This window comes from Micropterus salmoides, unplaced genomic scaffold (assembly GCF_014851395.1).
Source record: "Micropterus salmoides isolate LMB-PRFRI ecotype aquatic unplaced genomic scaffold, ASM1485139v1 Ms_hic_scaffold_10, whole genome shotgun sequence".
NCBI lineage: Eukaryota > Metazoa > Chordata > Actinopteri > Centrarchiformes > Centrarchidae > Micropterus > Micropterus salmoides.
Window position 1 is genome coordinate 22,640,539 of NW_024040041.1, and position 132,973 is coordinate 22,773,511.

The 132,973-nt window shown below is 41.2% G+C and overlaps 8 protein-coding genes and 2 long non-coding RNA genes across 38 annotated transcripts in view; 7 read left to right on the forward strand and 3 right to left on the reverse strand.

The window, feature by feature from the left end:
* LOC119917902 (hemicentin-1-like) overlaps positions 1-843 on the forward strand; it is a gene marked incomplete at its 5' end in the record, with an annotated part of 25,433 nt that extends 24,590 nt beyond the window's left edge. Inside the window, 2 exon segments of the mRNA XM_038738320.1 lie at positions 31-285; positions 364-843. Of these exon segments, the coding sequence (XP_038594248.1) occupies positions 31-285; positions 364-371 (263 nt within the window).
* Positions 844-1,189: 346 nt separating this feature from the next.
* Positions 1,190-1,937, forward strand: cmc4 (C-x(9)-C motif containing 4 homolog (S. cerevisiae)). The gene is made up of 3 exons (XM_038702676.1): positions 1,190-1,327; positions 1,409-1,484; positions 1,561-1,937. The coding sequence occupies exons 2-3, from the start codon at positions 1,427-1,429 to the stop codon at positions 1,695-1,697; spliced, it is 195 nt and encodes a 64-aa protein (XP_038558604.1). The 5' UTR covers positions 1,190-1,327; positions 1,409-1,426; the 3' UTR covers positions 1,698-1,937.
* A 1,101-nt stretch (positions 1,938-3,038) lies between these two features.
* On the forward strand, positions 3,039-6,653 carry LOC119891235 (hsp90 co-chaperone Cdc37). Its single transcript, XM_038702663.1, has 8 exons — positions 3,039-3,410; positions 3,711-3,992; positions 4,182-4,287; positions 4,386-4,501; positions 4,667-4,789; positions 5,359-5,541; positions 5,637-5,708; positions 5,878-6,653. The coding sequence occupies exons 1-8, from the start codon at positions 3,303-3,305 to the stop codon at positions 6,013-6,015; spliced, it is 1,128 nt and encodes a 375-aa protein (XP_038558591.1). The 5' UTR covers positions 3,039-3,302; the 3' UTR covers positions 6,016-6,653.
* Positions 6,654-9,776: 3,123 nt separating this feature from the next.
* tyk2 (tyrosine kinase 2) lies at positions 9,777-20,648 on the forward strand. Its single transcript, XM_038702689.1, has 24 exons — positions 9,777-9,928; positions 10,501-10,701; positions 11,077-11,200; positions 11,292-11,424; positions 11,539-11,702; positions 11,990-12,368; positions 12,456-12,641; positions 12,968-13,125; positions 13,218-13,335; positions 13,444-13,627; positions 13,772-13,875; positions 13,980-14,147; positions 14,277-14,364; positions 14,601-14,728; positions 16,245-16,380; positions 16,748-16,899; positions 17,002-17,152; positions 17,236-17,327; positions 17,928-18,117; positions 18,458-18,576; positions 19,361-19,533; positions 19,618-19,735; positions 19,859-19,969; positions 20,070-20,648. Exons 1-24 carry the CDS (start codon positions 9,901-9,903, stop codon positions 20,211-20,213), a joined length of 3,549 nt encoding a protein of 1,182 aa, XP_038558617.1. The 5' UTR covers positions 9,777-9,900; the 3' UTR covers positions 20,214-20,648.
* Positions 20,649-22,501: 1,853 nt separating this feature from the next.
* Positions 22,502-32,450, forward strand: raver1 (ribonucleoprotein, PTB-binding 1). 9 transcript variants are annotated; one of them, XM_038702700.1, is made up of 15 exons: positions 22,502-22,935; positions 23,985-24,051; positions 25,572-26,041; positions 27,249-27,440; positions 27,553-27,673; positions 27,763-27,863; positions 27,964-28,035; positions 28,445-28,526; positions 28,812-29,014; positions 29,146-29,221; positions 29,358-29,500; positions 29,708-29,809; positions 29,891-30,022; positions 30,257-30,322; positions 30,449-32,450. In XM_038702700.1, the coding sequence occupies exons 1-15, from the start codon at positions 22,612-22,614 to the stop codon at positions 30,593-30,595; spliced, it is 2,298 nt and encodes a 765-aa protein (XP_038558628.1). In that variant the 5' UTR covers positions 22,502-22,611; the 3' UTR covers positions 30,596-32,450. The 9 variants fall into 9 exon arrangements, with proteins under 9 accessions (XP_038558628.1, XP_038558647.1, XP_038558638.1 ...); XM_038702719.1 differs by having other exon boundaries at positions 29,708-29,782; XM_038702710.1 differs by having other exon boundaries at positions 28,448-28,526.
* Positions 32,451-37,420: 4,970 nt separating this feature from the next.
* Positions 37,421-41,358, reverse strand: LOC119917337. The gene is made up of 2 exons (XR_005447256.1): positions 41,210-41,358; positions 37,421-39,014 (listed from the first exon to the last, which is right to left on the reverse strand). It is a non-coding gene; the product is annotated as an uncharacterized LOC119917337 (long non-coding RNA).
* A 5,906-nt stretch (positions 41,359-47,264) lies between these two features.
* On the forward strand, positions 47,265-91,372 carry pde4a (phosphodiesterase 4A, cAMP-specific). Of its 3 annotated transcripts, none has more exons than XM_038702785.1 (15): positions 47,265-48,491; positions 73,131-73,316; positions 73,746-73,782; positions 73,930-74,000; positions 74,776-74,825; positions 76,201-76,313; positions 81,473-81,566; positions 81,691-81,854; positions 82,525-82,623; positions 82,730-82,894; positions 83,077-83,176; positions 85,153-85,307; positions 85,466-85,588; positions 86,866-87,048; positions 87,254-91,372. In XM_038702785.1, the coding sequence occupies exons 1-15, from the start codon at positions 48,196-48,198 to the stop codon at positions 87,785-87,787; spliced, it is 2,370 nt and encodes a 789-aa protein (XP_038558713.1). In that variant the 5' UTR covers positions 47,265-48,195; the 3' UTR covers positions 87,788-91,372. The 3 variants fall into 3 exon arrangements, with proteins under 3 accessions (XP_038558713.1, XP_038558723.1, XP_038558732.1); XM_038702795.1 differs by lacking the exon at positions 47,265-48,491 and adding an exon at positions 69,285-70,246; XM_038702804.1 differs by lacking the exons at positions 47,265-48,491; positions 73,131-73,316; positions 73,746-73,782; ... (1 more) ...; positions 74,776-74,825; positions 76,201-76,313 and adding an exon at positions 77,389-79,112.
* LOC119891330 lies at positions 53,396-87,000 on the reverse strand. Its single transcript, XR_005442424.1, has 3 exons — positions 86,896-87,000; positions 76,212-76,321; positions 53,396-54,365 (listed from the first exon to the last, which is right to left on the reverse strand). It is a non-coding gene; the product is annotated as an uncharacterized LOC119891330 (long non-coding RNA).
* Positions 91,373-92,735: 1,363 nt separating the features above from the next.
* On the forward strand, positions 92,736-107,202 carry prkcsh (protein kinase C substrate 80K-H). 6 transcript variants are annotated; one of them, XM_038702826.1, is made up of 18 exons: positions 92,736-92,859; positions 93,214-93,365; positions 93,515-93,631; positions 93,801-93,896; positions 93,977-94,034; positions 94,205-94,322; positions 97,018-97,147; positions 97,338-97,422; positions 102,049-102,127; positions 102,256-102,339; positions 102,421-102,588; positions 102,683-102,770; positions 105,000-105,069; positions 105,228-105,317; positions 105,415-105,489; positions 105,602-105,701; positions 105,808-105,961; positions 106,972-107,202. In XM_038702826.1, the coding sequence occupies exons 2-17, from the start codon at positions 93,272-93,274 to the stop codon at positions 105,946-105,948; spliced, it is 1,593 nt and encodes a 530-aa protein (XP_038558754.1). In that variant the 5' UTR covers positions 92,736-92,859; positions 93,214-93,271; the 3' UTR covers positions 105,949-105,961; positions 106,972-107,202. The 6 variants fall into 6 exon arrangements, with proteins under 6 accessions (XP_038558754.1, XP_038558781.1, XP_038558773.1 ...); XM_038702853.1 differs by having other exon boundaries at positions 92,838-92,859; positions 93,255-93,365; XM_038702845.1 differs by having other exon boundaries at positions 92,843-92,921.
* A 2,588-nt stretch (positions 107,203-109,790) lies between these two features.
* On the reverse strand, positions 109,791-128,491 carry elavl3 (ELAV like neuron-specific RNA binding protein 3). 14 transcript variants are annotated; one of them, XM_038702901.1, is made up of 8 exons: positions 128,002-128,491; positions 120,797-121,016; positions 120,600-120,703; positions 117,766-117,919; positions 117,419-117,644; positions 116,946-116,999; positions 116,315-116,353; positions 109,791-115,531 (listed from the first exon to the last, which is right to left on the reverse strand). In XM_038702901.1, exons 1-8 carry the CDS (start codon positions 128,008-128,010, stop codon positions 115,183-115,185), a joined length of 1,155 nt encoding a protein of 384 aa, XP_038558829.1. In that variant the 5' UTR covers positions 128,011-128,491; the 3' UTR covers positions 109,791-115,182. The 14 variants fall into 14 exon arrangements, with proteins under 14 accessions (XP_038558829.1, XP_038558810.1, XP_038558837.1 ...); XM_038702882.1 differs by having other exon boundaries at positions 117,419-117,647; positions 128,002-128,490; XM_038702909.1 differs by having other exon boundaries at positions 109,791-115,510; positions 117,419-117,647; positions 128,002-128,489.
* Between the last annotated feature and the right edge of the window lie 4,482 nt (positions 128,492-132,973).

A 132,973-nucleotide genomic window follows, 5' to 3' on the forward strand; every position in this document is an offset into this window, starting at 1 on the left:
TATATATAATCCTTCTGATCTTTTCTCTAGTCCCCCCAATGTTCCTCAGTCCTGAATCAGAAGTTTTGGACCTTATAGTGGGTTCTGAAATGACCTTGAACTGCACTGCCACAGGAAACCCAACACCTGTGTACAGCTGGCAATCCTCCCATGCCATTCTGGCAAGGATGGAGGAAGAAGCAGTTCTTACCTCGTCCTCGCTTCTCCCAGGGACCTACATCTGCACTGCCTCCAATACACTGGAGAAGAAGAGCAAGGAGTTTATTGTCAAGGCCAAGACCAAAGGTAGAGGGGAAAGTGCACATGTGCAAGTTGTCTCTTTATCCTGCGTCCTAATCAGCGTCTTCTTTTGCTTTCACTTAGGTATTTGAAACAAGAGATCTTGAGATGGGATCAGATGACCACATTGGACACACAAGGAGAATTAAACTAAGGGGATTTTACTGTTGCATCTTTGGAGACGGAAATGACAATGCATTCATGATTCAACAGATATTTATGAGAATCTTGGTATCAGGCAAAATTAGATCTCTCTTAAAGATCTGAATAAACTATGTTCGATAACTGTCATTTAATTTTTCACTATTTTCCCATTTAACGTGTTCTGTGAGATAGATCGGTGGTTTAGTATATAATACACTTTTTGTGCTTTCCATGTGATATCCTGTATCTAATTTATATTTTTCCTAGACTTATTTTCCTATTAATGAAATTATCTTGTAACATTACAATTGTGTAGCTATACTCTTGATAGCTATAGCAATGATGACTACATTATCATTAATGCATCAACTTTAATACTGAATGTTAAAGATCAGCAGGCCACTACTGTAAATATGAACATGTTTCTTGATTTGTGTATCTTTATGAATAAAAGTTAAAAAAATAACATTGTTTTTCATTTATTCATACTATACCTAGTATTATAAGATTATGTATTAGTACTAGCAGTAGCCTATGTTACTTGACAAGTTTTACAGTCACTTAACATAAGCATGAGAGCACAGCAACACAGTTGATTAAAAACTCCCTTTGACAAGTAATATTCAAAATAACTATTAATTTATGGCATTTATTTATTTTTTCCAGCCCACTTTCAGTAGAATTAGTCATTTGACTGACTGTGGTAAAATGTGTCTGGGTACACTGACCTTCGACCGCCAGATGTCGCTGTTGCACTTTTCCAAGGATGGTCACTTGTCACGTGACCAAAACAGTGCCTCGCAGCAGTCGCAGAAGGAAGTGACATTAGCGGCTAACGAAAATCGACCTTTCACTAAAGACCTCACCATAATACGTCCCTGCCAACCACCCAGATTGATAAAAGGTGGGAGTCAGTGCCTGATATTTATTTGCTTAAAACCAGTGGACAACTTCTGAATATCGTCCCTGTCTGTTCCCTTTTCAGGTAGCCCAACGTTAGGCTATGCCACAGAAAGATCCGTGTCAAAAACAAGCATGTGCTATTCAGACGTGTTTGCAAGGTACTTAAAAGTCACCTGAATGGCAGTAAAGCAGATCTGATATTGTCTTTCAGCTAACTCCGTCCCTTTCCTGCAGCTAACAAATACAAAGAGAGCATGTGTGAGGACGTGATCAGGGAGATGCGGCGGTGCTGTGAGACGCAGGCTGGAAAGTCCATCTGCTGCTCCGGATTCAAGGACTCAAAGCCCACCAAGAGCACAAGTAACACTTAGCTCCGTGTGGGATCCTTTTGATGGACATTTTGATAGAAACACTGTGGCAATGTTTTATTGACTGTGTAATATTCTTTGCAAGTATCATGAGCCCTGGAGCTGACATACCATCTCCAGTGTTAACTATATTTTTAATTACTCCAGGGTTTGACAACTCAAAATGTCACTCTGGTCACATCATAAAGTTGAATAAGCTGTCAGATGTAGTATTTATTAAAGTTCGAATGAATTATTTTCTAAGGCGTTTCACATTATTGTATCCACACCCTGTTAACAAGTATGAGACACAAGTTTGTGCATGTCAGCACTGAGCAGTTATACTGCATATGTGACTTGTTAAAGGCCCTGCACACCTCAGGTGATTTAAATGTGTTTTGGCTGATCAGACTCATACACTGTTTATACTCAGGACTGTGTATGTGTGTACAAACTGTGCTTGAGTGACATTTCCCTGACTGAGCCCGGTTTGTATCACTGTATAATATTCAATTAATATTCAATAGCAAAGACATTTCACGTTTTTCTGACATACTCTAAATATACATTTACGTATTTGTGTAACAGACACAGTATGAACAGTTTTTACTATTGCACCCTGGAGTAGGCTAAATCAATGGCAAATACCTTGTAGAGAAAATACCATTTTTTTCTCCAACATAAATGTATCCATGTGCGACAAATTTATTTGGATTTAGGTCGATATTTACCATGAACTAACAAATTAGTTTTGTCAGTGTGCCATCTTTTTTGGCTAAAGAATGAACAATCCATTACAATAAAAAGAGAAAAAATTTCCCGAATTGCTCCCCGGGCGCCGTACGATGGCAGCCCACTGCTCCTAAATAGGATGGGTTAAATGCAGAGAACTAATGTCCCCTTCCCCTTTAAAGAATTTCCCCTCGGGGATCAATAAAGTATTTCTGATTCTGAAAATGTTTTCTTTACAGCAGTTGAAGGGGAAATCTTTTTTTGAGATTAGTGATTTATTTATTATATTGCATTGCTACAGAAGCAAAGCATATTAACTTATGCCAGGGAGGTTTTGGAAAACTCACACGTAAAAGTGAAATGAGTAACGTTATAGGCCTAACTGGAAAAATAGTCCTTATAGGATGTGTGAAGACTACACCGCGCCTGGGCTACACATGCTAATTCTGAAATACATGAATGAATAGAAAAAATCCATTATATATATATAAATATTGACACCATTTTCAAATATAGATGTTTACTTATGTTTAATTAATTTATGAATGTGAAAAATAACTTGATAAACGACAAAGCTCTTCTTACAGGCTTCCGGCGCCGTACGTCAGTGTGACGGAATGACGTACTGACGTCAAACGGAAATTTGCAGCAGCTATTCTTTCTAGAAGCCTGTAGCAGTTTCGGGCTAGCCCGCACTGGGTAGGTTTGTCAGATTTATCTTGGCTAAACACAGCCAGCTGCTGCATTGAGCACAATTACACATTTCTGAAAAGTGCGTTCTTGTGTTATATGCGTTTTTGCCTGAAGAGTCGGATTAGTTGCGTTTAGCTCACTAACTTAGCCGAGTCATATCCCAAGCTAACGCTGTTTGCGTTAGGTTAGGTTCTTGCTGGCATCATGTCTAGGATAGACTACAGCGTGTGGGACCACATTGAGGTGTCAGACGATGAAGATGACACCCATCCGAACATTGACACACCCAGCCTCTTTAGGTGGAGACACCAGGTACAGATTCAAATATGTTTATATTCAGTACAATTGGTAAACATTATACTGTAACTGTTAGCTGGTAACTTCATGTTTCCTGTACTCACGTTGTTGCTCTGTACAGTTATTATAATCGAGTAGGTTATACTAATATTAACTTACAAATGTTTAACCTTTTCAATTAGAAAAAACAAATAGGAGAGAGTGGATGTTCACCATAGTTCAAGACTGTGGCTGTATAATACCCATGTATTGCAGATAGATTGGTATGCATAGTCAAAGACTATGGTGGGCATGAAACCCTTGTTTGTACTTCAGGCACGTGTGGAACGAATGGAAGAATTTCAGAAAAAGGGTGAAGAGATAAACAAGGCACACTGCGAGAGCCGACGTAAACTGGCAGAGGTGCAGAAGAAAATACAAGAGCTGGCTGTTTCAAAAACAGATGATGCCAAAGCAGAGTTGATTAAAGCCCAGGCTGAGGAGAAGAAACTGAAAAAGGAGGAACGGGAGTGGGAGAAGAAGATGGAAGAGCACAACCGGGAAGAGAAGAAGATGCCATGGAACGTCGACACGCTCAGCAAGGAAGGTTTCAGCAAGGTGAGGCAGAAAATGGGGGGCCGTTAATTTATTATTCAAAAGTGGATAACGTGGAAGTGGGTATGTGATTGGAGGAATTAGCTGTGGGTCACGCATAAACATACATACATTTCAAGTTAACTAGTTTCTGTAAGATGGTTTTTGATCAGTCTGTAATGATTATTCTCTGCCTCTGATTGTCCTCCATAGAGCATTGTTAATGTCAGCCCGGATCCTGCTGAAGAGACTGAAGAAGAGAAGGAGAAAAAGCATAAAACCTTTGTGGAGAAGTATGAGAAGCAGATCAAACATTTTGGTAAGGATTATTGACATCCATTCACCATATATACTGCATGCTACAGGGTTTTAGTATTTGTAAGTAGAGGTGGTCCTTCATTGCTGTCTATACTACAGGCATGTTACGACGTTGGGATGACAGCCAGAAGTACCTCTCTGACAATCCTCATCTAGTATGTGAAGAGACCGCCAACTACCTGGTCATCATGTGCATTGACATTGAAGTTGAGGAGGTAAACACTACACAACAGAATGTGTTTTTCAACATTTTGGTTTAAGGGCACTCATTCCATACATTGCACGCAGGGATCCTTTTTATTTGCCACAAGTATTCCTTACATAGCCATTGTGTTCTGTAAAATATGTACATTATTATAAATGCTTCCTTTTCTTTGTAGAAACATGCATTGATGGAGCAAGTGGCACATCAGACTATCGTCATGCAGTTCATTCTAGAGTTGGCAAAAAGCCTCAAGGTGGACCCCCGTGGTTGCTTTCGTCAATTTTTTGCCAAGATCAAGGTAACTGTATTTTTATTTTTTTTTACCAAATGGTTTAACCAAATGTTCCAGGAACTATGCAGTAAATAGAAGAACTAGACTTTTCAACTTTCCTATTTGACTTTACATGTGAAGAACTGTGAATATTAGACAAATTACTCTAATGATGGATTAAAAACAACAGCCTTTGATATGCAGTTTTCACGCAAGGACCACATATTCCTCTGTCTCCCTTATTCCTCTACGTCAATAATTTGTGAATGATACAAGTATAATTAGTATAGAATAATAGGCGCTTGTACAATTGTAGAGGAATTAAATTTAGTCCTTGGTTCTTCCAGTGGAATTGCAAGTTAATTGATTGGGTGTGGTCAGAAGGGGGCTTTTTTGCACCTGTAATCACACCCAAATAGTCTGGGGGCTACTGCAGTACACCTGGACGTCACTGCAGTAACTTGAGATGATATGTGACTTTTTAAGTTCCTCAAAAGATTCCTGTGTTGCAAAAGCCCAAAGAAATGCTCAGTTAAATGCAGTTAAATGCTCATTTGTGTCGCCACCAACATACTAAATGATGCGTCCCCGTACAGACAGCAGATCAGCAGTACCAAGACGCTTTCAATGACGAGCTGGAGTCATTTAAGGAGCGGGTTCGGGGCAGGGCAAAGATCCGCATAGAAAAGGCCATGAAGGAATATGAGGAAGAGGAGCGACAAAAGCGCCTGGGACCCGGAGGGCTAGATCCTGTTGAAGTATACGAGTCCCTTCCACTCGTAAGTTCTTTTTGTTTGCAAGAAGCCTCAGCAATCTCCTTTTTATCTTCTCTTGTTCATTTGAAATGCCTTACAAAGTATGTTCTAAATTGCAGGAGATGCAGAAATGCTTTGATGAGAAGGACATCCAATTGTTGCAGGAGGTTATTAGCAAAATGGACCCAACGGTAGGTTTCTTTAAAGCCTACAGAATTTATATAATAATAATATATAGTGTCTGACCAATAAAGTTTCCTTGGAATCATATTTCAGTTATGTAAATATGTAGTTATCTGATACACGTATGTATTTTTGTCCTTCTTTAAGTTAATAAAAGTGATTGTTTACTCAATTTAGGAGGCAAAGGCTCACATGAAGAGGTGCATAGACTCTGGCCTCTGGGTCCCAAACTCCAAGACAGACGATGGGGATGATAAAGCGGAAGATACCTATGAGGAAGTGAAACTGGAGCAGGAAGAAACTAAGAAGGAATGACCAACACTGAGCCTGTGATTTGTTGTTTCTGCAAATGTACTTAACCTTACCCACTGTATTGCAACTCCACTATGTGTATGACTAGTTTGTCAAGGAACAATGAAATTCTTCTTCTTCTCTAAAATATTTAGCTGAGACTTAAGGGATTAGCCTTCACCTGACAGCACAACTACGTTGCATCAGTATCTCCTGCTTAGCAAAGTACTGCTGCTTGTGTTTAGGTATTTTATTTGTTTGGACATCACTAAAGCTGTATTTTTACATTTATTTGTATACAACTGTCAATTTGTGTGGGCTTGTATGTGCACATATGCCTGCCTGCTTGATTTGTGCTGTTGTATAGTTGAAAAATGTTCCATACATTTTCAGGTTGTGCATATAATTTTTTTTTTTTTTTTTTTTTTTTTTAAGAGCTTGAGCAACTGATGTATTCTGATGGTTATTTCCCCAAAGTGACATTTTCTACAATCTTGCTTAACTAAAGGTTGAATTATAAGTATTCAAGATCAAGGTGTTGTGCTTATGTTTAGAAACTGAAGGCGACAAGGGTGAAATGCTTTTGAAATCAAAAAGTTAGAGATTCACAAGAAAATGATCCACCTGCGGGACCTGTAGTGGTGGTAACCACTACTTAATAATGTGGCGCTAGTGCATCTGTGCATGGGTTTTCTAATGCATTTGGTATTTACAAATGACAGGTAAATAGACTGTAGAAAAATAAATATGCCATGGCCTTCAGTACATCATGGTGTCCATTAGACATTACAAGACAATAACCAATATTACACAGAAATCTGTTGATTTCAGGCCTGACGACGATTGGCCACACTGGCTTCACTCGTTCTGCCAACCATTAGCACATAAATGGAAATAAGAGTCGTAAGGGTGAGCTTTGTAGTGCTCGGGCATGATTGATGGCTTTCATGGACCCCACTTGTTCCCACCTTTTCCAAATTAGAATTCCAATTAAGTGGATAAAAAGGACTGTGCAAGTGCCTAAGAATGATTGGCCCTCATTAGGTGATGTGGTTGGATTCTATACTTCCACTTTCAATGCTTTGTATTTGGAAGGTGAGAGTGCTTAGTTGGAATTTGCTTGATGTCAAAAAAAAACAATCACTAAGTGAAACAAGCTATACAAAAGCATTATTTGACTGTCTTGGAAATCACAAAATAAGACTGTTCATCGTATACTGCCAGAAGGTATTGTGGGAAAAAATGGGCCTGTTTTAGCTCCAAGCTGTAATAACTGTATATGACAAAGCACCTGATTGTAACACCAGGACTGACTAACATTGCAAACAAATTACATGACGGAGACCTCAACCTCCATTTAGTCAAGACAAAGAGCAGACCAAAATACTATCAAAATTTGACATGATAGAACGGTGGCTGATAGCCACTATTGTTGGGTGCGGGTGAGGATTTTGAATGGCAGGTGCACAATGCATTATCAGACAACAGCTGACATTAAACAACAATCGCTCATGATGAACAACGTCCCGTTGTATGATAAAGTGAGACGCACGCAATAACAAGAACACTGGATGAACCTGTTTACAGGTGTGTTTGTGGAGGGCTTTGTATTTGACTGATTAATTGATGGTTGGCTTTTTAGTGCTTGATGTGTGAATCAGTTACTTGATGGCTTCCTTTTCATTGACTAAATTATCTTATGCTGCTAGATGGGGAAATCTGTTACCTTGTGTTCAAAGCATGACTTGATAGTGAGATATTGAAGGAAATGATAATGAAAGCACAGTGGATATAGCCTACCATACATGTACCAATGTTTGGGAGAGCAGCCTAATCTTCTCAATAAACATTGTACAAATGTGTCATATCAGGGTAAGCATGAGTGTGGCCCCAATCCATGGATTTATTACACCTGTGCTTTTCATCATCAAGTCAAAATGAACGTTTGCAGCAATGCAAAAAAATCTTTGTGAAGCAGGTAATGGTTTATGAATTTTTGTTGACATTGTGTTGATTCAATGCTGGAATTTGTAGTGTTGGAAATGGACACTAGAGACCGCTTTCAGTATAATGCTATCCTAAGAGGTAGTTGTTGACAGTACGCATTCTTCATGCAGTTTCTACAACAAAAATCCAATGTATTGATCCAAACAGGGCACAGACAAAATAAAGATGAAAAAAAAGAACCAAATTGATAAAGCCCCAATGTAAACTATTTTACCCCCTCAGCTGATTATGTTTGCAAAATGACTGCTGCTATAGCTAGCTAGATGATGATGGTGATGATTCTCACATTGAGAATAAGACACAGACGAAGAACAGCACCTTTTCCAACAGCAATCATGTATGATAAATATCCAGTGGTGGTAGAAGTAGAGATCTGATCTACTTTAAAAGCCCTGCTTTCACAATTATATTTAAATACTTATAATACTCAATGTCCCCTTTTAGATTTTTATGTGTGCCTGTAATTAGAAGTATAAAGTAGAATAAAATGGACTCAAGTAAAATATAGTACACAATTTCAGAGTAAGTACTGATGTCTTCTATACTTATAGATTTGGTTCCATATTTTCTTTCTGTACCCACAAATTAAAAACGCTATACGTTATGGAGTAATGTGAAATTTGCAGGTTGAGGCATGAAGTTCCCCAAACACACTGCAAAAGACCAAACTAATGATACAGGACAATAATGCAAGTTTGTTGCGTAATTAGGCTTGCAGTATAACTAACAAGCAGTGGTGAAACGTAACAGTACATTTCTAAGTAATTTTCATAAGTACATTTACTCAAATACAGCTTTCAGGTAGCCTACTTGTACTTTCTATGAGTCTTTTCATGCTACTTTATATTTTCCACTACATTTCAGAATTAAATGGTGTACTTTTTACAGTACAGTTCTGACAGCATTAGTTGTAACATATGAGGAGCTTAAAAAAGATGTTTTGTTAGAAATTAAATTACCCAGCAGTATATACAAGTACAGCTGAAATGATAAGTCAGTTAATCAATTAGTTAATTAATTGGCAACCATTTAGAAAATAAAGTAATTTTTCACTCTTTCACTCAAAATTTGAGGTTCCAGATTCACATGTGAGGATTAACTGCTTTCCATTTTAATTATTTTAATTTATTTTTTAATGTTGCAGTTCAGAGTGTTGGTTGGACAAAACAAGCATTTTGAAGATTTTTACCAACCAAACAATTGATGGAAATTAGATGCAATCCCACACAGTGTAGTTTAAAAGTCTTTTAAAAATCTTTCTTTTACATTAATGCATGAATAATAATCTAAGGAAATAATAGTATAACATTTTCCCCATTGAGTACTGATTATAATTATATAATTTTACTTAAGTAATATTTTCAATATAGGAATTTTACTTGTCATAGAGTATTTTATTCTATTCTAATTTCAATATTTGAAAATCTGTTTATACATTATGTGTGTGTGAAGTGTGGAGGGGGCCACATTTGCATTTTATTGTGCAATATCTTGCATGTATTGTATAATGAGAACAAAGCTGAACCTTAAACTTTACAGTGGTAACGTTATTAGTAGCCTACTACTTTTACATGAGTAAAGGATCTGGATATTTCTTCCACCAAAGCTAACAAGGCAACCGTCCCAAATGTTATCTTCATAATTCAATGTTGACTGACTGCATAAAAGAGTGTTCATCCCTTTTATTTTTGTCGACATACGTCTGGCGTTTATTTTGAAAGGTCAGCCCTCGCGTACGTGCTCGTACGCTGCTGGAGGGAGTGACCGTGTTGATTAGTTTCGGGAAGACTCGGGCTGTATCGTTGCTCAGACTTCATCAGAAACGTAGGCGAAGGGGGAAATACGCTCACGAGATAATGGAGCCTGGCGGTCAGTTCTTCTCTGCCTGTTAGGTTTTTATGCATGACCTTCAAAAACGCGCCGTTAAATGGTAAGATACTCTATAACCATACACGTTGCTACGTTCACGTATATGCCTTTAATGATGTTTCGATATTTTCTTGCCATGGCACCGCATACAACGTAAATAAATGATAGCCCATGTTTTAGGGGAACATCCTGTCAGTGTGTGTTAGCATGTATATGAACAAATGATAGACTTGCTGTTGTGCTTTATTTGGCGCTGAAGAGTAATGTAAACAATAAGTTAGACTTTCCCCGGAAGTCGTTTCGTTCGAATCGTTTAACTGACATCTTTATTTTAGTTATGACTAAGTTATATTTTTTTTGTCATTTGTTAACGTACCAACTTAGTTTTCTAAATTAATCGTCTTGTGAAATGACAAGTGCAGACTATGTTATTTTAGACAAGCGCAATATGTCGCTTTATGTTTGTGTTTACGTCAGTCTGTAGTTTATGCAATCTCGGGCTTAACGCGTAATTTAGGTCATCCAATGAAACAGCTAAATAACTGTGGTTTACATTGGTGTGTGTGTGTGTGTGTGTGTGTGTGTGTGTGTGTGTGTGTGTGTGTGTGTGTGTGTGTGTGTGTGTGTCAAGAGATTTGGCTGTCCTCACCATGTCTGGAAGTGGGTGGTCAAAGCGTTCAAGGCCAGGGGCATTTCCGGGTCTGTCTGAGCCTCCCCAGAGTCAGGGCATCCATGTTTACCTGTTCTGGACTAAGGAAGGGGAAAGATATTTGACCCATTCAAGTGGAGAAGTCACAGCAGAGACGCTGTGCATCTCTGCTGCAGAGGCTGTAGGTGAGCGTGACCGTCTTGACCAAATAGACCCTCTGTGTTTGTGTTTACAAATGATGTATCTGAAGGTTCACAGTCATCCAGGTCATAGGGGAACCAAGGAAGGTTAAAATCAAGGGCATCTGGACTTGGTTGAAGATACTCGAAGACGTTTCGTAGGAAAACTTAGTTTAACCTCTGTGGAGTCTAGATAGAATCCATGTTTAAAAGAAATTGAATCTTGACAACCACCCCACAGAGGTTATATCATTGACTGTCTCAACCAAGTCCAGTTGCTCTTGATTTTAACCTTCCTTGGATGTTTACATATGAGTTTGTCTTCATGTTATTTTAGCCTGCTGGTGGCATGTGTGTAAAGTTGGTGTTTTGTTCCACCAGGGATAACTCCTCTGTGCCATGTGTTGTTTGCTCTGTACAATCCACTGTCTTGCTGCTGGTACAGTCCAAACCACATTTTCCGTGCCGAGGAGAACTCCAGCCTCGTACTTCACTACTGTATGAGGTTAGTCTGTGTTTTTATAACACTGTATTATGGAAGCAGATGAAACACACTGATCATATTTACATTAGTTGTCCGGTTTCCTTGTACCTAGGTTTTATTTTCGGAATTGGCACGGACTCAATGAGAAGGGGCCTACTGTATCCCGTTACGCTCTCAGATCTGGGACAAATTCAGGGGGTTCTACTCTGCTTGACCTCACATCCTTAGAATACTTATTCGGCCAGGTTTGTGTTTAACATTATCTTTATGGCTTATTGTGTGTTACTTGAATGCTTTTTTTTGTTGTGCTCACAATACTTAAGTTCCTAACAGCGTTGCTTCTTGTGTCTCCATAATAGGCTAAGTATGAATTTGTGAACGAAGTAGTGCAGATGGAAGACGTTCAGTCAGAGGAGGAGCTAAGTTGTTTCAAAAATGAGAGCTTGGGGATGGCTGTACTTCAGCTCTCGCACCAGGCGATGCAAACTGGCTGTACCTTACAAGATGTTGCCAAAAAAATCAGGTAATTGCTGTGGAAGGAGGAGCACATATTGTTTTAGCTGTAACTTTTTAATAGTATGTACAGCTAAAATTGTTAAATAGTAACAATGACTAATTGCACTTAAATCTGTAAATTTGTCAACAAAGATGTATAATGGTCTATATTTGTATATGTATTTATCTCATTATAATTAGGTTGTTTGTTGTACTGTTATTTCTTTCCTATTTTCTGCTACTGTGACAATCCAGTTTCTTCGTTGGATCATCAAAGCTTCTTCTAATCAAATTTAATCACTGGATTTTTTTCAGCTTCCTACGCTGCATTCCAAGGTCTTTCGCCAAACATATTTCCAAAGACAACTTCCTGACAAAAATCAGGATCCGGCGGGTGTTTGCAGAATTTGTGGAGACCTTCCAGCAGCACACTGTGGATAAGGGGCGGCTGGGCACCCATGAGATCATGTATAAGTACATCTCTACTCTTGAACACTTGGCACCAGAATTTGGCACGGAGACCTTCTCTGTATCCCACCTGGAACTGAGTGAGGAAGGGGATGGAAGTAGCTCTTTCTCAAACACCACTCATGCCCAGGGTGGCTCGAAAGATGACTTCAGAGCTCCCCCCACACATGAAGTAATGGTGTCTGGCACCAAGGGGATTCAGTGGAGGAAGGTGTCCGGTCATAAGGTAAACTCATTTTCAAGCTTCTGATTCTGTGGCATGTTGTGTATTCTGTTGGTGTGGACTTTTTGTTAATTCGTTCTCTTTACCCAGGCGCAGGCAAACACTTACTTCAGGAACGACTATATGAAATACATAAAGAAAACAAAACAGCAGTCCAGCCAACCGAATGTGAACACCCCCAATGAATGGACCTCCTTCTGTGATTTCCCTGAAATAACTCACATAGCCATCACTGGAGCTAATGTGTGCATTAGCACTCAGGACAATCACTGCATGGTGAGAGTACTTGTTTATCCTTTTATGTAAAAGCTTCAATACATTAATCTAATTGGTAAATGTGCTCGTGAAGCATTACTCGAATTGATATAATGAATGTTAGTCATTCTACTGATCGGATTGTTCAATCTTTAAAGAGTCTGAATATACTGGACAGTATGGATATCTGCCCGGATTGTCATATATTCTCCAATTCTATATGTTTATGACTATATGAGCTTTGGGTTTTGGTATGCTTTGGGCATTTTATTATGTTTTGAATTTGTATGTGTCTGTAGGTGGAAGCTCTGATTGTAAGCTAGTGGTGTTTCTGTATCTGTATGTAGGAGGTTCAGATGAACTCCAGCCAGGAGGCTCGTTCCTTCAGCTCCCTCCTAGATGGATACTACCGGCTGACTGCAGACGCCCACCACTATCTTTGTCATGAAGTGGCTCCCCCAAGGGTAGTGCTGAGTGAAGCCAACGGACTGCATGGGCCTATGCAGTGAGTTTTCTCCTGTTGCACATGCACATACAGACACAAACAGGCTATAGAGAGACACAGTATGTTATATCACAACTCTGGTGTGTTTCCAGTGATGATTTTGTGCTACTGAAGCTGAAAAAGGAGGCAGCAGAGGACGGAGCTTTCCTCGTACGGTGGAGCGCTCTCGACTATCAACGCATCATCCTAGCTGTCCTGAACAAAAATGAGGTAAGTCAACACCCACTCTCCTCTCGGGAAATATTTGCAATGCGGTGATGGTGAAAGATTTTGGCTACCGTATGTACACCCGTGTTAATATGTGCGTACGGCTCATAGAACGACTCGACGCCAAGCCACAAGCAGTTTCGGATTCAGCACAAGGGTGGGATGTTTTGTCTGGAGGGCTGGGACCGAGAATTCTCCAGTGTGAAGAAGCTCACAGACAGCCTCAAGACCTTTGTACTCAAGTCTGGTTCGGACAGCTTTACTGTCAAAAAGTGCTGTTTGCCAAGACAGGCAGGTTTGTGCACTTTTGACATTTCAATTCTAGACACGGTTTGCTGCTTTATGCCAAAGTCCTCCTGTGTATTTTGAACTTACTCTGTGTTGTGGTATATTCAAGGCTTTCCATAGGTTTGTCTGTGTGTGTGTTTGTGTGATGTAGAGCTATCCAACCTCCTGGTGATGAGGCAAGGTGCCGATCACTCTTTGGCCCTGAACATGACCCAGCTACGCTTCCATCAGATCAAGGACAGAGAGCTCATACAGGTGATGAAACCCGTTTGCCACCTCCATATGACCATCTGTTCCACGTGACAAGCTTTGTGTTCTCAGCTCTGTGACTGACCAGTTGGTGCTGTGTTTATGAGCAGGAACAGCATTTGGGCCGCGGGACCAGAACTAACATCTACTCAGGACGTCTGCTGGTGCGAGGTGGAGGAGAAAATGATGATGACGAGTTCAACAACAACTTTGCTGACCGCAAAGGGATCCAAGTGGTTCTCAAGATTCTAGACCAAAGCCATCAAGATATTGCACTGGTAGGCCTTGTGATCTTTGCATTAATGGCAAAACCAGTGGTAGTAAATCGAAGCTAAACAGATATTAAAATGACCTTAATGTATTTGATCTCTTTCAACATTACTTCCTTTTTTTTCTTTTTTTCTTAGGCATTTTTTGAAACTGCAAGTCTCATGAGCCAGGTATCCCACAGTCACCTGGTGTTTGTACATGGTGTGTCGGTGAAAGGATCTGAAAGTAAGTGCAGTAAAACTGTTAATCTTCAAAAACACACTTCTACTGTTAGTTGTGTGACTTCCTCATTTGCTACTTCCCCATCACCTATGCGATCAGTATTTATAGTCAAATTTATGAGTTCAGTGAAACATGAAGCAAATGCCAAACCACACTTAACCCTGTTTAATTTTAAAGAGGATGCTGCTTGTTTACATTTTTCTTTTGGCTAAACCAGAGACTTGTTTCTGCCTTTACAGACATCATGGTAGAAGAGTTTGTGGAGTTCGGGCCTTTGGATGTTTTCCTCCGCAAAGAAAAGGCATCGGTGACTCCTCAGTGGAAATTCATTGTTGCAAAACAACTTGCCAGTGCCCTCAATTATCTTGTGAGTTCAAACGCTACTTGGCTTTTTGTATGCCACAGATAATTCAATACAATACACTTCAATGACAACACAGCTAAGTGGTCATTAAAGTGAACTGATAGTGAAGTAAAACAAGTGTTGTACAATTTTCCTCCAGATAGTCTCACTCTACAATCAGCTGCTGTAGGCCAGCAGGTAAAATATTTGAGTCAGAATCAGGTGCAGCCTTCTAAAGCTGCTCGCACACTGCTCACACATCGCCCAACTTTATACCAACACCAACATTACAAGTTGGCAGTAGTCTGTTTCAGTCTTTATAATGTTCAGAAAACCAACCAGTTCACACTGCCCAGAAAGCAACTGACCAGACAGAATTTTGTTGCCTATTTTTTCTCAATTAAGTCACAAGGTCAAGGCTGCAATCACCTTTTGGCAAGTGAAAACTACCTGTTACTAGCTGAATTAGCCTTTTTAAAGGTTTTCAACAGGTTGAGCTATAATCAGCCATAACTCAAATATAACGCTCATGATTAAAATCAATTCATTTTGAGATCCTTTTAGTCAAAAGTAGTGAGGTGGAATCAGTTTTTTTGGCATGTGTAAAACTGAATTGGCTATATGGGCTGTATTAGCCATTTAAATGCATTGCAACTGGTAATAAGGACTTATTGAGCAATCTCTTTTTGGCAAAAATTAATGTCATAAGGATAATTGCAAAAGAGACACTTTTTATCAGCAACAATAGGCAAATTTTATTGTTTATAATAACGTTTTGTCAGGCCTGATAAACTGCAAACACTTCAACTTACTCCGTTACAAGAAACATCAACGTTTCACAAAGACATACCTTTGCTACCACATAAAGTGATGCTTATTTACACGTTATGACTGTTTAAGATAAAAGCAACTGTAAATGTATAGATTCAGGGCGTTACAGGTTTAACATGTTGCGCGCGGGAGGGCAATCCATTTTCGGCTGATCACTTTTCGGTCCGACACATGTCGCTTCCTCCAGTGCATGTTCTGATTCAGATTGTGCACAAAAGGAGAGAGAGAGGAGCGAGTAATAGACACCTTGTTAACCTGCATTGACATCATTGTGCCCTGACGTTTCGCATCCGAATATGGGCTTAGTTGTCAAGGGAACACTCAGAATGTTGCGGTTTGTTGGAAAATGGCGCACATTAGTCGGACTTTCTACAACTCCACCTGCCCCGACTAGACATGTCAAACTCTTAAGACTTCATCTGACTGACACCGACGAACACCGACTGACGGCGCACACTGATCCAGCAGTTGGTGTTGGTTGGAGTAGTTTGGCGTTTATTTGGCGTTGTCATTGTGCAAGCACCTTAACTGGACACCCTGTTTTAAATCTGAGCTGCAGGCAGAAAATAAAATTTTATTTTTATCAGACCAACCTTTAAGAGAAGTGTTGCAAGGGAAGTTCATTTTTGCCTACTAGCGTTAATAGTCTGTGATAAACTTATTTTAACGACCCAAAAAGTTAATACCAGCACCACTATTATAATTATAGGAGACCAAACGGCTGGTTCATGGAAACGTCTGTGCCAAAAATATTCTGGTGGCAAGGCGTGGTCTGGAGCATGGTACTACTCCTTTTGTCAAGCTGAGTGACCCAGGAATTTCCCTGAGTGTCCTTTCACGGGAAGGTCAGTACCAGCAACTCACTTTATACAAACTCTTTATTAATCTCACTTCACAAGAACGTCTCCCACCTCCCATCATCAGTGTTCTGTACTTTGTGTATCATTCTGCCTCATTTCAGTCAGATTTAGGAAACAGGAAACCTCAACCCAGATAGATCTTGTGATCTATTTCCTGTTGTCATGCCGTTTTACCTCAAAATGTGTCATTTAAGCCTGTCCGAATTTTTATTTATTTATTTTTTTCAAACTTTGAACAATATTAAACTATATTCTGCTGTTATTTGGAGTTCTTCAAAATGACCAGATTGGGATTACACATAACTTCATAACTTCAATGTAATTTTTATTTTCTTTTTTTTCTGCACTGCAGAGCGTCTTGAGCGTATCCCCTGGATTGCCCCTGAATATGTTGACAGCGGTGCATCCATTGGCAGTGCTGCTGACCAGTGGAGCTTTGGCGTTACTCTGCTTGAAATCTGCAACAATGGCGATCTTCCCATGAGTGGCAGCACATTGTCTGAGGTAGGACCTTTTTATTTATCATCAAACAGCCACAAGCTGCACCTGCCTGTTTTATCCTTCTGACTTACAATTGTAACACTGGAACCTTTTCCCCCCGAACAGAAAGAGCGCTTTTATCAGCAAAAGGGCCGTTTGGCTGAGCCATCCTCCCAGGAACTGGCCAGCTTCATCAGCATGTGTTTGACCTACGAGCCTTTGGAGAGGCCTTCGTTCCTCACTGTGCTCAGAGAGCTCACAGAAATCATGATGAAAAGTGTGTTTTTACTTGTTCACCTTACTTTTTGTTTATCTTCCAACCTATATTGGTGTATTTATTAATATTCTTTCTGCACACAGATCCTGATATTTCCCCAAGTGAAGCTCTCCCTGACAAAGACCCAAGCTTGTTCCATAAACGCTACCTGAAAAAGATGCGCGACTTAGGAGAGGTGAGTTCTAATACCACACCTGTAGTTTTCATGTCCCTGTATGTTAAACCTAGTTCACACTACACGGTTTTTAGCCAGATTTGCCGGTCGGCAAGCTTGGCGACCGTCAGGCTGTGATCAGGGGTAAATCAGCGACTGATCCGTGGTCGCCAGTCGTTATGTGTGAACTACTCAACAACGCATCAAAACGGCTCCCGACACATTTCGAAAACATCGCCGACGCCAACCAGATATCTAGCGTGCCAAATATCTGGAAGCAGCTACTTTTTCTCTGCAAAACCCTTTTTACTCACCTCCAGCTCTCTCTGTAGCTCAGACAATCCCTGCTACCTTCGTGGGCCAATCCATTCTTTCACCCATATTCTTTGTCTTTATAATTGCTATCTTTACAATAACAAACAGCTGTTTCGGTTGTAGGTTTGTGTAGTGTGTGATCCCCTGTCACCGATCAGTGACGTAGTGTGAACACCACAATGACTTCAAGACTCCTGTCACAAGACGGCAAGCTGTGTAGTGTGAACGCCACGGCCATCAGCCGACGCTGAAAGTTGTGTAGTCTGCATGAGCCTTTAGAGAGTAATCTCATTTTTCTGTCTCCAGGGTCACTTTGGAAAGGTGACTCTCTACTTGTATGACCCGGCCAACGATGGGACTGGAGAGCGTGTGGCAGTGAAGGCTTTGAAACAGGAGGATGGTCAGGTGCCCGAGGGCTGGATGAAGGAGATTGAGATCCTGAAGTCCCTTTATCACAGAAACATTGTCAAGTACAAGGGCTGTTGTACTGAACTTGGTGAGTCCTCAGCTGTCATCTGTCTGCTTCAAATAACAATATACAGTGTCTGCATGTGCAAAGGTGTGCTTGCTCAATACTGTCTTGTCTAGCTCACAGTGCTCAATGGATGATTCAGGGAATTGATTTTTTGTTCCTACTGTTCCCTGTAAATATTGAAAATCTATTCTAAGTGCAGTTCTGTATGTACAACATTGTATGTCAATATTTTGAGCTTTTGACACACAGCATGCTGAGCACCACCAGTCCTTCATAACCTGCTTTGGCCGCAGGTCAATCTTGCCTTTGAAAAGTAATGGGAATAGGAGGATAAAGGCACTGTTGCATTGTTCATTGACAGGAGGACAAGTGGTGCAGCTAATAATGGAGTACCTTCCTCTGGGGAGTCTGCGAGAGTACCTTCCCAAACGTAAACTTGGTATGCCCCAGTGCCTTATGTTTGCTCAGCAGATCTGTCAGGTGAGTTTAGGTGGTTTTGTTGTACTTATCTACATTTCCACTTGATTTGACAATATTCCTGGTGCTGTATGTCGTCAAATGTGGTTTTGTGTTTCTTCCTTCAGATAAAGCTATGTACAGTATGAAAACTTCCATACACTGAAAATTGCCTCAAGCTTTAATTTCATTTGCATTTGCATCTTTTCTGGCCAGTTAGTAGATTTCAAGCCAGCCTTGATATTGTAAATTTGTCAAGTTTTATGATTTGAATGTACTGTTTGATAACAGGTGAAAGGGATTACAGCCATGCTATCGGCTACCATGTTCACAGTTAGAGTGTAGCGTGTTAGCATCCAAACATTTGCTCATCAGCACAAAACAACTGAGGCAGTTGGAAATGTCCTTAGTTTTGCATGTTTTTGATCATAAATTAAAGTATTGGACAAATTGAAATTACACTGATGATGGCACTAGACAAATCCCCAGTGTAATTAATCTTGAGAGGAACATGAATGTGTGTAATTTATCCAATAGTTGTTGAAACAGTTTGCCTAAAACCACAAGCAGAAAACTCATAGATCAGTAAAGTCTTTAGGATTCATCATCTGCTTACCTTGGATGATACAAAATGTCATGGTAATCCATCTCACAGTTGTCAAGATGTTTCAGTCTGGACAGACCAACCGACAGTCAGACATTTAAAGTTTTGAATTGAAACTTCATCCATACTCCACACTCCAAATCCACACTCTGCCCTCTCTCAGTAATTGTATGCATCTTTTATTTCTGTTGTTCTCTCGTAAAGGGCATGGATTACTTGCAGTCGAAGCGATACATCCATCGAGACCTAGCCGCCCGAAATGTCTTAGTGGAAAATGACAGTTTGGTAAAGATTGGAGACTTCGGTCTGACCAAATACATCCCTGAAGGCGAGATCTACTATCGTGTCCGTGAGAATGGGGACAGCCCAGTGTTCTGGTGAGATATGCAGCCCTTAACAGCATTATTCAATGTTTTGTTCCATGAATTCAGCCACTAAACTTATTTTTTTGTACTGTACAGGTATGCCATTGAGTGCCTAAAGGAGAGTAAATTTTCCTTTTCCTCTGACATTTGGTCCTTTGGCGTTACGTTGTACGAGATCCTGACCCGCTGTGACCATCGCCAAAGCCCTCCAACGGTACTTCATTACTAGCCTCTTACAACAAGCTCTAACCTGCATATATTTTCATGTAAGATAAATTAAGTACATTTTGAATCCCTGTGTTAAATGCACAATGCACCTGTTTGTGTTTTTTTGTAGAAGTTCTTTGAAATGATGGAGGCAGCCCAGGGACAGATGACTGTGATGGTACTCATAAAACTGTTGGAGAAACGGCTGCGATTGCCTTGTCCCAAAGAATGCCCGCATGAGGTAACATTACATGCCCATTAAATAAAATTGACATTTTGTTGGCATCATCAGTAGCCTGATATTTTCATTTAAATTACTGTTGTTTTTTTTTTACCAACAGGTTAAGAGGATAATGGAGCAGTGTTGGGCTGCAGAGCCTGCACAACGGCCATCATTCAGTTCCCTCATCGAAAAGTTTGATGCTATTCGCCGAACATACGACTGGCAGTCTAATATAAACTTTTCCTCGGCTCAGATTTGCTGATCAGGACTCTGGAGATCTTCTTGTCTACATGTCATCACTTTGCCACTATAAAAACCATATATTACAGAGTAGCCAATAATGTAGTTTCCTGCTGTGAAATGCTTGCTGCCCCCATTAATCGATGTCTTTATACTGTAGGTGTCTGGTAAAAGGACATTGCTATACTCTCATATGTGATATTAACAGAATAATAAATTAAATCTGTGTATTTTTTGTGATGGGTTAACGTTGTGAGAAAAGGGGATGCCTTGGGCTGTCGGCCACTGAATGTCAGCATTTGTCTTTCAAAAGTTCTTGGTTTGTATATATCACAGTAAGTATTAATTTCTGTAAGAATGGGACATTACCATTTTCACTGTATATTTTTACTTTGCGTTGCAGTTTGTTTAATCCAATGGAAAATATTCAAAATCTAATAAACCATTTCACACATGCCCTGTAATTAAATACTATATAAAGTGTATAAAAATGTTTGGTAGACTGTGCAATTAAGATCTGTGTAAGAAAACATCCTATTGGCAGCAAAGCACAGCTACATCTCTGTTAAATAAGAACTCACTGATCACAAGGAATGTGAGCACTGACCCAGGGAATGGTCTTTCCTAATACCCTGTGTTCTTGACCACTTAGGTGCCTGTTCACATGCCAATAGGTAGGAAAGGTCCAACTTGAGAAAATTTAAAACATACAGTATTACTGACTGCACCACACCAGTCCAGTTGTTGGCAATAATGCCCCTACAACCTTGCTGTGACAAAAAAAAAACAATGCTCCTGCTCTGACAGTGGACTAATGTTTACTAATGTAAACAACCACATAGAATTGTGTGGATATGAGACAGGCCATATTACCAAGATGCATCATACACCAGTAGAACCCTCTGATACACTTATCCTGTCATGCAGCAGGTGAGGAGCAGCCAAATGCAGCTGTTTGAATCCGCCATGTGCATACATTTCGAGAAAGACCAAGTCTCATACACTAAATAGATCCTGATATATGGACCGAGCCTCAACCACAACACTGCTGCAGACATATTTTCCACATATCGCATTGGAAAAAGCAGTCTAGACACAGTCTTGTACAATGCAAATGAACAGCTATAGAAGGGTCTCAATAACCAGGGGCATTCCAACCACACTGTTAATATAACACTTGCTACAGGTGTGTTTGAAAGAAAGTGCCAAAAGGCTAATGTGAGGAATGCCTGAATGTATCACTGGACATAGCCAGGACTAAGGAATGGTCCAGGGTGTTGCTACCATCAGACTCTGTGTGCATACTGTTGAACATTGTGGGAACATATGACTGAATGTCTCCTGTCTGACTCTCCAATAAGGATCATAAGAAGCATTCTTGGCCATTTTGTATCTGGACAGTGTTTGGTCATGAAGCATCTGATCAGATCTGACAAATAATCTTAGGGGGAAACTTCTGGATATGACACCGGCCCCTGCTGTCCTTGCCTGGACTGTCAATAACAGTGTGAACTCTACTGTCTGATCAGCTGACTCAAGCCACCACAGTCCAGCCTAGAATTAGGGTCTCTCGAACTTCACATTTTGCAGGCATACCTATCATCTAATCTGCTATCTTGGATCTTGCATATTGGAGAAGCCTTACCAAACTAATCCCATTTGCATTTGCATTTGACTCCTATAAACAACATCTGCTCCTTTGAATTGAAGACTATGGCGAGGAAAAAAAATACATAAATAAATACATATTCAGGACATTCTATAATACATTTTCTACAATTCTAACGAAACTTATCAGTCAGGGATTTCTCCAATTTTGTAAAAAAGTCTGGGCTCCATTTGGCCTTCATCCCTCAAACGTTTTATTAAGTATATAGGCAAAAATGGGCATAAATGAACAACAACAAAAACTAACCTGCATACACATAAGTAATAGTGTTGTGCATATGGCTGGATGCATTTATTTAAGTGTTTTAAAATTATTAGATCAATTGCAATACAATAGGCTTTTATTGTTTTAAAATGTGTTAGCCGTGCGTCTATCCAATAATCACTCGATTATTGAGACCGTTTAAGAATAATTTAAACATCTTTATAGTCCAAATCATTATATCTGATCCATCTTGGAAATGCAGGATTATTCATAGCGTGTGGTTTGAGAGACAAATTAAAACTTTTATTTTTAAACGTGTAGTTGTTTTTGCTTGGCTGGAGATCTGCAGCATTTAAATACATTTAAATCCGTTTTAGAGCAGAATGCAAGGGACACTCGCGGCCCCGCCCTCCGTTACGTCGTAGTCAAGGAGATTGCGTCCCTCTCTCGTCCAATGAGAAGCGGCGCTGGGGCCACGCGTGTATTGTTTAAACTGCTCAAATCTGACCGAGTACCCGGACCGAAAAAACTTCCACCAAACTGAGTGATGGCGGCCGTCGTGTCTGTTAGCACAGCTGCCAGAGATGAAAGCACAGACACAGAGCTCAGTCTCGTCTCTCGTCCGCTTCACGAAAATTACGACCTCGCTGCGGATCACGAAAGCTGGATGTCCAGGGACCGCCGACATCCCGAACTCGAACCGGGCCAGGTGGACTCAACCTCGGAACGCGAGTGCCAGCGGAGGGTCGACGAGGACTTGACATCACTGAGCCCCGAAGAGATAGAGAGCCGCTTGGAGAGAACTCGCCGGGAGTTTTACAACCGTAGAAAAATTATCATAAAGAATCTGCCCTCCGACGTTAGCAATCAGGTATGAGTAAAAAAAAAAATAGTACGTAGGAATTAGAGGTGTAATTGTTGGGTGGGTGGATGATTGATTGACTGGGTCGTTTTGCTAACCGTAGCCTAGCTCCCAATATGCCTGCCATGCTATCTATGTTAGCCTGCTAACGCTAGCCATTTAACTCGTTGGCTGTCTTTAACTTTTGTTAAAGCGACATTTTACTCTATTTAATGTACAAATGGTTTAACGTTAATGAAAAGCCAACACACAGTCCATTGGCAGTAATTGAACACAGTTGTCTTAATTTGTTTGGGGTATCTGACGAGCACGGTCTGGATTAACTTGCCAGGTGGTCTGATCTGTCAATAATGGTCATCTGTGGCCTGTAACGTTATGACCTACCAGCCCGGCCTCTAACAATTTGGTAACTCATGTACGTGTTTCTTTTTCTTTTCGTCTTCACTATTTAAGCTTTCAAGCCAAAGTGATTACACTCTCTCCATGGGGGTTAACAGTTACAGGTGCACTGGAATTTGTTTCCCATCAGCCTATCTGTTGTTTAAGCCTGCGTTTGGTTGTGATTTAGTCATGATGCCACATTTCTTTTGGAACGTGCCTGACTCGTGGGGAGCGCTGGGCCGGCGGGCGGTACCATTGTTCACATGGGGTGGGGGTGGGGTGGGGTGGGGGGTTAGTGGCAGTTCGAGATGTGAGTTGCAATATAACAAAAGGTGGAAGGTGTGGCGACAAAACGTTTCAGAAAATGCTAGACAGCATCGACGTTTGTTTGTGAACTGTCAAAAGCAGCTCAGAACAATTTCTCGCACAACAATGAGTCAGTTATTCACCTCTCAACCCCCCACAGGTGCGCCTGTTGCTAGTTTCCATGTAAAATTGAATTACTTAATTATGTGATTACCAAAATCTACAATTAAGTGATAATTATATGAGGGGAAAAATCTACAACTTGGAGTCAAATATAATGATGCATATTGTCCTGGGGTTGTGATGCACCCGCCATGGTGAATATAAATGTCTGGATGTAATTATTGTCTTTGCTTATTTCCTATTTACAGGAGGTCCATGAGCTGTTGGGCAACTATGACTTGAAGTACTGCTTTGTTGACAAATACAAAGGCACAGGTTGGTTGAACTGCTTGTCCATCATGTTAGTCATTGCATGTTCAATTTAAAGGAGTGAATGATTATCAGAGAATCTGTAAACATTAACAAAGAGCAGCAAACAAACTTTATATCCACAAAAACAACTCAGTTTGTCTGTATTTAGAGCAGTTCACTGTTTGCTACAGTCTTAAAGCGGAGGATGATTGAAAGACTTGACCCATAACTCTTTAAAAAATAAAAAAAGCTGAACAAAAAGCTCCTGTAACAGACACTTTTGTTTCAAAACTTTGATTAATCTCCAGTGTTTCATCACTAGTGTCGATAATATTATTTGTCTTACACTAATTATACCCCAGTTGTTTATGCTGGTATGTATTTGAGACATGTGGAGGTGTGAATACTCTATGTAATGCACAACAGCGTGCGAACTCTGGCAGCTTTGACACATAGAAAGCTCTTGTGAAAGTTTGCTATCAAAGTTGTCTGGGGAGGATTGTAAAGGTTATATGTCCTGACTCCATAAAAATATGCTGTCCAATGAAACCTTTTCTACATCAGTGATGCTTGATGTAGAAACAGTTGGCTGACAAAATAGGAAATTGAAGGAATAAGTTTATTCCTAACATGTCAGTCATATACTTGTTATACTTATGTTCTTATGACAGCCATGCACATTGTTGTCACTTCCTGTCAATTTGTTGCCAAACGGTGGAACTCCCTTTGACACAACACAGTTATTAATTTGTATGCATCCAAAAAAACAGTTTCTGTAATTTTAAATACCAAAACAATCAGAGTTAAATTACCCCAAGGCTGGTGAATCAATTCAGGGTAATGGCCTATTAGAAGTCTCAAAGCGGATTTATCAGTTGATGAACTGACATTTGAACAACTGAAACATCATGAATTTAAAATGCTTTTACACATAGACTGGCTGAAAATAATGGGACAGAAAGTGTTGGCCTGTAGTATTCCTGGTATCTGCCAAACTGTCACATTTCTATGTGCTTTCATTGAAAAGCTAGTTAACTTGTAAAACCATTTATATTACACTTCTTTTATGTGGCGTTCAGACATAAACACCGCCTCCCGCTTTTCTTTCAAAGCATGGGTAACAGGATGTTTGACATGGAGCAGCACCCTATGTGGCTCTAGGATACCTGCACTTACAACAGTCTGTCACATTGGTAGACATTCAGAAAGTGGGTGCCAAAACATTAAGTCATACAAGCCTAGATGTGACTTATTAGTGATCAACTTGAGGCTCAGTCACATGACTTTGATTCTTGTCAGCCACTATGACAACCATGTTATAGTCTCAATAATGCTGCTGTGACAAGCTGGTGTGCGCTGACATTATGCCACCAGCATTGTCTCTTATCAGACCTGCTAAAGGAGAAACGGTGTTAGAACTGAGGTTTGCCACCTGATACCTGCTGTGTATGAGAAATGGATCTCTTGATGCTGACTGAACAAATGTCACACTAACTTTACACAAAATTGTGTTTGCATCTCTTCCTCCCTCTGTCCCCCATCAGCATTTGTGACACTGCTCAATGGGGAACAGGCGCAGTGTGCCATCAAAGAGTTCCACCAGCATGTGCTACGGGACCGGGAGATCTCTGTGCAACTGCAGCCAACAGATGCCCTGCTCTGCATCGCCAACTTGCCCTGCGCTTTCACCCAGCAGCAGTTTGAGGAGTTGGTGCGACCCTTTGGTAACTTGGAGCGCTGCTTTCTGGTGTACAGCGCCTCCACAGGGCATTCCAAGGGCTATGGCTTTGTGGAGTACATGAAGAAGGACTCGGCGGCCAGGGCCAAGTCGGAGCTATTGGGAAAGCAGCTGGGGTCCCGCATGCTTTATGTCCACTGGACTGAGGTGGGCTCCCTAACATACCCGCTGCTGCACTCTAAATGCCTGTGCGTGGACCGCCTGCCCCCAAACCTGCTGACAGCTCAAGACCTCCGCAACGGCCTGGCTGACACCCATGCGCCAGCCTTCTGCCAGGTTAAAATCAGCACACACAGACACACGGCTGTTTGTTACATTTGATACATTATTCAGATAAGTATTTTAAGCCAAGAATAATGAATGTAATACCACTTTATAGCTGCAATGATGAGTTCATTACCGATTAGTTGACTGACTATCAGAATATATGTTCATTTATTAAGTACATTTATTTTCAAGCAAAAATGCCACATACCTTTTGATGGTCCCATGTTTTCAAATGTTTTTCAGTCCCAGTATAGTAAATTGATTCTCTTTTGGATTTTGGACTGGTTGGTCAGACTAAATCTCCTTAGGCCATTTTTCACAAGGTCTTGGCATTTTATATATCAAACTTGATTGAAAAAATGATTGGCAGTTAATGGACTGACACAAACGTGTTAGTTTCTTTGAGCATTGAAGCAACAGATAACACCCTCCCATCTACATTCAGTTTCATTGTAAACTGTTTGTGTAGCTACTGTTGATTTATGCTATGCAAGGCCATGTTAACCAACTGAGAGCTTTTTGGTGTTGATGGAATAATTTAAAGTAAAAAATATATTCCCTATGTGATCTTTCAGTACCTTTCAACTTTACCCCAGTTTTCCTGCCTGTGGCCACTCAAAGTTTCTATAGCAATGAGCATTGCTGGTCTCTATAGTGATGACCACCTGACTCCCCCAGGTGGTGTCATTCAGGGGGCTTTTCTGGAATGAGAGAGGGCTGTCCTTCTTTTTTTTTGCAGGACACGCATAGTATTACTTTTTCGGCTGGTTCCAGGATGTTTTAGGATTGTGGCAAAGGCAGTGACGATTAGAGATCATGTGATGATTAAAGGGAAATGGGTTTAGTTTCCCAGCACTAGTTTTAACAAGATCCAGCTGGCCTGGTTATGATGTATTTAAAGCTGGTAGTATTGAATGATAAAGGGGCTTTTTAAACAAACAAAATGAAATAAAAAAGCTATATAGTTTGCAGAAAAACACTATTAGTAATTTTAAACTTTCAGGAGGTGGTTTGATGTTTATACGAGAACCTTTCAATGGCAGAAAATTACCTATTAGGACGTTTGCTGTGTTATCTATAAACAAAACCCAGGATGAAACTTTTTTCCTCCTTTAGAGACTTTCAACATCACATTTAATTTAGGTTACTGTGTGTATTGGTAGTAGACCTTTTGTCCGATAGTCTGTCTGAGATTTTTTTTTGCGCCACTCCACAGTTGGCTCAGGGACAAGATGGAAGTTTTCGACGGTTCGCGGTATTGGAGTTTGCCACTGCTGAGATGGCGGAGGAGGCACAGCGACTCACTGATGGCAGGCTGCTGGGCGGGACACACATCAGGGTGTCCTTCTGTGCCCCTGGCCCTCCTGGAAGAAGCATGTTGGCTGCTCTGATTGCTGCCCAAACCATGGTATTTAAGTCCACTTGATATACTGTATTAATGTACCCAAAATTACCACCATGTCTGTGTTTGCCTTTTGGTCTTTCTCCTGATTGCCTGTTGTGTGGCCCCTCCCTTCAAGGCTGTGAACAGGGGTAAAGGCCTCCTCCCTGATCCCACAGCCATGCAGATTCTTACAGGCCTCAATAACCCCGCCACCCTCAAGATGCTGCTCAACCCACTGTCACAGGGGCACAAACAAGGTGAAGAGTTCTCACAAGCTCTTAATCAGTGGCTTCATTTTAGGTTTTGTTCTGGTGCTGTGGATCCTGATGTACCCTTTTGTGTGCAGGCCTCCTCGGGGCAGCCCCTACAATGCCCCTGCTGGGTAACCCTGCCCTCTCTGCTGCCCTGCTCCAGATGCTCCTTCAGAACCAGGCCAAGGCCCAGCAGGTACTACTACCTTTCTGCCTTTTCTATGACCTCTATGATCCTCTTCTACTCATTTAACCCCCCCACCCCACCTTTCTGCTCTTTCCCTCTTTACCATTAGCAAGCATTTCTGGGAAATCATCTTCTGTGGGCTCAGGTGCTGCACAGTAAAGAAAACCCTCTAGTGCTTTGTGTGAGTGATCATGGTGTTTGTGTTTTGGCTATCAGTTTGTGTTTGACGAGGCTAGATGGAGCCTCGTCTTTTTATGTAATTGGTGATAGAAAACGCGATACCTGGGTAGGTAAGCTCTCACTAGGGGTGTGTGTTTTGTTTTTTGTTTTTTTTTTCCCCTGTGTGTGTGTGTGTGTGTGTGTGTGTGTGTTTGGGGTGTACTTTTGAGTGGTGCTGAGTGATATGGTAGGTGTACTACTCCATTGTGCACACAGCGTAAATACCAATTCTGTAAGGACATAATTTCATATGTGGTGAGTAATTCTCAGTGCTGATTAAGTGTGCCCGTGTCGTTTTTCACTGCTCGAGTGTCGTAGCCATGCCGTGTGACCCTCTTGTGACACTGAACTCTGCTCTCTCCTTTGGCCAGCAGGCAGGACTCATTGGGGAGAATCCTCTGGCAGCACTGCCCGTCCAGCAGGGAGTCCATCTGCTCGGAGACCTGCCCCAAGGTTTGGCATCCGCTGACTCCAGCCGTAGCTCCTTGAGCCACAAACTGCATGTTTTTTGCTTTGCTTATGATTCTGAACATCTGTAGTCCTCGTTGCCTGTTAATCGTAGTTTTTCCTCTTTATACTGGTCATGATAATTTGGTCTTAATGGTATGTATGTGATTTAGTTGTGTTTACATTTGTAGCTTAAGAAATAATGTGTGATGCAAATGCTGTGATTTTTATATGAAAAACATGAACATTAATAATGTTATAATTTACAGTCTTGCCTCTTAATTCCCCTAGGTGGTGTAGTCCAGGGTCTAGGTCTTCAGACAGATCCTCTAAACCCCCTAAAGCCAATGCCACTTGGCAGAGCTCTGGCAAGGGAGCAGGAGTCCCCCACAGCAGCGTGCACCTTCCCCCAGACTTCCTCTCCCACCCTGCAGGGCATCTCCATGCCCCTGATGGGTGGCATGATGGGGGCAGATGGCCTCACAGCACAAGGGGTGAGGTCCCAAGTAATTTCCATATTATGCTTTCTGCCCTCGTCATCTTGTCCTGCTTTCTACCCAAGTGTAAATGAGAAACCATTTTTTTGTCCTAAGGCTAAAATTAATTACCCTTTCCCTCCGGTCAGGTATCCATACTAGGAGATCCTCCTAAAGATGCGAACCAGAGTGGCTTCCTCAATGTCAGCAGTGTGTTTCCCTCGGGTGAGGAGCTGATTTTGTACTGAGTGGTGCTGACTTAGAAGTCTGTTCTTGTTGCTGCATCAATTCACATATATAGATATAAAAGAGAGATGGCTGGATATAAAATAAATAATATTGTCTATCCTGTCCTACTCAGGAGGAAGCTGCAGACCTCATCCCTATAGGAAGAGGCCCACACTAAGTAATGTGTCCAACCAGCACACGCACCAGAGCATACAGCCAAATTACAACCTGCGCTACCAGGATTCATACAGCCCAGAATATCCTCCTCTACACCAGGTAACCACCCCCAGGTTTTCACTACTTTGTCCATGGAGAGACTTACTAGAGAGATTAGAGACATTTTTAAATGTTTATTCTTTTAGGTGCGGCTCTATTAGGTGACGTCATGGAGAACTGATGAATTTCGGATATAGTGCCTAAGTGCTCATTCAGTAGGCTATATGATGTGATCTGGTCTAATGCCCATCTGGCGTTTCTCCTCAGTATCCGCTGGCCCACTTGTACGAACAGCAGGAGAACCTTGATATTGGGGCCTTGGCAGGATTTGGTCAGCAGGTAGTTGTTAATGAACCATTTCACGACTACGTGAGTAAACTTTTAATGTTGCACAACATGTATAATGTCCTTTAGTAACACAGCTGTGAACTTGTTCAATTGTCTCTGCAGCTCTCTTGTAACCCTGAGTACAGTGAGCAGTTTTCCCACTACAGTTACCCTCCCAGCCCGCCCCTGTCCTACTTCAGCTCAGGTCCTGAGGCATCCAGTAACGGTAGCCTCCCTACCAGCCAGCTTAACAGGGTAAGTCTGAAGCTTTGGATGATCACTTTTCTTCTTGACATTAACCCTCTGCTTTGGTTTCAAACTATTGATTACTTGTCAGCGCAAAGAACATGAAGGTTTAGGGTTAGGGCACTGGAAGAGAGAAAATGTGCAGGGTTTGGTTCCAAGAATAAGCCCATGTTCAATAATTAATGTCACACTTGCACTGAGTGCATGAAGTCTAGGTCACTGAAAGTTGGTTGTTGTCCTCAGGCTGTGGGAATGCCTCCAGTGAGCCACAACACCAACTACCCTCCAGGCCTGGGAAATGCTGTGAAGGTAATTAAGACACCTTCTTGTCTTTTGCTTTTTGAGTCTACAATTTCATTTTTTTAAATTTTTTTGCTTTTAGACAAGGTGCTCTTTAATGATTTATTTATTTTAATTTTTCATTATCAATTATAGACTCCCATTGGTAGCCACAAGCGCGTGTTCTCCCGGCTGATCCCATCTCCAGAGCCGAGCCCTGAAGGCAGCTATGTGGGCCAGCACTCCCAGGGCCTTGGTGGCCATTATGCAGACTCCTACCTTAAGCGAAAGCGTATATTCTAAATACAGCTGAATGCTTCTTGCTGTATGAGTAGCCATTCAACAGCCAGGACACAATGGCATCTCCTCCGGTCTCCTCCAATGAACTTTAGCTTGGTGGTCCTTGGATTTGTCTCGTGTGTACTCCTGTGAGTGACCCCTGGAGGGTGCTGGGGAGTGCAGCCTGTTGCTATCTGGACAGTTGTGTCACTCCATGGGAGTTCTTGGTGGTTGTTTTTTTTTTTTTTTATTTCCCCTTCTGTTTTTGTGTGTGTGTATATATGATTTTAGTGTGTTAAGTTTTTAGTTTTTCCTCTTTTAATTTGACTTTTAATTTCCTGTTAAAATTTGTACAGTGAGAAAAAAATGGTTAATTAGCTAATGGAGTCTTCTCTTGAACCTTTTTTTTTTTTTTTTTTTTTTACTGTGTTGAGTGTGGTGTATCAGCAGAGCTATAGATAGTTTAGCCAGTTTTCAGTGGCAGCCATCGGCTGCTTTTTATGTTTGACATCTCTCACTATAAAGTGATGCTGTCCACCATTTCAGGCAAAGGGACTTCAAGCTTTACTTCAGAGGCTCTACTTTTTTCTTTTTTTTTCTTTTTTTCCCTTTTAAATAGCCTACCTAATTACATGTAAAAAGTTCAGTAGTTTGTTTAATGAGATGGTGTTTTTGTGTTATGGTGTTTTTTTTTTTTTTTTGTTGTTTTTTTTTTGTTTTCCCCTTTTTTCCACAGGGTTGTATATTTTTCTGACTATTGCTGGATTCAGGCTCCTCATTGGCTACTGTGCAGCTTTCCATCCACTAATGACAGCTGTATGCACCTGCCTGTGTATTGTGACGGTGAAGTTTTTTACCATTCATTTCTCAAGCCTTAACTGTCCTGCGCTGTTTGTCTTTTGATCCATACCCTCCAACTTGTTTACAGAATCTGTTCTCTACACTGGTTGTTGAGTGATGCACTTGGAGGGCCCAGGTCACAACCCAATCTGTTCTCACCTCTATAAGATGCCATTTTAAAGTCTCCTCTCACTCGTATGCCCATGAGTTGAATATTTTCTGTATTTATGAGTTGTGTTTTGCAAAGTTAAATTTTGAATGTCTTAAAGTCTAAACACCACACCTCAATGGTTGGGTGGGTGGGGCGGTGGACATGTGCAGTGTGCCATCTCTCGAGCTGCCAACAGAACATTTACAATCTCCTCAGCGAGAGGCTAAAATCTCAATTGAATTAGCTTCTCTAGACAAGTAGATGGCAGCTGGAATGATGGACATAGCTTGTGTTCAAAGTTATCCAGTAATGGTGGGTAGTTAAGTCTCCCTGGGGAGCTATTAATGGAAGCTAGTGGCAGGTGATTGGTCAGTGACATGACTGTCCTTGTATTTCTTTTTTTTTTTTTTTTTTTGTTGAATAATTATCTGGTTGACAGTTTGATTGTGAAAACCCATTACCTCTGACTTCTGCTAGGAAATGCAGCTACACTTGAGCCTCAACAGTGTTTTCTGTGATATCATCCTGCCCTGTGTTGGCTTCCATCTACATTTACCATTTCTGTGTTTGCTGTGTATATAGTTAAGCTTGATCATTTTCCTGAGTCCAAAACTTTTGTTTTCTTTAATCATACCTGCCTCTGGTCTGGTGTTGAATGAAGTTGCTGCTCCTCATGTTTTTGTTGTTTGCCTGTATGTTTGAAAGCTGATGTGTGACCAAGAGTGGCGCCACAGCAGACTGCTCATGTTGTGTATGGACCAAGAGGTGCGGTTGTACTGTACGACAACATCTGTTTTTGATTGCTTTTGATTCTGCTATCTGATCTGTACCGCCACGATTGTCTCAGTATGTGTGTGATGTGAGCAAGTAAATGTTATTTAAACTCAAGATGTTGTGAACTCGTCATTTTAAAAAAAACAAACAAACCTCAAGCAATAGACTGCAGCTCTATCTGTATACACTTTAAGTGCACATGTTTTGCCCTCTACACCTCCAGTGTGTAATATTTAGGATCTACAGACAGAAATGCAGTAATATACATAACTATGTTTTCAGTGGTGTATAAAGACCTTAGATAACAATTATGTTACCTTAGAATGAGCATGTTTCTACAGTAGCCCAAACGGACATACTGGTCTATGTATTATTTAGCAAGTGCCGATAGAGCTCATCAGCCACCTAGCTTCTCCTACGTGCTTGGAAAGGGGGGGGCGCGATTAAGTGATGGTACATTCATGTGATGTCCGAATAATCTGAATCTTTTTTCCTCCTAAAATATTGTTAATAGAGAAAGTGTACATGGGACATAAAGAAGTATACATAACTTTAATGCGTGCAAAAACATTCGTTGTACGTATTTTGCAAACAGTTTGTTTACTGTCAATGTAGAGTGAACTAGATGTCTGCATGCTTATATGCTCTGATGATGCTAATCCAACACATCTTTGTTGTAGTGTCCATGTTGATGCCACATTCTGAATTAAGAGCACATGAACACACTGAAGTCGGAAAAACAACTTCAGAACTTGGGGAAATGGAGCACGTGAATGCACTGTCATTAGTTTTGCAATTTGCAACCCTCACCACTAGAGGCCACTTAAATTTATACACAATCTTTAAGCACAACTCTCTCAACCTAGAGAGAGACCATATTCATCAACACTTGATGTAAAAATTAATATTGATATACACTGCTCAAAAAATAAAGGGAACGCTAAAATAACACATCCTAGATCTGAATGAATGAAATAATCTCATTAAATACTCCTTTCTTTACATAGTTGAATGTACTGACAACATAATCACACAAAAAATGATCAATGGAAATCAAATTTATCAACCCATGGAGGTCTGGATTTGGAGTCACACTCAAAATCAAAGTGGAAAACCACACTACAGGCCGATCCAACTTTGATGTAATGTCCTTAAAACAAGTCAAAATGAGGCTCAGTAGTGTGTGTGGCCTCCACGTGCCTGTATGACCTCCCTACAACACCTGGACATGCTCCTGATGAGGTGGCGGATGGTCTCCTGAGGGATCTCCTCCCAGACCTGGACTAAAGCAGGATGGAGCGAGACATGATGTCCCAGATGTGCTCAATTGGATTCAGGTCTGGGGAACGGGCGGGCCAGTCCATAGCATCAATGCCTTCCTCTTGCAGGAACTGCTGACACACTCCAGCCACATGAGGTCTAGCATTGTCTTGCATTAGGAGGAATCCAGGGCCAACCGCACCAGCATATGGTCTCACAAGGGGTCTGAGGATCTCATCTCGGTACCTAATGGCAGTCAGGCTACCTCTGGCGAGCACATGGAGGGCTGTGTGGCCCCCCAAAGAAATGCCACCCCACACCATTACTGACCCGCCGCCAAACCGGTCATGCTGGAGGATGTTGCAGGCAGCAGAACATTCTCCACGGCGTCTCCAGACTCTGTCACGTGTGGTCAGTGTGAACCTGCTTTCATCTGTGAAGAGCACAGGGCGCCAGTGGCGAATTTGCCAATCTTGGTGTTCTCTGGCAAATGCCTCTGTCCTGGCCTGTCTCCTTGCCTCCGTGCTCTGGACACTACGCTGACAGACACAGCAAACCTTCTTGCCACAGCTCGCATTGATGTGCCATCCTGTATGAGCTGCACTACCTGAGCCACTTGTGTGGGTTGTAGACTCCGTCTCATGCTACCACTAGAGTGAAAGCACCGGCAGCATTCAAAAGTGACCAAAACATCAGCCAGGAAGCATAGGAACTGAGAAGTGGTCTGTGGTCACCACCTGCAGAACCACTCCTTTATTGGGGGTGTCTTGCTAATTGCCTATAATTTCCACCTGTTGTCTATACCATTTGCACAACAGCATTGTTGCTTCCTAAGTGAACAGTTTGATTTCACAGGAGTGTGATTGACTTGGAGTTACATTGTGTTGTTTAAGTGTTCCCTTTATTTTTTTGAGCAGTGTATAACTAATGTGCATTGATTTAATGGAGGAACGGTATAGTCCCTTTAGAAAGTTTGAAGCTACATGAAGAAGCACGCTATATTTTAGCCTGATAAGTAATGGACCAGGACTGATATGCCTCTTCTCCATCAACAATGATTGCATGCACAGTTAGCTGATGCTTTGGCTTTGCTTTATTGCTTTTTTTTTTGTATGGTTCGGTAAACATACAAAAAATGCTTCTGCACACTTGCAGAGAGATCTTGAGGAACGGGTGCGGCAGAAAGACGGCATGACATAAACAAAATGATGCCTCTGCATCTGATAAGTCCTGGTTGTTGCCCAATATGGGAAAAAAATGGAGTCTACAAACAATAGCTGCTTTAGTGTCTCAGGACCTCAACAGCTTTTGCTGATGTGTCACATTTCCAGTGTATTTCCCCTACAACATGTTGCCAAGGGTCGCTCGAGGAGGCTCTATCAGAGCCATGTCTTTTACATGCGGGAATACTGTGACCTCTATAAATGTTATGCACGTTATGCCTGAGAGAATGATTTGTGCTCCCTTAATGAATAATTTAACAACCTCAAGTCAGTTATCAGCTGTAAGGGTAGATAAACCTCAGAGATTGCTCAAAAAACAGAATCTCAAGAAATAATTCTACAACTTAATATAGATACTGATAATTAAAAAAAACCTAAAGAATAACCTAAAATGTTAATGCTAACTATGTTCTTATATACCAAGTATTTTCAGCCTCTTCAAAAGGTAAAGCCAGGACAATTACCTCTTACCAGGCATAAACTGAGCTTAAAGTCATTTTATCAGATGGTTGGCTGTATGGCAGGACTAAGCTCTTTGCATTACTGTCCCTCACCTTTCAGACTATGATTCTATGGGACAAGAGGCAGTGAAGAGAGCTCATCTTCCTCTCAGCTGCCATCAGGATGAAAGGTTTTGATTAGCTGTTATTCTTGTGGTCCCACTGAGCCTCGAGGAGCAGAGCTGCTGATGGAGCTTTTCCCTTGATGGGCAAAAACACAACAGCAGTGCTGTTAGACTTGCAGCACAAGTCTAACGTAGAAATACTCCTGTTTTTATCATCAGCCTGTTAAGGACAATTGAAATGTGAACGCTGAAGAAATTATTGGGTCTTTTATTAGACCTAATGGAGTCATATTAATGTCTTTTTCCCAGCTGCTGGGTTAATATCTGTAATATTTGTCTGCAATGTTTTAGGCACCCTTGAAATATGTGCTCATACCTGCAGCCAGTCTACCCAGAGTTCTCAGAGGGATCCACTGAGGCTCAGTGGACGCTATGTCAGACACATTTAGATTTCTGCCTTTCATATTTCCACCCACACAGTCACCCTGCACAGTTGCTGGCGAATGCTGCTGAAACCTGTGATTTTCCCAAATACAGAGAGGAAGGAGGAAGAGCTCTGAAGGCAGATCACTGCAGCATCATTTATCACAATTTACAAACACACAAATGAAGGAACAGTTCTATTTCTTGTGCTTTTGTGTGTGCCCTCGAAACAAAAATGTAATAGCTCTAACTTTGACCATGTCTGTAGAATAGGAATGGCTGTATTCAAATATACAGATTCACTCTAATCTACATGTAAAACGCTCTAAATTCACATGCGCTGTGATTTCTTATGGCTTTATTTCAGTGAACAAGCAATAAAGTGTAACCAAATGGGGTATGTCACAAGAGCTGTTTATAGCAGGATTAGTCATAGAAAACAGCCCACTCCCCCCTGCGACAGACTATAAAACAGTAGAGTAGAACATCTCGATAGCCCAGGACAGAACTACCAATCTGCCTTTCGCTGAATTCAGAAGAGGAGGAAAGCCACTCAGTTTGAACGGAGCTCCTGCTTATACACTCAAACAAGATTATATTATAGGGATTTAAATTTCAACTCATAACATGTAGTCTTATCCCCCTGTAATAAGCTTGGGTATTGTTACACTCCTCATTTTCATCTTTTCCACTCAATCCCCTGTGTAACTGTATATCACTGTGGCACTACAAAATAAAATAACAATTTCTAGTTATGGGAAATAAATGCAATGTTTCCCAGTACAGTGTTATTGTTCTGATGCATTAAAACGACACGCCTCATTTCTGAAATAAAGAGATACTCCAAAACAACTTGTAAGCACCATACAAACAGTCTGTTTTTTGGCTGGAGGTATGTACAGTACGTTCAATCTTGAATATTTGCTAAACATCTCCAGCACGCAGATGTGATCCACAAATTTAAAGCAAAGCACCAGTGTGGTGATATAAAGTAGAGTCTTGAAATCTTTCTACCACACACCCCAAATACTTATCTTTTCTGTCTCTTGTCCTCCTCTCCCCATTGAATCATATCCCCTGTCCCATATCATCGTTCTCAGCATTAATAGCCAACCCATCTACAGAGCATGGGCAGTATTTCAATGAAATGTGTTTAAAATATGTATTGTAAATGCGAGTAAATCAGTGGTCTGTCCTGTCGGGTCCTGCAAAGTGCTCATTGAGAACTATCATATTTCTTTTGAGTTCCTCGTGGCCAGTAGCCTGAAAGAAGCTGCTCCGAGGTTTGGTGCAAATTTCCCTTAAGATGAAGGTATGTAATCAAAATATGATTAGATATTGCAGGCTAAGGCAAGACCAGTTGCCCTTGATTCAACCCTCCACAGATAACTATGACATGGATGACTGAGACTCTTCATAGCCAAGTTTACTGAATGCCACTGAAATACCACAGAAGACATGAACAATCAGCAAGCACGTGTGCTCTAGAGCCGGAAAATATACTTTGTAACTGGAAACCACCCAGAATGCCCCCCCTTAATTTGCAGCCTCCCACCTCCAAGATGTCCTGAAGGTCAGGCCCATAGTGAGGCTACTTAATCTCTAAAATGTGATCATATCTGTTTGTATAGAATGTATTTTTATAATTTCAAATTACACTTACTTAATTGAATACATTTTTTCATAGCAGTATTTTGAATTTTATTTTAATACATTTGATGAGCAAGTATTTGTACATAGATACATAATATCTATAAAGATACATTTCTGCTTATCTAAAAGCGCAGCTCTCATTCCTCCTATTTCCTTTGCTGCTACTTGTCTCTTACATGATCATTACTGAATTACCAGCGAGACCACTTTATCTCTGACCAGTGCTTTCTTGATTTTTCTCTTAATTTTCTTTCATTTCTTTATATATTGCTAAAAGCACCGATGATGTAAATGTAAAAACTGACCTAGTGCAGCAACAAAACAAACTCAGATTTCTTTTAATTTATTATTTCAGAAACATCATGTATTTAAAGGCACCATCTGTGATCCAAATGTAAACCAAAGTTTAGCCCTTTCCACCATCCAAAAATTCCAAACACAGGACTGGAACCTGCTACTACACTGACTGACACAAGATAATGACTAAATGCAAGTTTATTTATAACAAAAACTACACGTTTCATTTTTAATTCAAATTCCTTAACTAGATATTTGAATATCCATAATTAATGTGGTTATAAAAATGACTGATTGGCCATTTAAGGCCTTTAATTTGCACAAAGTTTTACTGTGCCCCTTGTTTCGCCATTGACAACACTGACCATGAAAGTGCATTGCAGGCGCACTGATGGAGCAAAAGAACAAGCTTGCGGTCATTCTGACACTTGATTCCCATCTCCAGTTGCCATTATAGCTCCACAATGCCATTAGCAGAAGTTTTAAGAAGCTATAAATCTAGTTATCATGTCATTTGTGGTCTCACTGGTCCTCAACTTATGAAACCTCCACTCCCTGATGCAACATTTCATCCTTTCCCATCTAACTCCTCCTCTGCCTGCAACTGAACACACATTTCAGTGATGGAAATCTGACTGGTCTGGAGAAAAAAACAGAACAATACTTGTGAGCACATCCCAGAATCACTTGTGAATGATGGTGCTAGTTTCATGTTGTTCAATGTGTGGACGATATCTGCAGCTCCACTCCAACATTAGCTTTGAATCAGCATGAGTGCGTGAGTGTTTAGACACAAGCACACAGCGTGGACAGACAGACAGTCCGCCCCCACCACTGCACCTCCACAGAATAAAGGAAAAGACAATCTGAAGTCGTTTCTGGAATCCTTCAAACTTCATATAAATAACCTGATAGCCGGCTAAAACAATGTTACATATTACTGCAATTTAACCACATCTAACCATGCCCTCTCCCCCTCTCCCTCTCTCCCTCTCCCTCTCCCTCTCTCTCTCACACACACACACACCTAGCAATTTACTTTTCATCGTCCTGCATACATGTTAACACAAACATGGACACACACACACACAGAGCAGAGAGTCACTGTCAGCAAAGAGATGTGGATTACTATTTCATGGCTCTACACTGGCAGAAAGTGGATCCATTTCCCAGCATTCCCCGATGTGTAGACTCAGTGAGGGCTAGAGGCCAGACAGGCTGCTGATGCTGCTGGACATTCATTCCTTCAGTGATTGGCTGCAATGGAAAAATAGTTCACAAGTTCAGTTTAAGCTGAATTTCTAAAATGGCATGAATACATTATACACTTTTCCATTGCCTGCACAACCGTCTCATCAACATATACTGAGTAAGTAAGACTGCTTGGCATTTCAATTATTCCTCACAATATGAATGTATGATGCAGAAAGCCATTTGGCGAGGTTGGTCATCATAAATCAGACACTCACAAAAGGAAGTGTGCAGCAAAAGCAAGAGGAACATTTTTCCCCCCACACCACAATGGAGCACTCCAGTCCGCACTGCGGTCTGTGGTCATTTCATCATCCCTTTCAATGCTGTTTGTATTCAGATATTAGTACAGTTATACACTGTTGCTGATGTTTGTTTGTTTGTTTGTTTGTTTATTTAAAAGGGACAATGCACATTAATCAACATGAGGACTTCAGTCCAATATGTAAATGTACAAGATTTAGCCATACAGATTTATTTTTATCTGTAGTCCCTGGCAGGTTGATGGCATAACAGAAAACATTAAAACATACACAGAGAATACAGGAGCATAGATATATTAAACAAAATTACATAAGCACAAATATGATGACACATAAGAGACATCAGCATATAAACACAAACAATCTGTAAAAACAATGACAGAGGCAAATTATGACAGCATATTAGATAATCCAACAACCACTGTTTTCTTGCTTTGGAAAAAGATCTGAGAGAAGAAATGTTTCTTAATTCTGTGTGCAGATGAAGGTCGTGTGTGGGCATTTTTTTCTTCATATTTGGTGAAAGGTTTATGAGATGAAATGAAAGCAAGCAAGTTTATTTTGTTAGCATGCAAGAATTTAGAAAAGGACTCCTGGATTCTTTGTGCTCTCGTTCTTATTCTGATACTGGATCATGTTTAATTGCTAAAATTGTCCCTCAGAGAGGAATTCCTTACAGGGCAATTCAACTCAACTGAAAATTCATGTTTTTCTTTTTAAGGCCTCTGTGTTTCCCCGAGAAACAATACTCTAATCTGTGATTCTGATAAACAGCCTGGAGCAGCTCTTTAAGGGGTTTTCTGAACTTTTTCTGAACCCAAAACAGCCTTTTAATACAACACAGTTGTTCCATTGTTTCATGAGCTTTAAATAGAAAAATACATTTATTTCCACATTTTCTTTCAGCATCCAGTTGCAGACAGCTTTTTCATTTTTTCCTATTCATTTGCCAAGGATGTGTACTACAAGTTACAATTTTCTCTCAAGGAGACAGTATTGAATGCACTTTAGTACAGCTGCCCTGGAAGAAACTAATAATTTAAAGTTGAAATTCAATTGCAGATTTATTGTGTGTTGTAGCAGGGAAGTATGAAAAGGATAACATCAGACCTCTTATAAAGATGGCATTTAAACTATAAGCTAGGCTAAAGACATGTTTGTACCATACAAAGTGAGTGTCTCTAACAAAACATACAAGTCATTCTAAGTCATTTTGTCAGATTCATCACGTTTCCAGGTCAATATTCAAAATACACTCACCAGACACTTTATTAGGTACACCTGTTCAATTGCTTGTTAACACAAAATGCTAATAAGCTAATCACATGGCAGCAACCCAATGCATTGAGGCCAAACTGAGCATCAGAATGGGGAAGAAAAGGGATTTAAGTGACTTTGAATGTGACATGGTTGTTGGTGTCAGACAGGCTGGTCTGAGATTTTCAAAAATTGCTGCTCTACTGGGATTTTCATGCACAACCATCTGTAGGGTTTACAGAGAATGGTCCGAGAAAGAGAAAATATCCAGAGAGCAGCAGTTGTGTGGATGAAAATGCCTTGTTGATGTCAGAGGAAAATGGGCAGAGAGGTTCGAGATGACAGAAAGGCAACAGTAACTCAAATAACCACTCGTTACAATGAAGATATGCAGAATACCATCTCTGAACACACAACACGTCTGAAGCAGATGGGCTACAACAGCAGAAGACCACACTGGGAGCCACTCCTGTCAGCTAAGAACAGGAAACTGAGGCTACATTTCGCACAGAAGATTGGAAACATGTTGCCTGGTCTGATGAGAATTGATTTCAGCTGCAACATTCAGATGGTAGGGTCAGAATTTGACCTAAACAACATGTAATAGTGTGGGGGATATTTTCTTGACTCACTTTGGGTCCCTTAGTACCAACTGAGCATCATTTAAACGTGACAGCCTACCTGAGTATTGTTGCTGACCATGTCCATCCCTTTCCAACCACAGTGTATCCATCTTCTGACAGCTACTTCCAGCAGGATGATGCACCATGTCACAAAGCTAAAATCATCTCAAACTGGTTTCTTGAGCATGACAATGAGTTCACAGTACTCCACTGGCCTCCACAGTCACCAGATCTCAATCCAATAGAGCACTTTTGGGATGTGGTGGAACGAGATATTTGCATCACAGATGTGCAGCAAAACTGCCCTCCCTCCCTCTATCCCCTCCCCTCCATTCCCCCTCCATCTCAGTCTCCTCCCTCCACACCCCTTCCACCACCCTACCCCCACCCCTCCACCCCCAATTATCACAACCAGCCAGGTGAGACGACAGCTCACCAGAACCTGTATCAACAAGGGCAGGGCCCAGTTGTTCACCCTGATCCAGATACAAACTTTTTAGAATTACCAAATCTGGATTTCCTCTCTAAATGGGAAAATGTACTGATACACACACTGAAACCCTTTCAAGTTTATATTTAAAACTTTTTAGTTTTACATTTAAAACTACAAATAAGCCATTTTGTTTGCAAAATTAAATATCAACCAATACCTTTTGTAAACATATGAAAACCATCTACGTGTGCATTATCAAAATTGTATATTTTTATATTATATAAGTAATGCAGTGACCCCATGCACAATTACATGAAAACAAATAAGTCTTTAGAAGACAGTGATAGTAACTGCAATGAGCCCAACAACTGACACAAATACAGAGGAGTCTGTAATGTTTCTCCTGTTCTGACACTTTTACAACTAATTTGAGAGCTGCTGGATTTAAGATGAACAAGATATACTGGTTGGGTGACTAAACTGCGTAACGTGTTATCATGTGCAGTGGACGAATAGTCTGCAGACACACAACGCACACAGCAGCAGAAAAACGTGTAGTGTTTTTACAAGAGCAGCTAACAGTGAGAGCTTAAGTTTACAAGCTGTTAGACAAACCAAAGCTAAAAGTTAACTCACCCTGCGTTCACTATAAGGTCATTTTCTTCAAATCAAGTTTCCCTCAGCGCACTCATAAAAACTAAAATACAACCAGACTTCAGATCAAAGTGATCCCAATTCTACTAAACACAACACAAACTGAAGGTTTGATCCAGATCAAACCCAGGATTGGATTAGGTGAGCTGATTTCAGAATCCTTTTTTTCTTTTGAACAACCCATTTTCAAGATTTGATCTAATCTGATAGCCGAAATCCCATCAGATTACTTTTGAACAACTGGGCCCAGGGGACCTGACAACATCTACCCGAGGGTCCTCAAGGTATGTGCAGAACAGCTGGTACCCACCTGGCACACACATGCAGGTGGATCAGGACCTGGTGGTCTGGATCACTGACTACCTCACTGACAGGCCACAATATGTCAGGCCGCATGGCTGCCTGTCAGATGTCGTGTTGAGCAACACTGGCACACCCCAAGGAACTGTACTGTCACTGTTTCACTCTACACTTCTGACTTTTGCTTCGACTCTGGAACGAGCCACCTCCAGAAGTTCTCAGATGAGTACAGAGACCTGATTGAGAGCTTGATTGGATGGTGTGACAGCAACCATCTCCAGCTCAACACAGGATAAACCAAGGAGCTGGTGGTGGACTTCAGACACAGCAAGAGGCCCCTGTTGTAATAAGGGGTGAGGGAGTAGAGATGGTGGACACCTACAAGTTCCTGGAGGTGCAACTGAACAATAAACTGGACTGGACAGACAACATCGAGGCCCTCTACAGGAAAGGACAGAGTAGGCTGTTCTTCCTGGCTCAGGTCCTTCAATTTGTGCACCAGGCTGCTGCGGATGTTCTACCAGTCTGTAGTGGCCAGTGCATCTGCATCGCTGTGGTGTGCTGGGGAGGTGGCATGGGGACTTGTGGTGCCAACAAACTGGGCAAGCTGGTGAAGAAGGCCAGCTCAGTGGTGGGGATGGAACTGGACAGTGTGGAGGCAGTGACTGAGAGGAGGATGAGAGGGAAGCTGAAAACCATCATGGACAACTCTCATCCTCTCTATGCTGAGCTGAGGCAGCTCAGGAGCTCCTTCAGCCACAGACTCCTCCAGCCCCGAGCCTCTAAGCGTTCTACAATGTTCTACAATACTGTATCTGTTCTTTTATATTCCTTTGCGCTGCTATGTCGACCAAAATTTGCCCTACAGGGGATTAATAAAGTTATATCTTATCTTATCTTATCTTAGCAACTGCGTGATACTATCATGTCAATATGGACCAAAGTCTCTGAGGAATGTTTCCAACACCTTGATGAAAGTATGCCACGAAGAATTAAGGAAGTTCTGAAAGCATAAGGGGGCCCAACCCGGTACCAGCAAGGTGTACCTAATAAAGTGGCTGTATTTTCTTTTCATGTTTAAGCTCAATGGGTTGTACTTTGCATGCAAATGAAAGAGACACTGGTTTTTGTTTGTATAATTCAATTTGACATTTCTGTTGTTGAGAAACCCACAGTTAAGGTTTCTGATTGTATTCAACCTCACATATTCTTCAAAGCTATGAAAATAAGTCATGGTTGTGTGTACATCAGACATACATATCAACATCAAGACTGCTGGACTCTGCTGGACAATAAATGAGCATAAAGTCGCTACTAGACCCTCAACGACTTGACATTTTCAGCTTGCTATATTTAACCCATTTTTAAAAATGCAACAAGCAAAAAGCCAAGTCCAATTGTGCTTTTTTCATTCAGCTGAGAAAACACTTCTAAAATTAGGTCTGCCCTGGTTTTTAAAGACACAGACTAAATGATTATTGCTTTTCTGTTGTACCTGAACTACTACAATGCTTCTGTACATGCCTTCGCCAAGCTTCTACAGCTCAGCCCCAGTTATAATGCTGCTTTATTTATGATCCAGTGAGATATCTAGTGATGCCCAGTGCAGTGTTTTCATCAATCAGTAATAATCATAATCTTAGAACTGACCACATTTGGTTGAACACATACCTTGAATATCTGTTAATGCTACTTTTCATACCACTTCACTGCACACTTCACTCAGACTGTCTGAAGCAACTTCATGTACTATATCCACTTCACCATTGTTCTGTCTTTGACTTATGCTGGTTCAAAGTCTAAAATCATAGCTCAAAGCAATATTTCTTCACATCAAACACATCCAACAGAAAATGCAACAGCAGTATGTTTTTGTTTTTGTCCTGCTTGCTTTGAAATACAGACAGCTGGACATGAGCACAGAATAAAATAATGCTTTAATTTAGGTGAGGCAGAGAAGAAACGACTGAAAAGGCACATGGACGAGAGGAAAACAACTCTTTTGTATGATCCGTCTATTTCTAAAGCCAGTAATTACAGAAGAGAAAGACAGACAGAAACCAGACTGAAAGTATAACCGCGATCACTGCCATGTGAGGCTGTGATGTTGGTTTAAACCAAGTGTCTGTTTATGGTTATGTTTCTGCATATAACCATAAGATATGTTATGATTGACATGATAAAGATTTATTGTCAGAATAAAGGTAATATTTTGACATTTCAGGTGGGAGAATAGAAAAATGTGTTTTATTAAACAAGAAGAAGTCTCCTGGTATGCCCTACATTTCTTTCTGGTCACGTCCTTCCATTCTGTTTCAGTCTATCAGTGTGGAGGCACCACCACTGGGGAGAAATGAGGGAATGCTTTCAGGGGACCCCAACAAAATAGTGAACTTTTTGTTCATTCTTAGTGGCACCACTGCTTTCCCCAATACAGTTTTTTTCTGTTATGCTACGCGTACTGTCTGAGGGCAGCAGCCGTTTGTCTCTGGTGGCCTCCTGTTAATAAGCTCAACTCGCCTGAGGTGTGAGGCCTGAGGTTGGAGCTGCATGCGCTGTAGTTCAGCCATTCAGCATTGGATGGAGCCAGTGGGCGTGATCGAAGCAAACCTCCACCACAACTCTCCACAGCCTCTCACTTTGGCTTAAGCTATTACAGTCTGGAGTGCCATCTTTTTTGTTTCACTTTACATACTTTGACATCTTTCTGTTTGATGTCGTACAATTTTATGTATGGCTCTGAAATTGTATTGTTTTTGAGCATCAGAGCGCACATTGGAACCAAGATTTTCCATTCAACGATTAGCTGTCAGTACCATCGTTCATATTATTCAGAGCATCACTCCTGAGAGCATTCAGATGGCGCTGGCAGGGGGAAGAAGAGCAGCAGCAACTTTCCGAAGTTTACAGTACATCCAAACATCTGTCTGTCTGTTTTAACTTCTTATCTGTGTCAGGGTCACCAGTGACAACAAGCAGAGCAGCCCAGATGTCCTGCTTCCCAGCAGCCTCCTCCAGCTCTTCTCAGAGAATCTGAAGGCGCTTCCAGGTCAGCTGAGGCTGTAATGAACCCAGCCAGCATAGTGGTTCCTGGTGGTCTGCCACACCAAGAGGAAACGCCTGGGAGGCATTTTCTGAGTGCCTGAACCACCTCAGCTAACCTTAACTCCTCTCAGTGCTCAACAGCAGTGTCCTGCCTGTGAGGTCACTTTTTTTAACCAGGTGCTTCACCCTGTTACAGAGGCAAATTTGAGAGCCTTACTTTGCAGTATCTTTAACGCTACTCTGATACAATGCTAAGGATACATGATTTCTTTTGCGTGTAACGTACATACACATAGGACCCAGGGAAACCTGAACTCCACCATTTGAAGAGCTATTGCTTTCCATCTAAAAATGGGACGATGATTCAGGAATGAAACATGGTCTCACATGTGGGCACGCTTGTACTCATCACAAGCTAGTCATATTCAACTGCAAAGCAATCAACAAAAGGTTCAGACATCTGCCGACACCAAAGATGCACCGTAATGTGACTGCACTAAACACTGTCACTACCTCAGCTGCACCTGGCTTACAGTTCGACTCAGGTGTTTGACATCTATCATTGAAAGCAGCTCTGACTCTGAGTATTTGATTACAGTTCAATTGTGGCTAAATACTGTCAAACCAATATCCAAAAATAGACTGTGTTTTTGGAAAGCTAAAATGAACTGTAGAAATGGTTAGCATATTTCTTGCTCATAAACTGCATTTCAATTTCTTTCTTTTTATCAATATGGTATAGAAATCAATTTGACTTGCGTGGTAATTCATCCCAGACTGACATGGAACATCATGCCTACCCTTATTTCTGTCAATTTTGTTTTACTAAATTACATAAACACAAAGCAATGGCTGTCCTTAAGGTGTTGAAATGGTTGGCAGTAATTCAGTGTACATTAATTACAGTAAGCGGAACATGGAGGAAGATAACAAGTGTGATCCAGCATGTTCCTTCTATTCCTCAACCCCAACTAGCACCAACCAAATTGAAATAGCCAGACTGATCAAGAGAGAAGTCTAATTTTGCATAATTTAAAATGTGCTGCAGATCACTTATGTAAAACAATGACGTAAAGATTGATCCCAGATTGACAGAGGTCAGTACATTGCGATGAAGGTCAGATGCTTTCAGTACCATTAGCTGTGGTGGCCCTTGTGAGAATAAGACCTTTTAACATTTTACCTAGCAATGTGAGTGCTCCCAAAGCGACAGGAAAGGCTACTTTTTACTTTTGGTCCTCATCTAAAAATACTGGGTGCAGCACGGGAATGACTGGAAGGTCTCAGCGTAGTCACTCCAAGGGCTGACATATGAACATGTAGTAATCCTTCAGATTGGACCGGGTAAGTCAACGTGACCGTTTTCAGCTACAAATAGGTAAAATGATAAATAATGGCATTTTAGATGTCACGCCTGATCTTATAAGCCTCTTTCCCAGCTGACATCATTTGAGCAATTTGTTGTGTTTGTCAAGGAAATGCGCAGTGAACACATGCATGGGGCAAACCATAATGGATGAGCACTTGAACACAAGGTTCAAACCCCTCCAGTGCTGACAAATCTCTGTGGAGAACAACCATACAGATAGACTGGACCTTCAGGGAGGGAGAGTGAGACAGAGAGAGAGGGAGTGTGAGAGAGAGCGAGAGAGAGAGAAAGGGAAGAGAGAGCGGGAGAGAGAGAGAGTGAGAGCGTTGTGGTGAAGACAATGTTAGTCGTCGAACTCCAGCAAATATGAGGATGGTAAGATAATGGCCCACACTGAGGAGGATGACTGAAGCTCCGCAATTATCAATTTGTGTCATTTTATGATCCTTTCTGACAAAACAAAACCTGAAAAAGAGAGTCTGGACATCTGGGGAACAAAGGATCGCCTGTGGTTTTTGGACCAACCATTCCTCACACCATCCTGATTTATTGAGAAGGGATGGTTATTGAGTCCAATTTAAAAATTTTTTAAATTATTGGATCACATATCTTCATGGAGGAATTACAGGAGACTTCTGCGATGTAGTTGCGCACAGAGATGCCGTAGCTCTACATGAACTGTGATAGATTGAGCACTTTTATGGAAATTGCTTGGAAATTTCAGCTCAGCTGCGAGACATACGGGCAGCAATAATTCCACACCACACTCACGTTGAAGCCAGCGCCGGCGATCTGTGTGTCTCTGCAATAAGTGGTTGATAAAAAGCAATAAATTATCTTGAATAAATACAGTCATCCGGTTGTGCGCCATGGGCGACGAGGCGTCAAACTTCAGGGGAAGCACCAGGACCGGTGTCTCATCACCAAAACCCAGGACTGGTCAGGATCAAGGCAGAGCTGAGATTGTGGGCTAAATTAAAACTGATCACCACTGAAAACAATGAGATGAATGATTTCTTTGGATGTCTTGTCAGATTAACACTGTGACAATTTTTGATGTTATTCAGAAAACAAGATTCAGATCTGGGCTGTGCTGGACTTGGTCACTTTGATTTGTTCGCTGAGAGATCAAGTGGCAGAGAGGGACATGACACGTTTTGTTTTGTGCTTGAAATAAATTAATTCAGCCATACTATTTAATCAATAAGTTAAAAGGGGATCTTTAAATAATTTTTTTTGCACTATGATGGAACCACCACCATGCGCGAAGAAGAGCCTATCCCTGTCGCTCCCGGTTCCTCGGGAAGGACAGGCGACCCTGAAGCCTCCGCAACATCTGTGGAGGCAACCCCGGACCCCGATCAAAATCAAACACCGGGGTTACTCCGACACCGACCGGCATCATCACCGGCACATGGAGCGCTCCGACGCTGTGGATACGAGCGACAGACCAGGACTGAAAAAGTCTCGGATGTCCTGGCCATCCTCCTTCCACGGGACCACAAACACATCCATCGGAAATTGTGTCGGGAATAAACGGTAGGCGAGAGAAGGGTGTGCATTCCAAACATCCCAATAATAGCCCATGACAGCCCACAAGGCATATGCGTAAACGGGAGGGGAGGTGGAAGGGGGGCATTTTAATGAGTGCGTAATAACGCAGTGTGCCTGAAGGGTTAACTGATATGAAGCGCTCTCTATTGGGAGGCGGGACGCGTGGGTTTTCGGTGCTGATGCGTTATGCGTCTTTGGATAGACTGTCAGATGGGTATGAAGCGCAAACCAGCCCGCCCACTCGAAATGCAAGAGCAGCAACTGTAAATGCCAGTAACATTTTAAGAGCGTCCACATGTTACACGGAGTTGATAAGGGACACAAGGCACAGTCGTTTTAATGGCACCAAAGGTCTAGTGGGTGCGCTTGAGCATACAGTAATGAGATATTGCCATAGTGTCCACTCCAGTCCAGGCCTTCCTCAGCTTGCTTGCAGAGGGAGATTTGGGGTCCCAGTGTTCTGAGGACAAAAAGTTAAAGCCCCTTGTTTACTAGTATGCACCCTGCTGAAGTGCCCTTTAGCAAGGCAGTGAGTCTTTAAACTCAAAGGGTGTGATCCTGACCTCTGACCCCAGTGGATGAGGTGGGGGGGCTGCTGGGTTGAAAAGACACTCTCTATGGTTTTATAAACCCCACCAACTAACAACTCTTTCAGCACTTCAATCAACTTACACGATGCATGTTAATCAAGCAGATTGGATTAAAAGCATTTCATTAAGTGAGTCATGGAACAATACAATTTTGATACCATTACTTTGTCCTTACTCAACAATGGCTCTATTTATCCCCTTAAGAAGACACTGTTAATGCAGTGCCTGCTTGTTTTTATTGGTTAACAGCTGCTCCTCCATGTACATTTTGAAAGACCGTCATAACATTTACAGCCTGCATGGGTTAGTTTGGCTGTTTACATGACTCATTTAAGTTGTTTTTCACATGTTCGGAAAAAGGGGGTATCGCTGAGAGAGAAAATCAAGGCCATAAATGTTGGTTTTCCAAGTTGTTCCCTCTTCCACTCTGTCCTTTGTGTGACCTGAAATCCCCACATGTTCCTGCAAGTGAAAGAGTTAGTTTACATGTTGGACTGTTTCTGACTCCTTTATAATCTCCCTCACCCTCACCCCGTCACTGATGAAGCCCAAACGTGCTTCTTGCACAAGAGCAACACATTAAACAGGGTAATTATCAGACTAATAACACATCCCTGAGAGTGTGCTGGGTCTCCAGGGGACTGTTGGGGTCTTATATTTTTATTCTTTTATTTTTTTACTCCTGTTATTATTTGTTTTCTTTCTTCTAGTTTTTTTAATGCCACAGACGGCCTTCCCGGCAGGCCCCTGGGAGAAAGGCCAACTCCAGCTGACTGGAGGAAGGGCTGATTTGTATTTTAGTCCTCAGGACACGCTCTGAGGCAGTCCAATCTTTAGTGCATTGGGACTGACTCTGCCTGCCCTTCTCCTTCTGTGGGCGGCAAACCATGAGAGGCCAGAGAGAGAGAGAGAGAGAGAGAGATAATTTGATTCCGACAAGCTCAGTTCTGAGAGCACACCAAACTGACTCCAACCGTGTGTGTGTGTTCATGTGCGTGTATGCGCCTTAGAAAATCCATGAGGTGATGTGTACTATCTGTGGGTGTTTGTACTACACACTGGACAGGAAGGAGGGTGCATGGAGGAATGGAGGCTGGTGGATAAATGTTGTGTGTCATGAGTAGTGGTAAACTGTAGCGTGCGCAGTGTGTGTATGTGTGTGGAGGTATTCATGAGTGGGCTATGCACAGGTTAGTGTCTGACCTGTAGTCCATATAGATTGCAATAGGCCTTGTTTTATCTGTTTTCATATCAGTGGGAGGCCAGAGGGATTTCCGTTGTGTTGATATTATATTCATTCTTTTCACATATTAGAGCGACTGTATATTAGAGCCTCCTTACTTATGTCTGAATAAAGAATGCTTTGAGTTGGCCTTATCTTCACACTGGATTTATCAGGCTTTATGAACATCTATGTGGCGCCAGAAGCTCTGTGGTTTTAGCTCAAGGCTAACTTGCATTGAGTTTGGCCTACTGAAGGCAGCTGCACGCACATCTGCTGTCACTACTGTTGTGAATGCTCTTATTTTCATGCACTCATTGTCTAGGAAAATCACTACAGCAAACTCTGAGATATGGAAAAAGACAGTAACTAGGAGTTATTGAGTTCCTTCTTGAAATGACAATGTTCATGGGTCCAAGTTACTAAACAAGCACTGGTCACCAACCGTTCTGAGAAAAAATGTACATATGAATTGATGAATACTATCCTGCAGAGATTTCTGTATATATAGTCAGGATCAATATTCAATGTTTTTAGCTTAGTCAGATATTGTAAGATCAAAAGAAGAAATAAATTGTAAAATGTAATGTTTGTTACAGAACAATAAGTGGCTTTGTTGTTGGAGAGTGGAAAAAGTAATTGTTCTTTGATGCGTTGGTCACTGATTGAACCAGCGGATGACCTTCCTGCCTCATGAAGGCAGACCGTTCAATCACTGATCATTGAGACGGTCAAGACCTCATCTGGTGGTTCGAAAGATCCATCAGCCTGAGAGCTAATGGTGAAATAGTTTTGGACATGGTTCAGAGACAAAACCGATTGTACCAATACCCTTGCTTTTAAAAAATGAAGCACTCCCAACCGTCACCATTCTTGGGATGGATAGCATACAAGAGGGATTCTGGGTGTTGTTTTGCATAATTGTTTGAAGTATCTTTGTTTGTGACTGTTTCCACTAGTCTATTTTTGTCTCTATGTTGTATCCTACAAAATGGCAGTCTTAGTGGCAATCAGCTCCCCCCCCAAGAGTGTCAAGTCTGCCTCCTCTTCCCACCCCCGGTGTCTTTTGTCAGTCCTTTTGTCAGAGGATGCTAATATGAACGTATCAGTCATCAGGTCCCATGCTCAATACGCTCTGGGAAGTTCCAACACGAAAATGAATGACTGACACTGAACAAGTAACAGCTCTTCCTGCAATTCTGTTGCTATGGTTACTTGTTTTGTGCATTTGTAGAATAGATTTCATTTACCCAAAGAAGGCAAAGCCTACAGGCACTTGACGGGCTTGACTGTATAATTTGTCAGTATGTAGCAGATCCCACTGAATGTGCATCATGACATGTATGCTTATGTGGTGAAAAAGTGAATATTACTGTGATAAAGCTCTGTTCAATGACTGCAGTCTGCAAATAGTTTAATCACAACATAGAGCCGGTTTCCTGTTCACTCCTCTGCAACAATTTTAAACCAAAGCCTCCCTCATTCCGTCACTTACCACTTCATGCATTCTTTACACCTTTTTCCCCAAGCAAGGATCCAGGGCTGATTTGTAAGCTGGAGCTGCTCTTTCGCCTGTCTAACTGGCTGGCTGCCACAATAATTTAGTTCATAATGAGGTACAGCTCCAGTAAATTACTGCAACACCTGTATTTTGTTGTTAATCACACATTTCTCCATTCTAGAATCAAAAAATCTCAACCAAAGAGCATTGAGGAATATCCCAACAAATGTGTTTTAATGGCGTTAAGTAATAGACCTCTTATCTCATTTGTGTAGTGGAACCATCTGTTTAAGCTACAGATTGCGCTCTTCTGTGAATACATTGTGCTCTCTCACTTCTCACAGCGCTAATTAGTATCTGGAGGCAGTTCATGTACTGGAACGGCGCTCGCTATTGGATGGCTGAGGCAGATCCAAGAGACCTCAGGTAAAATCCCTCTGAGACTTTTTTAGCAATGACACCAAACATTATTATTTTTTTGCTTCAATTTGTACAGCTCTCGTCCAAGGTCCCTCTTTGTGTTTGTTCTCTGCTCGTCACTGTGTCTCATTGTAGGACTCAATAGGCTCTCACAGGCTCCTCAGATACTCAGGCCACTGGTAACCACATTAAGCACAGTCAGTTTGCTTCGTGAATCGACTGGAAATCTTGGCATCTTTGCATTTTAATTAATTTCACACTGAATCCTCTTAAAGTAGCGATACACTAGTCATTTGTTTTTTTGTTTTTGACAAGTGTGGCTGGGCAAGGATCCCAGCAAGAGAAAACAAAGTGAGCCACGGCATCAAAAATCCAAGTTGCTCAATAAGTCCACCTGTTACCCACAAATATCTTCCAGTTTGGTGCAACTAGTCTGCTTAGATTTGGTCCATAACAACACTCCTTTTCATATCATTAAATCACCATCATGGAACTTTCTGCCTTTCCTCTGCCTCTCTCAAGATGTCCAGTGTGATTGCGGGAAGCCTCATGCTGACTGTTTTTTAAAATCTTTTCTGATCTAATAATATTGTTTGAGTCACTCTTTTATCTGTAAAAATTGCTGTTTTATTGCTGCTTTTCTCTCTTTTTGATCATTTAGCCTCCCAGTACTTCATTTCACCCCAGTCTAAATGAGGAGTATTGATTCCATCTCTATTTCTGTTCTCCGCTTTGTCTCTTTATTGTGTGGCCCGTCTTGCTGGCTCCCTGTAGTTTCGGAGATTCTCTCTGATAGTCTTGTTCTTGCTTACAACGGCATTAAGCACACAGTTTCTCTTTCATAAATCTATCATTTCGTCCCACTCTCCCTCTCTTGTCCACTGAAATCATCAGCTGCTTGCAGAGTCTCTCCCCCCTCGAAGCCATATCTGAAACTCAAACCTTCATATCTCCAGTGGTAGAATTAACTGTCCACCACTGACCGTGCAGTGCCACATCTCTTCCTATATTCTGCTCCTTAAGGCTTATTTTTCATTCTTCATGCTCCAGTCGTTACTTGAAAAATCACTGACCTCACAGGCAGAGAAGCCACAAACACCTTCATCATATGGCTGGCAATCATTCAATAGTGAGTTCAGACAGACCTGTGCATCAAAGAACGGCCTTTAATAATTATGCTGTGAGATAAAAATACACACAAAAAATCATCCTCCTCACTTTTCCTTGGATTTATTTTTCTTCTGACACAAATTTAAGCTTTTTAGTTGTAGTAATAGTAATTTATTCTTCAAGCCCACAGGCACTAGGAGGAACTAAAAGAAAACCCCTTTTTAGTGTAATCAAGTCACCCAATTCAAACCAAGAAGACTGAGACTAGGCAAAATTTAAATGTCAAATTGTGGGGTTTATTCACTTTCAAAATAAGTGGTTGTCTTTCACCTCTCAGCAAACAGTTCTGCTTGAGAGAAAACTCCTCTACGATGCTCATTCTGGGTGAGATGTCCTTACAAGGTAGACGTGGGAATAAGGATACTGTGTCCAATTTGCATCCCAGTAGGTGAGGCAGACCACCAGATGCAATTGGCGGCCTCTGATGTCGTGGCACAGAGTGACGTGAGAGGATGACCCTGCTGAAATGTGCTTTAGGCTGCTGTCTTCGCACAGATCTATCTGAGTGACTGAGACTGACAAACCCTCTGTCAGCTGTGTGTCTGCGCAGCGGCGCACACACACACACACACACACACACACACACACACACACACACACACACACACACACACACACAGTAGAGCAGAAAGAACAAAAAGCATACACCTGTCAAGCAGAGCACCATGTCGGACTAATGTAAGACATATCAGGGGAGTGTGGAGAGAGCCTAACTATAGTTCTCACAACAAAACAGAGCTGAAAAGGATAAAGGAGCGCACTGGAAACCACGATTGCCACAGAGAGACATAGATGAAGATTGCATCAGCTCATTTAACTGTCTGCTGCGCCATTGCTGATGCCAACGTCTCATCTGAGGTATCACTTCTAGACCTCCTGCCCCAGTCAGTGTTCTTGCCCAAAAAAAGACTGGCAGAGTGTCAGCTTCACTGGATGATTATGAAAGACAGTCAGTCCTGAGAAGAGAGAAGAGGGACAGATGGCCTTAATAGTGGCTTATCATGTCACAGACTTACTTACTGTACACTGTGGCTCAGTCCCAGCACATACAACCTAAAGCTTTGTTCAGACCTTTATTGCTATTCAGGTCACATTATAAACAATACTCATAAAAGCTGCCTATATATCATTTTATGATAACAGAGTGTTGACAGAGTACAAGACAGAAATATAGCAAGAAATGTTTTATTGTTTTGCCCATTCTTGGTCTGACTCAGCTCCACTGCTGTTGTGTGAGATTGATTGGAAAACTGCTGCAAACAACAGCAAATAATATTCAGTTGCTATCAAAACAATAACAGCATAGGGGCTTGCTAAATGTGCCACTAAATATTTCATAGTGTGCTAATTTAGAAAGCAGAAAACCAAATCAGCCAGCAAATATTCATTGTCATTTGAGCTGCTGTTGGCTGAAAACCTTTGTGTCACATCAGTAGTGATAGTTTCTCTGATCCTTTACTTGGATAAATGTACCATAATGTAAACATACTTCATTACAAGTAAAAGTCCTGCAGTCAAATTTTATTCTGAAGTAAAAGTATGAAAGTATTATCAATAAAATACACTTTAAGTATTAAAAGTAAAAGTACTTAATGCAGAAAAATGGCTACATATGGCCAATCATGGCTTATACTATAATCATTACTGATGAATGAATGCGTATGCAGCATTTTACTGTTGAAGCTGGTCAAGATGGAGCTGATTCTGATGAATTTATATACTGTTGGGTAGTTTAATCTATACCAGTACGTGAGTGAAATTAAATGTTATGAGATAATGTTGTGGGTTTTTTTGAGTAAAATCTTCATTTATAAAGAAACTAGTAACTCCAGCTGTCAAACAAATGTAGTGAAGTAAAAAGAACAATATATCCCTCTGAAATGTAGAGAAGAAGAATTAAGTAGCATAAAATAGAAAAGTAAATCCAAAGCAGTACTTGAGTAAATTATCTTAGTTCCACCACTGCTTGTGTGCTAGAACTAACAAAAAAGATGGCATCAGAAGATTGTGATTTTGAGTTTGGAGAATTTTCTCAGCCTATAGAGGAGGAGGTAATTCTTCAACTACCCCAAATTGTTTAATTGAAATTCTTCCAAAATATGTGACACAGTGGTGGCTTAACGTTTCATGTATTATTCCTATTAATATGAAATGATTAAACATGCAGGGGTGGTACATGTGCATGTGTGCACACTACCGCATGTTTTTACTGTATGTTGCTGGTCATATGTTGATGCCAGATGGGGCTTGTGCAAAGGAATGCATTATGAGTGTTGCTTCCTGTCAAAAGAAAATTTATTGCCAGTGAAACAGAACGATTCAGAAACCCACGAAAACAGATGCAATAGGTTTGTGTGAGGAACATATAAAAAAATAACACTCGCAATCTGTGCAGCAGCAACAAGGTTTGTGGGAACACTTGAGAACTTTACATAATGCATGAAGCAGCTTGTGATTTATAGCCGACTGAAGGTGTGGTGTACAGGAGAGGCATACCTCTGTTTCCTCTGTTAGAAAAAGAGTCGCTGTTCCAGCTCCTGACTTCTGCTAGATCAATGTATGAGCATAACCTGTCTTGTCAGAGTAGTGGGCCCATAGGTCATGTTCACACATTAACAACATCCAGGCTGTTGGAGGGCAGAGAGAAGGGAAAAGCATGGCCTGAGGGTTCAAGATGGTATTTTCATTTGATGCTCTACTTTTCAGTTTGAGTTTGATGTTTCTGAAGATTGCATGTTTTTTTCTTTTTTCTTGAGCCAAGTCCACAGCCAGAGTTTAAAGTAACATCCTCCATTTTACACTATGCCTGGACGAGATTTCTCATAATGCTGACACAGGCTGGGAGGTATATTTTACCCCCGACGAAGGCAAAGTAATTAACACAAAGGAGGCCTATGAGGGCTCTTTATCTTTTTTCCATATTCTCTCCCCCATTTCTGTTGTGTGTGTATCAAGGGGTTTATTGTGTGATTACGTGTGTGGATTGGAGGATTCCCTAAAGAAGATCAGAACTCAGTCTTCTCTCACTCCATGCAGCTTTTCTCCCGAGCCTCTCTTTTTTGTTGTTGGCATTTTTTAAGAACTTGAAAGGTCGCTGGTGCAATCCACAGTACTGACAGCGCCTAGAAAAAGTTTCAAAGTGTCCCACGAGCAAGAGTACCTAATCTTCATGCATGTTTGCATCAGCATACTCTTAAGGCACATATTGGAAAGTGCCTAAATTCAGCTGTATCAATCCAAGAATTTTTGTCCTCAGTTCGACTACCAGAAAATACTGGTGAAACATCTTGGTTTAACAGCAGCAGCAGTAGACTGAGGAGAAGTGAGTGCTCCCCTGCACATAGACACTGCTGCTTTAATAGAAGACAAACCCTGAGCCCATTCCTTTTCATCAAACCGGTGGGACGAGGGATGTTGACACCAGGGAGAAGGTGTGAAGATAAGGAGAGCGGAGAAGAACAGAAGGTAAATGTGGCAAACGAGAAAGTGCGCATGTGTCTGGAGAATAGAGAATGAGGGCGGTTGTCTTCCCAGATGACTGGCAATTGTGTATTTTGTCACATCAAATTTGACGCAAGACCTGTCTGCGATTGGTCGGGTCCCTTGCCACTCGCGGCCACAGTTACACAAGCCTGTGATGTTGTGTACATGAAGGCCAGCCCTCCTCTCTCTCAGGGTGCTATAAATAGGGGGAGAGAAGCCTCAGGCTCTCAGTGTAATGGGATTAAACCAAACCAGCCTCAGCTCCCAGTGTTTTATTGAACCTATATTCCAGTTTCCATTCTGTATTTCAATATGTATAAGGAAGATATTGGGCTGCTTTTGCGTGCTGGACCAAGTCTATGTAGGAACATTAAGTGAACATAATGTGACTTGTGTGAGTATATGTGTAATGTCCTCATTTAGCACCCCGTAGGGCATGGCACATCTCCTAAAGATGTGTTCATCATGATGGTAAAGCATTTGTCACTATAATGTTGTGCCATCACGAAGCTCCCACAGCTGGCCTGAAATTGTCATGAATTCCCCACTTCGCTTCTTGACTTTTCCAGCGGTTTCCATATTAAGCATGTGAGGCCAGTCTTTTGCTGCCAGTGGAAAAGTGATAGTTAACCGCAGTGCACAAGGCTTGCGCAACGCTACTGTTGAATCCGGATCTGTGAAAGGCAGACAGAGAGCTATACTGGCACAGTTACTGTGGCTGAACGTCTGCGTGTGAGCATGTGCTCGTGCGAATGATTTTGTGAGACGGAAAGTGTCTGGGGACATGCAGAGTGGGAGACATCCATTCTGTTTGGACATACTGCTGATTCTCACAGCCCATATTCTCAGACTATGACGTTTCGGGAACGGTCTGCTTGACTCTAAATGCCTTTTCTACCACACCGCTCAGGCCTCATTACCCAATCACAGCTTCTTCTTCACTCACTTTGCCATAAGTTTGGGAGCTCAATTGTATCTGGGGATACAATTGATTCTCTGCTGATAAATATATCTGTTGTTCACCTTCTGCTTCTATTCCCATTATTAGGGAAAATTATATTATCAACACCATCTGCACCTCAAAGACTTTTCATAAGAACACATTTATCTGTGGTCAATGAAAGACAAAGACAAATGGAGAAGGGACAGAAGAAAGACAGCAGTAGCAGAGCATAAACACAGTAATGCATACCACTAACAGCAAAATGAATCTTTTACCATTTTGTTGACACATATCTTAACTTTTATTTACCATAGTCAATACAGCAGCATCACCAGATGCCTTTGGCTACATTTAGATCACCGAGCATAGAGGTGAGTGTGCAGAACATGTGACTTTTGGTCAGGTTTGACCACTAGATTGTGACAGAATAAAGTCAGAGATGCTGAAACATTCAAGCTGCTGTCGTGACAAGATGTGAGGAAACATGGATCTTTCTGTGGATACAGAAAGGGCATAGTTGAATTGGGAAACATTTTCCGAGTCTAAAATTACAGTGCTTATGCTTTTTAAAAAGGGGGGGGGGGGGAGAATATGAGGGACGAGAGCGCATTGAAAGACATAAGAATAAAAATGACAGACAGATTTACTCATCAGGCAAGCATGTCGCATTCACTGCCCCGCTGCAAGGCAATGGCCCTGAGGCAGTTTCAGCACAAATGAATCCACACAGTTAGTCCTGCCTTTTCTTCACTAATGACATCTAACTGCTTTCTAGGATGATCACACTGATTTTCTTATTGTTCTCTTACTAACATGACTCTCCTGGTAAACGCATATTATAGCAGCACTATAATTGGAGTACAGCTTTGCTAATAGTCCTTTATGGTATTTAATTTATGGTACATTTTATCTCTAGGGATGTCATTTATCTAAACATAAAATACTCAGCTTTTGATGTTGCGAAAGAGATAATATCATTCATCTCTTTAGGGAATAATCCTTAATTATATAAATGGTATGCATCATAGTATTATGAAAAACAGGGTAACATAAAGAAGCTAAAATTGATGTTCTTATAATAAAAATGGATAAATTGACTATGTGTGATGTGAAAGGGGTAGTTTGACTGAGAATTATTACCCGAGTCTGCAGTTTACCAGCTCATTATTTTGGGTTTCCAGCCTGAAACTTAACTGTTTTGGTTCAACCTTATCGCTCTCAAAGCATTGTCTTTTTTTTTTTATAGCAAAAACGCTGAACGTATAAACTCTGTGCTACCAAATGGCAGAGTAGTAATGAGTAGCTGGTGAACATAAGGTAATGTCCTCCCAAGAAAAACAAGTGCATCAGTCATTTCGGCAAATGCCCAAAAAGAACGTTTTCTTTCAAGTGACAAAGCCCTCTAGCAGCTGTAGTAATTATGACTGTCCATTAGGAGCAAAGAAGGAAATAGTGTGATATTGTTATAGAACCCAGTACAAGTCCACAGAGGGAGGAGATCAGGGTGATGATGGGTCAACAAAGCATCAGACTAGGACCGCTATTCATTTCACATTTTCTTACAAACAGTCAACACTGTTTTTTAACCATTATTGTTATCATTCCCTAAAGTTAACCACATATATATATGTAGCTATAGAAAACATGACAATATTGTTCCCTTTGTTTTGTGCCTAAAACTCACCGAAATATTGAGCATAGCATTGCAAAGTCAGAAAATGTTTTTTATTTTTGTAGCAGCAATGTCAGAGTAGTCGCGTCAGATCCGGAAAATACTTGTGGAGAGCATTGACGAACAAACAATGAAATGAACAAACAAAAAACGAACTGGTTCACGTTAATTTTTTCACGTTGTTTTCCTTTATAAAATGCTGTGAGTTTGACTTGGGTGGGAAAACTTTGCGACAGTTGGCTCATGGTCTAACTCTTTGTTAATGATTTCTTGTGATCATCATTCACTTGTATATGACTGGTCGGACGCTTCAACTCGATGTGTCCTGTAAAAAAATTTCAATGCGTCATTATCTCTCTTAACGATGCTGGCGTTGATTAGTTGCGAATGGATACATTCAGTTTAGGGTCACCATATTTTGGTTTTCAAAAAAATGAGGACAGTGGAGGCAGGAGGCAGAAGGACTAGTATAAATTAGTGTATTAGTACATTATAACATTAAATAAAAAGTTTAATGTTAGTATAATACTAATATATTAATAGGTTACACTTTATTTGGCTATTATGTCTGCCTACAGATTGTTTATATTAGGCTTATTTGTAGCATTTCAACTTCGTCTTGTTATGGTTTGATTAGGACAAATGTTAGTGTTTTCATTAGAATGTCATATAATAGTATCCTATAAAGCTTACCACTAGTGTAATATTAATTCCACTTACAGCAGTTTCATTATGGTACGTTGTTCTCATTCACTAAATCCTTGTGCAATGAAAATGCTTTACATGGTGGTTAGTCTCTAATTGGTTAACAAGTGTTAACTTGTCAAAAGTGACATTGGTGAGCAACTTTATGTACACGCTTGGATAGAAAAAGCACCTGATCTACTCCATCTCCGCTGTGGGAGAGGGCAGAAAAGAGTACCGGCAGCTTGTGAGAAGTACCACTATGCAAGAAAATGTCCCTGTACGCCTAAGAGTAAAATGTAGAAGTGCCGGTACTGTTTACAGGTGAGTGCCGGCCCACTTCAAGCACTGTGTTTGGGCATTTTTTACGCTTTTCAAGTGCCACTGTTGATAAGCAAGCTGCTGCTCTGTCTCTTGGCTGTTACTGGAGTGCCGAGGATAATGATTGAGATGCAGTTTGACGTATGGTCACCCTAGTTCATGGTTCACCACAAACATGAGCACATTTAATGAACCCAGGTGGCAGCACAAATCTCTGCATGTAGGGCTGACATATCTCAGTGGATGTCTGCGCACCACCTGAAGCTCAACCACAACAAGACTGGGCTGCTCTTCCTTCCAGGGGAGGCATCTCCTGTCCATGACCTCTCCATTACCATTAAGAACTCTGTGATGTCCCTTTCAACACGAAGGAACAGCAGTTCCCTCTGGATGTCTGCACTCCTTACCCTATCTCTAAGGGTCATATTGGCTTGTATCCGCAATCTCATTCTTTGGGTCACTACCCAAAGCTCATGAGCATAAGTGAGGGCTTTTCTAAAAGTAAAATTGGCTTTGCTTCATATTGCTGGTTATTTTCCTAGTTGTATTCATCAGCTGGAGCTTACTTATGCATTCCTTTTTAAATCAGTTGCTTACTGGATAGCACTGCCATGGGGTTGAATATGAAGGACAATGCAGCAACATTAACAAGAGGGAACCAATTCACTGGTGCACTCACTTTTGTTCAGCCATGCCATGAATGCATTACGGGACAATTCAGAGCATCAAGCTAAATGGACCATTTCACATTTCACCATGTATTCACTGCGTGCTTTCTTACTCAGCTGCACCCTACCCAGCATTTGTTTTTGCACCACATTATATCAGTAATTATCTATCATTCCAGGGTAAGACACAGCCAGCCATTTTTGTGCTGGGCAATATGTATGACGAATTGGATGCCAAGATTGCTTATTAGCCTGCATTTCACTTCTAGATTGGATTAAATATGACAGAATTATTTGAAATTTCAGAAATGATGGATAGACAGACAGACAGATAGATAGATAGATAGATAGATAGATAGATAGACTGTAAGTTGCCAAGAGGGGTAGATTGAGTGAAAAGACAGATGGAGGAAAAGATTGAGGTAGTGAGATGGTGAGGAGGAACAGAGACACAGTGACACAAAAGGTAGCTCTGGATGACTCACACTCTCTTCTCTCTCTCTAGTCTGGATTAAAATAAAAGAGGCCCTGCAGCCCCAGCCTGCAGAGAGGGAGTTACGCATTCCATCTCAGAGATATAGTGATGTGCTAAAAATATCACTCCTTGTGTGGGCTTGTTCTGGGGTTGCGGGGGGGGGGGGGGGTTATGGATTTGGTGGTATACTAGAGATGCCAGTGCTATCACTACTTTCTACAGTCCAGCTCGATCGCATTTCCAGCTTCTTTCTGCCTATTTCTTCTCTCAGCATCTTTGCTTCACAATGTGCACTAATTGGGTTTTGTAAGAGCACTCTTCCACTTTCTAGGAAAGCTGGTGACTGCAATTAAATCTAGTTCATTAAGCAGAATTCAGCTGGATACTGCTTTTATCTTGTTGACCCCCATTCCTTTCCATCACACCCCCCTCTGCTAGCGTCTCCTCTCTGAGAAACTCCATTAAACATCAAAAGCAAATCAATATCATTCTATTGCTCTCGCTGCTGCCGAACAGTTAGTCTCCGCTTTGAGGAGTTGGTCTCTCAACTCCTAATTTATCTAGATGCGAGTGGCAGGAAACTAAACAGCGCACCATTTGAACACTTCTCTCCATCTGTCATCTCTCAGGATGGTTCTTTGTGTCAGCTGATCCATCTGTTTAGCCCAGCCTCAGTCTCCACAACAGCAGAGAGGCGGAGAAATACAGTGGAGCTCCCATAAAGCAAACCTACAAGGTGCTTTTACAGAGGAACAATGCTCATTAAACAAACAGTTCCTCTGGTTTCCCCCTGATATTTGGGAATTGGAAAGCTGGATATAAAAAGAGCTGGGTGTTGGAAGTCATGATCCTTAAATACTTACCTTTCACACTAAATGGCCTCTGGGGTCGCAGGGGGTATTTACATAGAAAAGATTAAGGTGCTCTGCTCTGTAGTGCAAGTGGGATGAGCAGAGAAGAGAGGATGCAGAAGCATAAGAAAGATGAGTTTCTGTTGGTGCTGGGTGTGCCCAATCTCAGTTGTAATTAATCATTTTGCATGTAGCCAGAAGTAGACAGGAGGGAGAGTGAGAAAGACTCTCTGATAGGCAAAGGAACGGACGGATAAAAGACACAAAGAGAACAAAACAGAAAATAATACAAGCTGTGCTGACCTTGTTGCCCCCAGTCTGTAATACATGCAGCAAAAGTACAGCAGACAACAGAAAAACATTGTGCAGAGATAGAGCGCAGTCAGAAACAGGTTTCTTCATTCCTTTACTCTGAGACAGTGACTATAAGGTTGAAGTGGTGGCTTTCAATTTTAAGGGTATTTGGGGGTGTTTTGGGTAAGGATCTGTAGCTCTTTTCATACAAAGTCCCCTAATTTTACGACACTACAACAGAGAATTTATCCTAAACTCACAGATAAGGCAACACATTTTTATGTCCAAATAGTGAAATAATATTGACTGGCCAGGTCAGTCATCTGACCTCAGTCCAACTGAGCATGTGTTTGAGTTCCTGAAGAACAGATTGAAGGCAACAAGGTCACAAAGCAAGCAAGGAGTGAAGATGGCTGCATTACAGGCCTGGCAGAGCATTACCAAGGATGACATTATGACTGTAAGATATTTGCATCCAAATTCTGATATTAATTCTGACTTGAAGATTTACTTTCTTTTTAGTATTTGGGGACTACGTATCATTAAAAAATGCAACATTTTGTACACTGTTCATCTAATGTAAACACCCAGATATTAAGCCAAGAGTCAGGATTTTAACTACATTTTTCAAATCAAATCCAATGTACAGAACCAGTACAACAAAAAATGTGTGAGTGTCTTATAATACTTTCTCACTCCGCCATATTGTTGCATTTGAAATGTAACATCCATCAGTTGTGTGTTGTGCACTAGGGCATGTCGCCAAGGTGCATCTAAATAGAGTTGAAAATCGAGCAACCCATGAAGCAGACACAGTGGTGACAGAATGAGTCGCTCCCCACCTGAGGAGAGACTCCTGTGAGTGTTCGGGAGTTCAGAGATCTGCTGATGGTAATGTAAAGTGATGAATGCCCCTGGTGGGTTTCGAAGAATACAGCGTGTAAGACAATCCACAGAGCAGCAAAGCCCAAATTCCTCAGGTGAAAGAAAACCCTGTGCTAAGAGATGTGTGTGTCTGAACCTCTCAGTCCTGTTGGAATTTATTTTATACAGTGCATTAATAGATTAAGAGGGCTGGCGGTGGCTGTCCTTTCACAATGTGGAAGGCCTGTACGGAATAAAGGCTGATTATCCTGTCTAGTGTAGCCCATAAAATAAATCCCCTTCCTGTGGCATTTGCCAGGTGTGTGATTGCGGCCAATCCCTCCGGGTTCTTCCTGAAAGGCATGTGTTCTGCACTTTCAGAGGCTGAGATCGGCTTTCTTGTTTCGGCCGCCCGGAGTTGGGATGGTGATTCTGTGGGCAAGATAATCTGCTGTAATCCCCAGCTCTGTGATCTGACCACAGCGCAGTGGAGAGATGGATGGGTGGGAGAAGCTACATGTGGAGCAGACAGTTGGGGGACAAAGAAGGGAGGGGTAGTGCATGGGGCAGGGCTGAGGGAGGTCGGGGCCACTGCACTGTAAAAACATGAACTCATTTCTACTTAAAAAATATAAATTACGAGACATTTTACAGTACAAACGTGTTTGTTCTGTTTGGTCATTAGTTCTTTTAATGTAATCAACTTTATAAACTAAAGATAAACATAAGCTATAAAAGGCAAGCAAACAACTATTCAGTCATGTTGACAAGAGTTTCAAGTCACATATGCTCTCCACTTGTATTAGTCCTTTCAGTATTGATGGATTTAGGCACAGAATTGAGCACCGGTTTTCTCATATTGTGCACAGCCACATTCAGTAAAGTATTAGTAGTGAAATGTGGATCTCACTGCTGCTCTGATTGTGTGGGGGTAGGGGCTGAAGTGGATTTAAATTTTCATCGGGGTTAGCATTGTTTTCATTTTTATCTGAGAAAATATCGGTGACTCATCTGAGATGTATGCATGAAAAGACTCATAACAAGCTTCCATCATGCAACGGTATTCACACTGGATAAAGGAAGGCTTTAACTCAAAGTGTATGCTGGGAAGTATGCTAATAAGAGAATGATGTTTCTTAGTTAACAAAGTTTAATGAGCATTCAGCAGCCTGGTTGAAAGAAGTCACGAAGCCTGAATTCATTCAAATTCTGATTTGGTTCTGATAGTGACAACTAGAAATCTTTAACTAATTGCATTAAATTAATGACAAAAGATTCATTAATTTAACTTGAGATCAAACTTTACAGTGTAACTACTGTATTACTGTCACATAGGCAGTCTTCTAACAGCCTTTTCCAAGTGTTTGTTCCTGCTCCAGTGTCCTGTCTCGTATTTTCTCCTCCTCCATGTATGTCATTACATTATTCTCATCCTGGCTCTGTGAAGCTCCAGTGGCCAGATGCTGTCTCTTTGCTCATGTGGCGTGGGGCCAGCTCTTTCCCTTCAGAGCTTCAGCTTCTTGTGCATCCTACTGTAAATGTCGACATTAAAATGTAAGCAGGCTAGAGCGTGTCTCTCTCTTTGCCTGAGAAACAAAAAGGGCAAGCTGAGGCAAGCAGAGATGGCAAGCCCGCTCTGGACATGTAATTTGAGATGTGTCAGTTACGGGCATGTTGCCCTAAAAGCATGCCTGAGCCTGAGAGTGCATCATAATAAAAAACCCTAATGTGCTCAATAGATCCACAGATGACTCAACAGCAGCGACAGAGCACAGCTGTGATTATATGGTCAGCCTATAAAAGTAGCACCCTTTCCCAATTTGCAAGTCCCTGCTTCTCTTCCCTTGAACTCCCCTGACTGCCACCCCCACACTGGTAGCAATCAGCCAGGTGCTAAATGCCTGGGTGAGGCACAGCTCATGGGTGGGGGGTGTGGGGGTGGGGACTGCACGTGGAAATAAGCATCTGTGCTTGCTTGGCAGAGGAGGGAGTGGGGGTAGGAAATAACTGTCATTCTCCACTGAGGCTGAGAGTACGGACTATGTGTGTGTGTGTGTGTGTGTGTGTGTGTGTGTGTGTCGTGGGGAGAGAAAGGGTGATGGACTCGACAGGTTAATCATTGGTGAACTGAAGAGAACGAAGAAACTGGTGTGGGGGGGATAAGAGATTGACTGGGAGTGTTTTTTTTTTTGAAGTAGCTTAAATGAATGAGGGTTGGCTCATCCCCTCAGAGAGGCCTGATTAACAGCAGCATAGTGTGATGGAGGGAAAGCAGAGTTGACACCAACCAGGCTGTTGGGAAAATGCTGATATGGCAGCAGCTAGGGAATACTTGGGCTTCCTCCTGACGATTGTTAATGAATAATCGATGGAAAGAGAGGGTCAATGGAGGGGATGTATGGAAATCTCCTCTACATTCTCATGTGGACTTATAGGTTTAATTAAACTAATCGCTGTATTGACTCGGGGCTCTAAAGCCCTTTGAAGCCTGCCGTATTAATGACATGAAATCAAGCTCTCCCCTTTTGTTGCAAAAATGTGTGGAAAGAAGACAGAAAACGAAGTGCTGCGGCAGAACAGTCCAATTTCTCCAGCTTATTCTGCACACAAGCACTCTGTGTTAGAAAGATGCATCATGCTAATTTAATAACCACATTAGTATTACAGTAATACCTGTGTATAAGATTTCTCTACCAAAATAAATTTCAGCTTAATGTTACAAAACTGCACATGCAATAAATGAGCTTTAAATTTTTCCAAGTCAGTGACCACATCTCTCAGTCATGCAAAGGGCTATGTTGTTATTATTTGTCTTGTTAGTTATACAGTAAAAGCAGGCGCTTTTATGATAGTAGGTAGGAGGCAAAAAGATGCGTGGTAGAAAATGTGTCTTCCAGAAGTGGAAAAATGTCCTGCTTTTTGTTTGTTTAGCATCTGGCTAATATGGCCACAAGGTTGGCCAGTATTTTGTCTCATATTGTGTGTAATATATATGAATTGTATATTGAAACTGCATTTCATATGTGATGTTCAATAGTTTCCTATGCTTTATATCAACTGTGGGCTAAAAGGGAGAATAAATACTTGTTTATTTTTTGAAGATAAACATGCTCTATTAGAGATTAAGTAAGGGTTGAAAAGTGTTATTTCCAGATTGTGTAGAAATAGTAACATTCATTCATTTCAAATCAATGGTTTTCAACACAAGATCAAAGAGTTGTGGTTGAATATTATTGGAATATTATAAGGCTATAGTTATATATTCCATCAGGATGTTAAAGGGTGGCCAGATTTTGTATTTGTTTTGCTTCTGATCTCTTATGGTGTGTTCACTGTGTGTTCATTGCATGTTTTCAGAGCCACACTACCATGTATCATCAAAAAACCTGATGTAAACCATCAGTTGAAGGGTTACACCATCAGTCAGCTGTGGATGGTACAGTTGTTAACATATCCATTACCATATGTGTGCCACCGAGCACCAGTAAGTTAACAGAGTGAGGCGGTTCAGGTAGCGGGCCTACATGAGAGACAGCAGCTTTAATTTGCTCCTCTCCATCCTGACAGAGGCAGTTTGTTATCTGCCATAAGAAGGAGTCACTCAGCTGGCACAAACTCCCTTCCCTCCGAAACCTCTGATCATCATGTCATTGTCCGCAGTGATACACTCCAGGGACTCTGCTTTCACATAATGAATCCAAGAGAGCTGCCCACGAATTTATAATCACTCTTTGCACAGTGTGTGTGTGTGTGTGGATGCATCTAGTTTGCCTTTTTATAGTGTTTGAGTGAAAACAAAAGAGCTTCAGCCTTAATGCTCATCTGTGTGTGTGCTTAAGTGCAACATGGGGGTGTGTTTTAGCCAGTGTGTGTGTGTGTGTGTGTGTGTGTGTGTGTGTGTGTGTGTGTGTCCACATGTGTGCATGAGTCACTTTGAGAGGTTTCACAAGCTATTATTGAGCTGGGACTCGGTATTTAATAGGAGATAGAATAATTGTCTCTTCATCAGCTCTCCAGAGATTACAATAGTAACTGTCATGTGAATTAGAATTATTGACATTTTCCCCCAGTCTGTCTTTGAAAGGCAATGTTCAAACAGTCTGTATGTGAGGCCTTTTGATAAGTGACTTTACTAAGGCGAGCGCCACCATCCATCCCCTGTGCGTCATAAACAAACGATAGTTACTCTCCACCAGGAAAAAAGAGACTCAGAAGAAAGGGTAAACTACCGAATATGGAAGGCAAGAGGAGAGGAGGAAACATCTTGACAAGGCATCTTATCTTTACTGTGTTCTTCGCTGTGCTCAGGCTTTAAGCTGCTCACTGAAAGGTGGAACACTGAATTCATGCAGTAGGGTTTGCTTGCTTTTTTTTGTTGCTAGCTGCTCTTGCAGAAATGGGCTGAGGGAAAAACAGATAGTATTAACAAGTCGTCTCATTTGTGCCCTCATTTGGTATGCGCAGAGTGTGTATTCAGATTGTGACACAAAGTTTGAATACCACTCCTCTTTGTGTCTGACGACAGTTCCAAATAAACACACAACCGCAGGTTGTCGCACAGACACACATGCGCACGCAATTTAAAATGTCCAATCTGTACTCCAAACACTGACAAAAGGTTAGCCCCGCTACCAAAAAATGAAAAGTGTTTGGAGTGAGTTTTCCACTCAGACAAGCAGAAATTAAGAATTAGATTCAATCAAGAATTAACAGCATGCGATGCTGCAAAGTATGATCTGTTCATGTTTATTTTCCTACTATTTAATTTATTGGTTGAGGAACTACAATAACTATGTGACGTTAGAAATATTATCCGGTAGTAAAAAACATTTCCACAGGAATGTACTACAGTACACTGTGCAAACATTACTGGGAAATTCTCATGTAATACTTTAATAATTTGCTCAGCACTTCTTTCTTATCTCTTCAAAGGAAATTGGCACACTTGCAACTGTGTTGTTTCAAAATGTCATTTTGGCATTTCTGGGGTTAATGAGGTAGTTACTGTGCAATTAATCTATACCTCCTATTGTGAATAGTAATAATAAATTACACCTCAAGAACTGTGCTGCCAGCAAACCTGATACCTACAGTGGTTCAATAGGTCCAACATAGTTTTTATTAACACTACAGTCAAATATTTTTGCATTTTGAGGTGCAGTGTTTTAGAAAAGCATCCACGGGCTGAGAAACCATTAAGTGTGTAAAAAAAAAAATAAAAAAAATTCCTGCTTGAGGCTGACTAACATTGCTATCTCCGATGTCATCACTGGATTAGTTGTGGTTGACCTAATGCACCTTGTTTGAAAGCTATTTCATGGTCTAATTGTCGCTCGTGGAGAATATTAAGGTAGCACTGTGTCTGCTCACATCTAAAGGCCAAGGAAAGTGCTGCTGGTGAGCAAGGCTGTTGATGTCAAAATACAAAATGTTTTGGGCGCAAACCTTGCATGGCCTTTAGGAGAACATGCAAACATTTACACAGGGGTATGAGTCAACCAGTTCTCCCCTGACTTTTTTCCCTCTCTTTTCTCCTCCTCTTTGTGAGTTGTTTTCTTTCTTCACTTCAAATCCTCATTACACAGGCTCTGTGTTGTGCGCTGGTTGTCTGTTGATCACCCTTCCTGTTGCTACAGAGGAACTGTGTGCAGTGAGATAAGGATAGTGAGAGCACATGCTTGCATCAGGGAGGCGGGGGAAGGAGAGAAAGAGCAACAGAGACAACGTGAAGGGCAAAATGCTGCCTAATTAGGAAATTAACAGACATCATCAAAGGTCCCTTGGTTGTTTTTCCAGCCCGGGCGTCTCCAGGGTTGTGAATGTGAGACAGCAGCCACAGCAATCTAGAGACCAGCTGGGGACACAGGTCCAGTTTGGGCCGGTCGGTCCCAGCAGCAGCAAACGGTGGGAGTCAAACAGAGCTGACGTGATGAAATATCAGAAGAGCTCTCCTCTGGGCGGCTGTCAGCGCCGAGGAACAGACAAACCTCAAACAAATCTGCACAGGCAAGGATTAAGCCAATAAATCCAGACAACAAACTGAGGAAGTGAGAAGAGGGAGTTTATGCATCCAGGGCCTGAGGATCACAGAGCAGGATATGCATGTTGATGCAATTTGACTCCTCCAGCATGAGACATGGGAGAGCAGGACTAAAGGGAGGATCAGGCCTCGTTATTAGATCTTGCTCTGGATTGAGGACAGTTTGCGCCACGTACGGCAGGAGCTGCGGTTCTGTCTGCCTGAGACGTGAGTCGACGCACTAAAAAGTCGACAAGGGGGACTGCGTGGGAGGGACACAGTGAAAGAGAGCGAGACAGACAGTTTTAAGTGGAGGCTGGGGGAGATTTCTTTAACTTGTCGGCTCCACCAGGGCCAGAGCTGGCAGCGATGAGTCAGAGGAAGCTGACACGACAGCTGAGGTTGTGGGAGAGTCCTGAGGGTCCACCTCCTGTGCCCTCTCTCACCTCACCGGGGTCACCGGTTGATCACTCTCGTGGACATGGAGGCTCTGCTCTATTTCGACGTATGAAACTGAACCGCAGTATTCAGGAGCGCAGACGCTCCTCTCACTGCATTTGCAGGTACAGTTCTGCATCCAGACCACTGGTCTATACTTTGACCCAGTTCTCACTAGGGGTGGGAATCGCAGGGTACCTCATGATACGATACAATATGATACACGATACATGGCTCATGAGAACGATAATATCAAAATACAGCAATTCTGCAATAATCGATATACTGCTAGATAATCCTAAATTGATAAGTCACGATATCTGTCTAACTATGAATACATACACACATTTTTCAGTCTGTAAATTAAAATTACAGAACTGTAGAGCAACTATGAAAAATTCTTATAAAACATTTCTTTATAAAAGGCACATAAAAATGCAAATTCACTGAAGTTATTGAATTTTGTGCTGAAAATACAAATTGCTGTGTACCACCTAGTCCAATATGTAGGCTATGTCAGATTATAGTGATAACTGTTCAGTGACACAGCATTGTGCTGCCCTTTCTCCACCTAGTGATAGCTATAGGGTTTGAGTTTTGACCCTTTGGGGTTGCTGAAGCTAGTCTGTGTAGAGTGCTGAAGCAGCAGAGTAGCAGATGAACATTGAAGTTAGCAGCTCTTTTTTATTTCACACAGATCTCAGGAAACATATGTACTTTAAGTATTTGCACAGTATGTCACTCAGGATGTTCAGCATGTGAAGCAAAATGTGTAATTTATGTTAAAATTATAATATCGCGATGCTAATGTCCGTTAGCATGTTAATGGTATATTAGCATTGAGCTAATCGTCTCAAAGCTCTTTTTTTATTTATGTATCGATATGGTGGGCTGGAATATCAACACAGTATCACGGAAAAATGTATAACAATATATAACTGTATTGATTTTTTGGCACACCCCTAGTCCTTACTAACATGTCTCTTTTCTATTTAAAAAAGAAGCTGTAGTGACTTGTGATTGTTCTTCATCAGTTTAGTTGAGGTGTGAGCATTATCAACATGTGTGCAAATGTTTATAATGCGGCTCCAAGATTTCAGAGTAAATTATTCCATGCACACACTCTAATAACCTTAGTCAGATGGATTACATTTTGGGAAGTGCTGAATTCAGAATGCTCAAGTCTCATAATTACTCTCAAAGTCTGCATAAAAAGAAAAAAAAACAGGGATTAGCACGTGGGTCCCCCTGGCAGACTTGTTTTTCATCACTGGGGAAACTTGTTTCATGATAATTTGATCTGTAGCCATATTCACAAAGCCTTTGGGGGAGAAGAGTGGCTCCTAATTGGCCAATTTAGAAGTAAATCCTAAAAATATCATAATTCTTTTTAAGAGGTGAAACTGAAAGCCGTTCACAACTATGTTGACAGTAAAAGTATGAGAAGTTTTGCGGGCGTGGGGAGGTGTTGTGGAGAAGTTATCCTATATTAAAAATAGATGCTACACTGCAACCTGTTTCCCTATCTATCCTTGTCATCCAAACATCTGACTGCAGCCTGAAAGTGACAATTATCGATTCATATTGTTACATATGGCTTTTTAGTATTTAACAAACATAATAACAATTCAAGTAGTTTGTATTGTCAGATAAATTTGTCTGTGCTGTTACTTCAAAATTGCCCATCATTTTCTTGTTAAATGATCCCAAACTCTAAAACCCTTTTAAGGTAAAACTGACTTCCCTTCTCAGAAAAAGTTAGCTTCAGCCTTGTGTCGGTGTGATGGTCAGATTCTGTGGACAGATGTTTTTCGTTCCCAAACTAAAAGGAGCAGACAGACGTTGATTTACATCTGTAAAGGTCAATAACAATGTTGCTTCATCACTGCCACAACATTTTTGGGTTGGATGTTGGATGTATATCCAGTATCCACTTTGTCTCCTGTGTCCATATCATGCAGTGATGAACTGAACTAAACGGAGATCTTCTGACCAAAGACTTCTGTCTGTCCTGAGATCCAGGACTAAGTGTTAAAGCAACAGGGCCTTCTCTATCAATGCTCCAAAACTATACAGTTCTCTTCCTCCACCACTATTGAGATTTTCAAGAGTCATCTTAAAACACACTTTTACTCTCCAGCCTTTAACTCTGCCTAAGTTTACCAGCTCAGGCATTTCCATTTCAAGTCTCTGTAGGGGTGTGTTGTCATTATAAGCTCTGTGTACCCATGTTTCGTTACTATTACTACTGTTATTACTATTATCACTCTGATTGTCTCTTTTGTTTTTTGATTCGCATCAACTGTGTTGTGTTTAAAGTGCTATAGAAATAACGCTGAATTTATGTTTATTGCTGATGTTTTCTGATGGTAAGAATAAGCCGTTTTTATATGTGTAAGAGGTCTTTACACTGGTCTCAATACTGATTTCATAATAAAAAAAGACAGCTTTGGCCCAGAGAGAAGCTGTGGCTCATTTTACTCACTTAAACACGACCTGCTCTAAAATCTGACTTGTCAGTAGAGTGTAATTCTCAGGGCAGCCCGGTGGCACTCTGCCAATCCAACGGCAAAGCAGAGTCACAGCTGCATGGATTCTTGCTGTAGTTCCTGTCACATCTCTCTTTCTTCATCTTCCTCTCTAAAAGAAACTACAACCACTAATGGAGGATGGATGCCATCACTTGTGCTTGTGGTGTTCAGGCTTATCAGGCAACTATTGGTTATCACTGTGAGATGATTGAGAAGCAGCAGTGAAACAAACAATGACAGCTGGATCCAACAGACAATGGACTCAAAAGCAAAACTCAAACAAACAGGCTGTTGAGCGTAAACGTCTTTAGGTCTTAAGTTCCAGACAAATCAGAACAGGGCAGGTAATTAAACATATGTGAAACACAGGGGCAGAAAACAAGGTAGGCTATCTTAATCAGACACAGGAGGTAACAACACTTAAATTAAATTTACGATTGTAAACCCAATTTCGTCCTTGTCCTCTCTAAACCTTCAGCTTCGATTCGGAGAATGGCCCCTCGCCAGGCCGCAGTCCCATGGATTCGCAGGCGAGTCCTGGGTTGGTGCTCCACCCTTCTTTCCCCCAGAGCCAACGCAGGGAGTCCTTCCTGTACCGCTCAGACTCAGACTACGACACATCCCCCAAAACCATGTCACGCAACTCCTCAATCAACAGTGAGGGGTAAGCATGAAGCCATCATCCTGGATCCATCACGCCCCAGACGGAATTGAAACATGCAGTGTCCACTCACTCACACACACACACACACACACACACCCCCCCCACAGTAACTGCAAATTATCCCAATCAACACAGCAATGATTATGACTGTAATTATGCAATCATTATGCTAATGAAATCATGATGAATCCTCTTAACATTAACTGTTGTGCTCTGTTTCCTGGCTTGTCTTTCAGTAAGGCTAAACCATCGAAAACCTTCCATTAGTGTATTTCAGGACTATTTCTCTGTTTAGATCCACATAGGTCTTTGTAAACATCCAGCTCACAGATACAGCCACTAATATAAACACTAACACCAAGTGCCGCAGCTGCCCAAACCACTCACATTCATCTCATTCTCCACTTGTTTCCATCTTTTCTCCTGTAGGCACGCCGAAGACATGATCGTCACCCCTTTTGCTCAGGTATGTTTTTTTTTCTGCACCTTGTTTAACATGCTTAATTGCCGTAAATGACTAGGAAAAAGTGGCTAATTAGTGCAGTGAACATCTCCCCCCCCCCCCCCCCCCCTCCTCCTTCTTTCCCTTCTACGCTGTCCATCCATCCCCCAGGTGTTGGCCAGCCTACGAACCGTAAGAAGCAACTTCACCATCCTCGCCAATGTCACAACACCCACTAACAAGTCAGTATCATGCTGTCAAACACCCCTTCCCCCCACTTAGTTTGCAGTGTATGTTTGCTAATGTCTCCTTTGCCTTGCTCCCATGGGAAAGACTTTTGCCATCATGATTAACCAGTTTATGATTATCAGCCTGTGCGCAAGGAAAATATGATCTGCATTATTTGGCATCTCTCCAACTGTCTGGCTGAGGACTGAATGCAGAGAACACCATGCCTCAGATGTATGTCCCTGACTCTGTACCCAGACGATGGAGACGGTCAATAACACTAAAATTATTCTCCTTTGTATTGCAGTAGACAGAAGGAGCTCAGCTTGGCAGGCTTTTAGCTCCACGTCAATATGATATATAAAGAACACACCACAGAATTATCTGCATCTATAATTATGCAGTGTTGTGCCCTGAAAATGCCTCCCTCACTAGACAATTATGAAACCACGAAGGATATTTAAATGGACAGCAGAGCTCATGCTTTGTCTTTGCCTATTTTTGGATACTTGAATATTTGAAGTGAAACAAGGGAATTTTTATGCATTTTAAAAATTAACACATTGCAGTGTTATTTGATATTCAGAGACATTTGAATATAGACCTGCACTCCTTCCTTTGTCTCTTTTTAAGGGGCATATAAATGAATAACACATAAACATATTTATATCCCCCCTGTGAGCCAAGCCTTTTGTTGCTTCATCCTCTAATGCTGAAAGTGTGTTGAACCCCAGCAGGGGGCAGCAGTGTGTGGTTCGCCCTCTGATGTAATGATGTGTTTGTCCACAGGAGGTCACCAGTGACAAGCCAACCCACTGTTCCCCAAGCTACGCTCTCTGGTATGTTGTCAGCTAATTAAAACTCTTTTCCCATAGAGTCCCACAGTCCCCTCACAAGGATTTAGGGACATACTCACAGTCCCCAAAATGCATCATCAGTAATGAAAAGAACAGCACAGCACATCATGTGGCTATTATTGAGGATTTTTTAAATTAACTGTACTACATACAATTTAAGAGACTGGATAGCTCTTAAATGACTCAACATGTAATGCTGAAGCTACAAAAGATATGTGTAGTTAGAAATAACAAAGCGAAGGCTGACAGAGTTTAATCTCTTTTCATTCAAAGATGTATAAAGGACATTTTCACTCTATAGACACTGAGAGAAAATGCTGTAACCCATTTCATTGGACAGGCAGCATTGCAAGGCCCCAAACTATTTTAATTTACCCTGCAGAGTTTGTTGTTTCAACTGTAGAGTGCCTGAACATTTATTTTTATTATTATCTTAACAGTTAATATTAGTGGCGCAATCAATTCTTTTCTAACCATACAGATTGTTCTGTTTCTACATCCAAGGAGGGTTAAATCAAGGGCAATGGGACTTGATTGAAGATCCTTGAGGATGTTTTGCCTCTCATCCAAGAGGCTTCTTCAGTTCTGACTCACTGGCAGGGAGTCCCAGCTATTTAACCTCTGTGGGGTCGATTATCAAGGTGTTGGATCCCACTTGATTTGTCAGTGCGCATTGCAGTTGGAACAACAGTTGTGGTTGTGAGGCCTCAAGTGACTCCAACAACCGCAACAAGTCATACCTGGGACTCCCTGCCAGTCAGTCAGCACTGAAGAAGCCTCTGGGATGAGAGCTGAAACATCTTCAATCAAGTCCAGTTGCACTTGATTTAACCCTGCTTGGATACATATGACCTGGATGGCTGTGATTATTCACAGACATATGTTTCTAAATGTAATGAGGTAAAAAAAAAAAAAATTGCGATTCCTTAGGAAGCAGAATTTAGTGTGTTTATAAAGATTTCTGACCAGATCAAATTATCTGAAAACATTTTTATATATGAATCCATGAAAATTTTAGCTGTCTATTTAAATATGCATATTAAAGGGCCCATAAATCAATTTTAGACTCAAAGCTATCTTATGTTTTGAATTTAAATTATAATTTTTTGTGTCAATCAGCTAATCACAATCTAAAATGTAGTCCCATTTTAATGTGCAATACATAAATAAATATTACTGATATGAAAACATGTATACAGCATCAGAAAACACAAATTTGCTTCACTTGTTGTCAAGTGTTATTGCATGTACTGAAATATAATTAATATGCAATTAATTGAGTGGTAGCATATCACACTTTTTATTTTATTTTGTTGGCGTGTGTGTGCATGTGCGTGTGTCTGTCTGTTCTTCCCAGAGGAGACATACCAGCAGATGGCTCGGGAGACTCTGGAGGAACTGGACTGGTGTCTGGACCAGCTGGAGACCATTCAGACTCACCGCTCAGTCAGCGAGATGGCTTCCAACAAGGTGCACACCTGTCCACACACAAACATGTTCACTTGTACTTCCACTGTCCTTCTACGTCAATGTTAACACTCAGTATGGTGCCAAGCTTCTTCATGAACAACTGTGTATTTCATGGTTCACGAGAAGACTTCATCACTTCATGAGAACTGATTATTTGGTTGCAGCTGCATCGCTCAGTGTATAAAATACATCAAACTTCCTGTTTAAGCTTCCACTCTACAAATACAAACAATCCAGGTCCACCAAGGTAAATTATTAAAGTGAATTGAGGAGCAGTATGTAATACTCACTTACTTTTGGGGTTTACATTTGGATTGTAAACCCCCCTAATCTGCCTTTTCTACAGTATGGTGTCAATTTTGGAGAGATTTGTAATTCTTGAGTTGTAATTCTTGAAAATATTTGTTTCCTGGGTTAATTTGCAACCCTGTAGTAGCAATTGTATTGATGCGTAGATTTTAATTGCATCTGATACATAATGTGGCCAACCATCTCTGGATTTTTGTGGTATTTGTTGGACTGAACTGACACACATATTTGTTTTCGTAACTGCAAGAGATGCAGGTGTGCATTTTGCAGTACTAGATAAAAAACGCCTGTAGATGTGCACATGGGCAGGCTTCTTAAGTATGCATGAATTTGTATTTGTGGGGGTACAGCGACAGAGAGAGAGGGGGAGAGAGAAGGGAGGGAAGATGACAGTCTTTGGATATGGAGGACATGGGAGGGAGGGGTACGCGCCCTGATGCTGATGTCTGCTGTAACCTTGGTTGCTATCGAACAGCAGCAGGGTCTGCCCTTCCCTTTTAGTCATTGGATTCCCACTCTGACCACAAGCCACGTGGTTTGGGAAACAACCAATGAAATAGAGGTGATGCTCCTTTAAGAGTGTTCTGTCTTAAAGAGACAGCCACGTGTGCCATGTTTGTTTTATATTATAAATTCTTCCCATGTTGCACTTCATTATAAATTAATGGCAAGGTTCTTCATGTTTCTAATGAGTTACAGGAGACTGCTTAAAATACATAATTTGTGTGTGTGTGTTTGTGTTTGTGTGTGTGTGGGGGGGGGGGGGGGGGGGTGCGCGCACACTTACAATTAGAAGAGTCTCCTGTGGTAAACAGAGTCTGTGAATATGTTGCTGCCTTTTAGCAGCCGCAACTCATCTACAGAAATCCTCTGCACTGTGCCAACATGGAGGTACACATGAATATTCCCACTCAGTCTCTCACTCTTACTCACACCCTCGCTCACACACATATTTTCGACAGACGTACATGCTGTCTTTTCGCACATGCGCACTCAGACAGCGAGCAGAAGCAGGCACAGACACACACACACACACATGCATGCGCCTGCAGCCACACTGCCTGATTAGCTTGCGAGAGCTGTCTACAGCATCCAGGGAAATGGCGCAAGATGCAGAGCATTGGAGGAGGAACGGCAGCCTAAAGCGGCAGGATTAGACCTCTGGCATTTTGGCCAACTGAGGCATGGATTGACTTGGAGCAGGGGACTGGGCTACGGAGCAATCAGGAGGCAGCCTGACTGGCTGTGGATCGACAGTGTGTTGCTGGGATCAGTGTGAGACGGCAAAGGCGGGCTGATGCACCGGTAGAACTGGGCCGGCCCTCTGGATCCGTAACGTGGGGGAGGGGCAGTCGACGCAGGGAGAGGGAGCCTGTTTTTCCAGACCACAGCTCTGGTGTGATTCTTCAGCCTGACCGTCTGCTACAGGCCTGCCTGCATCCCTCTCTGTCTCTTTCTCTCTCACTGCCACTCTCATCCACTCCATCCTTGCTTTTCTCTCGCTATTATCTTCTGCTTCTCCCTTCATCCTTCCCCGATGTTCCTGTTGTCATCCAAGCTCCCTTTAACTCCTTCATTCGATACTATGGTAATCTTTCTGTCCTGGCGTCACCATCAATCCATCACTCTCACCTCCATCATCTAAATTTTTAATTACTGTTTGCCGAGCAGCTCAGCTCTCTCAACATCATTTTTTCGTTTACATCTCTCACATTTCCCACTCATCTCCTCCATCGGCTCCTCTCTGTGCCCTTCAGACAGTCCCTCGCTCCCTCTCCCTCTCTGTTTCCCTCCATCTTCCCTCTTTCGGCTCCCATCCACCTCTACCCTGCAGTGACAGTACATTTGGGTCAGTCTGCCCAGCAAATGGGATGAGATGTAGTCTCCACAGCAGCCGGATCCAGGGGGCTCCTGGTCTGCCCATCAGGGGGACCCTGATCTTCGGACCACACTAAGACTGGAGCCTGACTCTGGACTGACCGGGTGGCCTGCTTTGGAGTGCTGCATGTAGGCAAGGACAGTCTGCACCAGCAGCCCCTACCCTCACCCCCTTCCCCCGTTCCTTCGTCTCCTCTCGGGGCAGCCGTCATTCTGGAGTGTTCCGGCTTGACTGGCTGTGGCCTCTCCCCGCACACCCTGACGACGCCCTCATGCCACTGGGGCACCCGCAGTGCCCCCACCCCGCTCCACTATCGCACCTCCTGCCTGTGCCATCGGCCCAAACCCCCCGTCACCCTCAACATGGGTGTAGTGGAGGCCATTGACCCAGCACCATCCCCCTGCCCCTCACCTGTACCAGGGGGCTACAGGCTGCCCCGCTCCTCCAGCTACAGCCCCCTGCAGGGGAGGGCAGGGGCAGAGCTGGACCTTGGTGCAGCTGCTGGGGGGGTTCTGGATGGGAGTGGGACGGCGGCGGAGCGCAGGACGCCCTTAGTGGACCTGTTCTGTGAGACCTGCTCCAGGCCCTGGCTCATTGGCTGGTGGGACCAGGTAGGGCTCAGAGAGCTTGCAGAGGGCAAGAAGGCCTGGCAGTGGCCATCTTGGATAGATGTTGTGGACTCTACAAGTGTTATTGTTACATCTATGCATGCATTATAAACTCATTTATTTGCTTACTTCAGTAACGGTGTTTATAAAGAAGCATCTTAAAAGGTACTACATGGGGACTAGTTCATCATATACTGAATTTATGTGGAAAAGGGGGATTTTGACAGTGGCTTTGAGAAAAACAGAATATTGGTGAGGGTGTTCGCATACATAAATGATACATAAATCCACTGAAGAGGAAAACTGATAAAGGCACCGAGTTTATTAACTCTGCTCAGTGTGTCTACATTGCAGTGGCACTGTAAACAAAAATACAATATCACTCTCATTCTTCATCCTTCCATACCTGGTCTCCATGTCCATCCTTTGAGAGTACACCAAGCTGCTTAAAATCTAAGAAATAGCTCTGTGATTAGTAGTCTAGCCATCTTTGCTGCAGGTACATTGCAGTGTCACATAATGTCCGTTTCCATCCTCCACACCTGCGTCCCACATCCCTCTGTCTCTCTCTCCTGCTACCCCAAGGCTGGCCTCAATACAGACTCAAGGAAGCCAAGCGTATTGTCAATGAAGGACAATGCTTATTGTCTCAGGACTGAGTAGATGTTTCTTTTTGTTCCTTTAATCCTCAGGTGTACCATCATGCAAAATCCATAAAAATGTATAAAGTTAGACATTGTGTTAAGTTTCTTTGATGTGTCAGCTTTGCATTAGTTGTGGTAGTAAAAACACATTCTGGCTTTTGTCTTTCCTGTTTTCTTGAATGACATTGGGCACATTTGGACATATACGTTGCTTCTCTGCTGATATGTTTACAGTCTGAATCAATTAACTGCAGAAGGTATAGTTCAGAGGAGGGTCACATTTAACACGTGTGTTATTTGGTTATTAATGTATGCTATTCATAATCATAGTTAGACATTTAAAAAAAATAAAGCCCTCCTGGGTCCCACACATGTGCAGGTGTGTGTGTGTGTGTGTGTGTTTGTGGTCATGTCTGTGCAGAGTTAGCATGTTTGTTTCATTAGTCAGTGTCAGAAGAAGAGTTGTTTGTCCTGGCACTCGGACTGGCACCGTGGAAGTGTTGGTTGGCAGCTATGACTCAGCATTACAGCATTAGGGAAGGAAAGAACGAGAGAGAGAGCGAGAGAGAGCAAAAAAGAGAAAGAGAGAGGAGGAGGTTTGGGCTGAGCTTGTTGCCTAAGTGTGCCACTGGGCTTGACTTGCTTTCCTGGCTCCTGATGACTGATTCTGCCTGACTGCTTCTACGATTTGCTGTCAGAGTACCTATTTGCTTGGCCTATCATGTAACGAACGCCAGGCTGGATTAGATGGGTGGATAAAGAGAGATAACTGAGAGCAAAAGAGTGAAAGATGGTGGGAATTCATGAAGTGTGTGAAATGCCAGGGAGGAAAAGTGGAGCCTGTGACGGAGGAGGATTCTGGGGCTTGAGGGCAGTAGCGGAGAGTGTTGTTTACCTCGAGAGGCAGGGAGGAGGAGGAGGAGGAGGAGGAGGAGGAGGAGGAGGAGAGATGTACAGAGGAAGACAGCAGAGGAGGGGAGGGTTGACCTTGGTAAAGGTCAGAGACACCTGCCTACTCCCTCAGATTGTCACCCAAGCAGCCACTGCTCTCACATCGAGCTGAGGGACTGACTGTGAGGAGGCAGTTGCCATGGCAACCGCTCTGGTTGCCATGGAGATTGTTATGTGTGAAAGATCAGTCAGTAGGACACAGACGGAAGGGTCCAAATTGCATTGTACCTTCTCATGGTCTGTTTGGCAGGTAACTACCAAGCATACAAAAAACACCCTTATCTATAGGAATAAAAAAATTACACAAAGGCTGAGAGAACGTTCGGGGACAGTGTTTTCTGTCCGAAGGGATAATGTATTCACGTAATCACATTTGTGTCTGTACTGCAAAGACCTGTAGACTAGTAGTTCATGATTGCCACAGTAGATGTATGGAGAAAAATAAACACAAACATGCCCCATTATTGCAGCATATAAATACATGGGAATAAAAATGCAAGCAAAGTATTGAACAGTATGTTCTCAAAAAGAGGAGGCATGATTCATAATCGATTTTTTCACCCTTGAAAGTGAATGAAGCCTTGACTGAGGGTGATAATTTATTTTCTCATATTTGACTCACAGGAATGTTTTGTTGTTATGTATCAGTAAATTTAAACTTACAGTACAATGTTAAGGATTCTGAAGGTTTACCAGTCGGCATGTCTCTACATTTTTGGATATGTCAGTAACCTACTCACTTTCTGTTTCTGCCTGTCCTCCCCTCAGTTCAAGAGGATGTTGAACAGGGAGCTGTCCCATTTGTCAGAGATGAGTCGCTCAGGGAACCAGGTGTCAGAATACATCTCCACTACCTTCCTAGGTAAAGCAAACTTGACATCCATTTGTGACCAACTACTATAGCAAGTCCCTCATAGCTTTGACCCTAAGTCAAGCACAACCCACAAGTCTCCATCCTGGCTGACTTCAGACTCTTGTACCCACAGATAAGCAGAACGAGGTGGAAATCCCATCCCCGACTTTGAGGGAGAGGGAGAAGCCCATGTGTCACATCAGCGGTGTGAAGAAGCTCACGCACAGTTCCAGCCTTTCCAACTCCACCATGCCTCGCTTCGGCGTGAAGACTGAACATGAGGATGCGTTAGCCAGAGTAAAAACATCACTTGTCTGACTTTGTTTTTATTGTGTTTATGTTTCATGATTTTATGCTGCCTTGCTGCACAATAAATCTTGAGGACAACAGTAACAATAACAGAAAAGATAGGTTAGATGTATTTCCTGTCACTTGTCTACTCTCAACATACTGTGCCTCTTCATGTAAACCTAACTGTGTGAAGCACACATGAATTTCTGTATGCGTATTTCCATAGCTTTCTTTGGCCATCTGTATACCCGTAATGTGAACAGAAAAATGCACCCCAAGACACTGTTACATGAAATACGGTACATGAAATAATATCACAACTGCAAAGGAGTTTAAAAGCAAACCTTTCCACAACTTAAAACACCACCTGTGAACATCTTTTTGGCATTGGTCCGTCAGAGTCAGAAGCAGTGCTTTTTTATTTCTCATTGTGGAAAAATGTTTTGCATTACAGCAGAAACTAGTTTTTCCACTGGCAAGGACCACAATACAACACAATGTCATGTAGCCATAAAACGTTGCAAGTTTCATGCAACCTAACATATAATCTAAAAGCATCTAATCTAAAGAACACACAAATGTAGCATCATGCGCCTTCGTGGGTGGAATCAAGATAGGTAACAAACTGCTAGATTGTTGTACTGATGTGTGTTAATGTCGTCTGTTGTGCCTCCAGGAGCTGAACGACTTGAACATGTGGGGCCTTAATATCTTTCGCGTGGCAGAGTTCTCTAATAACCGACCCCTCAGCTGCATAATGTTTGCCATCTTCCAGGTGAGAGACGGAGAGACTGAGCTTTAAGTAGCAATGGATTATATAGTATATCATGTAGCATGACCTATCTGTGACCGTGACCACTGTGGACTTTTCTCTGCTGCAGGAAAGAGATCTACTGAAGACCTTTCGGATCCCTGTAGATACATTTGTCACCTATGTAATGACCCTGGAGGACCACTATCATGCCAATGTGGCCTACCACAACAGCCTCCACGCTGCAGATGTCACTCAGTCTACTCATGTACTGCTATCTACACCTGCTCTAGATGTAAATACCTCTTCTGATCCACCAATGGCAAAGACGCACCATTACTATAAATACCAAATACACATCTAACTTCACATGCAGGCCCTCTACAAATAATAAAGTAGTCGAAGGCAAATAGTAAACTGCTGTTTAACAGATTATTTTTCTCTTTTGTCTTTTTGTGTCATTTCTCTCTGGCGCAGGCTGTGTTCACAGATCTAGAGATACTAGCTGCGTTATTTGCTGCTGCCATCCACGATGTGGACCATCCAGGAGTGTCCAACCAATTCCTCATAAACACCAGTGAGTCAACGTGTGATTATAAGTCACACAAACGTATGAATTATAAAAAAAAAAAATAGAATGGGGGGAAAACAGGGGGCTTCATGATGGCAAGGAGGACAAACAAAAAGCTGCTTACTGCTGCTGAAAAAAACAAACGGTTCTAGTAGGTAAGTAAACTAGTACGTCTCAATAAAAGGTGGAAAGCTATAAAAGAAGCAGTACAATAAAGATCCACTATGTGAGAATAAGATGAGGCCCGTTTTCTGGGTCAGCTATTTTAATAATACCTGGCATTTCACATCTTTCTACCCAGCAAAGGTCTGTCTTTAATGTTGCATTTAAACTCTAATTTTATATATTTATCATGTCAGTTTTTATGTAAATTGTGACTGTTTTATGTTTATGCTGATAATAAAATGTATTCAACCTCTAAATCATATTATAACTAATCATGCTGCAAAGAATTGGAGAAAACATTTAGGAGAAAATACTAGGAGATATACACTCACTGGCCATTTTATTACCTTGCTAGTACCTTGTTGGACCCCCTTTTGCCTTCAGAACTTCCTTAATTCTTCGTGGCATACAACAAGGTGTTGGAAACATTCCTTAGAGACTTTGGTCCATTTTGAAATGATAGCATCACACAGTTGCTGCAGATTTGTTCAGATCTGGTTACTGTGGTTTTGAGATGATTTGAGATTTGGGACATGGTGCATCATCCTGCTGAAAGTAGACATCAGAGTGGTCATAAAGGGATGGACATGGTCAGCACTAATACTAAGGTAGGCTGTCATGTTTAAACTATGCTCAGTACTAAGGGGCCCCAAGTGTGTCAAGAAAATATCCCCCACACCATTACACCACCACCACCAGCCTGAACCGTTGATACAAAGCAGGATGGATCCATGCTTTCATGTTGTTTAGGTCAAATTCTGACCGTACCATTTGAATGTCAAAGCTGAAATCGAGACTCGTCAGACCAGGCAATGTTTTTCCGATCTTCTATTGTCCAGTATTGGTGAGCCTGTGTGAATTGTAGCATCAGTTTCCTGTTCTTAGCTGACAGGAGTGACACCCGGTGTGGTCTTCTGCTGCTGTAGCCCATCTGCTTCAACGTTCAATGTGTTGTCTGTTCAGAGATGGTATTCTGCATACTTTGGTTGTAACGATTGTTTATTTGAATTACTGTTGTCTTTCTGTCATCTCGAACCTGTCTGCCCATTCTCCTCTGACCTCTGACATCAGCAAGGCATTTTTGTCCACACATCTGCCGCTAACTGGATATTTTCTGTTATACGGACCATTCTCTGTAAACCCTACACATGGTTGTGCATGAAAATCCCAGTAGATCAGGAGTTTCTTAAATACTCAGACCAGCCCGTCTGGCACCAACAACCATGCCACGTTCAAAGTCACTTAAATCCCCTTTCTTCCCCATACTGATGCTCAGTTTGAACTTCAGCAAGTTGTCATCTACATGCCTAAATGCATTGAGTTGCTGCCATGTGATTCACTGATTAGCTATTTGGGTTAACAAGCAATTGAACATCTGTTCCTTGTAAAGTGGCCGGTGAGTGTATGAAGTGATTCATATATATTTGAAATTAAAGAATTTGTGTGAATTGAAGAATTGACAATTAGAGACACTACATTTGGTCAATGTTGTCATTTTATGTATAACTGGATTTTCTTATGGTTTCTCAGGTCAGTTGAAATTCTCCTTTATGTTTGCCTTTGGTACTGTAGTCGGTTTAAGTTAAAAAAACGTTTTAGTTTGTTCTATGTTTTTAGTACATCTGTTCAGAATGTAAATTGTGTGGTTTTTGTTGTTCTAAATGGAGAGACTTTATTTGCATTCAGAGTTTTTCTTTATTCAACCAAGTAGTTGTATATTTTGAAACAGTGCCACCACAGTGTTTCTAGTAGGAGCATGCTGATGCAATTACTGTACGTGTTTTTGACTCATATGTGTTGTATGGTGCTTCTCTCAGACTCAGAGCTAGCCCTGATGTATAATGATGAGTCTGTGTTGGAGAACCATCACCTAGCTGTGGGCTTTAAGCTGCTTCACGAGGACAACTGTGACATCTTCCAGAACCTCAGCAAAAGGCAAAGACAGAGCCTGAGGAAACTTGTTATTGATATGGTGAGTGTTGTCAACACACTAATTCTGTATTACGAAGATAGCTACCTTCTTCAGTTCCCTTCATCTGCTTCTTAGATCTCCTTTATCTCCTACCACCCTTCAATTCTCCATCGTTTTTTTTTTTTTTACTAATGCATTCATATCAATTTCCTTCCCAGGTTTTGGCAACAGATATGTCTAAACACATGAGTTTGCTGGCAGACCTCAAGACTATGGTGGAAACCAAGAAAGTGACAAGTTCTGGAGTACTGCTGCTCGACCATTACACTGATCGGATACAGGTGAGACGCCATCTTCCAGTCAATTTACACTTAACTTCAACAGACAATTTAGCCATTTAGCAGATGTTCTGATTCCAAAAGAAGCGAAAATTACCGAAATATTGACAGGATATATTCAATTAATTCAGAAATTAATTGAATATGTTTGAGAAGAAGGCTAAGCAGGATGTAAACATTGCTTTGGCTAGAGTTGAAGCAGAGGTTACGGGGCGGTGGACAGAACACCAACTCAGGTGAAGGCTGATTTTTACCCCTGCGACAAAGTGTTGCACTTCTGCAGGACAGGTCTGTTACGTGGGAGATATGGTCTCATCATAACTTAAATGCCCCTCGTCAAAATGTCATTGGCATGTTGAGGTTACACTGTGGACATGGACACCACAAGAATGCTATTTTGCATTTTCTCCAACCCGTTAAGCTAAGGCAAAATGGAGGTTAAAAAGGGTTAAATAGTCTCTTCTTTTTAAGTGTTTTAGTAACTTGGGTATTACAAAAGGTAGGACCATAAGATGCACAGACTCTGATGAACTCAATAATCCACATCTGTAGTATCTCGTTATCAAGGGCTATGCTTAAGTATTTAATGGATGAAGTAGATGTTACTTTATTTTGTTGAAGAAGACAAAAGGTCTTGCAGAAAGGAAGTGTTGCTTGGTATCATCTAAATCGAGTTTGATGGACTGAAGATGTCAGCCAGGCATGCAGGAATGTATTTGACCTGTCTTTAACTAACATGCAAGTGCTTTCTCAGATATCCCAGTTTTCACAAGAGTGCCAAGGAGGCTGTTGTTGTTGTCTGACCTGAGGTCAGGATACTCAGAAATAGAGAGGAGAGCAGTGTTGGGTTCAGTATGCCAGTTAAAATCCTGACTGATTGGGATTGGAGTTTTGGCAAGACATCTGTAGTCGTAGTTGTTGACATTAGATGGGTGAAGAGTTCTTCTTGGTTAATATGGTGACGAGTGGCAGAGGAAGCTTTTTAAATATGATGTGTGTTGTGTGTACCTGCCAAAGTTTGTGACTAAATCGTGTGCAGAAATAGGAAAAGAGGGGGAAAAAGTTGAGAAAGCTTCCTAGTTTTAAAGGCAGGGGATTGGAGTTGTACTGGCAATTAATAGAAGAGAAAGGAAAATGGAACGAAGTGAAAGAGGTCATCAGAAAGCTGGGTTTGAACCACCTTGTTTTAGATTCTAAAAGATGTGTTGGTGTACTCAGCATTTAAAACTTTGCATACATACATAATATAGTGTGTGACATGTGATTGTGTGCTTGTGCAGGTGTTGAGGAACATGGTGCACTGTGCTGACCTGAGCAACCCGACGAAACCGCTGGCTGTGTATCGACAATGGACGGAGAGAATCATGGAGGAGTTCTTCAGGCAGGGAGACAAGGAGCGAGAGCGAGGGATGGAGATCAGTCCCATGTGCGATAAACACACTGCATCTGTGGAAAAGAGCCAGGTAAATGATCAGCTCTGAAGTACACAACTGGATAACTGTTAATGCTGTAGGTGGGGTGATAAGTACAGCGCAGATAGTGATCAGTCATCTCTGATCACAGCAGTCATCCTCATACATTTTTAATGCTGATTTGTAAGGAGTAAAATGACACCACTGAGCTAATTTATATGATGTCAGTCATACTCCTTTCTTTATCTGGATGCAGGTGGGCTTTATTGACTACATTGTCCACCCGCTGTGGGAGACATGGGGGGACCTTGTGCATCCTGATGCCCAGGACATCTTGGACACTCTGGAGGACAACAGGGACTGGTACCAGAGCACTATCCCACAAAGCCCCTCGCCACCTCCTGTGGGCCACGATAAGGAGCTAAACGCCTGCATGGACAAGTTTCAGTTTCAGCTCACCCTCGAAGACGGCTCTCAGAGAGAAGACGAGTGTGATAACCCTACGCCAAACCACGTGGCACAGGACTGCAGTCAGGGGGAGGAGGAGGAGGAGGAGGAGGAAGAGGGTAAAAAAGAGAAAGAGGAAGGCATAATGGCAGAGGAGGAAAATGAGGACATAATAGAAGAGGAGGACGAGGTGGCAATGGAGGAAGAGGAGGTGGAGGAGGAGCAGGAGCAGGAGGAGGAACTGAAAGCTCAGTTGGAGGTGAGATCTGAAAAAGAGAGACTTTCTGACACAAGTCCTGTAGAGGAAGAGGAAGATTCTTCTTCACAAGCTGAAGATACATGAGTTCTGCTCCTGTATCTCCCTCCTCACTTGCACACATTATCTTGTTCATCCTTTCAATGGCCAAAACCAAGAACAAATAAGACTGCAATGACAATACAGACCTTTAAATATATTTTTCAAAAAGGGAATAAATTAAAATTGCTTCTAGAGAAGGTAATTACACAGCAACTGTAGATTTGGAGTGGTGACAAGTCCTTCGACTGATTTCACAATGAATTTTAGACTAAGAGGAATTTAGGAGAGCATTAACGGTGGGCAACTGAAGACAGCGCGTAGCACTCTGGGACTGGAATGCACACACATAAACACACAGAGAGTGTCACACACATAGCACATAGTAGGAGTAAGTCATGTAGAACACACCAACGCAATGTGCGTACACTCACACATCAGTCATACAGTACAACTGGAGCCCAAATGTACCCCTTTCTTGCAAACGCACAGGCACACCAACACACACACACATACACACACACACACACACACGCACACTTTACTGTATGTTTGCATGTGTGCATTTACATGAGGGACAATGATCAGTAAACTCTTTGGAAAAAGCCATCTCTATTAACTAGTGTTCAGTCAGTATTAGTAATTCATGTTTGTTAGGACCTCAACAGATACTGTTCTCCTCAGAAAAGCTACACATCCGAGTGACTTTTTTTCCATTTCTGTCGGAAAGAAAAATAAGATAAATCCACAGAGTTGGAGGAGGAGAGTAAAAGATATTGAAGCAAAGGAAGACGCTGCGATGAAGGGACCGCCGGGTCCCATACCCCTTTTCCCTTTACAAGGAGAGTGCTACTGGTGCAAGATGGCTCTGTGCCTTTCTGAAACACCAGCTTCCTGAATGGAGCTGTCGTGAAGCAATGCATTGTGGGACAGGAGTGTCTGATTTTGTTATAATTTTTGATTGTCTCTTGTTAAAGATCTCTCTTTACTGTTCATGATATTGTGGTGTGTATCTCACACGTACAGTTTCTGTGGTGATATGTTTTAAGCTGTTAGTCTTCCTTTGTTGCTCTTCTGGTAATATAATAACTCAGAACTCTAGATGCAGAGCAATCACAACCACCACCACAACACACCTGTGGACTCTTTGCAGCTTTTATTTTTTTCTCTTATTAGAATGATTTTTTAAACTTTCTGATAATAAGCCATGTGATGCTTTGAAGCATAAGTTTTGCCTATTTTCTATTTAACAGTTGCTAAATACGTTGAAGGGATACAGAATTATTTCATCAGCAGAACAAATTTTCACTCGCCATCTCTAACCCACTTGCACTGTGTGTTTATGTCCCCCCATACACAACAATTCTCACCAAAGGAAAGGATGAAGAACTTCAGTGGGTGAAGTGATTTGAAGGCACACAGGTGAATAAGAAAATCAGGGAGGCAGAATGTCAGGGGAAAGAAGCATGACTTGGCCAAATGGTGGTCTGGCAGTCCCTAATCATCCTTGTTATGTTAGATGCTTTTTTGCCTTAATGTCAGATGCAGGATACATACCTGCCAGTATGTAGATTTATAAGATATATAATAGATATCCTAGTATATTTATATCACGTCTGTATGGTTATTTCTGTGAGAATCAGTGTGTCATTACACAATGTGTCCAGCGTTTCATTTGGAGGGGAAAAGGAAACATTGCTGCCATATAGTTATGTTGTTGGGGTGCTTGGACCAACTTAAAGAATGTGTTGTTTTTTAATCAGGACGGTAAAATGACTATCGTCTAGATACCTGGAGGCATGCAGAGAATATAAGAAATGGGAGTTAAGATTTTGCAGGCAATGAGAATGAATAAGGATGTTTGAATCTGACCAGATATTGATTTGTTGACCTGTTGGAGATGATGCGTGCGTGTGTTTGTTTGTGTGGCTTATTTTGTGGTCGTGAGTAAGCGAGCAAGTACTGGAAAGAGAAGGCAGGATGCTTAAGATGTCGTAACGTGTCATTGTTCCCTCACTGGCATCCCCACATCTTGTGGAATGGTGTTCAGGATTCTATCAGCACAGCTTAAATGGGTCACAGTTTGTTTAGGTGTTTGTTTTTCACAGGGTAAAAAAAAACAACATAAAAGAACATGGGTGTGGTTCATTTGAAGGTAAGAGCAAGTTTCTGCAGGTCAGTAACTGAGCTTATCTGAAGACACCACAGCTCGGTGCAACAGAAGCCTGTGTGTTTGACCTGCTCTGTCGCAGGATGGAGCAGAGCTGCGGGGCCACCACACAGGCTTTCATCTAATGGAATGGGAATCCAGGATTACTCTTGCAGTTACATCAATAAAAGATTCCCATATGCATCGGCCTTTTACTTTCAAGATGTTGCTTTCTTTTTGTGGCTTACTGTTATGTCATAAGCTATAAAACATTAATATTTAATTGCCATACAAACACAATACTGTAGCAATTGTTTCTTATAAAAAATTCAATTGATTGATTGCTGCCATTCTTTTTAAATGATGAAAAGAAAACCATGGGAAGTGTTTTCTTTGAACAGTTTGTGTACAGTTTATTTTTATATCATTCTGGTGGATGGTCTGGAAAATGAATCACGTGTTGATGATATATCTCTAAGCATTACCACTCTTGTATATAATGTAATATTGGATTGTAAATTATAAATTTATCCAAGTCATACTGATTGACAAATAACCACTTAGGGTTGTTAAGTGAACCACTGAAGCACTGCAGGCCACATCCTCACCTTTTCATTCTCTGATTATGTTTTTGCTCACATGTGCTAAAATTATGTCACTTTTTTTTAAGTGTCCACATATATTGTTAAAATCAAATATATTTGTACCAGCACTTTATTTCATCAGGTTTTGGGGCAGAGAGTGTGTGTCAGGTAGTGTACAGTCTGTGCTGGTGGTTTGGTCATTGGCAGTCGCCTGTTCTTATATTCCATTGGGCCAAATCACAAACCTTCATTGTGCAGTATTTAATGTTAACCCCTTTTCTAGAGGCATAATCAAACAAATTAGTCATTCTCTATTTATAGCCTATGGGATTTATTTGACTTACAAAGTCAAATGGAAGCTGATGTGGTCACATAGGATGTGACACGTTCAAAGGAAATACATGTGTCCTTATCTAACTTGGCCATTTCTAGTACTATCACCACCTCTGTTTCTTAGTAACTTTAATAACTAGCCTGATAGCCTAAATGTCAATTAATGGTGACCTTGCTGGTTCCCATCGGGTTGCTGTCAGGTTACTTTGTCGCAGACTGACTCCCTCTGTGAATAATTCTCTGGGCTTTAATTCATGTGTTTGTTCACAAGTAAGAAAGATTATTCAAGGGAAAAAACAAACATGAAATGATTGTAATATTTGTAAATGATCTTGCTGTAATGTGTAAAATGTGTCCAAGTTATTTTTTATTATATTATTTTTATGAAAGTTTTTCCTCTTAACAGAGCTGAGGTGTCATTTTGTGAATAAATGCATTTAATAAGCAAACATCTATATATAAAACAATATTATAGTATATCAGTATATTTTTCTTTTATTTCACTGTTCGGTACTGTAAAGTGTGTTGAAAATACAAATAAAAGTAAGATTTTTATATGAAATGCAATACCATTGTCATGTTTGCTGTTATTATAGTTTCAAATATGCTGTTTGATAGTTTGTTAGCAATATAATACTTGTTTGTGTGTATTGTTTGCATTAATACTAGTGCTGTAGTACTCGAGACCGGTGTTGGTCTCGAGACCAGTCTTAAGACCACTTTTTGATGGTCTTGGCCTCGACCGAATTTGTACTCGTTCTTGTCTCAGTCTCGGACATTGAGGACTCGGGATTTTATTTCAAGACCAGTCAAGATCATAACTTTGGGAATATCAATAAATTCCTTTTGCATTGTCTGATTTATTTGTTAACATCCTAACTTTGATTGGATGTAAAACGTACTGCTTCAATGCAACCAATAACCCTAATTAAAAATGTGTTGTTCCCGTTAACGACTGCCCCCCCTCCCCACGATGGTCAGCATGGAAAAGGAATGTTAGATGTTTACGTTGTTTTCAGCTCTTAGTGTTTGTATGTGGGTGTTTTAATGGGAAAGCAGATGTTTCAGATCAATTTTAGAAGTACCTATGAACTCGTTCCACATTTTATTGTGTGTCATGTAATATGGGGAACTGGTCTTGGTCTCGACATGGTCTCAGCCCCTAAAAGTCTTGGTCTTGTCTTCGTCTCGATAAACTCTGGTCTTGGTCTTGACTTGGTCTCGGTTTGGGCGGTCTTAAATACAACACTAATTAATACTTTTCATTTATTTGTCCAGGGGCTGGTAGTGTAATGTTATTTCTAACTGTCCCAATTTCACAGTTTCTAGCCTTAATGCTCTGTAGTGTAGTGTAAAGGGCACCTCTACTGGGCTCATCGTTTGCTCCAGTATAGGTTTGTACCATACAGTCTGTGGTTTGTACCACGTGCACACATCCTCTATTTAACAATGTCTAGTCTAGTGTGTGTGAGACTGAAACTTTATGGAAAAAATGCCACAAAAAGCTGCCACATAACGTTATAATTGATGATTAATGATAGGCTAGTGGTTGTTAAAGACATGTAGACAATCTCTAGATGCATTTGAATGATAATGCAAATTTAAAAATAATATTTGGCTACTTGGTCGTTATTTGCTTGTTTGTTTTACACTATGATTAACTCAAGGTAAGGATAACAGCGTAAACAGTGACAAGTAATGTACCTGTCTGACTCTGGCATGAGATGGCTGCATCCTCAAGTATACCCAGAATCCTCTACTTCAGACTGTGCCACCGCTCTCCGCCAATCACAAGGCCTAAACAAAGCATCGCCCAATCAGAGTGAAACAAGACAGACAGGAGGTGGGTAGGCGCATGCGCCTTTTGCGACACCATGACCCGCCCTAATCTGCCACTGATTGGCTAGTACTCGTTACCTTCGTTGGTTAGGTTCAGGCAAAAGGAGTGCGATTGGTTAGGGTCAGGGTACAATACCCTGGTAAGCCAATCAGAGGAAGAGTAGGGCGGGTCTTGCCTTCGCAATCCTGAGGGGAAAAAAAGAATATCGCGACCGGTAATGATTACCTTTTAGCTTGGTCTAAGAAGATAAAAATAGGATTAGAGTTTTCTTTGTCTGTATGTACTTTTTAACGTTATACACTAGAGGTAGTATGATGTTATTGTAATGACATACGCTCACTTGGTGTTTTTTTATTTACTTGTTAGTTTATTGTTTGCTTTTGGCTAACGTAACGTTAAAGCCTTAGCTAACGTTAAATATGCTATTAGCATTAATGAGTTAGCTCTTGGCTAACTAACAAGAAGTCCTACGTAATCTACTTTTGTTTTTAACGTTATCTACCCTGTATATCTGTAAGTTGTGAAAGTGTGCTTGCTTTATTGGTCTGAACATTTTGTGATTGATTAGGCGTTTCCGGTGCAGTGGACTCATATTATATTCTAACCCAGTGTGGAGCTGCACCATCATGACGTGCTGTCAGTACCTCCTCCTCCTGCTGCTGCTGAATGTCGGAGTCTCAGCGGTGGAAGTCCAACGCCCTCGCGGTGTTCCTTTGTCAAGTAAGCATTTATAGTTTAATTACAACAAATACAACAGAACCACGAGTGCAGGTTATGTATTTAACGCAGTGGTGAAAGTTAATAGTCAGTTCTCTGTAGTTTTGGAGCTGTCATGGCACTGACTTGTTTCTTCTGTTCAACCTCTAAAGAACGGCAGTTCTATGAAGAGGGCAAACCTTTTACTTGCCTGGATGGCTCCCGCACCATTCCCTTTGACAGAGTAAATGACGACTACTGTGACTGCCAGGACGGCTCTGATGAGCCGGGTGCGTATATCTTGCATGCCGTTTAGTACTATTACTTTTTCCATAGCGCACTGAATCAGTAATATAATATAGGAGCTCTGCTTATTTAGTGTAAATCCTGCTTTGCCAGATCATGACAATACCACACAGCTGTTTTGTATATTTGATAACATTTAACATTTATTTGCAGGCACTGCTGCTTGTCCCAATGGTAGCTTCCACTGCACCAATGCAGGTTTCCGACCAGGGTTCATCCCTTCCTCCCGCATCAATGATGGAATCTGCGGTATGAATTTTAAACTAATTTTTTTTTCCAGGTGTATTGTGTAGGCAGGACTTTGTTTAACATCTGTGTTTCCTGTACAGACTGCTGTGACACAACAGATGAGTACAACAGTGGTGCTGCCTGTCAGAACACCTGCAGGTGGGAGTGTTTTTGGATTATAACTGTAATAACACAATTTACAGCCTGAGCCCAATTTCTCCATAGAGCTTATGCTTTTGCTTACACACACATTGTGTTTTCAGAAAATGTTTAACATTTTTATTTTATTTTATTTTTTTATTATGTTTTACATTATGTGTGATTTGCAGGGAGTTGGGGCGCAAGGAGAAGGAGAGCCTGCAGAAGATGGCAGAAATTGCCAAGGAGGGCTTTCTGCTAAAACAACAACTTATCCAGGAAGCCAAGAGAGGCCTAGAGGATAAGAAGGTGAATGACAAGAAAATCTTTGGTATATGTGTGTGTAAAAATCAAGATCTAGAACTCTGAAACATGGATTATCGGGTTGTGAAGTATGTTTTTATACAGATATACTGATGCTTAAGTAAACTACGTTTGAAGTTATCTACACCAGCAATTGTATAACTGGCTGTGTCAACTATATTTTCTGTATTATACACAGAAAAAGTCAAAGCAGTAGGGAAGTGAACTTAGGTTGAGCACATCGTACTCACTCATTTAGGAGGGTGGCCTGGTTTATATCCAAAACTAGATGCTGGCTATCTCAAGTCAAACAATTCAGCAAATTTTAGGGTAACAAAAGATGCCAGTGGCATACCCAGGATGTGTTTTCGTTATCTGGCTTCACTAATCCTACCATTTGCGGTCATGCTAAGCAGTCTCACAACGCTGGTTATCAACTCGGTAAATCAACCCGGGGTTTCCCAATTCAGCCATGGGCGCATTCACATAAAATGGCCAGTGTTTGTAGCAGATGACCAATCACAAAAATGGACAAGTCTACGGGCAGCAGAGTATCATATTGCTACTAACATTAGACAAATATGAAGAAGTTAAACACGTAATCCAGGTGTGTGTTAAATCGACACAAGTGCAGCTGCCTTATGCTGGAAGCACAGCTGGCAAAAATCACTGTCTGTGTGAATGTGGATAGGCTTATAATGTCATGTCCATTGCCCCATCATTAGGGAGCAGGTTGATATGATTTTAAATAGCATACATGTATAGTCCATTAAATTTACGTGTTGCTAATATGTATTCTTATGTATGAGAATTTTAGCATTATTCTTTCAGCAGCTAATTTAAAACGTTGTTCTAAATTAACTTCATAAAGCATCAAAACTTTCATGTCATAAAAGTGCTCAAATAGTGTTTCTCAACCACACTTTCACTACCCAACAATTACTGAAAACTCACCCACATTATCTGCGACCAAAGAGCAAAAGGTTGTCAGTACATGACCGTTTTCTATAATATAAGAAACAAATTTAACCTAAAGTTATAATGAACAAATTCATATTAAACTTTATTTGAATACCAAAATAAACACTCATAATATTTACATAACAATATTTTAATGGCTGCGTTAGGATGTGTGAAATGGACTTGGGAGCAAATAAAAAATAAATATACAAACATAATTTAAAGCGTTAAGTAGACTTACTTTCATATCTTGAAGTACAAAAAGTACAAGGCTTTAGTGCTTCAGTCTCTCTCGTATGATGACATTGGTATACAAAAGCATCTCTACATCACCCACAACATACATATACATATATAAAACAGTCTGCAGGATCTTCTACGACTTGTGATGCCATTTTTAAGAGAATTGATTGGACAGTAGGCAATGCTTATATAACGTTGGTCTCCATAAGCATAACCTGTGGCCTGTACTATGAAGCGAGTTAAGGTAACTTCCGGAGAAACTTCCGTAAATTTGTGACGTCGGGTGTAACTTTCCAGTTAACCCATTCTATGAAAGGTGGATAGATGTTAACCGAGGTCTTTTGTCATGGCAATTTACGCTGCATCTCTAAACTGCTCCGAGCAAGTTTTGTTTGTGGTTAACTCAAGGTTACCCTGTATACGTGGACTACACATCACATCTGTACTCAGTGTTAATGATGAGAAGTAGGCTATTAATACATAGCCCTCCACTTGATAAAATATGTAATATTGCAGCTGAAATTACATTCTTAACGAAACAACATTACGTTCATACAGCGAGCCCTGCAGCCTCTGTGATTTAAGGGAGGGATTTATTAATTAGACTAAATAACGGGACAGTTGTCTGTAGGCTATAATGGAATTATCCCAACTGTTTTCACATAGGCTATTTAGATTGACTAATTTATGTGTCCAAAGTACGGAGCCAGGGTGGTGGTAAATAAACTGAGAAAAAAAATCCAAGATGTAAGTGGTAAATTTACAGGAACAAAAATCAGAAATTCCCTGAAGTTAAAGTTACAAAAAATCCAAATCACTCTGGTGTGTTTGTATGAATACTCCCAATCCACAGCAAAGTCTGTAATGTGCATGATTATAGGCTATAGTGATTGTGGGCTAAACTCACATTATTTACTCGATTGTGATTATTAGTTTTTTGTAAATCTACCACATTAATAGGCCCTATTGGAAATTCTTTCCCCTTCTTCACTGGCTCCATTTTTTTTATTACAATGGACATAATATGCAGTTGTACCTTTTACATCTTAATCATATTGGGCTACACGTAAAAGAAAGTCCATAAAATACAAAATAGAAAATTAGCCTACAGTAAGAACACTGTGAAGATAATTACAAATTTACTCCATGCAATGCCAAGAAGCCTCCCTGGCTTTGTCTGCCACCACAATATTAGATTTTGCTGTCTTGGGAAAAGACGTTGCGAAAAAACTGCTTGCACGGCCGAACACACCCCTTTTATGTGATTGCGCACCAACTCCGCTTAAGTTAACACCGACTCAACTAACAAACATCTTATCCACCGGCCGCTGCTCCAGAGCAGTAATCAGTTATGTTAAAATAGCTTTTTATGAGACCAGCATCATTATAGTTGTTGTAACATCTTATAGTAGTTTGTTGTTTCATAAATTAAATGGAGTTTTCCTGTATTGTGTAGATCTTATTTGGTTAATTGTATTATTTTGATTTGTCTCAACAGGCAAAACTTGCGGAAGTTCAGGCTGGTAAAAAGGATCTGGAGGAGAAGGTGGAGGCTTTGAGAACTGTAAAGGAGACTGCAGAGCAGCCAGAGAAAGAAGCCAAAGAGCGCCATCTGAAGGCCTGGGAAGGTAAATTAAGCTGTGAAAGTATGTCACCGTCTACTGTTTGAACAGACTGAGAGCAAAACATTACAGACAGTATTGTCTATTTTATTAAAAAAATGCGAGCTGCGCTAAATTGAATGGATGCCGAATACACCAGTAGTCCTCAAAAAACTTGAATCACTGATAACTCAACAAAAAGTGTTATTTGTTTCAGATGAAAAAGCTCTGATTCGCATCCAGAAGGACAAGGCTAGAATGGCTGAGGTGTTTCTTGAACTGGATGATGACGCAGATGGCTTGTGAGTATCACCAGAATTGTTGACGCCCAAAATGAGGGAAGATTTACTGCAGTGGTCTGCAATAGGCGGCCACAGGCCAGAACTGGCCCGCCAGCAATAACCTCTGGCCCGTGGCCAGATTGCTTTGTTAGCAGAAAAATAAATAAATTGATAACGGCTAACCGAAATAGATCTCAGTCATGACAGCAACAGTTACTCACATAACGACTTCCTCTTAAGTAATTGTGCCTCTAAAATAAAAGCGCAAGAACGTATTTTGCAGCAATAATTTATGTTGAGTTTATTAAGAGCTTTTACTTTAAAGAGTTCTGAAGGAAATTCAAAAGAGTCTCTGGCCTGCTTGACACACCTGAAAAAGCTGTCAGTAAACGTGTGATTGGATTTCCCTGAATTTTGTCAGGGAAATAAAAAAAAAGTATCCATAGGTTTATGAATGCAGATCAAACGCCGGAATGCGCACACTGCAGCACATGCCTTATATGAGCCTGTGCAAAAGTGTCCTATTATTCAATTTGCTTAAAAGGGAGAAAAAAAATATCTGCAATAAGATGGAATCGATCTCACTACCTAACCGTCGGGAGTCCCGCACAGGAGGGGTCCTGCACAGCACCGACTGAGCTTAATGCACACATGATTTCATTTCATTTCATTTGATTTGTTCTGCCCCACCATATAACGGCTTGGAAAAATTTGGCCCGATGCCAGACTTATTTGCCGACCCCTGATTTACAGTGTTGTGAAGGTGACCAAGGGTAACTTTAGGAACAAAGGTAATGCGAGAGGAAGCAATTCATTTCAGAAGCGTTTGTTGTTATATTTTTTTGAAATTCTCTTTACATCCGGACAGCAATCAATAAGTCACATGCTGACACAAACATGGGAGAAAAAAATCTGTCAGTTGCAGGACTAGTAATAAGTGCAGCCAATCATTTGGTCTGAATTAAATTAATGCACATGAAAATCTGTTTTTGGGGAGTGGCTTTGGAGTAGGGATGAAACGATTACTGGTTTAACGATAAACCATGGTAAAATTCCTGTTGGTTATTATTACTGTACACATTTTAATTACCATGATAACCGGGTTCGGTTACCATGCTATCATAAACTCATACTGTGCAGCATCAACCAAAGTTAGCGACGGTCTACCAGAAGCAGGCGCGGTATGCTACGAGGGTTTGTTTGGGTCTGTGACAACACAGCGGAAGACAGCGCTGTGGAGATTTTTTAGTCACTCTGAAGCCTGGTTGTATTTTAGTTTTTATGAGATCGCTGAGGGAAACTTGATTTTAACAAAATAATAATAATAATAATAATAATAATCCTTATTTGTAGAGCACTTTTCAAAAACAAGTTACAAAGTGCTTTAACAAGTGTAAAGAATAATACAAAAAAAGATAAGAGCATGAAAATTTAATATAAAATTAGTAAAATACAATAAAATAAAAGGGATAAAATAAAGTCAAATAAGATCGGGAAAGGCTCTCCTATAAAAGTATGTTTTAAAAAGGGACTTAAAAGAGTTCACTGACTCAGCCGACCTGATTTCCTCGGGCAGGCTGTTCCAGAGCCTCGGGGCCCTGACAGCAAACGCTCTGTCCCCTTTAGTTTTCAGTCGAGACTCTGGAACAGACAGCAGACCTCTGCCCGAGGATCTCAAGGTACGTGCTGGTGCGTATGGGACTAAAAGGTCAGAAATATAACAAGGCGAGAGGCCATGAAGAGCTTTAAAAGTGATCAATAGAATTTTAAAGTCAATTCTAAAACATACTGGGAGCCAGTGTAATGCAGCTAAAATAGGAGTAATGTGGTCATATTTCTTTGTTCTGGTTAAAAGCCTGGCAGCTGAGTTCTGGACAGTCTGGAGTCGATCAATAGATTTTTGGGTTAAACAGGTGAAAAGGCTGTTGCAATAATCCAGGCGTGATGAGATGAAGGCGTGTAAAATGGTCTCGGTGTCCTTAAAAGTTAACATAGATCGAATTTTAGCTATATTTCTAAGTTGATAAAAACATGATTGAACAAGCTTTGTGGTGTGCTGCTCGAAATTTAAATTACTATCAAACCAAACACCAAGGTTCTTTGCCACAGGCTTAATGTGATTTACTAGGGAACCAGCAGATGGCAGTATTTGATTTGCCATCTGCTGGGACCCGATGACCAGGATTTCTGTTTTGTCTGAGTTCAGCTGGAGGAAATTATTTGACATCCATTTTTTAACTTCACAAAGCCAGTTGTTAAGTGAACTCAGCATTCCAGGGTCTGTGGATCTGACGGGCAAGTATATTTGTGTGTCATCAGCATAAATATGAAAAGAAATGCCATGTTTATGGATAATATGTCCAAGGGGAAGCAGATACAAGGAAAACAAAATGGGTCCTAAGACCGACCCCTGAGGCACACCATATTTAACTGGACAGAACGAAGAGACATATTTGTTTACTGACACGCAAAACTTCCTATTTGACAGGTAGGATGAAAACCATTCTAGAGCAGTACCAGAGATCCCCCCCAGTGCCTCAGTCTGTCTAACATGATGTTGTGATCAATGGTGTCAAAAGCAGCGCTAAGGTCCAGGAGTACAAGGACTGAGCACATACCTTCATCAGCAGACATTAAAAGGTCATTGGTGACTTTAAGCAGGGCAGTCTCAGTGCTGTGGTACTTCCTAAAACCAGACTGAAACTTTTCAAATATTTTGTTATTTTCCAGTACAGTGAGCAGCTGTTTGGACACAATTCTTTCTAGAATCTTTGCAATAAAAGGCAGTTTTGAAATTGGTCTAAAATTTTGTGGGAGGGAGGGATCTAAACCAGGTTTCTTTAAAAGTGGGTTCACGCAAGCCGTTTTAAAATAATCAGGGACACAACCAGTAGATAGGGAGCTGTTAAAAACAGAGATCAAATGGGGCCCAACAGAATCTATTACTTTTAGTAAAAATTTTGTAGGTATTATATCAAGTGGGCCGGAGGACACTCTCATTTGTGATACTGTTTTTAAAAGCTCAGACAAGTCGATGGGATAAAACTGGTTAAAACTCTGTTGTTGCTGGTGAGGGACCTCTGAGTAAGAGGCCACGGGGGTAATAGAGGCTCTGATTGACACCACCTTATTGGTAAAATAAGATAAAAACAATTCACAGTCATCATTACTTTCAGCTGAGGCACAAGGAGGGGTTGGGTTTACCAGCTGATCCACAGTCTTAAACAGAAACCTGGGATTGTGTTTATGTGTAGTAATGAGTTCAGAAAAATAGTGTGTTCTCGCATCCTTAACCATGTTATTGTAGTTAATTAATAAATCCTTCAGACTGAGGTAATGGACTTGGAGATTGGATTTTTTCCATCTGCGCTCTGCTTTCCTGCATTCCCTTTTTAGGCTGCGAATGCTGTCATTTATCCAGGGTTGTTTACTAGCTTTAGACGTAGGCCTAACCTTTAGAGGAGCAGTAATATTTAGTGACGACAAGCAGATATGATTGAAGTGATCGACCAGATTGTTGGTGTTGGAATCAGACAGGTGTTGGCTTTGGCTCTGAAAGACTGCGCAAAACTTTGAAACACTTTGTTCATTAAAGATGCGACAACACACGGAGCTTGGTGAGGCGGCAAGAGTAACAGGCGAATCGCAGCTAAAAACAATACATCTGTGGTCAGATATGGTCATGTCCACTAATTCCACAGAGGAAATGCTGACACCCAGGGTAAAAACCAAGTCCAGTGTATGACCACGGTTATGTTTTTGCCCTTTGACATGTTGTTTGAAGTTAAAAGAAGTGGCCATATTTAAAAAGTCAGTTGCATTAACATTGTTGGGGTCATCAACATGAATATTAAAATCGCCACAAAGAACAATTCTGTCATAATTTAAAACCAGAGTAGATAAAAATTCAGGAAGTTCTGATGACCTTATAGTGAACGCAGGGTGAGTTAACGTTTAGCTTTGGTTTGTCTAACAGCTTGTAAACTTAAGCTCTCAGTGTTAGCTGCTCTTTTAAAAACGCTACATGTTTTTCTGCTGCTGTGTGCGTTGTGTGTCTGCAGACTATTCGTCCACTGCACATGATAACACGTTACGCAGTTTAGTCACCCAACCAGCAAATCTTGTTCATCTTAAATCCAGCAATTCTGAAATTAGTTGTAAAGGTGTCAGAACAGGTGAAACGCTACAGACTCTGTATTTCAGTTGTTGGGCTCATTGCAGTTACTATCACTGTCTTCTAAAGACTTTGTTTTCATGCAATTACCTGTATAACATAAAATCTTGATAATGCACAGTTTGATGGTTTTCAAAGTATTTGCTGTTTTATTTTTTATGAATGAATGGCAATTGTATTTGTAGTTTTTAATATAAAACTCCGACGTTGCCTACCCTAGCTTTAATATAACAAATGTAACATTTCGTACATCAGGACCCATATTTATTTTAAGTTTGCTTGTTGAGCTGTACTATAGTTATTGAGATGCCGCCTCCTAATGGTATGCTATAGAAATCACTACTTTCTCTAAGCAAATATAGGCACTTTGGCTGAGCAGTAGCAGGACAGGAATTTCTGTGTTTTTGTAGTTGGCCTCATTGACTAACTGGTGGAAATATGTTGTTACTGATGATGTATTTTTGCTGTGTTAGGGTTTCAGCGGCTGAGCTTGTGTCCCATCCTGAGCTCGACCCAGATTCAGATGGCTCATTTACAGAAGCAGATGCTCAGGTAAATGTTAATGTGGCGTTCCTATGAAAGCACTGCTGTTAAAGTGGAGTTATGATTAAACGCAAATATTTATACATCTTAAGAAGCTGAACAAATCAAAATGTAAATATTGTCTTTGTTTTGTATAGGGATTGTTGGGTGAAATGGACAGTGTGGACACAGTAGCATTTGAATCTGTTTGGAATAAGATCAAAGAAAAATACATATCAGAGGTAAGAACCTGATTGTTCTTCTAGTAAACTTTGTGTGTGAAAGCCTCTGCTCCTCTAAATGTGTGACTTTCTTGGCGTCAGGCCAGCGTAGACACCTCTGCACCAGTGGAGACTCCCCAGGAAGAGATGAGGGAGCCAGTCGCTGACAATGACTCTGAGCAGTATCCTGAAGATGACATCCCAGAGGAAGAAGAGGAGGAGGAGGATGATGAAGAGGATGATGACGACCCAGATGAGAGAGACTATAAGGTTTGCCCACTAAGTTTCTCCATCAAACTTATGCTGGATGACTCTCAAGTTAATTTGAGTGAGTCACTCTAATTTGTTGTTGTTTGATATGCAGAGTCCACCTACGTTACAAGAAAAGAAGGATGACAATGATGAGGGGACTATGCCACCCTACGATCAAGAAACGCAGAACCTCATTGATGGTGTGTGTGTGTGTGTGTGTGTGAAACTGAGTGACTCAGCCAATCGTCAGCTTTGAGTAAGGGACACTAAGGTGTTAAATACCAGGGGAAAAAAAGCACAGATGTGATAAGCTGAGTTTTGACCAAAGGCCCAAACCTAACTTCCGGCAGACTTCCTCAAACAATCCATAACAAGTAAATAACATTAGCTAGTATGGGCTGCTACAAAACTGCTTGCTCCTCTCTCCCTACCTACTTCCACTCTGTTTGTGCATTCATGTGGATGGTCCGCCACATAGAGTGGCATCCGAAACCAATGAGGGCGGAGTGGTAGTTGGTTGTTAAACCCTCTAATGCTGAGTGAGCACCTATGCCGGCTTGTTGAAGGTGTGTAACACCCTTTGCTGCACGATGGGGGACCTTTCTTTCAATGTGAGTTCCGTGTGACTTCGCCGGTTAACATGTAGCATTTTTAAATTCAGAAACTACACTAACATTTCATATCACCATTCACAGGTTAACAATGTAGCTTAGAGGTTATATTGTGTTTCTAAAAAACAATAACTGACAAACAAACTGTTGTTTGTTTGATACACATATTATAGCAGTGTGTGTAGCGGTAACGTCAGATCCTATTTACGCTGGGGAGAGGGTAGTTCGTCTGAAAGTTGGCCACTGTATTTTTACCCTACGCGGGTTAGTTGGATCAAATACCCCTTTAGGGAGCTCGATTTGGCTGTGAGGGTGACTCAGAGCAGAGTTCACTTTGTGTCGGAGTGGAAGTGGCGGGGGTCTAGTTTCGGAAAGGTTCCCAGTAATAAACAAACGGAACGGAAGTTAACTTTGGGCCGGGCGCATCTCTTGGCAACAGGGTCCGATGAAAGCGTCTATACCCCGGAACTAGGAACCTTTTGGAGGAACTCACTGTGTTTCCACTGAAGGAACAAGGGTCTAAATTTAGTTCTAGGATCTCGGGGGGAGGGGGGCTTGCCATGCAGTTAATTTTTTAATGGGCGAGTAGAGGCTACTGGCTTTAACTGGAGAATGTCGGGTGTTTTTCTACGACTGCTCCGCTCTTTTCCACCTTGTTTGCAAACAAATAAATCACAATCAGTCACAAAAATCACAAAAACAGTCAAATAGCCACACAAGTCTTGCTGATGTCCATTTAAGATCGTATGTCGGCATTAAATGCATTGCTCGGAAATGGTAGCCAGCGTGCAGCGGTGTATTTACAGCGAACAGCTGATGGAGGTAGCCTATGCAAAATACTGGGTCTGGAGTGATTGTTTTAAGTTTTCATCAGTCAGGAAGTTTTTACACGGAACCGAAGTCAGCCTCCTCCCCTCCAAAACAAGCGGAACAGCTGATTACAGCAGGTAATAGGCTGGATAAAAATCCTGTTCCACCGATGCAGGCGGACGCAGACTGGCATATGGCCAGCTGATCTGCAGCTCTTGTCGGCTGGAAATGTTTTAATAACCTTCCAAACTGTCGCAGTTTTATTTTTGTGTTGCTTTCTCTGTGAGTTATTTTTAAGACCTTTATGGCTTTATCCAGTTTGTTATTAAATGTGTAACAAACTTTATCGTGTCTCTCCATCATGCGGCTTTAATGGTCAAGCATAGCCTATAGTTTTTCATTATATTCCAATCAAATCTGATTTTCATTTATAAATTTTGCTCGTGGATAATAGTTACTAAATAATGATGCCTCTGCATCCCTTAGTGTGGCGTATAGGCCTGCAGTCTACGTCAGCAAGTTAATTTGCCTTTAGACCACAGTAGAAACGCACACAACAGTGAACCTTTTAGTTCCTTGAAAAGAGATCCGGGGACTTAAAAGTCCGGTACTTTTGATCGAAACGCGTTTATAATGTGCATATCTATTAGTTTGAATTTTAACATGTTAAGTGAAACTAATCTCTCATTCTGGTTGCTCAAATTAATTATCTGAAGAACAAAGCGATTCATTGAACAGAACTTTTATGTGATAGAGATCTATTGCTTATCTTTTATAAAAGCATCAACATGAAGGCATGATTTGCGCAGCCATTTTATATTTGTGTGTGTATGTAAGCACATTTATATGTATACATGTGTGAATTTGGCTGCGATGGACTGGCACTCTGTCCAGGGTTTACCCTACCTTTCGCCCAATGTCAGCTGGAATTGGGGACGGTTGATGATGAATGAGTAAGTGAGTGTGGCTTTGGACTGAATTTATTTTAAAGTTAAATTTTATTCCCAGCTGCTCAGAAAGCCAGGAGTGAGTTTGATGAAGCTGAGAGAGCTCTCCGGGAAGTGGATGATCAGATCAGGTAAGTACTAAACCTGAATTTGAAGGAGCTTCTTTGCCAACAATACTATCGTTGTTTACAACCATAACCGCAGTATAACCTTCAACTACAATGGATGACTTTTTTGCACAATCAGTGTGTTGTTAGTTGAAGACTGTAAAATTACTTTTTGTATGCAGGAACCTTGAGAAGGAGATATCCTTTGACTTTGGACCCAGTGCTGAGTTTGCTTACCTCTATAGCCAGTGTTACGAGTTGACTACTAGCGAGTATGTGCACACTCTGACTTTGACTCTTGTATTTATTTATTATTATTTGTTACAAGTTCCTACCTCTGAAGGACTAAGTTAATTTCTTTGCTTTCAGGTACATCTACAGGCTATGTCCGTTTAACAGAGTTTCACAGAAACCCAAGTATGGTGGATCAGAAACTAACCTGGGGTAAGAGAATAACGTTTTTTGTTTGCTTGCTTGTTGTATTTTTGCATTTGTGGTGTTTTTTGTGTCCACACTTGACTCGTCATCCCGTACTTTTCATCATGTGTTTTTGTAGAACATGGGGGAAATGGGCAGGTCCTGAGGATAACATCTACTCTGTGATGAAGTATGAACATGGAACAGGGTGTTGGCAAGGCCCTAACAGATCCACCATGGTGAGTTTTCAGTGAGTCAGCCCTGACTTGATATTTTTCTTGACCTGTATTTTTTTTTGCCACATTAATGTTTCTCATTGGACAAATATTAATTTTGGTCTTTCAGGTCAAGTTAACGTGTGGAAAGGAGACGGTGGTGACATCTACCTCAGAGCCCAGTCGTTGTGAGTACCTGATGGAGTTCATCAGCCCTGCTGTCTGCCAGGAGCCCCCAAGCCTAGACTCAGTGATTCATGAGGAGCTCTAGATTTATTTTATTTGTGAGTAACTCTTAACTTTTCTGTGTAAATTGGCAAACCTTAAAAATGAATTGCGATAATCTTGTACTGTATTGTGTGTGTGTGGCACATACAGTATGGACAATATCTTTTTCCCAGTTGGATCTTAAATGTCCACCAATTGGGCCAAGATTGTCTAGAAGAGTCTTGTTTTTTAGCAAAAAAATGTACTGCACCCTAATCATCATTTGTAAATGGTACCTGCACAAGCCCAAAAAATCTGTTTAGCATTTCAACATTTTGTTGCGAAGATAATCCCCAGTGCAGTTACAGCCTCCCTTTAGAAGAAGAGCAGGACAGCAGCAAGAGCAAGGAAATGGCATCTTCATTTTAGTTCATTGTAGTTAATAGGGGATTAAGAATAATGGAATGGTTAGAATTTAATGCAATTTATGGAGACAAATGCATAGTGCAGGCAGTTTAAACTCTAGACTTGTTCAGAGGTTTGTGACAGTTCAGCCTTTTGCAGTTTATTACCAAAAAAGGTCAATGGAAAACATTTCATAATGCATAGCTTGCAATATACTATGTATCATAGAAATGTTTTGTCCGGTGGCTATAGGCAATGTATAGTGATATCATCATATTGTGAGCTTTCTTGCAAAGCCCCGCCCTGATGATATACAGAGTGAATAGATAACAGGTGTAGCTTCCCTTGAAATAAACGAGGACTGTAAAAGACTACTGTAACCTATTTAACTTTTCAGATAGATTTGATGTTTTTAAACTATTATTTAGCTCTATTCTAGTGAAAGTGGAGGTGAGAGTTTTTGGGACAATAGAATTTAAATGTTTGTTTTTTTTTAAATGTGTCAGCATCTAACCCACATATAAGTGCCAACCCCAAAAGTTGATAGGTCACTGGTATTAAATGCTTAGTCCTCGGAAATTAAACCTACAGGGATTCATTGCAACTAAATTTACCTTCCCTTTAACAACTAGGAAACCATGATAAACCATTTAAATGAAGGTGTATGTGTTTGCTCTTGCAGGTTGTTCTTGAGGGACCACAGTCACTGCAGCAACATGAAGTCGCCATGCCATGAGTGGCACCATCTTGGCGTTGATTAACAATCAACAATAAATGATGGAAATTCCAATGAGTAGTTATGTCGTCTACACATCAAATTTCCCCTGCTACCTGTTGTTTTATTTTTCCAAATTCTGTCAAATGTAGTCATTCCATAGTTTTGAAATAAAGTTCATTTTTATCATCTTCCAAACTTGTGTCATTTTAGTATAGCCATTGTGTCATAACTAAGCAATAAATACTGGTGTATAATAAGGTATATGCATTTTTAATTCATAGTTCGTAGTAGTAGCAGCAGTAGTAGTAGTTGAATATACACTGCTCAAAAAAATAAAGGGAACACTTAAACAACACAACGTAACTCCAAGTCAATCACACTCCTGTGAAATCAAACTGTCCACTTAGGAAGCAACACTGATTGACAATCAATTTCACATGCTGTTGTGCAAATGGAATAGACAGCAGGTGGAAATTATAGGCAATTAGCAAGACACCCCCAATAAAGGCGTGGTTCTGCAGGTGGTGACCACAGACCACTTCTCAGTTCCTATGCTTCCTGGCTGATGTTTTGGTCACTTTTGAATGCTGCCGGTGCTTTCACTCTAGTGGTAGCATGAGACGGAGTCTACAACCCACACAAGTGGCTCAGGTAGTGCAGCTCATCCAGGATGGCACATCAATGCGAGCTGTGGCAAGGTTTGCTGTGTCTGTCAGCGTAGTGTCCAGAGCATGAGGCGCTACCAGGAGACAGACCAGTACATCAGGAGATGTGGAGGAGGCCGTAGGAGGGCAACGACCCAGCAGCAGGACCGCTACCTCTGTCTTTGTGCAAGGAGGAGCAGGAGGAGCACTGCCAGAGCCCTGCAAAATGACCTCCAGCAGGCCACAAATGTGCATGTGTCTGCTCAAACGGTCAGAAACCGACTCCATGAGGGTGGTATGAGGGCCCGACGTCCACAGGTGGGGGTTGTGCTTACAGCCCAACACCATGCAGGACGTTTGGCATTTGCCAGAGAACACCAAGATTGGCAAATTCGCCACTGGCGCCCTGTGCTCTTCACAGATGAAAGCAGGTTCACACTGAGCACATGTGACAGACGTGACAGAGTCTGGAGACGCCGTGGAGAACGTTCTGCTGCCTGCAACATCCTCCAGTATGACCGGTTTGGCGGTGGGTCAGTAATGGTGTGGGGTGGCATTTCTTTGGGGGGGCCGCACAGCCCTCCATGTGCTCGCCAGAGGTAGCCTGACTGCCGAGATGAGATCCTCAGACCCCTTGTGAGACCATATGCTGGTGCGGTTGCCACAAATGTGCATGTGTCTGCTCAAACGGTCAGAAACCGACTCCATGAGGGTGGTATGAGGGCTTACAGCCCAACACCATGCAGGACGTTTGGCATTTGCCAGAGAACACCAAGATTGGCAAATTCGCCACTGGCGCCCTGTGCTCTTCACAGATGAAAGCAGGTTCACACTGAGCACATGTGACAGACGTGACAGAGTCTGGAGACGCCGTGGAGAACGTTCTGCTGCCTGCAACATCCTCCAGTATGACCGGTTTGGCGGTGGGTCAGTAATGGTGTGGGGTGGCATTTCTTTGGGGGGGCCGCACAGCCCTCCATGTGCTCGCCAGAGGTAGCCTGACTGCCGAGATGAGATCCTCAGACCCCTTGTGAGACCATATGCTGGTGCGGTTGGCCCTGGGTTCCTCCTAATGCAAGACAACTCTAGACCTCATGTGGCTGGAGTGTGTCAGCAGTTCCTGCAAGAGGAAGGCATTGATGCTATGGACTGACCCTCCCGTTCCCCAGACCTGAATCCAATTGAGCACATCTGGGACATCATGTCTCGCTACATCCACCAACCACAGACTGTCCAGGAGTTGGCGGATGCTTTAGTCCAGGTCTGAGAGGAGATCCCTCAGGAGACCATCCGCCACCTCATCAGGAGCATGTCCAGGCGTTGTAGGGAGGTCATACAGGCACGTGGAGGCCACACACACTACTGAGCCTCATTTTGACTTGTTTTAAGGACATACATCAAAGTTGGATCGGCCTGTAGTGTGGTTTTCCACTTTGATTTTGAGTGTGACTCCAAATCCAGACCTCCATGGGTTGATTAAATTTGATTTCCATTGATAATTTTTTGTGTGATTATGTTGTCAGTACATTCAACTATGTAAAGAAAAGAGTATTTAATGAGATTATTTCATTCATTCAGATCTAGGATGTGTTATTTTAGTTTTCCCTTTATTTTTTTTGAGCAGTGTACTTCTAAAACATAGTGGGAAAATAAAACATTAGGAAGACCTGTGTAGAAAATGCATATTTATGATATTCTTTAAGGCAGTACTATCTTAAGTTCTTTCTTTTATATGCTCCAAACATTTAGCATAGTACTTAGTTGGCATTCATTTTAAGGATATTAAATACATTACATTAAATTTATTAATTTAGCTGCCACCGTTATCCAAAGCAACTTACATGTATATGTCAGTGGTCGCACGCCTCAGGAGCAACTAGGGCTTAAGTGTCTTGCTAAGGGACACATTGGTGTCAGTGGGAATTGAATCCGGGGTCTCTCACACCAAAGGTATGTTTATCCGCTGCTCCATACCCACCGCTAGAGCGTAAAGAAATTTGTTGTATCGCAAGATATTGAAACTTTTCTACGTACCAACCAAACCAGCCTTGGTGAGTGTGAATACATGATGAAAATTATTTTAATATGTTTGATCATAACATAATATTGTTTTTTGACAGTCAATAAAAATTGGGTCACTCAGTATTTGTAACTTTTATTTTATTTTTTTCTGGCATGTAAAGTACAAATAATTAAACAATTCCATGAAAAAGTCTTCAAGCGTCTTCAGCTGAAATCCCAGTAGTAAATATCCTAGACTAAACTGAAAGTTTTTTTTTTTTTCTTTGTTAAATTTGACATTGTTCATTTGGTCGTGTTTGGAAGTATGAGATTTTGTATTTCTTCCACTGGTGTTGGTGTCAGCAGAACTGTTTTGATCATTTTCACGTTTTGATTTGTTCTACCATTCCAGGAAAATGTAAGAAAAACATCACTAAGTTACTGCGTCCCCTCTTCTAAATAAATAGACACAAAATACAGTTGGTTGAGAAACAAAAGGACCACTCACCCCTTTACTACCCTAGATACTCCCAAGAAAACCTTCCTGCAGCTTTTCTGAGCTCTATTATATTTTCCCCGAGCTCTTCCAAATGCATCTTGGCGCAATAGGACATCTTTGTTTCAGTAGCACAAATTGATATTGAAATTGATACAGATGATCTCAGTATTACAATGCTTTTGCAGAAACAAACCCTTTAATATCTTTTTTTTAAATATAAATCAACCCATCAGCATAAACAGGAAAGCATCTTGTGAGCATATCAAACCTAGGACAGCCCCTTTGTTCCTGGCTAATTGCTGGACCCTCCAATGGGCTGAAGCCTCACTACAGGGGTTGTCCCATGTCTCAGGGGTTCATCGAGTGGTTGAAAAAACAAGACTGTGATTAGATTAAATAATTAAAAGATTTTCATTTAACAAGACAAACAGAACACAGGCAGTAAAGGCATAACATCTAGCACACAGCATGTATGTTTATACACTTCAATTAGTTAAATATAGCAGTGCATTCTTTGACTATGGAGAACGTTTCCAAATCGTACTTCTAAAGCTGTTTTTCTATTTGTCCCCCTTTTTAAGAAACGAAATGGTGTAACCACAATTTTGGCAAACTTAAAATCTTTTAAACTTGCAAATATAATGAAATAAACCATAAATATACACAAAACATACTTTGTACGAGGCAATAATAATAATCATAATAAATAGTTTTTAAGTTAACAATAAGTTAAAACTACAAGCTTAAAGTCGCCCAAATAATACAAGTTTGTTGGCGCTATTTTGAATTTTTTCAGTTTAAATTATTTTATGTTGCAACAAAAGCTACCACAGACTTTTACAAACACAATTGAACACAGTTTGATTGAAATAAAAAAATCTAACTAAGTCTAAAATCTGCATACACTGTAAAAACTGCAACTAATTAAATAATGGAAGAAAAATAAACTGTACCCAATCAATGCAACCAAACATAATCTTTGACCCATGTGTGTTCTCTATGGCAACATCAACAACACAAATACGCTAATTTAACAAGTGAGTCTTGATATGTAAATGAAATCAATAAATTACAGGAAAAAAAATTATATTTGAAATTGACATGGGCTAAAACTGATGATATATTAGACAGTATTCCTTTCAGGGTCATTGAGAATTGCTCTATTAAGTCAGCCAAATATGCAGTTGGTTTGAGCTTGCATGGTCAGAGCACAAATTAGAGGCTGAGGAAGTGATAATGGAAATTTATAGATCAGAGCTCTCGTTGCTTGTTTGATTTTCTTAATGAGTCTGTTCATGTAATGTTTTTGTCTGAACTTTTGCTCCTTTCACTATTCCACAAACCTTTTCAGTGTGACGTTTAATTTCTTTTTTAAAAAATATATATCATTTGTTCTCAGTCAATATAAAAACAAAGCACATTGCACTTACTGTTCCATAGGAAAGTTTTTTTGTCTTTTTAAATGATTATTGTTGTTGCTCAAGCAGTGTAGTACTGTTTCCTGCCATGGTCCTTACTGTACATTAGGTGTAGGTCTTTGTATAGACTGTGTTTGGAAGGTCATTTCGGGCTGTGGGTTTGGTTTGTGGGTTGACTGTACTACATCGGACATGGTCGGATAAACAACTCCAGCTGCAGTTCAACGTGGCCTGTTATCTCGTTTGTTCCTAACATCTATCGCTGGTCTCACGAAGTGCTCAATCCTACGGTGGTATCTCTTGCAAATTGCTCGACCCAAAATAGCTAGATTAGACCTTTTTATGTGGTCAGCTGTGGAGCAGCAATTAGACTATTTCGGGGGATGAAACAGTATGAGTCAGATCGAAAGATGCCACAGTAAGTGGTGCAATGTTAACGGTTTTAAAGGATTCAGTTGGTCACAAGACAAAGCAAATGATATAAACGTTGGGGGAAATACATTATATGAATGCATAAAATTTTACTGATTCATCATCATTTAATTTTGATATGCCTTTCTTGTCATTCGGTGTCTGCATGAAATGTGTGCAAATTAATTGCAACTGTTTCATTTTAGCATTTGGTTTAGTGGGTTTAGGATTTACAAATGCAAACTGATATGCGCAACTTAGATATTCAAAAGTAATGATAACTGAAATTGTAGAGGGTCCTTATTCAATAAATAACATAGATTTGTACAGCAATTACTCAGGGAATAATATAGTTAGTCTTAATTTATCCTTCTTGGTACTGACTTGCAAAGCAATTCTTTGGCAAAACATCAAATCTATCTAATCATAAGGAATCATGCTCAGTGTTCATTATGAATCTGCATCACTGTTGGAATCTGCCTTTTACCTTTTTATTTGCAAGCAGCTATTCAGTTTTCCAGCTTGGCAATGAGCCAGTCTCACTGCAGCTTTGTCTGGGATTCTCAAGTCAAAGAACGTCACTTCACTGCACCATCATTGAAGCAACACTGTACACAACTTCAGGACAAGAGATGCGAGTGTGTCTAAACACTCAGAAGTATAGATGTGTCTGTCAGGTTACACCCTGTTATAACTGTTTAATTTTCCTTTTTTTATACATCAAATTTGTTTTTGTTAAGTTTGTTTCACTTATTTTGATGTGGTTGAACGATTAAGTTTGTATGAGATACAATGTTCCTTCGCCCCCTCCCTAAATCCCCACCCATACACCGCATGCTTATTCCCCCTTGCTCTGCAAAGATCAGAGGGTTTAAAATAAAGCCATGCGATGTCCCAATTTTTCCAAGCTTAAGAATCTGTAAAAATTCAGCACAAGGTCTTGTTCCTTTGTATGTATAAAAATAGATTTATCTCTAATGTAATCCTTTCAAAGAGATCGTCCTCTTTGGCTAACACAGCGTCATTTAGAAAAGCAAAAGCAAAAATGTCTTGAATATACTTGACCTTATTTAATCTATTATCATGTGCAAATGTCTTGATATTGAAAGACATTAGCTCTCCCCATGGTACATCTGAAGTCTGGTCTGTTACAGACATTTCAACTAGACAGGTTGGCCTTAATGCTTCATCAAGGGTGCCATAAATAATTTTCATGCATTTGGGTTGGGGATATTTTGAGAAATGCTATTTTTGTGGTAGTGTGAAACAGATCTGAAGCCAATAAATAAATACCTTTCTGTTGTAAACAGAAGTATAATTATGACACTTATTTGCAGGCTTGATGTTGTACGGCCATCTTTTGAGAGGGCACAAGTTCAAAGTTTCTGGGAAACTTTTAAGGGAATAGATGGGCTTTTAATAAAACTGAGGAGCATTTGGCAAAGCTGGAGGAACTGGTAATCTTTCTCCTCAAAGGATCAGTGATAATTTTGACATTGCCAGATATCTTCGCTCACACGTGACTTAAAGTCAGTTTTAATTGTTCAGTCATTTGGAACTGCAGGCCTCATAGTCTGCTCTATGCATGTTGTTACTGTAGAGCCCATGTTGTCCGCTGAATGGTAAAACGTTGACCTAATTCATTCTGGGAGCTTCTATCTGTGCACAGACTGAAGAATAATACCGGTGCTCTTGAGTTTTTGCTCATCTGTGTTATTTCTCTACAGACGTGCTTAGACCATTATTCAGTACACGGGGTGTGTTGTTTGACATTTTCTTCAGAGTTACTTTTTGAAGCTACATTTATCTAAATAAATCTGAAGGCATGACCTGGTCTTGAGTACGGTAACATTCACAATCAAAGCATGTCAGCTAGAATAATAAATAATTTGGGTGTCTTTCACTTCTTATTTGCTTTTTTCTCTTGACCTGGTAACAGCAGGTGGCTTTTCAGCTAAAACGATATCACACCAAATCATGGCTGATAAAGCCATGCAAAGTAAAATGGCCTGTGGATCATGTAAATTACAGGTGGAATGAAAAAATGATGCAAAACTTGATAAAACACCGGTATTTTCCTTTGACGTGGCTGTGTTATGGTGAAACGGTTTTCCCCTTGCACTTGTCACACCTTCGCCCACCAGAGAATTACTAACGAACGCTGTCACCATGGAAGCACTGCCACTCTGCTCTAAGTCCACAGACAGTCTGCTTGCATTGAATCTATCCTGAGGATAGATTAGAAGAGCCTTTTTTTTGTTTTTGTAGACTAAATATGTATATATCCTCTAGTTAATGAACTGTGTTTCTATTTTATATAAGTGTACTATTGTGTTGTTTGGTGTGAGACTGTGAGGGAAAGAGTGATTCTGATGGCTTTCGGACTACTCTTTTCTGTGACCAGTATTGGTTAACCTAAATCTTATTGGGTCTGAGCTAACAAGCTCACATAGGGTAGAGAAACTGCCTTTACGCTAGGCACCACCTAATGCAGGTCAGGAAACAGTAGTCAAAGTTTCTAGAAAATGCTTACATACTCGGCTATTATAACCACCTTAAATATTGAATATATAGTTATATTTTAATAGATGTATATAAGAGAACACTGTTTTTTAATTTCATTTTCTTTGATCTAAAAAAATCGCTGATTCAAAATGCCCAAGTGTAAAAAAGTGACTACATCCTCTCCAGCAAGATAATGGGAGAGATGGTGGGGTAAGAGTTTTGGGTAAATTGCACATATTTGTTCATTTAAAATTTTGATCGTTTTGTTCATCAGTTGTCATTATTTGCCTGAATTCAATCAAAGCGCTCAGTACACATTCTCTGTCACATTCGTTAGACTGTCTCCTAAATAGATAGCTCTTGCTCCTACCCAACAAACCAGCTACGTACCCCTTCTAATTCAATCCAGGCAAATATAGGGAAGGACTAGCATGTTGTGTAAAGAGAAAAGAAAAACTCCACTAGTATGTTTGTTTGAAACTCTGACTTGTGTATGCTTGTGTATGGATATGTTTGGTTATGTGTGTGTGTGTGTATGCGTGTATCTGCATGTCCGTGTGTTTACGATAATATATTATGAATTTGTGTGATAATGTGTCAGAGAGAGACTCAGTCCAGGCCCATGTAGAGTGATGGCACAGGGAGCTCAGGTTGCTCTCCCTGCAGATCGAAGGAGCTGGTGCCAGCAGCCTCTCTCTCAGGCCTTGTGCTGCTTGCTGGTCTTGAAGGAAACCTGCAGCACGCGGTCACCCAGGCGGTAGCCATTAAGGCTAGCAATAGCCATGGCGGCTTCATCGTAGTTGGTCATGGTGACAAAGCCAAAGCCCTTACATTTGTTGGTGGTGAAGTCACGGATGACCTTGACGTTGGTGACAGCGCCGAAGGGCCCGAAGAGCTGCCACAGGACGCTCTCGTCCGCCTCGGGGGACAGGTTGTATACAAAGATGCACCAGCCGGCTCCAGTTGGACCAGTAAGGTTGACCCCAGCCAGGCTGGTCATGCTGTCAATGGTGATGGGGGAGAATCTGGGGAAGAGAGTAGGAGAACTACCATGGGTGTCATTCTGAAGTTCGACACAGAATTCAGTACTCTATACTGTCTCTTATGGGCATGTTTCTCTGTGAGAAATGATAAAAGATTGTAGTCGGGTATGGAGTCGGGGGACCCCATCTCCATCCCATCTGCTGTACAGTAAGTAGATAAATATGTGTGGGCACCACAGTGGCTCCAAACTACTTGCTTTCATACAGATGACACCATGTGCCCTGAGACACACACACCCACACAATATGCATATTTTCTCATTTTCTCTGCTGACCAAAGCCTCTGGAAGAATTAAACACATGAATCACAATGTTCAAAAAAAATCACAGTATTGAACAAAACACAGAAACCTAGAGAGGGATGAAAAGCAAATTGGAATCAAATCATACACAAACTGGAGCAAACAGAGGAGACGCAAACGGAATCTGGTATGTCCATGCTGGTGAAAAAAAGGGGACATTAAAGCAACTGAAACTGACAATGTTAGTTCATAAATAAATACAGATAAATTATTTCTATTAATTAAAAGAAAAGAACGAAAAGGTTAAACAAAGCCATGCCAGAATACCCTGCTTTCAGAAGGCTGCGTCATTGCTTATTGCAGTTACAGATAGTATTTTCTTGTCTGGGCTGCTTCTGTAACATGGGTAAATGGGCAGTGGGCATTAAGAATTATGGCCATTATATCTGATTTCAAGATGAAGTCAGCAGGTGGTATTCCAGGCACTTTGTTTGAGGTTTTATTTTGGCATGGATGCTTTTGAAAGTACACCTTTGGCATTTACCTCTTGACTCCGTAGCTGGCGTTTAGTAAATTGTCGAGTCTGCAACGCAAGAGGGAGAATGAAGGGGATGCAGAAGTTAGTTATGAGATCTACAAGGAAGGGGGGCTTTCAGTTAACATGTTGCTCCTTCACCAGCTGGCCTCCAGAGGGCATCCTTCACTGCAACGCTGTCCCAAACCATCCAACCACAAACTGATGGTGCAAAATAGTCCTGTGTCTCAGCTGGTATTTATTGTTCATTGTTGCTGTTTAAGCTCAAATAGATTCTCCTTTAATAGTTTAAATATAACATAAACAAGGCCTGTATCCAAGGTCATTTCACATGTACTTATTAAAAAATATCCATACTAAGTGAGTATTCCAACCTGAGAGGGTATCTACAGGGTATCTACAGTTGTTAGTGAGGCTCCATGAAAATATTTAATACTGGAAACCTTTGACTTTCAAACTATTTGAACCTTTCAAAATTACCCATGTAGATGTGGCCAACATCTCACAATTGCACTCTTGATGATGCCTATAATGCCTATTGTAGTATAGGCAATATTTGAAGGTTCAGTTTTATTCATCTTAAACCACGTTTTATTTACCTTTAGTTTTTTATTAGATTTGGAAAAATCTGGTCTCTTACATTGGTTTTGAGCTGTTATTTGGATCTGGTCCCTTTCCAAGTGAAGGGATCATGCTGCAGTTTAAAAGAAAGTCAGAGAAAAAGAGTGAGAAGGAGGGACAATACAGTATTGCCAAATCCTTCTGTAATATAAAGCAATAATTTTGCTTAAAGGAACAGTTTATTCATAAGGTGTGTTGATATTGACAACGTTTTGTTTTCGATACACATTTTTTATTATATTCCTTATAATAAAACTACACCACATTTGCTGTTTTTGGGGTGTGCCACTTCATCTGATTTCCCTTGTATATTTACTCTTAGCTATTCTCTGGTCTAGCTGAGGCTTGATAATTGTCACAAAAACCTTTTAGTGACTTGACTTTGAAGAAATCAAAGTCAAATCTTGAAGATTTGGTCTGATAACAATAGCTTTTTACAGACTATCTAGTGATTAACTCGCAGGTGGTGTGAGGTTGGTAAAGGTTCAGTACCTGAAACGCTGAGTCTGGTGGTGCAGGGGCCCCGTGTAGCGGCGGGCAGCAGTCTGGTACAGCTGAGTCAGTAAGGCCTGGCCTGTCTTCTGGCTGGGGTTGTTGGCGAACTTGACAGTGATGGGCTCGGCGGCACCCAAAGGCTTCTGTCCATTCAGACCTTTGATGGCTTCCTCTGCCTCGTTCCGCTTGTCAAACCGGATGAAGCCCACTCCGCGTGATATGCCTGCTCCGAATAAGAAAACAGACCAATGTTACTACCTTGGCATCACGGACTGTTGCTGTCTACCAGTCATTTGGAGAAATGGTGCTTGAGTGACAGCATGAGAAGTGAAATAAGGCTATACCTGTGACTTGGTCCACTAGGATGCGGGATGTGATGATGCGACCATATTGGGAGAACAGCTGTTCCATGTCCTTCTGGCTCATGGTTTTGGGGAGTCCACTCACGTAAAGGTTTGCATCACGAATAGATGCTGAGCTTGGCCGGGCATATGATACCTATAACAACAAAAATCAATCAGTCAATTTTATTTAAAGTGTAAAATCACAATATGAAAACACTTTACAATTTAAAGAATGCACGGGTCAAACAACAATATTTAACAATATTGTTGGAGATGATGAAAGGTTGTCTCGCTAATCTCTCCAAGATTTTTGATGGTCAAGCTTTCAGAGATAACACAGCCATCAATGTTCACACTGAAATTCTTATACAGATGCCCATGTTTGGCTGGTCTAACTAGTTCTGTTTTATCAGTATTCATCAGCAGAAAGTTCATACCCATCTATTTTAAAATTTCAGGTAGAAATGCCTCTAAATTTCGGAGTTTGAAGGTCATTTGGCTTTACAGATACATATAGCTGTGTATCATCAGCATAGCAATAAAAATGAATACCACATTCGCAAACGATGTTACCAAGAGGAAGCACATAGAAAAGAGCATAGGGCCAAGGTCCATCCCTGGGGTACACCAAACTTTACTGCAGAGAATTCAGACATTGTATTATTGTAACTCACACATTGAGTTATATTTAATAGAAATGAATGACACCATAAAATCAATAATTATGTTTATGTACCCCCAAATCACAACTGTGTCTCGAAAGAAAATGGAGAAAATCAAACAGGCCAATGTAAGGAACATGTTAAAAAGACCTGATGAAACTGAACTGAAGTTCCCAACAAGTTCCCAACAAATTGTTTTCATATTGACTCATGATTTCTCCTCATTCGCCAACTCAAAACAGCCAACTGACTCTTTTCTGTGTACTTGATCTGTGCCTTTAAGCTCACACTCACCCATAATGAGAACATCACAGACACACTATCATGACTATAACCATTACCAAAACTGATACCAATCATTAGTGATGAGTGTCAGCTTTGTTTTCCACAGAAAAACATCAGCCTCAGTTGATGTATATTTCTGAATCCACTGGTGACTTAATTAGTGCCCAACCATTTTTGATGTGTCTGTGTATTCCTTATGGTTTTATGTTGTTCTAGTTTCAGGACATTTTACATCTAGTGCTGTAGAGGAATATCTGAAAAAGTCATACAGATATTGTTGTTTCTCTGTTTTTGGGAGCGTATTGAGCACATGTGTGATAGATAATCCAGTTCAGTGCATTGTTGGCAGTGCTATGTTTGTGTGTGTGATGGAGAGACAGTGAGAGTGTTGTCTGAGATAGGCTAAGCTGCCCTCCCTGTCCTGCCTCCTTCTTTTGTCCCTAGCCTCTGGGGGAGAACAGCTCCACTGGCAAACAGCAAACAATGTAAGTGCATCACAAGACTTGCAGGATCCTTGGCAACTTATAAACACACACACACACACACACGCACACACACTATTTATATCTATATGTATTTGTATGACAAATATAAATGTTAATTCTATTAATGTTTAGAAATATTTGTAGCATTGACATTGATTTTGCTTCTTGCGCCGTTGTGAAGAAAGCTGTGTTGCAGATTAAAATGACTCATATTATCTTTCAAATGAATACAGGTGTTCTGATTTCATCCATCAGTATTAAGCACCAGTGTCTATTGTGTACACAGACAGACTGTATGAGCAGGAGGGTTGTGTGGTGCAGTGATTAGGGTGTTCTGGACAAGTCAGGGGGGAGTTGCAGTGTTCGGGGAGCAGAGGCTGCCCTATAATTAACCCTCTCCCTCTCGCTCCTACAGTACAGATGGTGCCTGAAGCCCATATGGCCTCTAATCCTGTCATTGGCATTCTGCTCTCTAAGCTACCCCCCACCCTGCTACTACTGCCCCCTCCCTCACCGCCTCAACCCTGTCTATTAAAGCCTCCTGCAAAATCAGAAAGATAAGACTATGGTACCAGAGGAGTTTTTTTTTTTTATTTGAGAATAAATGTTAAGAGGTTAGTTAAAGACAGAGTGATCTATGTATAGATAATTCAAATAATAAATGAATGTCATAACACAAGTTCAACAATATAACATAATAATTATCTTGATAATAAACATTTTTTCTACATGGTTCCAGTAATTTCAATCTTGTGTATACTGTTATGTGACTTTAAACGCAGGCATGCAGGTGTTTGTTCTTTCAAAAAGGAACCAAATCCAGTACTCAACTTTTCCTGCTTGTAGCTCGTTGTTTGATCAGTCATTAGTCAGAATTAATGTCCCTATTCATGGACAGCTGTTGGAAGATCACCTGCTCTGCTCTCTCACAGATTCGATTTCTCAATCCTGCAGTTTGTCTCAATCTTTGATCTACTTTGATCAGGTTGGGGGGAATGGAAGGAAGTAGTGTTTAATAATATTCCCTCTCTTTCCATACAAAGAAGCCCCCTAATTAGCCTAGATTGGAGGCAGATGGGGTAACCTGGACTGACCCTTGTGCACCGCAGTCAGCCTTCCTAATTACATTTCCATCACAATAACCCCTGCATGCTGTCCGCCCCTTGCTTTCTGACCTCCACTCACCTCTTTTAACCCTTTCTCTCACTCTCTTTGTTCTAGCCACTGCTCCCTTCTGTGTCCTCCTCCCCATTTTCCTCCCCTCCCTCTGTCACGTCTGCCACCACCTCTCTCACAACCCCCCCTTGACAAAATCCCCACTTCCTTTTTTATTTTTGTCCAGCACATCGTCAGGAATCAAAGAATTAAGAGTGAATATTGTAGAAAGTAGAAGTCTGCTCACCTTGATTGTTTTAGTCTGCAGTTTAAGACCATTGAGCGTGTTGATGGCCTTATCTGCATCATTTGGATCCACATAGTTTACAAAGCCATATCCCAAACTCTGTCCTGGAGACAAAGAAAGAGCCATAGTGGTGTGAGTGATTCTCAAAACCAGTTGTAGTGAAAATATTTTTGTTCAACGTGGACAAAGTGTTGTACCTGTTATCTTGTCTCTGACTAGCTTGCAAGACTCAATCTCTCCAATGCTACCAAACAAACTTTTGAACTCTTCCTGGGTCATGTTCTGAGGCAGATAGTTGACGATCAGGTTGGTTTTGCTGTCATCTGTGGAGCCATTGGTGCTAATGACTGGACCATTAGGCAGACTGGTTCCGCTTGGACCGTTGGACACCTGGGTTTCCATGGTGCTGATTATCTGCTGAGGAAGAGGGTGGAGTTAGATTCATAATTCACAAAGAGACACAATAGGACACAGCGGTGATATGGTTGTATAAATGTTCATGTGCTAATATTTAACATACATGTACAAATTATTATGCACACAACCACACACAGCCTACTGTCAGAGGTAAAGGTCAGGAATCAGCAATGCTAAAATGGAGATGGATACAAAGTCTGATTTATCATCCCCCCTCCCCCACTTTGACCCAATCTTTCCTCCTCTCTCGCTCCCTGCCTCTGGTCCTGCAGATGTCACAGTCCCTTTTTCCTTACTTCTCCCCTCCCCCTACTCTCTTCCAGGGTCAAACACCATTACATCATTACACAGGGATGGATAATAGTGAGGTTGATGTGTGAGGCTGGCAAGAGGCTGGGGGAGTTAGGAGTGGCAGGGGTCGCGATGACGGACAAAAGGGAGAGTGACAATGTTAAACGGATTTTGTGCTACTATAAATGAGGAATATCATGATTTGCTTGAAAAATAATTTAGGATTACACGTTTGTTCTTCTGACTTTGTTTAGGTTTCTTTGTGGTAAACTGACATTTATTTTTTTAAGGTTGTGGGCTAATGCACAGTCAATAGTGTTTGTGTCTCCTGTGTTCCTCTGGAGTAACACAGTGTTGCTTAATTTGATCCACAGGAGATTCTCAAGGAACATCTGTGTGGTCAGAACCAAAAAAATTCCCTTTTTTCGCACCTAACACCTTGTTCTCTATATTGGAATCATTATATCCAGTGTAAATCTACATGGAAAGTCACTGCAATATCAACAAATTTCAAGTTAAATAGTATGTGGTGTCGTCGCTTAGTGTGATGCTGATGTTATGTAGCTGCACTGCTATTTGATATAGAAAAATATAATATATAATATCCTAGGGGTATGTACTGAAAACCTGCAGCAGTTTCAGGCTTACTATCAACAATTTAATTTTACATCTATTTTATGATGCACATATTAAATAAAATGGCATACATTTTATCCATTTGCATCTGTGTTATTTTCATGTTCACACATCATTAGATTTAATATTTGATTTATTGCACTTGTCAAAGTAAATAATTGGGCATGCTTAGAGTTAAGGTCTCCTTGTTGACACATGCAACTAAAATTAGCCTCTATAACATAACCATGTGTGTGCATTTGCAGTACATTTTGCAGTTTTGCATTTGCTTTGATGCAGTTCAATGTCTGTATTCCTTTTCACAAACATAAGTGTAAGGTACAGTACAGTGTGCTAGTAGTGCTGAAATGTAAATGATGTCAGATTGTGGGTTTGAGCTCTTGCAGATCTCTAACTGGTGGGTGTTAGGAATGTCAATAAGGCTAAATGAGTCTCCTCTAGAGCTCTTGGGATCTTACAATGTAGAAGAATCTTTATATTATAAACATATTTATATATAAGAAACAATTATATTCAGGGAATTTCCTGACCTGATGGAGAAATATGGTCACTGAAACATAAAAATTATTATAATTATAACAGAAGTATTTACCTGGCAATTAAACCTTATGGCTTTTTGGATTATGTCCTTTAATCATGCATAACTAACTTTGTTTTAATTCCCAAAAGAGGGGTGAATTTATGCTCCCTTAAGTCTTTTTCTTTATTGGTAACCAAGGAATGATCACAGACAGGATGAAAGTTATTGACACAGATGAGGAGTTTCTGTCAGGTGGTTCATTTCATTCACTGCACACAAATTTATATAAATTTAGCAGCGTTTTGTGTTTTGTACAGGCTCAGTTTCTGCGTTATCACCATATTACTGGAAGAATTCACATTCATTTGTGCCTCCAAATCTACGTGCCAGTTCATGTGCTCTCTCTTCTTTTCTAGTGTCTTTGAATGAGTCTGTCTAACCTCCCCCTCGTCTCTGTAACCTGCTGTCTCGCTTTGAGCCTCACCTCCACTCAGGTTGCCCAGGTAACAGTCCCTCAAAGACTGCATTGTTTCTAATGGCTGAATGGCTTTCTTACTTCAAGCTCTGTGTGTGTTTGTGTCTGCGCTTATTAGGAGCAGATATACAGGTCAGACATTTTTCCTCCGTGAATAAATATTATAAGGCTTTGCAGGAGCAGGGAATATCAGTAAGACAAATTGATAATGACAAGGGGGGAAAGGAGCACAGTGGCACTGTTAAGTCTAAAAATAAAATACTTCAGACATACATCTACGCACAAAGGCAGTGCAACATAGCTAGCAATCTGTCACGTTAAGATTCTGATGCACAGCTAAAATGCCTGCTTACTATCTTTTTCATGCCATTATGAATTATCATGGGATTATCAAATGTTGACCAAACAAAACGTGGAATCAAGCTGTTATGCTGTATTCACTGTAACATTAACCAGTGAATTGTAGTGTGATGTGATACACCTGAATAACAGAGTTATGAGCAACCAAACATGTCCCAAATATGGCAAAAAGCATTTTGATGGAAGTACAAGAACATATCCGGGCAAATTTGACTCGCCAACTGAAATAACCCTCAGCGTGGCATAACACACATCCCCAGTGAACAGTGTGAAGTTATATAATTCAGAGACCCACTGAATATGGCCTGGGCACTGAGATTGGCTGACACAAGCAGCAACTAAGATTAAGATGTTCATAGAGAAACAGAGGGGAACAGCATGCTTTGAAGATATTTGAAACAAATAGAAAAGATAATACCCACTGACGATTGTTTCATCTTTATGTCATTTTTTATGTTGTACACCAACAAAGAAAATCTAATTGTCTAGAGTTTGGTTTGCAGTAACCCAATTACTGTGACAAAGAGACTGAATCAGTGTGTGTTGTAAGAAGACCTGTTATGCATGCCCAGTATATATTTACTCCAGCTATAGGCTCCAGACATTTTCAACTACTGGAGACAATAAAAACGTTCACTACAGGGGTACCTTTGCCCCGTATAATTGCCTCTTCTCTCTCAGCGTATTTCATGTTAACTATCTAATAAGGACGAAAACATGAGATTATGATAATCTTTTAAAAATCTTATTTTAAGATTTACCAAAGATTCCAGTTGTTAGGGTAGCACTACACTGCTTTTTTTCTATTTAGGGGTTCTGTGAGATCTCCCTTAATATTTAATGTACTGCATCAGCATCGCCCACACATGGTCCCAGACTTGCACGCAAACAAGAGCCCTGCCTCCTCTGCCAAACACATGAACCCAGACTTGCACGCAAACAAGAGCTCTGCCTCCACTGCCAAGCACCCATACCACCTACACTGTACACAATTAAATTACAAAACACAGAAGCATTGCATGAGTAAATGTAAAGTCAGTCGGAGTTCTCTGTCTTCTGATGCCTATACAGCTTTCTCAATTCATTTCTGCTCCAAATGCAGCACAGCACTGGAGGCTATAATGTACAGAAGAATAAGAGTTTCCCAGTTTGAGTCGTAACATGATATTTGCCACATTACATGTTACAATGCACTAAGAATCACCAGAGATTATCTTCAAAATGTGAAATATAACAAGAGAGACAATGACACGTCACCATCGGTATTTTGTTTTGCGATAAAGTGCCAGCAAAAAATGAATTAAGCTATGTGTTTGGGAATTTTAGGCTCAGTGTAGATTTAAATTAAATTGCTGTATAAGAGTAATAGCCTACATGTATTTCTCTCTGTGTAGACAAAACTATTTATAATCATCAATAAAGATGAACACTTCAGAAATCCACCTGAATATGTTCAAGTGACAATTATAATAATTATAAGAACAATAATTTCTCCTTTTAAAATATAACCTTGTCTCTAGCACACATTATATTGCATTACATAAATACCTTTTTTTTCTGAAAGGCATGAATCTTAACTGAATGCTAGGCTGAAGTGTAAATGAGCCTTCTAAATAACACAGATTACAGGATTATCCCAAACAAAGGGCATTAGCCACACTCTCTGCAGCTTAAGGGATCATGGTGGCAGCTGTAAAACAACAGGACGACAGGAGTCACAGCTCATGTCAGCCATGAACTGACGCTCCATCCTATTCTCCGCTCCGCAGACTAAAAATAAAAGATTTGTAAAAGATTTCCCTGAGTGTGTGCTGCTTTGATAAGATGGGAGCAGACAACGTCAAAGGCTCGGGGAGACAAATCTGTCCTGCAAGTCCTTGTAGCATGCGGGGCGCTATCCAGCGTGCTGAAAAAGGGAGTGGCTTTCGGACGGTCTCATGTGAAGCCACAGAGGCCCATAATCCAGCAAAGACCACCATTTCGACTTAATTTTATATTTTATTAACTTTGAAAACGTTTTAATTCGAGTAATTAAGAGAGAGGTCCAATATACGGCTACTTAAATATGACAGGTGCATCATACAATCCCTCGATTTCTTCGTTTCTCTTATTTAGACCCCTTTTTTAAAAGGCAAGACTTGTGAGCTCTGCAGGCATTCATGAACCAGAGCGCCTTTTTGCTGAATAAACGTATTGAAACGACCAAACAAAAGAGCCACCCGTTCCTCCTCTTCTCCCTCGCAGAGGCTATGGCAGCACTATGAATATTAATGTAAACAGTGGCGCTTTGTGTCGTGGCCAGGGGCTGCAGGACTCTCCGGGAACAATGACTGTTACAGTCGCCAGCTACAAGTCAAAAACGCCATGATAGGTCAAATAAAAAATCGCAATCTGAAATAATTATTTGCTACTTTGGATCGTTTTCTCACAGAATTACTATTAGTCATGCGTTTAGCGATTGTTGTAATAAAAAAGCATGGGTAAACTCGCGTTAACTCTGCCAGCATTGGCGAAGTCTATTTAAGGCGACTGGCCACTATAATTCTCACAAAATGATCAATCAATTTTAACGCCAGTTTTACGTGCCCTGTACAGTGAAATTATATGAGCCATAGGCTACGTTTTGCCTAAAAACGTGATTGTAAGAAAAAGCAGTCTCTGAGATGTACATTCTATTTCTTCCCCACAGGCTTTATGTTTGTTGCTGATAATTAGGCCTACATGAAGTCATTGGCAACAGCAGGGATATCACCGCTTACATAACATAATAGCATTTACATGAGTTAGACAGGCCATGTCTTAACTGTAAAAATCTAACACAACTTAATTGTTGTTTCTTGGACAGAGACTAAAAATGTCCAGTGCCCTTTGAAATCATCAGCCAAAAGGATTTACATTTAATTCTGTATCGTCCGAGCATTTTTAACTTAACATCAAACTACTGTTAGGACTGGTTTACAGTGAGGGCCTCGGTTGCCCTTGTCCTTGAATTGTGTAAGTGCCTTGGATAGGTTATCTGACTCAACGCTTTTATTTGCTTGGCACTGCGGTACAGGCACGGGGGACTGCGGACCATGTGGAGGGGTGCTACAGCCTCTGTCAGTGTGATTCTGTCTCGGCCTGCAAGGGACAATAGGTAGCCTAACGTAGGCCTACAACAAAGAGAAAATAAAATTGAAAGTGGAAATATGTCAAGGACGGTTCGAGCCTCACAGGTGATGTCCACCTCCATTTTGCGTAATTCTCCGAAGCAATATTCGTACCTTTTCAAATTCAATGAAAAGAGATCTTAAAGCTCGATCTCCCACATCCTGTTCATTCTATGTGTTGAATAATTAATTTTGTGTTCCTACTATTAGTCATAGACTGAACAGCCTCACAGTTTATCATGTGTAGATACAATCACAATTTTAACTGCTAATTTCAAATACCCCACCCCTCCTAGTTTACTAGGCTAGTTTACGGATTTTTTTAATAGCCTACGTCACTTTTAAAAACAGGTGGTGTTACACCTGCATGTGCAAGGTTGGACCGAGTAGCATCCACGCTGATTGTTGGTTTCTTATTCATTTCCTGGCTTCTATAATTTAATGGCAATGTTTCTGGTCTTAATTGGTCTGCTTAGATAAGCGATCTGCTGTCAAGAGGTAAAGCGGAGTAGGCCTTTTGAGGCTTCAAGGCCCTCGTTTGGTGCTTAAGTGCAACAGAGACACGCCCAGTCCGGCCGTCGGCTCGGGGGCGGCGAAGGTAATTTATCACCGCTTACATCTCCCTATATCCGACAACTCCCATGCAAGTATGGCCATTTTGTACGTATGCGATGTGATACTTGGAGAAAATGCGCTTAAAATGGAGAAGTCCGTGCGTGTCCTTACTGTCGCGGCCTCAGAGATTTCCAGCCCATTTACTCGGTTGCATCGCAACGAGAACCCTGAGGAATTTGGACTTTGTCTGATTCAATGCAAACCGATGGATGCGTAATTTCCCTCCTCCCCCTCCCCCTCCCAGAGTGACTCGACCCTTTTTTCCCTTTGCCTTGCTGGATGGGCCCTCAGCCTCCGAGGCATCATGTTTTGTCTCAGAAACCCGTCTCCAGCATCCTTGTGCTGCACCAGGCAAAGAAAACAAGTCCTTCCCCCACTGAACCGAGCGCCTCACCGCCTTTCTCCCTTTCCATCACTGTAGTCCTGCGGAATTCCTAAATCTTGACTCCTGCATCGTTCAGGAAATATAATCAAAGCTGCGACATTTAGGCTAGGCAGTCGGAGTGGACGTGATACAACAATGTAAAGGCTGTGGTGTCTAAAATGGCAGGATTTAGACTTTATCCATCGTTGATGATGACTGCAGGCTGGAGCTCATCCGGCATGGCGCATCACTCAGCATGAGATTGCTAATTGCCACTATCGATCGTTAATGTTATCATAATAATATGGCAGTGCATATTTCACTATAACATAGGAAACTAACCCCAAAGCCCCTCTATGTTTTGGCATGTGGGTATAGCCATTGAGCTCCATTTTAAATTACATTTGTCTGCATTAAAGATATATCAGTAAGATGTGAAATAAATCTGAGTATGTCTACATCACATGTGTACATGTAGTGGATAACAAATACAACATAAAGGGACTGAGATACAATCTAGGCATGCTGCTACAACATCCCCTCCACAAATGTAAGATAAATAGAGTCATACGTACAGTAACCATTCTTGACGTACAATGAAAGAAATCTAGGTCCTTCTTTGCACTGGTCTTGAAGCTGAGTCTCTGTATGCTCTTCGGCCTCAAATTAAATGGCCCTTATGTTTTGTTAGGAGTCCAAATTAAAAGAAAAAAAAAAGAAAAAAAGGAAAAAAATACAATCTTCGCCAGGGAATCTCAGCCCTCTGAGATTGTAGGTGTCCTCTATAGGTTGAAAATGAGGAGAAAGGGGTTTTCTACTAGATGATGATGAGGGAGAGCGTTCTCTCCGAGTGGCGTGGGCGATGGTTCAGAAAAAAGAGAAGCAGTGATCCTCAGCAGGGTGTGTCCAGGGGAGGGTGTTCTGGTTCTGCTGTTTTTATGTGTAATTCCCTGCTCCTCTCGCAGTCTCCTTCTGTGCCTCTGCTGCAATGTTCTTCTTTTATGCGTCCTCCTGGCTGGCAGAGCGCGCTGCTGATTGGCTAATTGTGCAGGGAGGGTAGTACATGGCAGCCATTGCAATGCGCTCCTCTCCCATTATCCCCTTCAGGAGAGATCACCACGAGTCCCCCCCCCCCCACACACACACACCCCACACCCCCACAACACCCCACCCTCCCCCTTCCATCCCTGCCCTTCCATCTTTCCACTCCCTTTTTCTCACTCCCCTTCCTTTCTTCCTGCCCCCCTCTTCACACACGCAGAGCGGAGTGAATAGGCCTCCACCTGCACTTTTAGAACAGATGGGTGCAGCAGAAGACAGCAGACTTGTCTCTCCCCTTCCCCACACTTTGCACTCACTTCTCCTTCAGCACAACCCCTTCCTTTCTCTCTTATTCTCCATTTAGGCCTGTTTGAGACCATAGCAAACAACTTCACGCCTTAGGCCTTTGTCTTTGCAAATAAAAGCAATTTTGAGTGTAGACCAGCAGACTTTCTGAGTCCATATTCTCGGCTGATAATCAGAGAATTAAAGCAGTGGTGGGGGGGGACATAAAATATGCAATAATTGGGAGTGAATTGTGGCTAGAAACAAAGAATTAAATCCATAATACCACTAATGATTTGTGAACCTCTCATATGCAAGGCAGATGGCTAGCTATAGGGTCAGGTGCAGACATGAAAATAACAAATTAGATGCCCCCTGAATAAATTCATGTCTATTCAGTGAAAAGTTGAGAAAGGTGCAGTTGTAGCTCTGATCAGGCTATGCTGAATGATCTCTTTTCTTTGCTTTATGAACAGAAACGTGGCCAGCAGTGATTTTTGTCTTACTTTACGACATCCCAGTATCCCCTTCCTGAGGAGTTCTCATCCCTCTCTGCCCACCTCCTGCTGCTCCCTCCTGTGTCTAGCTGTGTGGTGAGTGCTCACTGAGACATGCTGTTTGAGCTCATCTATAATGCATCCCCTGCCCCGGGACATTATGTGTGACAAATGACCTATTTCTGTGCAGACCCCCATAGGGCCTTGACCTGGGGGTGGGGGGGGGGTGGGGGGGGGGGGGGGTATGCTTGCAAGTGTGCGTAAATCAGTGTATGTTTGTTTATTTGAGTCTAGTGTCGCTGTATATGTGAGGAAGTGAGATAGTGACGAGAAGAAGGTGGAGGGCTTTATAGATAATTAATGGCTCCTGTGTGTGTTTTTTATATCTCTGTGAGTGGACAAGTGGTGCTGATGTGAGCCCTCCTGCAACAACAATCACTCTTTCCATTGGTCTCCCTACCTGACCTTGAGGAGTCCTCAGACGTCTCTGGCTGTAAGGAGTGATGGGGGAGGAAATTGTTTGCATTATTGACACTGACCACTTCCCTTTGATACATCTGTGGATGGATGTCAGTCTATACTAAGATGAACATATAGAACTTGAGATGCAAGTAACAAATTTCCTCGATCTGTATGTCTCGTATTGTTTCTCCCACCGTCCACTCGCTCCTTCCCAGTTCCTGTTGTATACCCCCTCCTTCTCTCTGTCATTGTCCTGCAGCTCTCTTCCAGTCAGATTTTGAACATGGGCCATGTCTGATATTTTACATAATTACCTTACATAAGTAGCAAGCTCGGCTCAGAGCTTGGATGATATTAGTGGAGATGAATATTGCATGAGGAAAGCACTCGTTAAGCGTTAATAAGAGGATAGAGATGGAGCCCCACTGTCAGTCTGTCTTAACCCCACCCCCACCGTTCTGTCAAGCAGTGACTCAACGCAGCCTGGATGCGTTGGAGCCTTTGAGTCAGTTTGTCAGAGAGGGAGGACGAGTGTATGTCTATGTGTGCATGCGCACACGTGTGTGTGTGTTTCTGCCGGTGTGTATGAACGTCTGAAAAGAGACAGCGAGATTCTGTCATTAGGTGCTTGTGTTTTTCCCGTCTTTGTTTGCCGAATAAAAGCGGCTCTTGTAACACAAAGGCGCCCAGGTCCGTCAACTGACTGCAGCCCCACTTACAGTTCACACTTAATGTGAATAAATGGGCTTAATTGTGGCCCCTCATTAGAGCTCTGGTTAGTAGCACGGCAGCTGAATCCTCCCTGTGGGTAAGAGGGCATTTGAAGCGCCTATTGTACATTACTGAATCAAAGGATCAAGCATTGGTTTTGCCTAAAAGGCTTTTTGTTATTCTACTGATTATTTTCTTATTGTTAAGTGTCCCTCTACTAGTGGTGATTAGGGGTCTTGTTGCAGTGGTCCTTTTCTCTTGGTATATCATGGAATGCTCCTCGGTGCCAAAGGGATGAACTCTAAGCATTTACAAAATTAGTTTACTGATTTTGAAGTTCATCAGCCCTCAGACAAAACATACTACGCACTGCTAACTATGCAATTATCACAGAAAATACAGTAGTGGGAGCAGAAACAGGCATACGTTTTAAACAGCAGTTTGTCTCTACAGCACTACTGGAACAGAAAGAATATGCCATGTGAATTACAAATGTATTATATATTTGAACTTTGAATAGTAAATATATAATGATACTTAACTCTGTAAATTGCAAAAACCCTTCAGGTATGAATTCCTTAGCCTAGCTTTTTCTGTTTCTCATCTCTATTATTCTTGTAGTATTACGTCAAAATGAATGCCTGTTGCCATTGCCCTGCGGTAAGGTAGTGGCCTTGTGTGTGTGTGTGTGGTGTGTGTGTGTGTGTATGTGAGAGAGAGAGAAGGAGAGGATGAGAGAGTGACACTATGACAGTGTTAGGGGGGATGGGTAGGATGATTCAGCCTCAGGTCTGGTTAATTCTTCGGTCTCTCCACTAGGCCTGGCTCTTGGCAATTCAGGGTTTTGTGGCAGCAGCAGCAGCAGCAGCAGTGAAGCAGTTATTGCTTTCAGGAAAGGATCCAAAATTAAATTAGCCTCTTTTTAGAAGGACATTTGTTGATAATGGCAACTGGCCTAATTCAACCCTTTATGTATTATTTGGCAATTTTCTTGTGGTCTCCCTCATGGGTTCACTCTTGCACTTTCTCGCTGTGTCTTTCCTCTCTTTCCCTCTATATCTTTCTCTCCCTCTGTCTGTCTGGATGTATTGTCTCTGGGCTATTATTAGAGTAGACATGCTGGTGGGAGGAAGTCTCTGAAGTAGACGCTCTTGTCATCTTTTTATTTATGGATTATATTCTGCTTTCCGTTAATTAAATATGTTTAACCTTTCTAGGCAATGTTTATGTGTCACCTTCTCATTATTTGATTAAATTTCTGACATATGTTAATATGTTGTAACATTTTATGTGCCACCTATGTATGTTCATGGGTGTGTGTATGAACATTAGTTTAGGTGAAACTGGTCTAACCTCCTTTACAGAGACCATGTTTTCCTCAAAACCTTTTTAGATTTAAAGCCATGGTTATTAATCTTTAATTTTTTCCTGTCTGAGTTGGTATCTAGGGAGATACCTTAAATACACAAAGCTCTTAGACATTCTCTTTGTTTTTCTCTCGTTCCTTTTCCTGCTGCTCTTTTTCTATCTGACATGAGAAAAACACATAAATGACAGACACAAAACAAATAGATGAGGTGCAAGTACGCCTACTCACGTTAAGCTGAGCTGTTTTTAGCTTCATGAAATGTGTAAATGACTTTTGAACAATAAATAATATATAACACACTTCCTGTCTCAACCTGAAATGTGCTCATTGTGTTTTCATTTAGGATGTGTTCTGTATTTACTTGACAGAGAAAGAGCAGATTACTGGATAGATAACATGCGCTGTACAAATGGAATATGTTATGTATAATGTTTCCTAGAAAAACTGGTTTAGCCATTGCACACTGTTTTCTCCCCCTCCATCTTCATCCTTCCTCCTCTCCTCTTTCAATCTCTTGCACTCACTCCCTGTAGTCCAGCTCTCTCCCTCTCCCCGTTGCAGTAATAGGAGACTTGAAATCAATAGCACATTAGTCTGCCCGGAAACTCTTGTGGAATTAAATATGAATGACTGAGATTGCAGCTCTACCTGCTGCTGAGAGAGATGCATGAAGGCTCTTGGGGATATGGGCCATTTTGTGCTGTTCTTACAGCTTACCGCATCACTGAGCTACCTTGTTTTGTCGGAGATCAGTGTGCAGCACTGTGGACTTTGATAGGTATTGTTGGAGTTGTCATTTTGTCCTCGGCACTGAACAGTGAACCAGACCGATAGTATAATTTGATAGAGCAAATGGGATCATGGACGTCACAAAGCCGCGACAGCTCAGGAGGCAAGAAGAATCAACCGACCACACCCATCCTCCAAACACAGCAGCAGCACCATTTGAATAAGAAAGAGCTCTCTGGTTATTAGCAGATTGCATCTTACTTTTTTTCAGCATTTCCTCCAAATACAATATGCGCTTTCTCTTTCTCTTTGCTTTGCACATTCATCTTGTAAGTTTTTACATGCAAATTTCGTTACTTGGTTGGGTTTCATTTTCATTAACTGCTTCACTGTGTAGAGTGGAATACTTTCTTTTACCATGCTGTTTGGCTTAAAAGCATAATTTGCAAGGTG

What these genes read in the sequence shown, in the direction of transcription:
- pde4a (XM_038702785.1), top strand. Translation starts at nt 48,196, where the DNA reads ATGATGGAACCACCACCATGCGCGAAGAAGAGCCTATCCCTGTCGCTC. An exon ending in TCGTCACCCCTTTTGCTCAG is followed by an intron (nt 73,783 to 73,929) that starts GTATGTTTTTTT and finishes TCCATCCCCCAG; the next exon opens with GTGTTGGCCAGCCTACGAAC. An exon ending in ATTACACTGATCGGATACAG is followed by an intron (nt 85,589 to 86,865) that starts GTGAGACGCCAT and finishes GTGCTTGTGCAG; the next exon opens with GTGTTGAGGAACATGGTGCA.
- cmc4 (XM_038702676.1), top strand. Translation starts at nt 1,427, where the DNA reads ATGCCACAGAAAGATCCGTGTCAAAAACAAGCATGTGCTATTCAGACG. An exon ending in TATTCAGACGTGTTTGCAAG is followed by an intron (nt 1,485 to 1,560) that starts GTACTTAAAAGT and finishes CCTTTCCTGCAG; the next exon opens with CTAACAAATACAAAGAGAGC.
- prkcsh (XM_038702826.1), top strand. Translation starts at nt 93,272, where the DNA reads ATGACGTGCTGTCAGTACCTCCTCCTCCTGCTGCTGCTGAATGTCGGA. An exon ending in AACGCAGAACCTCATTGATG is followed by an intron (nt 102,771 to 104,999) that starts GTGTGTGTGTGT and finishes TTTTATTCCCAG; the next exon opens with CTGCTCAGAAAGCCAGGAGT. An exon ending in GCCCTAACAGATCCACCATG is followed by an intron (nt 105,702 to 105,807) that starts GTGAGTTTTCAG and finishes TTGGTCTTTCAG; the next exon opens with GTCAAGTTAACGTGTGGAAA.
- elavl3 (XM_038702882.1), bottom strand. An exon ending in AGTCAGAGACAAGATAACAG is followed by an intron (nt 120,704 to 120,796) that starts GTACAACACTTT and finishes CTTTGTCTCCAG; the next exon opens with GACAGAGTTTGGGATATGGC. An exon ending in CCTAGTGGACCAAGTCACAG is followed by an intron (nt 117,648 to 117,765) that starts GTATAGCCTTAT and finishes TCTTATTCGGAG; the next exon opens with CAGGCATATCACGCGGAGTG.
- tyk2 (XM_038702689.1), top strand. Translation starts at nt 9,901, where the DNA reads ATGACCTTCAAAAACGCGCCGTTAAATG. An exon ending in GCCATCAAGATATTGCACTG is followed by an intron (nt 14,148 to 14,276) that starts GTAGGCCTTGTG and finishes TTTTTTTCTTAG; the next exon opens with GCATTTTTTGAAACTGCAAG. An exon ending in ATCGCCAAAGCCCTCCAACG is followed by an intron (nt 19,736 to 19,858) that starts GTACTTCATTAC and finishes GTTTTTTTGTAG; the next exon opens with AAGTTCTTTGAAATGATGGA.
- LOC119891235 (XM_038702663.1), top strand. Translation starts at nt 3,303, where the DNA reads ATGTCTAGGATAGACTACAGCGTGTGGGACCACATTGAGGTGTCAGAC. An exon ending in GAAGCAGATCAAACATTTTG is followed by an intron (nt 4,288 to 4,385) that starts GTAAGGATTATT and finishes TCTATACTACAG; the next exon opens with GCATGTTACGACGTTGGGAT. An exon ending in TATACGAGTCCCTTCCACTC is followed by an intron (nt 5,542 to 5,636) that starts GTAAGTTCTTTT and finishes TCTAAATTGCAG; the next exon opens with GAGATGCAGAAATGCTTTGA.
- raver1 (XM_038702700.1), top strand. Translation starts at nt 22,612, where the DNA reads ATGGCGGCCGTCGTGTCTGTTAGCACAGCTGCCAGAGATGAAAGCACA. An exon ending in GCTCGGAGACCTGCCCCAAG is followed by an intron (nt 28,527 to 28,811) that starts GTTTGGCATCCG and finishes TAATTCCCCTAG; the next exon opens with GTGGTGTAGTCCAGGGTCTA. An exon ending in ATGGCCTCACAGCACAAGGG is followed by an intron (nt 29,015 to 29,145) that starts GTGAGGTCCCAA and finishes CCCTCCGGTCAG; the next exon opens with GTATCCATACTAGGAGATCC.